General features: G+C 36.3%; 11 protein-coding genes and 3 long non-coding RNA genes across 20 annotated transcripts; 5 read left to right on the plus strand and 9 right to left on the minus strand.

Moving 5' to 3' along the window:
* The first annotated feature begins 1,312 nt into the window (after nt 1-1,312).
* Nucleotides 1,313-1,630, plus strand: LOC121776898. Its single transcript, XM_042174048.1, has one exon. It carries the CDS (start codon nt 1,313-1,315, stop codon nt 1,628-1,630), a length of 318 nt encoding a protein of 105 aa, XP_042029982.1.
* Nucleotides 1,631-7,584: 5,954 nt separating this feature from the next.
* Nucleotides 7,585-8,155, plus strand: LOC121776899. The gene is made up of 2 exons (XM_042174049.1): nt 7,585-7,891; nt 7,971-8,155. The coding sequence occupies exons 1-2, from the start codon at nt 7,585-7,587 to the stop codon at nt 8,153-8,155; spliced, it is 492 nt and encodes a 163-aa protein (XP_042029983.1).
* Nucleotides 8,156-9,078: 923 nt separating this feature from the next.
* On the minus strand, nt 9,079-25,082 carry LOC121777172 (callose synthase 2-like). 2 transcript variants are annotated; one of them, XM_042174333.1, is made up of 43 exons: nt 24,721-25,082; nt 23,806-24,036; nt 22,954-23,054; nt 22,022-22,140; nt 21,850-21,943; nt 21,531-21,641; nt 21,321-21,437; nt 20,977-21,066; nt 20,796-20,887; nt 20,497-20,623; nt 19,699-19,836; nt 19,531-19,607; nt 19,374-19,467; nt 18,398-18,520; nt 18,186-18,303; nt 17,559-17,896; nt 17,383-17,435; nt 17,243-17,303; nt 16,931-17,012; nt 16,795-16,844; nt 16,620-16,706; nt 15,916-16,047; nt 15,722-15,816; nt 15,555-15,639; nt 15,265-15,425; nt 15,052-15,175; nt 14,872-14,969; nt 14,659-14,788; nt 14,329-14,480; nt 13,699-13,808; nt 13,474-13,599; nt 13,286-13,354; nt 13,013-13,202; nt 12,778-12,931; nt 12,250-12,369; nt 12,054-12,169; nt 11,873-11,956; nt 11,551-11,663; nt 11,237-11,466; nt 10,352-11,149; nt 10,213-10,263; nt 9,800-9,985; nt 9,079-9,607 (listed from the first exon to the last, which is right to left on the minus strand). In XM_042174333.1, exons 2-43 carry the CDS (start codon nt 23,987-23,989, stop codon nt 9,359-9,361), a joined length of 5,829 nt encoding a protein of 1,942 aa, XP_042030267.1. In that variant the 5' UTR covers nt 23,990-24,036; nt 24,721-25,082; the 3' UTR covers nt 9,079-9,358. The 2 variants fall into 2 exon arrangements, with proteins under 2 accessions (XP_042030267.1, XP_042030268.1); XM_042174334.1 differs by lacking the exon at nt 24,721-25,082 and adding an exon at nt 24,591-24,614.
* Nucleotides 25,083-27,239: 2,157 nt separating this feature from the next.
* On the minus strand, nt 27,240-30,143 carry LOC121777284 (malate dehydrogenase 1, mitochondrial-like). Its single transcript, XM_042174479.1, has 7 exons — nt 29,847-30,143; nt 29,240-29,413; nt 28,946-29,114; nt 28,789-28,850; nt 28,585-28,706; nt 28,219-28,336; nt 27,240-27,924 (listed from the first exon to the last, which is right to left on the minus strand). The coding sequence occupies exons 1-7, from the start codon at nt 30,093-30,095 to the stop codon at nt 27,460-27,462; spliced, it is 1,359 nt and encodes a 452-aa protein (XP_042030413.1). The 5' UTR covers nt 30,096-30,143; the 3' UTR covers nt 27,240-27,459.
* A 5,499-nt stretch (nt 30,144-35,642) lies between these two features.
* Nucleotides 35,643-42,109, minus strand: LOC121777656 (citrate synthase, mitochondrial-like). 2 transcript variants are annotated; one of them, XM_042174975.1, is made up of 20 exons: nt 41,958-42,109; nt 41,677-41,748; nt 41,370-41,429; nt 40,894-40,935; nt 40,596-40,661; nt 40,427-40,492; nt 40,179-40,292; nt 39,887-39,950; nt 39,559-39,641; nt 38,881-38,930; nt 38,724-38,801; nt 38,435-38,563; nt 38,285-38,327; nt 38,037-38,123; nt 37,501-37,602; nt 36,960-37,067; nt 36,822-36,872; nt 36,277-36,350; nt 36,106-36,157; nt 35,643-36,009 (listed from the first exon to the last, which is right to left on the minus strand). In XM_042174975.1, the coding sequence occupies exons 2-20, from the start codon at nt 41,725-41,727 to the stop codon at nt 35,917-35,919; spliced, it is 1,413 nt and encodes a 470-aa protein (XP_042030909.1). In that variant the 5' UTR covers nt 41,728-41,748; nt 41,958-42,109; the 3' UTR covers nt 35,643-35,916. The 2 variants fall into 2 exon arrangements, with proteins under 2 accessions (XP_042030909.1, XP_042030910.1); XM_042174976.1 differs by having other exon boundaries at nt 41,835-42,048.
* Nucleotides 42,110-42,772: 663 nt separating this feature from the next.
* On the plus strand, nt 42,773-46,366 carry LOC121776367 (GTP 3',8-cyclase, mitochondrial-like). 4 transcript variants are annotated; one of them, XM_042173540.1, is made up of 7 exons: nt 42,773-43,138; nt 43,857-44,465; nt 44,643-44,815; nt 44,895-45,081; nt 45,426-45,494; nt 45,600-45,698; nt 46,128-46,366. In XM_042173540.1, the coding sequence occupies exons 1-6, from the start codon at nt 43,079-43,081 to the stop codon at nt 45,681-45,683; spliced, it is 1,182 nt and encodes a 393-aa protein (XP_042029474.1). In that variant the 5' UTR covers nt 42,773-43,078; the 3' UTR covers nt 45,684-45,698; nt 46,128-46,366. The 4 variants fall into 4 exon arrangements, with proteins under 4 accessions (XP_042029474.1, XP_042029473.1, XP_042029476.1 ...); XM_042173539.1 differs by having other exon boundaries at nt 42,774-43,138; nt 45,600-45,721; XM_042173542.1 differs by having other exon boundaries at nt 42,774-43,138; nt 43,865-44,465; nt 45,600-45,721.
* A 481-nt stretch (nt 46,367-46,847) lies between these two features.
* On the minus strand, nt 46,848-47,303 carry LOC121776900 (VQ motif-containing protein 17-like). The gene has a single exon (XM_042174050.1). It carries the CDS (start codon nt 47,301-47,303, stop codon nt 46,848-46,850), a length of 456 nt encoding a protein of 151 aa, XP_042029984.1.
* Nucleotides 47,304-51,319: 4,016 nt separating this feature from the next.
* Nucleotides 51,320-53,882, plus strand: LOC121776505. Of its 2 annotated transcripts, none has more exons than XR_006045309.1 (7): nt 51,320-51,678; nt 51,750-52,034; nt 52,106-52,402; nt 52,551-52,670; nt 52,811-53,087; nt 53,175-53,361; nt 53,600-53,882. It is a non-coding gene; the product is annotated as an uncharacterized LOC121776505 (long non-coding RNA). The 2 variants fall into 2 exon arrangements; XR_006045310.1 differs by having other exon boundaries at nt 53,710-53,882.
* Nucleotides 53,883-65,915: 12,033 nt separating this feature from the next.
* Nucleotides 65,916-69,649, minus strand: LOC121776378 (E3 ubiquitin-protein ligase RZF1-like). Its single transcript, XM_042173550.1, has 2 exons — nt 68,660-69,649; nt 65,916-66,412 (listed from the first exon to the last, which is right to left on the minus strand). Exon 1 carries the CDS (start codon nt 69,533-69,535, stop codon nt 68,714-68,716), a length of 822 nt encoding a protein of 273 aa, XP_042029484.1. The 5' UTR covers nt 69,536-69,649; the 3' UTR covers nt 65,916-66,412; nt 68,660-68,713.
* A 1,791-nt stretch (nt 69,650-71,440) lies between these two features.
* LOC121776350 lies at nt 71,441-72,305 on the minus strand. The gene has a single exon (XM_042173525.1). It carries the CDS (start codon nt 72,009-72,011, stop codon nt 71,586-71,588), a length of 426 nt encoding a protein of 141 aa, XP_042029459.1. The 5' UTR covers nt 72,012-72,305; the 3' UTR covers nt 71,441-71,585.
* Nucleotides 72,306-72,959: 654 nt separating this feature from the next.
* LOC121775818 (AAA-ATPase At4g25835-like) lies at nt 72,960-74,684 on the minus strand. Its single transcript, XM_042172885.1, has one exon. The coding sequence runs from the start codon at nt 74,527-74,529 to the stop codon at nt 73,045-73,047; it is 1,485 nt and encodes a 494-aa protein (XP_042028819.1). The 5' UTR covers nt 74,530-74,684; the 3' UTR covers nt 72,960-73,044.
* A 9,427-nt stretch (nt 74,685-84,111) lies between these two features.
* Nucleotides 84,112-84,857, minus strand: LOC121777153. Its single transcript, XR_006045389.1, has 2 exons — nt 84,803-84,857; nt 84,112-84,344 (listed from the first exon to the last, which is right to left on the minus strand). It is a non-coding gene; the product is annotated as an uncharacterized LOC121777153 (long non-coding RNA).
* A 1,631-nt stretch (nt 84,858-86,488) lies between these two features.
* On the plus strand, nt 86,489-87,149 carry LOC121776234. The gene is made up of 3 exons (XR_006045264.1): nt 86,489-86,621; nt 86,715-86,792; nt 86,870-87,149. It is a non-coding gene; the product is annotated as an uncharacterized LOC121776234 (long non-coding RNA).
* A 2,963-nt stretch (nt 87,150-90,112) lies between these two features.
* LOC121776343 lies at nt 90,113-90,625 on the minus strand. The gene has a single exon (XM_042173519.1). It carries the CDS (start codon nt 90,574-90,576, stop codon nt 90,226-90,228), a length of 351 nt encoding a protein of 116 aa, XP_042029453.1. The 5' UTR covers nt 90,577-90,625; the 3' UTR covers nt 90,113-90,225.
* Nucleotides 90,626-108,101: the final 17,476 nt, after the last annotated feature.

The following is a 108,101-nucleotide window of genomic DNA, read 5'->3' on the forward strand; positions in this document are numbered from 1 at the left end:
TTCATGTTAAGAATAAACATTTTCATGTCAACGACCTATGTAATTAATGTCAACAGCAACGTTTTACATATAATTAATGTCAACAACAATATTTTACGTATAAATTATGTCAATAACAACATTTTACATATAATTGACATCGTATATATGTAGTTGACATGGATTATATATGTAATTGACATGAATTGTACATATAGTTGACATTACATGTGTGTAGTTGATATAAATTTTATATGTAGTTGACTTTGTTTTCGTACTCAACAACAAACATTTTCATGTCAACAACTTATATAATTTATGCCAACAATAATATTTTAGGCAATATCACAAACACCTTATCTACACAACTCACAAATTCCAGCAACACAATCGAATTAAAAACTGTAGGCGTGAGCCGACGGCACGAGATCCACCATCGGAAGATGACCAGCGGCGATAGCGCCGCAGTGGAGCAAGCATGACGGAGGATCACGATCTCACGACATACAGTGACAGCAACGACGTGAGGAAGGCAGCGGCGGAGCAGCAATGCCAGTTCAGCGGCAATGATTGACGAATCGAACAGCGACGGGGCAGGGCTGAAGCCTTCGTGATTCGGGCAGAGGCTGCGGCGGATTTGCAGCGGCGATGAGAGAAGAAGATAGGCAGAGAGCTGAGCCTTCGACCTCACCGACGGTGATGACGGAGTTCAGATCGGAGGGCAAAGAGAGCGAGATTGGGCACATGTGAGAGTCCGATTTATTCGAGAAGAAGAGAGGGAGAGAAGGGAGTTGCTGCTCAAATATTGGGGAAAAGGATGAAGAAGATTAATTAAAACATGAAATTACCATTCCGCCATTTCATAATTAATTAATCTAAAAATATTTTTTATGTGACAAATTCTGGACCACTCATTTAATAAAAATAAATGGTTGATAAGGCATCTCAATTCTCAATTAAGCTAAAAAATCTCAATTTATCACACCCAGCAACTCCATCTATAATGCAAATTCAAGATCATATAGTGATATCCACTATTCCCGCATTACTAACCTAAATAATGCAAATAAGTAAACTAATGTTTGGATCTAATAATACAAATAGTTGTTGATTAGTCAACTCAAGAAATTAAATCCCAATTTCTGATAATAGAGATGTGGACTAATTCAAACTTCCCTCATTGACAAAAGAATCTCAAGTTGACAGCCAGTATTCCCATTTCTTTTACTCCAACTTGCTCAACATGTTTGCCAAATCAATTTCATACATATCTTACTCCAATCTCCATTGATCATCATCAACCCGCATTCCTCCGTAGAAAGAAACAACATTGATGGAGACGAAGCAATTCAGCCACCAACACCCCCTAGCTTTCCATCAAGTCCACCAAGGCTCCCAAACCCACTGCTCCGGCTGCAAATCCCCCGCCACAGGCAACGTCTACGCGTGCTGGCAATGCAGCTACTTCCTCGACGAGCACTGTTTCCACGCAACGCGCTCCCTCCGCCACCCCTCCCACCCCCTCCACCCCCTCTCCCTCGTCCCTCTTCCCACCTATCCATCCGCCTCCTTCTGCAACTCCTGCAGCCTCCCCGGCGACGGATTCTCCTACTGCTGCGCTGCCTGTGATTTTGACATCCACGTCCACTGAGCCCTAAACCCGGGTTTTTTCTTTTTTGATTCTAGACTACAATTAACAATCCTCAAGTGTACTGGACTTTTTTTTATTCCGCCTTTGGGAGAGACGCATGACCCTCATGCGTCTCCTTTTAATGAAACACGTGACGGATATGCGTCTTTCATAAAGACGCATGACGCTCTTGCGTCACTCAATTTTTTGAATTTTAACGACGCATGACGCTTATGCGTCTTTATAAAAAACGCATCTCCCTCGTGCGTCTTTTGTTTTTTTTAATTTCACGGACGACGCATGAGTGTCATGCGTCTTAGGGAGAGACACATGAGGCTCATGCGTCTCTAATTTGCTTAAAATCAGTAGCGAGGGAGACAGAAAAGGCAGACGCACGCGAGTGACAAAAATATCTTGACGAAACTTAAGGGTAAGGGAGCTAGAGTGAAAGGCATGGTATGGGCATTGGGTGTCACAACTCAAGTACGTAAATACATGCGAAGGCGACGTGCACTACGGGGGAAAAGTCTTGTTGCGATACACGAGCTCAACAAAGACAAAAAAGAAAACTGGTCTCTTTGTTACGATGATGAACTGAGATGGGGGGTGCCCTCAACAAACATGTCAAAGAGCTATAACAACGTGTTGAGAGGTATAAGAGAGTTGCCAATTAGAGCTTTGGTTGATTTGACATTTTGGAGAACAATGCAATGGTGGGCAGATAGAAAGACAGAAATACAACATACCGAAGGTCGGTTGACCCCGTGGGCGAGGGACAAACTTGCTGCATATCATGTGAAGGGGCAACTACATTGCTGTTCAGTACTTGACCGAGAACTAGGTCATTACCAAATTCTAAGTCATCCACGTTTCGAAAATGGACAAGCAAAGGGCAATAACAGACCAACGTCGAGTTTATAGATTCAAAGTGCAGTTGTGGGAAGTGGCAGATGTGGGAAGTGGCAGATGTGGAGAGTTCCTTGTTCACATGCGTGCGCCATTGCTAGAGATAGATGTAACTCTATGTTTGAACTCATTAATTAACACAACCACAAAGCTACATGGGAAGCACAGTACTCTAGTGGCCCATTTCACGCACAAAGACACGAAGATTATTGGGCTAAACCTGGATGGAAATTGCGTGTCACCCCTGAGCAATTGCTTCCTCGAAAATGCGGACGAGGCAGAACAAGGAGGATTTCTAATCAAATGGATGTCCGCGAGGAAGATGAACCGAGAGCTCCCCGCAAGTGCAGGAATTGCGGCGTAGAGGGGCATGACCGAAGAAATTGCACAGTCGGTCGTGTTATGTAGGAGTTGTTAACATTTGGAGTGCAGGTATTTTTTCATCTCAATTTTTGATTTTCATATATTTAATTTACCTTTATTTGTTGGTTCGTTCTATGAGAAATCATACTCTTTCTGTTGTAACAAGACTTGTGTAGGTGAAGACAGTGTTGGACAAAAAGCATGTGACAAATTCTGTGTCTTTTCCTTCATTATTGCTGCTCTCTGGCATGGGACAAGTTTTGTGTAGGAGAGTGATGGTATCAGATTTTTGCATGAATGCACATGTTTTGTTTGTCAATGGCCACGAGGTCTAATTGTTTGAATATTTTCTGTATTCTATTCTGAATAATGGAATTAAAGTATAACTTGTAGTGACTCTCAATTTAACTATTGAGTTTGTTGGTGCATTTTGAATGATTTGAAGACTTTGATCCATTGTGTATTAACTGATAGACTAAAGAAGACAGTAAAAATGTGGTTTCATGCTATTTTATAGTATAGTACATGTTGGGATAAGTCTAAATAAACTGTTAGAAAATATTATTAACCCTAGTAAGTATACTAACTTTATAATTCCTACATAACAAGTTAACCTCAATATGATAGCAATTCATTGGATTTTCACAAATTATCTACCAATAAATGGATCTTGCAACTGTAATAGATAAACTATCTCTCGCGTTCTGCCCGCTACCGCCTCTCTCGTCTGATTTATGCAACTTAGAGACGCATGAGGCTCATGCGTTTCTCCCTAAGACGCATGATGTTCATGCGTCGTCTAATAAAATAAAAAAAATAGCGACGCATGACGCTTATGCGTCTTTTCCTGTGACGCATGAAGCTTATGAGTCTTTAAAAAAAATTAAAAATTGAACGGCGCATGTCCTTCGTGCGTCTCTATGAAAGACGCATCTCCGTCATGCATTTCATTAAAAGGAGACGCAAGAGGGTCATGCGTCTCTCCCAAAGGCGGAATAAAAAAAAAGTCCATTACACTTGAGGAATGTTAATTGTAGTCTAGAATCAAAAAATAAAATGCCCCCCTAAACCCTAACCCTAATACCCACCCTAACCCTTACCCTAACCCTAATTCTCACTATCATCACCCCCAAAATCCTTCTATCTATCCTCTTCCCAATCCAATCCAACCTACAACTTATCCTACTATGGCATACCCTCTGCCTCCGCTGCCACAGAACTACGCTCCTCCCACCGCAGATCCACCTCATCCGACCTATAGCACTGTCGTCAATGCCACCACCGTCAATCCTCCGCCTACAGGGTATCCACAGCCAAATCCACCGCCGCCGGCCGCTGTCGCCAACTCGACGGCCAATCCGGCGAAGCCTCCGGTGGCGGCCATAATAAAGCACTTCGGCCATCCGCACGCGCTGAAGCAGATGGAGATCGAGGAGAAGATGGCGAAGGTGTGCTCGGCCTGCGAGTGCGAGCTGAGCGCCAGCGCGTACTGCTGCACGGAGGCCTGCTGCACCTTCAACCTCCACAAGGACTGCTTCGACTCGCCGCGGGAAGTGAGGCACAAGTCCCATCTGGATCACCCTGTTAAGGGTGTTCTCCCTTAACAAGATTTCGACGTCGACGAGAGATCGACGACGGAAGGATAAAGGTGGACGTCACGGGCTTTCCCCGGGATCAGCTCCGAAACTATGGTTGCGAGAAAATAAAGAAGACGATAAAAATAGGAAAATTATGATATTTCTTGATTGAATGAAATGAATAACAATGTCCACTATTTATAATAGTGGATACTAACTTAATGAGCAAGACAAAAGATATGAAAAAGATATGCACTCCCTAAATATCTAACTAAATAATGCAACTAAATAATAATGCAAGACATGAAAGATATATAATTAATAAACCAATTGTTAAGGGTGCACTCCCTTAACAAGATTCCGGCGACGACGAGAGGTCGACGACTGAGGGATAAAAATGGACGTCTCAGGCTTTCCCCTGGATCAGCTCCAAACTAGGGTTGTGAGAAAATAAAGAAGACGATAAAAATAGGAAAATTATGATATTTCTTGATTGAATGAAATGAATAACAATGTCCACTATTTATAATAGTGGATATTAACTTAATGAGCAAGACAAAAGATATGAAAAAGATATGCACTCCCTAACTATCTAACTAAATAATGCAACTAAATAATAATGCAAGATATAAAAGATATATAAATAATAAACGTATCAACTCCCCCGCGGTTAAAATCCACCTCGTCCTCAAGGTGGGAACCACGACACAACGAAGAGCGACGCGAACATAAGCTTTGGTGTGCTCTCCCCTCCTGGATCAAACGCACACCCAATAAATATGCATCTTCCTTGATCATATCCCTCCAAAATCACCAATGGAGGACCGTGTTGGATACGAGTCATGGCAGACTTCGAAGCAATATTGTGGTCATGATATTCCAGGGCTACAACGAGGAGCATGTCAACGCGTTCAAGAAAACTCAAATAATGTGTGTCAATGCGTGGAGGGATCAACCGTGCATCAACGTCGAGCGATATTGATTGATGTTTCATACTTGCAACATCACCGGCATGCAAATCCACATAGAGAACGACAATTTTTGCCAAACCTTTTGGAAGGACATATGCAACTTCATCTCCAACAAATGCACCTAGTTCAGCACATCCTTTCTGAACCAATTCTTCAGATTCTATTCCAAGCTCATCCGTAAACAACCTTCTCCTATCTTCTATTCCTACTTCAAGCTCATGCTTTGTTGTCTGTGATGCAGCCTTGTGCTCATCAACATGGACTTGAATCTCCGTTCTCTCTTCACATTCATGCATATTTGTTTCTAACTCCTTTATTGAGCTCGGAACTGCAGCTTGTTGAGGCAGATCAGAGGCCAATGGTGGCGCTGTCACTGGCAGTGGCGGCAGCTCAAAAGGCGGTGCTAGACTTGGCTATCGTGGCGGGCAATCTGATCGCGATAGTGGTGGCGGCTGCTGGTAGTATTGGTGGGGCTGGTTTGCAGCAATGGTTGCTGTTAGTGGTGGTTCCCAACAATAAGTCTGTTGAGCCTGGGGCTGATCGTATAGCTGAAATCCGAGCTGTTGTTGCTGGATAGGCCGCGGATCCTAGTAAGTGGAATGTCTGAGCGCGGTGTGGTGTGGCTGCTGAGGCGGTTGATAAGGCTGATCATATGGTGAGTATAGGCCGCGGATCCTAGTAAGTGGAATGTCTGAGCGCGGTGTGGTGTGGCTGCTGAGGCGGTTGATAAGACTGATCATATGGTGAGTATCCCTGCTGCGTGCACAACCTTGGCGGGTCCCAACAAGAGGGCGGTGGTGGCAGTACAAATTTGGCCCATAGGACGATGGTTGCTGATACGCAGTTTCCCGGAGCAGCCATGGAAGGTCCCAGAAAGTGGGCTGACGGGCTTGGTAAGGATGGCGTTGTGGGTGGAGTCGCCCATCCAGTGGATATGAATATGATGGCTGGTGATCTAACTCTCTGATCGGATGGTGCGGGGGTTGATATACGGGCTGCTCAAGTTCGTCCATCGCGTCCAATCTCATGTTTAATCTATTGCAGAAAGCCGTCATCTGGTCACATAGGGAAACGATATCCTCGGTGGTGTAACGAGCCATGAGTACGACAATGAAAGCACCAATTGCTAAGGGTGTTCTCCCTTAACAAGGTTTCGACATCGACGAGAGATCGACGACGGAAGGATAAAGGTGGACGTCACGGGCTTTCCTCGGGATCAGCTCCAAAACTAGGGTTGCGAGAAAATAAAGAAGACGATAAAAATAGGAAAATTATGATATTTCTTGATTGAATGAAATGAATAACAATGTCCACTATTTATAATAGTGGATACTAACTTAATGAGCAAGATAAAAGATATGAAAAAGATATGGACTCCCTAAATATCTAACTAAATAATGCAACTAAATAATAATGCAAGATAGGAAAGATATATAATTAATAAACGTATGACACCCCTCACCCTGCTGTCCGCCCCGCCCTACAGCGACGGTTCACCTGCAACGCGTGCCTCAAGGGTGGCAAGGGATTCGCCTACAACTGCGCCGCCTGCTCGTACGACCTCCACATCGACTGCGTGCGCTGGCCGGACGCCGTGGCGCGGCCGGACTACAAGCATGACCTCACGCTCTACTACTCGTCTCCGGCGGCGGCCAGCCAGGAGGGGGGGCGGGTGCGATGTGTGCAGGAATCCGGTGCATAAGATGGCGTGGCTGTACTTGTGCCGGGAGTGCGATTTCGGGACGCATCTGGAGTGTGTGGCGTCAGGGATCATCCAGCAGCAGGATGCGGCGAAGACGGAGGATGAATTGATGAGGGAGATGGAGCTCAAGTTTGCTGTTTTGCAGCTTTTGCTGGGAGCCCAAGCTCAAAGAGGAGCGCCATCAATTATCTAATTTCAATGGACTTGTTTTCTTCGTGTTATCATTTTGTAATTTGATCATCACAATACAATGGAAATTCATATCCAATACTAGGACTAAAAATTCAATTGAAAATCGAAGTCTTTTTAAAAAATGAATTTGTCTCATTTACCTAATTAAACAAAAAAACTATATACAATTGTAGCAGTTCCACAAACTAATCTTGAAAATCCTTATATTTTCAAATATCATATGTATCATTGTCGAATACTGCATATGATAATTTCAAATATCATATGTATCATCCTCTCCGGCTCCGCGGCCTTCTCCTCAACCAATCGTGCTCCGAACTGCCAAAGAAGCTGAACCACAAGTCCGACCCTAACCACTCCTTCTCCCTCCTCTCCGAGCCTCCGGAGCACAGCCTCTACTACAGCTGCGACGCCTGCGGCGATCTCATCCGAGCCTTCGGCTTCCAGTGCGACAAATGCGACCACAGAATGCACGTGAAATGCGCTCTCCTTCCCGAATCGGTCGAGTGCAAGGCGCACGAGCACGCTCTCCAGCTACACTACACCGCCACCAAGCCTAACGTCGACGGCTGTCACGGAGGGATACTGGACTTACTACTGCAAGGAGTGCGATTTCGTTACTGATTTGGATTGTGCCTTTTCTGCTGAAGCTGCGAAGGAGAAAGAAGAAGAGGAAGAGGAAGAGGAAGAGGAATTGCCTGTTGAATTGCAGCTAGCGAAGGCGAGAATCGAGATGGAGAACCAGAGGGTTAGGCTGGAGTTTCAGATGCAAATGGCGCGGCAGAATGCGCAGTTCATGAACAGCATAGCCAATTCATGGAGGAGTGCCTTCTGATTTCATCATGTTCATGTATCTTGGTTTGTGTGTTTTAGTTGTTGGTTCAATTTAGTTTTTGAATGTTTGCTTGTTTGTTTGTTTGTTTGCATCATTCTACTATATATGTATTGTATGTTCATCTCTCTTTATATGGTGATGATTTTCAGTGAATTCCCACTTTATAACTGTTGGAAAAAGAAATCATAAATGGCCGCCCTCATTTATTACAGTAGAGTTCCTAGATGGCCGCCCATATTTATTAGAGTGTAGAGTCCCTAGCATGATGTAGTTCCAATACACATTTAATTGTTGTATTCCAAGGGACTCAAATCTCCCTATAAATACTAGGGAGATGAGCATTTCATATCAATAAGAAAAACATACAAGAAATATTTTCTTTCTACTTCCTACTCTCAATATGCCTTACCAACTTATCTATACCTCTCTCGATTACCATCTTTAAGAATAACCAATGCAATGTAAGGTATAGTAGAGAATAGGGATAGAGGAAAATACCCAAAATCAAATATTCGATTAAAATCAAATCGATATTTAAAATTTTATTCTATTATTTTTTTAGGATCTTGGTTCATTCGGTTCAGTTTAAATTTTTGGCAATATTTGTTTTTTTAGGTTCGGATGTATAAAAACCAAAATACCAAATTCTGTTATTGATACTCCACATAAACTGTATTATAGGAGTACCTAAACAAACTTCATTTTTTTTCCAATTTTGGATATATTAGTGCAATTTCAAATTTTCGGGTTTGATTTTGATAGTTTGGATTTCAATTTCTTCAATTTTGTTTTGATATATTTGTAAATTTTAGTTTTTTTAGTTCCGTTTGGTTTTTGTAGTTTGAATTTCAGTTTGTTTTGATTTTTTGGATAATTCAGTTTAGTTCGGTTTTTTAGTTACATTTAGGCAAAAACCAAATCGATAACGGAATGTTCAACCCTAGTAGAGAAGCCAAAACACATACACGTCTAACCATTTCACCCAAAATAGATTCACCAATAACTAAGATTTGAGTCTTGAGGATGCCAAAACCCTAATCATTGGAGTTGGCTATACAAAACAGCAGCCAACAATTACTAGATAGCACAATCTAAACTGCTATATGCACACTAGAGCAGGTGATCCTTTTTCCACAGGTTGGAAGAGGCCAACTTCTCTTCTATTACAGACTTCCATTCCAGACAAACAATGTCCAGCTTCACTTACTCTTTATTGCTGGAGGAACGATCCTTCTTCGGTCCACCAAGAATACGCGATATCTGCAGACCTCTGCTGAAGGCTTGGTTGAACAGCATCCGAGTCTGGAACTCGGACACAAAAGGGAACCACGCCAAGAATGCAACCGGAGTGAATAATAGCAACCCAATTACCATTTCATAACCCCGTGCAAGCGTCCGCACTGAACCCCAGATTCCAAGCCTAACCACCAATGGTTTCGTAGCTTGAGCAATCTGTTTGGTTTATTTCAATTCATTCAAAATAAGTCAGAGAATAACAAAATGCATACTACAAAATACAAGAAACACACTCTCACACATAATGAGTTTTCTTTCCCCTTCTCTTGTGAAAAAAGCAGGAACGGTTTGCTTTTTCAAAACAAAAAAGGTTAAATGAACTAAAGAATAGAAGGAAACTTTCCTTACCAGAAGTAAACCCCATCCAGTTGGCATAAATGCAAGGATGCTAACTATAACGTCTTGGAAAGTCATGTGAGGAAGAGCGATTAGCGTGATTAGAACAGAAAGACATGAAAGAAAGATGAAGCCCTTGATCATCCGAAACACGAGCTGAAAATCAGCACTGAATTGCCGCCTGCCTAACGAAACAACCTGCGAAAGTTTCATCGCGATTAACAGCGACAAATGTCATGTATACTCATTGTTAAAGAAACTCCAAAAGATACGGAAATTGTGTTTAAAAAACGAAAAGAAATACGTGCGCATTAATTTGGAGGACACCCCAAATGGCAAAGCATGCACTAATCTAGATTGAATGCAACAAAAACCCACTCCTAACCGAGAATTTTTCAAGTTAAAACTACAGAGTATACTCATACCTTTACAATTAGGAGGACTGCGAAGATGACCAGCCAAGAAAGACCGTATATCTGCACAAAAGGGCAACGTTGACATCCGTTACAATAGTTACATTTTAAGTAGAAAACCTTGCAATTCACTTTGAGAAGCATGTCATACCAGAATGCTATCGTGTTTCTTGGTGAAGCTCAGATGATAAATAAGTGCATACTGATAAATGAAGAAACGTATCGACAGCAATATCTCGAATATTGTACCACGTGTTCCAGAGTGCAAGAGATGCTCTTGCTCTTTCTCCCACCATGATTCCCAACTCTTTTCAGGAGGCACTCCAATACCTCCCCGATTATTCATCCATTTAATCCAATCCGTCCAGTCATCGACTATTTTTTGCCATTCAAAACCAGAAGGATTAAAGAGAAATGGAGCAAAGAGCCATGTGCCCACCAAAATCCATACAGACACGGTAATCAACACGTACGCAACCACACCCCTGTATGTTCGTCCAAATATGTGATAAACAAGCAGTAAAATCATTAGTTCAATTCCCTTGACAAAGTGGCTCCGTGAATACAATCTGTAGTTTTCAGCAAACTTTGCATGGAACACGACAAATCCTCGACCTGTGGCCATATATCGTGCACCTCCATGAAGCAAAGTCCTACCATAGTAATGAGTCCTTGTTCCTAGAGAAAATGTGAAAAATACAGGAGCAAGTTGCAGTTGCATCAGAATAAAATCAGTCAATGCATGACGGAAACCCTGCTCGAGCCCTATCTCCATCATCATAGGCAAAGCCATTAACAGCCCAATTTGCACAAAGGACTGTGAAGCAAGAGCAACTTGAAGAGGTTTGTTGTCTCGTATTGCTGGATGGTTACTTAACTCCTGTTCAAGCCCACTTAAAACGAGATAAAGACGCCCATATAGAAACACATAGACCGTGAGCACAGTAAGCTGCCAAAACAAATAATGGTTCAGAACTTAGATGCAACAATACAAAGGCTGTATTATCGAAATATTTGCGTAAGGTGTGAAGAATACCAAAGTGCTAAAATAGAAGCCAACTGTCGTGAAATAGCATGACAGCATGCGAAAGAAGTCGAAGCGATGTCCTAGCCTGTAAATATCACGGCTCACAGTCTGCTCCCCATTTCCACAAGCTATCTTTGCTTCAAAAAGTGAGATTTGATTGAGGCCAACATCTCTTCCTTTACCCACTTGCATGTATTCATGATGAGTAACATTGCCTCCACGAAGTGTGGAATTGAAACCTGCACCAGTAAAGAGATGTATAAGAATGTTGAAACCAAAATTGTCTAGGACTAAATACAAAGGGCTATTTCAAGAATATGTTCCTGCAAATATATCCTCGCTTAAGTTGATGATCTTAGAAGCTTTGCTGACACCCCCTCTTGTCAGGTGAAACAATCTATCAAATACATCCGGGTGACCGTAATGGAAACGAACCCTGAAATATCAGATAACGTTAATTAAGAAACTGCACAAGCATGCAAGTCTTTAGGATGGTCAGAGAAATGGGAGGACATAGGCTCAGATATGGAAAAGTACTCCCAGTCACAGCTCTGAATTGCTTTTTTTGCCAAATAAATTAGTAAGCAACTAATATGTTCGAACAAGGAAAAGTTTTTATATGAAAAAATTATTTCAAGAACTTACTTCAGTGGATCGGCCAACAATCGCTGGCCAATAGTCACAAAACTATTCTCTTGATTTGACATGAACCAGGCAAGTGAAGATACACTACACAAATTGGGAAATGAAGGTCAAGAGCCGGATAAATATCAAATTTGGAATATAAATTAGAATAATGCTCCTTCAAGTCCTCAATGCACCATACCTGCCAGTAAATATGTGTTCTCTAAGTCCGAGAATTGTTGGTTTCCTGACACCATGCGTTTTGAGGAACTCTTGCAATAGGTTTCTCATTTTGAAAGCTTCTTCCATGTAGTTGTCCTGGAAATGAAATGTTTGATCACTGACATCATGCTAAGATTTTTGAAACTCCATTTGAACAACTGTAGCCTTTATAATACCTGGTTCATGTCAATGGTTTGCAAGCCTTCACCACGGGTGAATATTATAGCATGGTTTTGATTCTCTGGTTTGCCTTCACCCAATATGGCATTTCCAGGAAGTTTTATCCTGTAAATAACCTGGTGAGGAAGCCTCAGTATTTGTCAATATTATAGCATAGTTATACTATAAAAGTTGTAATGCGTGTTCAAGGGGGAGCTGGCGGTGACAAATAATGGGATTTTGAGGGATTTTGTGTGTAGATGGTGCTATGGAATTAGACATGCAGTCCAAAAAAGAAGGGGCCAACAAACACCGAAAGCCCCAAGCTTCAAACCAAACCAAGGGTAGATATATATGATTCTAGTCAAGCACAAACCAGAGTGTACAGAGTAGCATTCCGTTATTAATAATATGTTTGTAAGGTTGAAATATAAAGTAGAGTGTGGGGTCATGTCCTAAAAAGGAAAGTGGCAGATTTTTTGTAACATAGTAATTGTTGCGTACTATTCGTGGACGGAGGAAGTATCACATGCAGGGACTTTTACCTGGTCCAACTTCTGATCTGGCTCCGATGAGTCAACAGACTTTGGCATAGCTTTTACGAGAGATGAATAGTACACTTTCTCAACCTTTTTTCTGTGCTTATCTCCACCTGTTTCTTCAACCTCGTCGACATAAGCTACCCGGAGTGATGGATACCTGCTCATCACATTGTAGAAAAGCTCTTATATATTGAACACATAACCAATTCAACAAGGAAAGAAAATTTATGGATCATACTTTGTCATGAGTTTTAAAATATCTGTTGCGCGGCGATCACCAGATCTTTTCTGAGTTCCATACTGTTGGCAGGACACTACGTACGTGAACTTCAAGTCTGCCACAGCTTGGCATTGCGTTAGTAACGAATTTTCATTTTTTACTTGTTCCTCCGAATTCAGTTCGGCAGCCTTGTACCCTTTCATCAAATCTGTAGCAAGTATTAACGGATATAGTTAGTCTCTCTCTCTCTCTCTCTCAATTTTAAGGGAACTCTAGAAAATTCATGAGCACCTTCCTCCTTTGCCATATCTAAGAAAGCCTGAAGCTCCAAAGCTTGCCGATAGTACATCATACCCCGGACTATAAGAAGGACAAAATTTCATAAGCATATACATTAAAAAGAGGATAGACCTGAAGGAAGTAACTCAGCCCCTCCCTTATCTCGAAAAGGAAAGGAATCAAAAGATAGAAGGAACTACCAGTTTTGGTCAATGTTTGGCCTCTATACGATGCCCATAACCGAAGCTCTTCCTCCAGTTCTGGAGTTCCCTTGAGATCATCTTCACTGTGGCATCCAACTCGTTCCAGAAAATTTTCCCATTCATCTGCAGAAATCGAAGTATATATTAATACGAGGAAGTTCTTAAATTACACCAGAACATATGCATGGCACTTTCAAGCATCCAGTGAAAAAATGAACAAACCTGGGAAAATCTTTTGAAGATAAAAGAGTATTGACACACCATCTTCATTTGGCTTTTCCAGCAAATCAACAGAGAAGATAACCTCTTCATCGTAATAAGGAGTTAAGATGCTGCACAATAAAAGGTGAAACATAAAAGCATTACACAATTGTAAAAAAAATGAGTAAAAAAGGGAGTGCTCATCAGGAAGCTAAATTTAGAATATATCTGACTAATTTCCATTAGACATCCCTGAGAAATCATATTTACACAATAACTGCAGTTTCAAGAATGAGGACGACGCTTAGACGTTCTAAGCTTAAAATGTCATGAAATTTACTCAAGTGCCATATCCTTCAAGAGAAGTATCAAAAGTTCAAAACTGAATCTTGAATCTACAGCAATGGATGTTTTCCTCCAGAATGTTGATGTCAACCATGGGTCAAAAATAGGAAGAGAACAGAAATAACCAATTCTGGGGAAGTCATACAGATATCATCTAAGGATATGAATGTCTATGGTTGACATATACTGCAAATGATGTCAAATTGCAGGAAGAAGGGACAACCAATTACTTAAGGGGAATAAATTCAGTATACTTAAAAGTAAAGAATGTGGCTCATATGATAATTTATCGTCAGGAGAGCTTACGAAAAGGAGAGCATGTTCCGGACTTTGGGAGCAAGAGGCATGTCCATAAACAATGAGTTTGAGAAGAATGAAATGCGCCTCCTGGCTTCTATATTAGATGGAACATCCATAGCAGATTCCTTCACTGTGAGCAGGAGATGGAGCCGCCCAATCTGATGCATGAGTAGCTATTTCTGAGTACATAGTAATGAGATGATCTAACTGCTATATTTTATTTTTTATGGACACATTTCATCTTGCTACTATGATCTTTACCTCGTGTGCTTAGTAAATTTTAGCAGCAATGCTAAACCAAATATCAATAAGAAAAGGTCCCTTCTGTATACTTACCTTCTCTTTCCATGCCTCTGTTTCTTTTATTATTGGAAAATTAACACTCCCAAAGTACTGATGTTGTTGATCAAGTGGGGTCATCCCCTGATCCATCCCATAGGAATTACCATGGCTAGAATCTAGCATACTATAAGAGACAAATGATGAGGTGGGAAAATAATTAGGCAAATTTCATCCATTTAACAAGTTTTTGTCTGTTAGCAATCATACCTAGGAACAGAATCTTCCATTATGTCTCTTGTTACAACCTCGAGCATATTAAGCAAGACAATAACCAGTTGATCTCTGTCCTCTTTTATATTTTTACTCTGCAGGGTAAGGCAGTTCTTTCTCAGATTCTCAACATCATTTCATTGAAATTGTAGTTTCAATAAATCATACAAACTTTACCAAAATTTCTATCAGCTCCACAAATTGTTTATAGAGGTTTGGAAGTGCACTCATGTTAAGTTCCTTCAAGAGATTACCCTGACCTATGTGGTAATCAACTTTGGTAAATATCTCATCTATAACCCTGAAGACATCAAACAAGGGCAATTATTGGACACTTATCTTTATAGATAGAACATTTTTAATAGGTTAGATGGTAAAAACTAAACTTACACTTTCTCATGTTCTCCGAGTACCAACAAGTTGATGATGTTTTTACAAGAAGCATAGCATTCACGAATAGCACATCGCATGTATGGGTCGGTGTTCAATCTCTTATTAAGCTCCTTATCTCTCCCGTTGCTATCTTTTGCCATATCAAGAGCTATAGGAAGCTATACGGAAAATAGTGTATAATAACTTCTCTTTGCTACGAAATAATATAGGGTGGAAACCCAAAAGAAGAAAGAAAGTGAGTAAAAGCAAAGAGAAAAATGCAGTTAAAAGACTGCTAACCACCCAACCTTGCTAGCAAGTAAAAAAGGAGGCCACTGAATAAGGTCCAACTCACGGTCAGCACGATATGGAACGAGTAGTAGATTCATTTCCCTGTCAAGTAAGGAAATTAATTATAATCTATATTCTGAGCTGAGAGATATTTCATGTAAGGGAGTGATCAGTTACTGATTACTTGTTATTTATTAGATCCTCCTCCCTAAAACTTTCAATTATTTTGTTCCACATCTGAGAGAACTTTGCTGCCTCCTTATCCGTATTAGAATGGATCTGCAAAGGCCAGTAAAACCTAGTTGGAACTGTAGATCTCATCATCAAAGAAAAGCACGAAGGAAAGACTACAACTGTAAAACCTATCACAGTTCAAACCTCAGGGAATTTGCGGGAGAATGTGGCTCTTAGTCCCTTTGGCTTTTCATCTTTTTCTACCGGAATCAAGAAAGCATTAAAAGCACCAGGCAGTGACTCAAAGCGAGACCTAAGCATTCCCAATGTTCGAATCTGATACAGAAGCAGACAGAATTCATCAGCTCAAAGAGAAAAGAAAGCTAAAATGACTTTTTTTTTAATAACAGCAGCAATACACAGAGAGAGAGTTTTTCATATCTCAAAGAAAGTTAAAAAAACTTCACTACATAATTGCACGTAAGGAATATAAGAGAAGCTAGATTAGTATATCAGAAAGTGGCTGAAGAACTCATAATTTTGTTAGAGATCCCGCTACTCACTAGGACAGCCAAATTTGATAGAAATAAAAAATTTCTTTGACATGCAACAGCCAAGAAAATTTCAATTTCAATAGTCAAACCAAAATTTCATTTTTGATACGTACTTTCTATAAATATGGTTTACTGAGTTATTCCAGGATGAGTGTGGGACTGTACAACCAAGAACTTTTAAGCGGAGAAAGATACATGTATAATCAGCACACACAGTGGGTGATCACTGAGGTTTATAAGACTGATGTGGTTGAATAACTAAAGAACTCAATGATATGAAGAAAACAAGAAACATAAAACCACATAAGACGCTAAACTAATGCATAATCATGAAAAAAAATAATCTTAGCCCACCTCTCCAAGACGACGAAATGCCCCATATATACCTCCAAATATGGTGGAAAAGATAGCATACCAAATCTGAGTGTCCATAAAGTATACCTGAAATTAAAAATGAGTTAGAGATTGTCGATAAAGGAGCACAAGAACATGCATAAAACAAAAAATGCAGGGGTGCAGATGGACCTACAATAATAATGGGAGCCCATAGAGCAATCACGACCCCAATGTTCTTTTTTGCTGCAAAACAAAGGAGCTATTAACTTATCTTTGAATTACAGCACATTATTTTCTTTCAGAATTACATATGAAGCCAGTCTAGCTACCTTGAGGGAAGAACTCATGCCACTGATATTTGCCTATATGGATCTTCATGATTTCTTTAGTTGGACGTACGAGAGGCTTTATCTGCAAACAAGAAAACAATCAACTAGACAATTTTTGAAAAACCAGTTTCACAGTCCAGCGGTCTGCGATTCATCATGATAGGACCCTTCTAGATAATGTAAATCAAGATTTTAATGAGAATAAGTATGGACAAAGTTATGTTTGGGTTTAGCACAAACAAGTATATCATGTTTAGTTTGCTTGACATTTATGTTTACTAGAGCTTGAAACCAAACATAACAGAAAAACACCTCTACATAAAAGCTAAATGCCAACTTTGCTGCCAAAAGGAGAACCCAGTAGATAGTGTACCTAGGAGACAGAAAATCACAAATATATTAATGAATTATGTTGAAAATTAATTCAGTCTGACAATGGAAGCAACACATACTTGGCCACAGAAAATGTGCTCTCTTGCATTCCCCTTCCAACATAGAGCCGAGGCTACAAAAAATAAAGTGAAAACTAAATAAATGACATAGATTACACCAATGACGAAACTTTAATTTAACAGACAGAAACAACAATCCAGTTACAGGATTGTCTTATATCAGAACAAAATTATACCTGTGACCACCACATCATGAGCCTTACAACTCTGTAATCTGATCTTTCAAGATTCCTTCGGATCAAAGGAAATAAAAATAACAAAGCAGAGAGCATATTTGGAGATAAGTAGATAAAAACCGCAATCATGAACAAAGAAGGGGAACCCGAACCACCTCCACCAAACCATCCCTTAATGGTCTGTCCGAATCCAGAAGGATTTTTCCAACTGTATGCATATGTCACAGGTAATACAATCACCCATGTTGCTGCAGAAACAAACTTTAGTACGTATCTCAGCTTTACATGCAGTGACATACTCATCCTTGCTTTCCAGCTCATAATGATATCAAGAACCGCTGCATAACAGAATTGCAATCAGATTAGGTGGCTGTAAGTATCTAGCAGCATGGAGATCATCACATATAAAACAAGACTGTACAGTATATTCGTCCAATAATGCAATATGTTATCTTGATGACCATAAAAATAATTGATATATTAAGAGCTCTCAGGAGGGGATGTACATAATAGAAAGGAAAAATGATCAGATATTCCAAAAAAGTGTGTTGCCTTCTTTCACAATTAACAAAAGTTCAAAGCCAAGAGGGATAATTAACATCAGAATGTTACCATAGTTTATCTTACCTTGCACAAGTTTCAGAATTGCTGCTGTGATGAAAATGCTTAATACTTTCTTGAACACATCAGTTTCAAATACAGCACTTATATCACCAGATCCATTCCAGGCAATTATGATCATTGCCTTCAGTTGAAATACATTCAAAGGAAGAACAATGAGATTACAGGAAAGTAACTATAAGATGGTGGAATGTAAATACACAAGCATTCAAAATTACCTGTAGGCATAAAATAAAGAAGCTCCACATCCTATCGTGACTCCTAAATAAGTGCCAAAAAGAACGTATTTCAACAAAGTTGATTTTTCCTATCCATCGATCTGCTTGAACGGATTCTCTATCCTGAGTTTATTGCAGATTACAACACAAACACAGATAAATCATGAAGCGAACACAAACATACTAAGAATGTTTATGAATATTAGCATGCTGAAACATATCCTGTAGCGAGATCAACAATTAGCACAATTAGATGTATCCTGGTACTTGAGCATTATATTATTAGCATAATTGGATGTATCCTGGTACTTGAACTTTAATCAATTTGATTACATCCACTACGAAGTCCTGAAATAATTTATAGTGGGGAGGGGTGGATTGGAAAAAGGGAAATACCAAAATATCTCCAATACTGACCAAAAACATAACATGATATTCAACATCGTTTTATGAGGCGAGACTTTAACTATATCATTTTTATTAATTACTCCCTCCATTCCTTGTTAATTGAATCACTTTAATTCTCTCTCTTATTTTACTTTCTCTCCACTTTAACTATTTATTATCATTTTTCCAAAACGAGTGCAAAAAAAGAAGTGACTCAATTAACAAAGAACGGAGAGGGAGTATTATGGCTTAATCCTATTGCCAAGGTAGAACATAATGATTATGTGCTGCCATAGAAGATGTAGACTTTGGATTATGATCCAACACAATTTCTATATTAAACTTGCAGAGTTTGTAATGTTCATCTCAAGCAAGAGTGAGAACCATATATCAGATGCAAGAAATACATTTCATCTTAAGAGGATATAGGCTTACACAAACATGACATCAACAACAGACATGTCTCTGTGTGTTATCTACTAATTTATGGAAGTAATTACAGAGCCAATATTTCAACGATGTAGTGTCAAAGGAAACAAAAGATAAATTTGTGATTCAGTACATTATGTAACAAAGAAGTAGTGTCTACCTCGCTTCTGTCTGCATTGATATTGTCTATGGGAAGGCAGAAGAAATCAGCATCAGCACGCATTGGCCAACCTAGTCTGAAACAATTAACTGACCTACAATTCGATAACAAGATAAGTAAATGCTGTGAAACTGCCAAGAGAGTATAAAGTTTCTACCAGAAGTATTCGTTCAAATCATCATAATTTCTCCATTGAGAATGCTTAGATCTTCCTCCTCTAATACGCAAAGCTTCCTAAGAGGCATGATTGGATAATTAGATCACCAGTGTCAATTATTGGAGAAAGGACCATCGATAAATCAAGAACATATTCTAGGAGCAGCACCTTGGCAATCACGTTGTAAATGGGAGTTACAACTTTCTTCAGAAAGGCCTCTTCATCACCACCATAGGCAGGTTTAATATGCTCACCCGTCGTTGGACTAACACTTCCAGCAAGCAAGCCATACAGTTCAAATGCCATCTATAGAAAATGTGAGAGCAAATGAAATTACATAGCATTCGGTAAGCAAAGAAAACGTAAACTTGCTGATGGTGGGAAAATTGTAGAAAACACATCCAACTTAAGACTTGACATACTACAGTGGTGCACATTCCAAAAGATCACCAGTAACATTTTTCATCTCAATCAAGATTCTAGAGATAAAACAACATGTTAATTTAAAAAAACAGTTTAGGAACAATATTCAGCTGGCCATTGAACTCTATCGTGGATATGTATAACAGTTTAAATGTTTTAAACCTCTTTAGTGGGTGGCGCTAACTCAATATTTAATGGCTAGTGATTATATTTTAATAATTGACTCCAGTTTTCAAATCTCACATATTCATTTACTTGTTCAGGAAAATGAAACGTGGTTTATTAACAAGTTTTGGCATCAAACTTTTCGTTAAGGCCTCCCTCTCCCACCCTCCCTTTTGTAGTTACTGGTGGTTTTCAGTCATCTCCCTCCCTCCTCATTTCCTTCCAAGGTTATCCCTAGTTTATAGAAAAGGGACACTGCATCCATCTAATTATTACAAAAGCACTCACACTAGTAAAAAATAAAAAGGGCATAAACATACTAAAATAGGACCACTAAACATGTCTTTAAGTAAAAATAAGAATTGCATATATACATACATGATGATATATGTAGCATAGACATTCAGGCATGAATCGCAAGTTTGCAGCTTCTCCCCAAATAAGAAGATATAGACCCATATATAGTAACTTCCGTTGCTGAACTTCTTGCTGGATAGTTGGCAACCTATTGGGAAAAAATATTAGGAGAAATTGTGAAGTTTAAGATAATTCATGGGCGATTAATCAATATCCAAATCCTTCCCTTTTGCAAATATGCATGGAGATAGTGAAGGTGCTGGCCGAAGTAAGTTGACATTCAAAAAATCAATAAACTAACTGAAAAACATTATACTCACCATAGGCTACTCTTGCGACCGAGATACTTGCACCACTTCCTGTAGTTTTTGAAAAGCTTCCTCATAACTTCTGTAAGTGCCCTATCATCCAACTAAAGGGAAACAACATAGAAATATCTCCAGAACATTCAGAACTGCTGCCACATAAAAAGAGTGACAAAATAAGTAGAAAACCAAATACCTTGGGCTGGTGATCAGGTTTGGGTTGCCTGATATGTACATTAGCAAGCAATAGAATCAGATGCTCCCTCTGGTTCGCCACACTATGCTTCTGCACTCAAACAAGTACACCAACATCTTAAGAAAAGAATGACACATTTTCATGTGACCTGGGAATTAGATGTCATTTCTTTTGGTGCAGGCTTATGCATTAAGGTATATTATGCATAGGTCATATTTTACTAACTTGGATTTTGATAATGCGATCATGATGCATTTGTAATTTGCTTGGTATATCTTCATATTGCATTTGATAAAGTTTATTATATGCATCTACATCAAAAATACAGAAGCGCACACTAGCACCTGAAAACCAAACATAGCCTGAAGCCAATCTAAAATGTCTTCATCAGCTTTTCTGTTGTATCCCTTTGGCCATGGAAGACCTCTTGTATTACGAAGTGCAGCAACAGAAGCTTGAATCTGCCAAAAGGAAAGTGTCATGATAATTTGATAAGTGTGCATGTTCTAAAGTTACAAATAAACATATATAATAAAGAGGGGGATATAATTGACCTCTGGGTATCTCATGATTGCTTGATGTGAACTTTCTGGGTCAAGAGGAAGGATATTGTAAGGCACATATATTTGGGTCTTTTCTTTGACCACAGTGTGCTTTTCCAATATCTGAATAAATATGACCAGATAATCAGATCACTAATATAAATACTTGAATGTTCCTAATCAAATAAAAGAAGAAAGTATACATACAATTGACATGCGAATGATACATCTTTAGCATACTGAAACAATGACATAAGAAACAAACCCATACTTACTCGAACTTACTCGTAGTACTGCTAAAGAGTTACAGAAAAGAGTCAAAGAGCATTACCTCATCATCCAATTCTATAGCTTCTGTGAGATTTACTGCCTTCAAGACTTCAAACAGCACCGCAGCTGTTTGGTATGCTTTTGTAAGTCGAGCACTGTATGAAAGAGAAAATAATAAATAAACAGATATATTTGGATAAGAGAATAAAAATATTGATCGAAGTGTAATCTACCGGTCTGCTTTATCAGCGGTTTGCAAAGCCTCAATATACTTCCTGTAGTAAAGCTGATAAAAATTCTTCATCTCACGTGCATCACTTCCTTTTCTTGCTGTTAATGTTGTCTCATTTTCCTTCAACAAAATGTATATTATCAGAATTTTGTTTGAATGAATTATTCTGCATTGAAGGAATTTTCTTGCAGACATACTTGGATTAATCTAAGGTAAGTTTCAAGGTATATGGCAATATGTTTACAGAATTAAATTGAAAATATAACACCACAAGCAATCATGATATTTTGTCGCAAACATGATCTTCTGTTTCACAAGCAACTAAAGCTTTCTGTCATTGCAAGCCTAGTCATTCCAAACTCTTCATCTGGAACAATATACAAACTCTCAAAAGTGACTAGCATCTTCAAGATTATATCTACATCTAGCTAATATTAGAGCTCACATGCTTCGCCCATATAATAAAACACACACTTTTCAGCTGATGCTCAACAACAGGCTTTTATCTCCAGAAAGCTCACAATTTTATGAAACTTTCACCTATTCTGTGTACATTTCTAAACTGTAATCCATAAACTTCTATATCAGTGACTATAGATATGGTACAAGAGTAATATTATTGCTTGGTGACTCGTACACAAAAACAAGTCCTCATATAACAACCCAGGTACAAACATACACATATTCAAAAAAACAAGAATTATTAGAAAATCCAATATGGTAAAAGAAAAAATTCTAACAAGCTTTCCAAATCATGAAACGAGAAAAATAAATCGCTCCACGAGGATAAAAATTATCACAGCAAGCACTTAGCAACAAAGTACTGAATTATGTTCCACAAAGTCAAACAACTGGCAAGCATTCATATCCTGAGTATATATGTCTAGCTTTCGTTTTATTGGCCTTCTTCAGGAAAAATAGTTAGCCACTTACTCGTTCAAGGCGTTGAAGAAGAGCAGTTTTGAACTGACGAACTCCACGACCGCTTGATGTTGGATCTAGACGGTGAGCTTTCTCAAACGCATAGAAACGGCCTGAACCGGGATAGACATTAAAAATCATGAGTATAGAAAAGAGAGCATTTAAGTTCAGTGCAAAATCATGGTGAAAATATGATTCTCTTGTGAGAATAGGGAAATCCCATAATGATGTTATGCAAACTTAATCTTCTCAGAACATGGTGCAAAAGGAAAAGAAAGAAGTTAAAAATCCCAAATATATTCTTAATCAAAGCAGCCAATCCAAACTTCATCAGATGAGTCAATGTCATTTCAGTTATAGTATGCCGTGGTAGGATTGCAACAGAGAACTGAAAAGGAAGGTGGATTCATGAAATCTAGCCTAGTCTTGGTTGCATATTTGGAAAGGGGATGGCACTATGGTATTAGGAACTCTATAATTGCTATAGAAACTCCTTTTCCTAACAAATTACAGTTGAAATTAGGAGATGATTATAAGTTGCAACAAAACTAAATATACATATGAATGAAGACATAAAGATCATCAAAACTAAACACACATGAATAACATTCTTGTATCGTCACATTTCTAGCGAAGAAGTGTAAAAAGAACTAGACTGTTGTAGAAGCAGAGTTCAGAAAGAATTTAAATAAAGTTCTCAAAAAAAAACTTATCAGAAACTCAAAAGTGTATGGTTTCAAATCATATCACTCTCAGATGGCTCAAGAAATGTTAGCAGAAAACTCCAGCAGACACTTTACTGAAAGAGAAAAAAGCAATAATAACCAAAATTCCTATCCCCAAAAAAATTGCAATAAGACTTACACAGGTAAGCAACACGAGGATTGATAGGCTCAACCTCATTGGCAACACGAAGAATTGGCGCAATCTCAACCAGAGAAGAGGGCACCACCTCACTGTCCATTGACTCCCCCAAATTACCTGCAGTCTGAGTCCGCAGAATCCGCCTCTGCGGTGGCCCATCAGCCCCCCTTCTTTGATAAGCCATTTTACCCTTAAACCTTTACACCAGGACAAGAACTCAGTTCAATGGCCCTGTCCAAATTACAACGAAATCTGTTAAAGCGAAGGTTTAAGGGAACACCATACTTTATTCAGTTTATGTACTTAAATCCCCAGTCATGAGATAAAATGCTACAAACTCAGAACCCTTCATCTTTAACTATAGAGACAAATACAAATTATCAGCAGCTTTGCATAATTAAGATGGACCTCAAAGAATCCCCTGTTTGGCTCAACTTGAAACAGAGGATGTCTGAAAACAAACAATAGAGAGCCAAAAACCAAAAGCATCAAAATTGCTAGAATCAAGAAACTCCATCAGTTTCTTGGATGCCTAAACCCATGTTACCACTTCTCATCAATATGAAACAGAACTGGATTACAAACATCCATACGTTTCTTGCTGCCAAAAGAGGAAAACAAGGATACTAACTAAAAAATCATGCTTCCCCTCTTAGCTTAACAATCGGATCCCATAAATCATTCCGGCCAAGCAATTCTTACTTTTAGTAATCTCAATCACTTGATCATGCAAAAAAAATATCATCATGCAATTTCAATAAAGAAAAAGCATAAACTTTACTAACCAAGACCATATCTGTGATCTTCTTCCGAATGAAAACACACATAAACGAAGTTAAAAAGGCAATACACCTAAAATCAAACAGTAGCAAGCCCAGTGTATCTTCTGGAAAAGTAAAGCCAAGCTGAATTTACCATGAAAACAATAACGAGAGCGTGATTCTTGAAAGCAAGGTGAAGTTTATTGGGAACGATAATTCTTTTGAAGGGTCTACTGGAGTTTGCCTATAGGGCTACGACACAGAGCAAAGATGACATTTTTTTCAAGTTTGTTTTTGTGGTTACGAAATGATGGCAGGCGCAATTATTGTGTTGTTTGTGAAAGGATAATTAGCAGAGAAATTTGGGAAAAAAGCATTAATTCTAAAGTAATCATCTTCTTTTAAGAATAATTATACATGTGGAGTATTAATTTTATTGTTATCCAGAAAAATAAAGAAAGACTTGATTGATTTTGTGAGAAAACAAAGCATAGAAAGTTTGAGAACAAAACATAGTTATAGAGAGAGAAGAATTAGCTAGGATGAGTGAGGGCCACCTCACTGACTTTGAAGAAAGACAGGAACGCGGGTAAACAACAAAGCATTAATTTAATATTGTCTGAGACAGGCATTAAGTATTTGTAAAGATTCTTACTTCTTAAATAAAGATGCAGTGATCCAGAATATTGATATTTTTCTGCAAAATTTCTGATGTTTCAATTAGATTCTAATAAGGTAAATTCGGTTTCATGTAATAAAATAATCGGACTTGTATGATTAAAATTAAAATAAGAATATGGTGTCACGAATTTATTGTCAGCATTAAAATTCCATAGGCCATGGATGAAAAAAAAGTTACTGAAAAATAACACCATAATTTTAAACTTTAGTTCATAATTTTCTAGAGCATATATCGAATTTAAAGTTAGTACTATTATTTGGTTCAAGTCATGCCTTTGTATCAGTAATTTAGACTTTGAAAATGGAAGCACATGGCGGAGAATTTGACTATTGGTATTAAATATACATAATCGAGATGAATGCAACAATTAATTGGGTAGGTACTTATATTAAATATTTGGAGGGGCAATTCGTCCTTGAGCAGTAAGGAATATACTAAAATTAATTTAACACAGGAAATAAAAACCAACAATCTTGTCATAGCAGATTGTTACTAATTTACTGTAACCATTCATATTTACTAAATTTTAAATAAATGAGCCCCAGACAATGAAATTATTACTTATAGGATCAGGTCTGATTTTAAAGAGAGTGAGTGGAATACATTATGCAAATGATTGATTGTGATAAGATGAATAATAGCGTCTAGCAACTTTATTACTTTTGCAAAACAAAGTTGGGGCCTTCGTGAAATGTACCTTTGGGAAATACATTACCTAGTTGATGGTAACGTATTGATTTTTTTTATTAGTCAAGTATTTTCTTATCTCTCTAGTCGAACATCATTTAGACTCGATTTTATATAATCCATTAAATTGAACACCGTATTTAATTGAACATAAACCGAATAAAGAGTGATAAATTATTCCACATCACCATAAAAGTATATTAAGAAGTTTAGGCCAAGTATAATCCAAGTTTACAATTATTTAAGTAAATCTTGGGTCATCGCCTCGGTCTTCCTATAAAGCAATAAAGCAATTATCAAAAGACACTTTTGGATAAAATGAATATAATCTAAATCAAATTCATGTTATGTTATGTGTATTAGGTTTTGGATAGTGAATGTTCGTTTCTCAATTATCTTTTTGCCTAACTATGTTTAACAGCGACTTCATCTAATTACTCCGTATTTAAATTGTCCTCTCAAAGATTAACTTTGTAACTAAGCTAATTAAAAAATCTTAGTACTATAACTTTGCTAATTCATTAACCCCTTCAATAAGTTTCTATATATTTCTCAACTAATTTAACATAATCCAGATTGAAAGAAAGGGTCGAACGTAGCTAACCGTTTAAGTTGGATTAAATAATTACAACTTGAGTTTTTATAGTAAAAAAAAATATTTTTCCAAAATTTTGGTTGACTATAGTGTAACCTTAGTCGCTGAATCGTGCAATAGTGAGGTCAGTGAATTAATTAGGAAGTGAAAGACAAAGGAAAAGGTGCAGAGTCCACGCCTAAGTCCTACTTTAATTTGGCAGAAGAGGTCCCCACTAATTTGATAAGCTGTATAGTTAACATCAATGTGAATTAATAATATAGTTTCAACAGCTCTTTGCTCTGGCTATTGGCTAACGTGATGATGAAAAATCAGAATTTGATGTCAAGATTCAATACGTGATGAGAGAGTATTTAACTCAATTAGGTGAATCAGTGTGATTATGCCTATTAATTGATTGATTGTGTATTAAGAGACAAATCAAACGACTTCTTTAATTGTATAATAAGGTGCTTTGTCTGTAATGACGTTTTTAATTAAATTATACAGCTAGGCAGATTGTTACAAACAAAAAACAGTGAGTGATTTTGAGTGAGTGACAAAGGAAGCTCGTCTTATTGGTGCAGGATGCATGTTTCTATAGCAAATTTTGTAGGACTAGATCTGTCGAATAAATAAATAAAATTGAAAATCATAGTTCATTTTCAGGTGTGCATATTCTCTTTCCAGTTACAATGATCACATCCATCAAAAGAAAATGGAAAGGTAATAAAGAAAATGAGCATGCATCATTTCATTTCCTATTTGATAATTGTTTATGTAACATGTAGAGAAACTGAGCAGAATTCTAACAGTTGCTAGTTGACAACAACATCCTGCTTTTATCAAACCCGACTTAAAAACAGCAATGCCCAGCGGATTTATTAGCAATAACGCCAAAAACTCACCTGCAAATCAAATGCAGACCAAACAGGAATTTGTCCGACTGTTTAGGGGCGAAACATCTCATACAAATCATGAAGCCCGTGTACTAAATGGTAGACTGTGGCTATGGCAGTAACCTGGAGGGCGATTGGCCCGAGCTTTGACGAATAATACATGGCTTGGTAGACACTCTCATTGGCCAAACACATTGGTCCCACTTTCAGAGTAAGGAAAGCATAAGATAAAGGGACAGTGGTTAGGATGATAGCGCTTACTCTGTTAGTGATGGAGACTGTGGAGCTTGTCTGAGGCTTATAGATGGGAAGATGGGGAGATAATGGTCGGAAGGTAGGCTTTATAGGTTCATAGACACTGTTGATTTTGGGATTTTTGGAATTGGCGTGCCATTTGACTCCTTTCTCAATTGAGCTTTTCAACTCGGTCTTGAGAGCTTCCAATCCTTGTTTCTCATAATCAGACAGAGGACCGAATCCCAAGACTTCCTCAACACCATTCTTCCCTAGTTTCACCTGTTAATTTGAAGACATAGACTGCCGTTACACCATCACTCAAATGACATGAATGGAGCTAAAGCATTATGTCTATCAATAAACATTATGAATTTATTGCATATGGCTTCTATCAAGTTTATTTCCCTTTTCTTGTTGATCCAAAAATGATAGCCTACAAATATGATCAAAGCTGTGAAGATGATTCTATCTTATCATCAACAATCATTTACATCTCATGAACTGGATTACAAGCCAACAGTGCACATGCAGTGAGAAGAGTTGAAATCATATTTGTACAAAGTTATGTCTCACCTTGGAGGCGAAAAAAGGTAGCTCAGTCACGGTGGACTGCACGAATGAACATTCCACAACATTTGGGACCCCATTAAGACCTTTCAAGCAAGCATCGGCAAATAAGGCCCCTGCATATCTGCACAGTTAACACTTATGTCAGACACTTCATACAATCCCTTACCATCACAAGGTCGAGTTGCAAATTATAAATCCAAACTAAGAAAGCCCACACAAGGTAAGAATATCTCAGTAAAAGCTGTTAAGCTACTAAAGAAATACTGACATCATTCTTTAAACAGACATGCAGATATTGGGTTTGAAGAACTTTGCAACAGTCAAAAAGCTGAGAGTACAAGCAAATTATTCTCAGTCTTTATCACTTACGCCATTGAAAGTGTAGCTGATCCCTTCCCAGCTTTGGCTTCAACAACTTCAGTCCCACCATCTTGTGTTCTCTTAGTAAGGGCAGTAATTTCATCAGCTGACAGATTTGCTGAAGGTGTGGCCTATAAAACAGTGAGTTTTGGTCTTGAATAAACAACAATTGCAAGAATGAAATGGGAAAATAGATTTTTGAAAGTGCAGTACTTGTGAAAACAAGGGGAGAATAGTAATTCCAGCATGCCCACCAATAACAGGTACGTCGACATCTGTCAATAGGGTGTGTTTTAGGCATTGGACAAATATAAATACATATCAAATTACTATGAAGAAGCATTGTACAGGACAAGAAATATAATGATACCAGAAGCATTGACATTGGCCTTGCCAGCATAGAATGTTCTGGCTCTAACAACATCGAGAGTTGTTACACCAAAGAGTCTCCTCTCATCATATACTCCCTTGGACTTGAAGACTTCGGCAGCAATTGGTACAGTCGAATTCACGGGGTTGCTGATCATATTGACCAGAGCCTGAAGTTTGAAAGCGAACACACAAGTCATTTTACAATCAAACACCCAATAATAGCATAGAACTCGCAAAAGACCAAAATAATATTTTCACAAATGACTATGCAAAGAGAGATAGGACATGTTACATTGGGGCAATATTTGGCAATTGCCTCACAAAGAGATTTGACAATGCCGGCATTGATCTCGAAGAGGTCATCACGGGTCATGCCAGGCTTTCTTGGTACACCAGCTGGAATAATGACCAAATCTGAACCCTCCAAAGCTGCCCCTAGCTGATCCTCGCCCGCATATCCTTTCACCTTTACATATAAAAAGCAATGACAGAAGATATGATCAACAATTCTACTAATGCAGTAAAAAAAGGAAGAAGAAATGTCAGAAATGAAGAACGCAAGGTATCTATAATTCACACTAGTATGTAAGATATCCTCCTCATGATAATTGGAAAATGAATATTAAGATAAAAATTTAACACATGATTTTGAATTTTAATTTCTATTCGAAAAATCAACTATCTACTTATTAAGGAAAAATTAGAAGTAATAATCTACAGAAAAAGAGCATAACCTAATTCAGTAGCTAATACAATTGAGATTCAAATTTAGCTGCAAATTAACAGACCAAACAACACAGAATCGACTACATATCTAAAACCCCCAAAAGAGAATTGCTTCAAAACCTAAACAAAGCGAACGCGAACAATTATACGAAGAGAAATCGAAGGAGCAGAACCTCGGATCTGGTATTGACGTGGCTAACGTCAGCGGCTACACCAGGCGTTCCGGCGATATCATAGAGCGAGAGGTGCGAAACCATCGGATTCAGCTTCATTAGAAGAGATAGCGGCTGTCCGATCCCGCCGGCGGCGCCCAAAACCGCTACCTTCCGCTGCTGCCCAGGCGGCGAAGCGAAGGCACGGATCGACATGTACGACGCTGCCGCGCTCCTCCGCAGAGCCGATCTCAACAAGGCGGCCGTCATCGTTAATTTTGGAATTGACAGTGGGTTCTGATATATGGTAGGGTGTAAATATTTTGGTAGATATAAAACCTCTCATTCTATTATTTTAATTACTACTAATCTAATTTCACTTTACTGTTTAATAAAATAATTACATTAATTCATTCACGATTAAGTCTTTGAATCCACATTCTTTCATGTAGAACTGGTAATTGGAGGAACGAGTGTTTAGGAAAATGAGATTTTTTTATCCATATTGCCTCAAAATTCTGATTGATAAAATGATAACACAAAGTTTGGAACGTGAAGAATGGATCCATAAAAACGGTTTTTCATTTGGGTATTACCCACTGTTCTTTTTTACAATAAAGTGATACAGTTTTATATTTTAATACAGCCACTAATTTGTAACACTTTAATAAGCAACTTAAAGTTATCGTTTTTTTCCATTTTGGGACCCACAAAAATTAATCACCTTCAATTTTTTTATAATTTTCTCAAACAAGTCACATTTCTCTCCCAACAATATTCAAACTACTTATTCTTTCTATTTAGTGCACATAAATATGAATTACAAAAGTGAACCTTTTCGACATGGTCCATTAAAACAGTTCAAATATCTTCAATTTGTACTCCAATTAATGTTCTATTGAGAAAGATCTTCACAAATTATATATTGTCAAAGACACTTTACTACAATAACATAACAACAAATCCACCACTTGAATCGTCCATTTTTGGCTCTTTCATTTTCCTACAACTAGAATTCATTCGCATAATACAAAAAACTTAAAAGCATATAGTAGTAATAATATTTTGGTGGAAATACTACTCTAAAAATGTTTTTAAATTTGTATGTAGATTCCAATTATAAACAACCCCACTTAATTATTTGCAATTTTGTTTCATCTCTTCTTTGCCACGCACATTGATTATGTATAATTAATACCAAGGGAGTATATATGTATTTATTTCAAGTTTAATCATAAATAAGTCTCAAAAATTACAAATATTGTATTTCGTTTTATTTTTAAATAATAAACACGCCAACTGCTCAGTGTATTTGCACTTTGCAGTTCCAATAGGAGTATATATACTAGTATTTAAAATTAATTGATCATGAATAGGCCAGATTAAATTTTTTGCACGGTGGGTCATGCTCTATTGCTCTAACATACATATGATTATATGAAGAAAGTTCTGAACCTTTTGACCTTTTGAACCTTTTCGAATGACCTTCTCCTTTTCATCAATATACACTCGCAGCTTCGCAGAAATCAAATAAATCATCACATTTGAAATTTCCCACACCTTCAACAACACAAAAACTCTGACAATGAAATGTTACATTGTTGACAAAGGAGTTATCCTATATCCAATATATAGAAGGTTGAGTTATTTAAGAAATACTAGTAAATAGGGAATTATTATTAATTATCTTTAAAATAAAGTGTTATTAGCAATAAGCCTAATATTATGCAATTTTTTTCTAATGTTGGTATATACTTTTATACTCTCTCAATCCCCAAATAATAGTCTTTTTTTTCTTCCATTTTTATCATTCCCACAAATTGAATCCACTTTCATTTTTGATAAGTTTTTATACAAATTCATAATATTATACAACAACTCAGAAGTTTGTGGAAAAATTAATATTTAAAAAAGTTACATGAAATTAGGGCTAATTGTCAACCCTACCTCATTGCCCAAGACTTACCAAATATTTGAGAAGATATTATAGGAAAACATTGTAATCGATAGAGTAAATAACCTCCTAGAAATAGAGTTATTCTCTACCTAATTTACATTGTAACAACCCATATATTAAGGGGGAGATATCAACCTATCAAATAACAACAATCATTAAACTCAATTATCTCTTCTTTACTTCCAATACTAATAACCCTACAATAGAAAACAGCAAAATCAGTCTATTAACTCTCAAAAATGAACCTTTTGAACCTTTTCTAAAAGACCACTTTACTCTCCATTCTCAATACATCCCATCCCATCCCATCCCCACTTCCTTAAATGTTGAATTCCTTACACAATATGAGGGAACATCATTTTAAGTCTATGAACTTTGTCAAAGTATCATTTTAGGTCCGTGAACTTTGAAAATCTTATTTTAGGTCCGTGAACTTTGAGTTAGTTTCATTTTAGGTCCTTTTTACTATTTCCAAGTTTTTTGGACGAAAATACCCTCAATACCTTAAAATATATATATTTTTAATAAATTTATCATATACTCATATTTTTTTATAAATATCTTTACAATATATTTTTGTCAAATTTTCTAAATATAATTTGACCTTAAATATTATCACTTAATTTTGTGACATGCAAGTAAAATTGCTTCTTCAATTTTTTATATTAATTTTTTTAAAATCGAATAAATAACTTTTCTCTAATAATAAAAAATTGAATAAAGATCTTTTCTTGCATGTCACAAAATTAAATTATAATATTGAAGGTCAAATTATATTTAGAAAATTTGTCAAAAATATATTGTAAATATATTTATAAAAAGATCTTTATTCAATTTTTTTATTATTAAAGAAAAGTACTTTATTCAATTTTTAAAAAAATTAATATAAAAAATTGAAGAAGCAATTTTACTTGCATGTCACAAAATTAAGTGATAATATTTAAGGTCAAATTATATTTAGAAAATTTGATAAAAATATATTGTAAAGATATTTATAAAAAAATATGAGTATATGATAAATTTATTAAAAATATATATATTTTAAGGTATTGAGGGTATTTTCGTCCAAAAAAACTTGGAAATAGTAAAAAGGACCTAAAATGATACTAACTCAAAGTTCACGGACCTAAAATAAGATTTTCAAAGTTTACGGACTAAAATGATACTTTGGCAAAGTTCATGGACCTAAAATGATGTTCCCTCTTAAAAATAAAATAAACTGTATCATATTGTAACTTTCCAAATCAACAGTAGTATAAATAGAATAGAAAGATGATAATCTCAAAAAACTCACACAACTAATCTTCCCTTTCTCCATCTCTCTCTAACACACGCATAATGCCGCGAAACGCAGTAAACACCACACCAACAACGACGTCGTTCAGAATCCTTTCCGCCTTCTACGTCTCCATCTCCGGCCAATTCGCCGCCGCATTTCTCGCCGCACAATGCTACATCTCCGATCACCCCAGCCCGCACTCCAGCGAGCTCACCACCTCCGCAATCCTCACTCTCCAAGCCTTCCTCCAGCTCAAATACCAGTGGATTCACGATCCCAGCCAGTCCCCATTCGCCACGCATCCAATCGCAATGCGCGTCGCCGTCGCCACCTCCGCCCTGCACTACCTCGCATGCTCCGCTGCGCTCAGTTTCCCCCCTCTCCACCGCCTCGCGCACCATCTGATCGTCTCCTCCGGCTACGCTGCGGTCGCGGCTCTGTTGTCGATTTTCCTCCCAGATTCCGCCGCCCTATGCGTCTACGTTGTTTTCGGATTGCTCTCGGCCGCTGAATTGCTGCTTTGGATGCGCCGGAAACTGATCGAGGAGGAGGAGGATGAAGCAGAGGTTTGGATTCGGAGATGGCGGATTCGGATTCGCAGTTTCTTCAACAATTTGTATGGAGATTTTGGGGATTTTGTAGGGCAGAGGATAAGGAGATTGCCAGTTTGAAATGAAGAAATGAACGCAAACGATTTTTGGCATTGGAGTTAGCATGCTTCTGTATTCTTATTATGCATAGACATTAGTGTACTGTTACGGTGATATGTACTCTCTATAAATTTGTGAGACATTTTCATTAAAATATTAAAATGATGGGGACAAAATCCAATATTTGTTCGCAATTGAAACTACAAAATTAGAAATACAACTATCACACATATCGGTGTTAAGGGAGAACTAAAACACTAATCGTTCACCGTTGACCAAAATTAACTGACGGAAAAGTATATCTGAAACCAAAAAAATGACTTTTGGACCAATGCTCCAACTAATAGGAAAAAAATTCTAACCCCTCCAATGTTCCAACCAAGTATGTTGAAGAAGATTTATCAATTTTATTGTTATTATCTTTTACTCCAATTTGTTAGAGATTGATATACCTTTAATTGGTTTTCATCTTATGTAAACTACTATAAATATCACCTTGATATTAGATAGGGATGTTATCTTCATTTTTTAATTGGTTTTCATCTTATGTAAATTCCTATAAATATCACCTTGGTATTAGATAAGGATATAGTTTTAGGAGATGATCACTTTTGGACGGAGAAATATACGGCCTCGTAAGAGGATTAGTTCTTTGTTTTCCTGTTCTTATAAACTTTTCCTTGTATAGAGCGTGATACATACGGCACTCGTTGGTCACGGCGAGTTCGTTGTCCGGCCACCACTCCGAGCCGTTTGAGCTCTCAATGAAAGCACCAATTGATACATACCAAACATGAGAACTCATCCCAAAAGACTAGCATGTAAGGAGAGAGGACCCATTTAGTCTATATACCCCACATCAGTTGTTCTCACAACCGATGTGGGAATTGAGTCCGTAACAGAGTGTTAACCTAATTCTTCTAGTTCCTTTGTCGGCCAATACTTGGCGCAAGTTGACACAAGTTTTAAATTTTTTTTCTTCTGTGAATGTAAATTCTACTTTTATATACTCCCCCTGTCCCATAGAAATGTGAGTGGATGAGATGATACGAGAATTAAGACAAAATTGGTAAAGTAAGAGATAAGAGGAGAATAGTATAGTAAAGTAAGAGAGAGGAGAAAAATTGTAGTTAAAGTAGAGTTAGTGGATAGTAGGACCTACATTATTAAATTGATATAACTTTCCGAAAATGGAATGCACATATTTTTGTGGGACAAACGAAAATGAAAAATGCACATGTTTTTATGGGACGGAGGGAGTACTAATTTTGAGATAAAATGCAAGAGAGATGAGTTAGTAGAATATGAGGTCATTACCAAAAGTTGTACTCCCTCCGTCCCTCTGTAGTAGATGCGTTTCATTTTGAGCACTCGTCTTGAAAAAATTATAATAAATAGCTAAAATGTAAAAAGTAAAGTAAAAAAGAAAATAATATACAAGAGTCTTCTCTATATAATTTTTTCTCTTATTTTACATTTTTTCCATTTTAATTATTTATTATCATTTTTTTCAAAACGAGTGCTCAAAATGAAACGCCTCTACTACAGATGAACGGAGGGAGTAAAATGTAAACGTAAAAAGTATTAGAAAACAGATCGAAAAGAAAACTTGTTACAAGTAATGACGGGCAGAATGGTTATTATTGTTTGGTGGTTTTCTTTTGTGGTATATTCTCTAATGCGTTCTCTATAGTTAAGTTTCGAGCAGCCGCTTTGGTGGTTTTCTCTGCGTGAAAACCCACCCCTCTTCACTCCAAGGCATGACACCCGTCCCGCAAGTTGCCCTCCAACGCATTCCACCCCTGCCGTCAAATGATGACCACCCACCCTGTCGCGGATGCTCTTAGCATTGCTAGATCTGACGTACAAATTGGAATGAAATAGAGCATAGCTCTATAGTTTTCAAATCGGAGATGAAGAGAGGAAAAGAATAAAAATAAAAATAAAAATTTACCAAGACTGCCCCATTCAACATCGGCTGTAAATTCGTCAAATAGTAAACAGATGTTCACAACGCATGAATAATTGCCATAATAGTGCATTCAACACTTGGGATTTGGGAACATAATTGAAAAATAATGCAATCATGAGATTCAACTCAATGCCAACCTTCATTTTATCCCCAGAATTGCTTTTTCTCCAGCAATGATTGTTTACGTATTTATTACCATGCCATGCCTTCTATGTTAAGGATAAAATCAAAGCTCAAGCAGCTTTCTTACAATGCTTTTCGAGCCATTCCATCGTAACACTCTTTGGCCTCTCCAGTGGCAGTCCAAGAGCTCGGTCCCATATTAACTGAAGCGACAAGTAAAGGCAGGCACAAGGAAAGAAATTTCAGGAAATAATATTATTAGGAAACTAGAAACAGAGGAGCTAAGCACGGTTGACAACCTGAGCGCAAATGCCAATAGCTCTTGAAACGCCAAAAAGAACAGTGTAGTATCTATAAGCGTCAATGAGAAAATTGTCAATAACAGCACAGCATGCAAATTAGTATTCCCTGGGGAGAATGAATAATGAAATAAGCAGATTAAACTAGCACTAGAAAAAATTGAAATGTACCTTGCTTCTGTTAAACCATAATAATTGAGCAATACTCCACTGTGGGCATCTACATTAGGCCATGGGTTCTTCACCTGCAAAAGTCAGATGCCAGAAATAACCTACATCAGGACATAGATATGCAAAATGACAAAAGAACAACATATATTTGACATAACATACAAGTATACATTTTGAAAGAGACAACATGCAGAAAATATTTTAAAATTGCCATATGTAGCTATGTCTTATGCATGAGTCATGACGAATTAAGCCCCCTCCCCATCCCCAATATGCGTGTGTGCGAGTAGGGGGAAAAGTGAAAAAGAAAAGTAAGGGTTTTACTTAAGACAGTAACAGAGCTCACAGGCAAGAAGCCATTATTCACTCGTACCTACTTTCCAACAGTGATAACTTCATTATTTGTTAAATCCTATTATCCTATACAATAAATATTGAAATCTAACAATTTTTAAAGAAAGTAAAATAAGTTTTAACAACTAAACAGTGAAGAAATCTCATGTAAACTGCTAAGCAGCTTTTACTTGTGAGACAAAGTCCCATACCTTTCCAAGTTCCAATAGTATTGGGGGCACTACCTCATAAAGATTTGAAACCTGCAACAGATATATCAGATTACAGTTAATACCAGAGTGTGAATAGTGTGAATATTATACTCTATATATCAAGGCTAAAGCGGTTACTAGTTTAAACAGTGGATCCTCTGGCAAGTGCTTGAGAGCAAATTCTCTCTGGCATGTGTATCTTGGATCAGTCTTGCGCAAAACTCCATGTCCAAATCCAGGAACAACCTATAGTATAGTACACGTAAAAAATGAGAAGGTAAACACTGAAGAAGTCAAATCAAGATGGAAATTATAACAGAATAACCACGAGAACAAAAATGACTAAGATGCTTTTCGATGTCAGAATGTAACGATAAATAACAAGAGCAAGAGGGGTTTCTTAAACTGCAGAGTGGGTGCTATATTAATGGGCAGAAGAAGAAAGAACATAATTTCTGCATATTAACTGGAAAAAAGGCACAAGACTGCTAGAGTAAGGTCACTGCATTTGAACTCAAGCACCCACAGCAACTACAGCTAGTAATTTGTAAGAGTATCAATCTAGTGAACATGATACTTATATGTTGACCATGACCGATGACGCAAAATTAACACAAAATGGTTTCTTATAGTCATAGGGGAGGAGACAACAAATTACAATGATACAGATAGAAACTACCTTGCCGCTGTTCAATGTTTTCCAGACATACTTTTTCAAATCTTCTTTGCTAACATTTTCCCCACATTCTCCTACCACCGATTTAATCCATAGCAAGACTTCCTGTATAGACCACAAAGTGAAGAAGAAAGTAAGGAACATCAAATATGGTTACCTTGGAGATACTGTTGCTGGTTATTGGCCATGGTACTCTTTTGTGTTATGTTATCATTAATAAAATAATTTTTATGTGCAATTAAACCGTGAATGATGATAACATGAGCTCCTCTCTTTTAGAACAAGGAGCAGGCTTTAAGTTGTACAAGCAAAAGGAAGAACCCAAGAGTGGAAGTAGGGGTAACTAACCATCTTTGGGGCGAAACATAGGGTAATATTGTTTATAAGTCCATAGGTTTAAAGCCAAATAGTTTTAGATGAAAAAATCGTGTCCGTGTAAAGATCAATTCCTTAATCAAACATGAGTCTAAGTGATCAGAACAAATAGATTATGCATGTTGGCATTGAGACAAGGACATCGAATCAACACATTTTAGCACCTGATTAGCCAAGCCATGAAGTGGACCAGCTAGACCATTTAACGCAGCAGCAAATGAGAGATAAGGATCAGAAAGGGCACTAGCAACCTGTGCAAGTACAATGGGCAGCTATTAGAGCAATATAAGTACACTACTAGAGATTCTACATATGCCAGAATGTCAGGAGAGTTATGCTGTAAAAGCCCATAAAGGCATCTTAGTAGATGAAATGATAAAAAATAAAGAAAAGAAAGCATAATGTCACTTACCAGATGACCTGTATGGGCACTGACATTCCCACCTTCATGGTCACTGCATGAAGTAAAATGCAAATTACACAATAGAACAATATTTTATTTGATCTGATCATGTTATTTAGTATGTACACCGATACATTATAATGAGAAAAATCATAATACCTATGGATGGTCACATAAAGCCTCATTAGCTCTTGCATGGCAGGATCATCAAAACCCAGCATATGCGCGAAATTCCCTCCGTAATCTAAAGAGTCATGCATTGGTATAACTTTCCCATTCTTGTACATCCTTCACAAGTTCAAAAAAATTGTTACAAATATACTTAAACATAATATTGTTTTTTACAGAATGAATAATTGGTGTAAATCATTTTACAGAATGCAACACTGATGTAATTAGTTTGAAAGATTAAACAAAAGAACCCCAATAAATATTCAATCCAACCAACCTGCGGTAGACATATGAAGCTACAATCGGAAGTTGGGCAATCAAACTAAGGGAGTCTTCAAATGTTGGTTCCCAGTACCTGTCAAGGACTAACTGTGATGTTTTGAATAGGAAATAGTTTGATTCTATTAGAAAGTAAAGCCTCCTCATGAACTCACTTAGACTTATGGATCCCTTTCTCATATGCCTTCTGGAATTCACTTTGGACCTTGAGCAAAGAAAACAAAGTATTTTTCAGTTGATATCTCCATGCATAAGAAAACAATGGAGAACATAAATCTATTTCCCTATTTGGGTACATTTGGACAAATCATAACAAATTTTAGTATACAACTCAAAGCATAATGCAGACTAAGAAACTATTGCTGAAGACAATGCATACCCACTAAGGTTAGCATCTGTGCACAGAACATACATAGAAACAGACATTAGAAATTTTCCGATCCCTTTGATTTTACATGCATAAGATTTCTTCCCTTATATCCATTTCTACCATATTGATTTTTCCTGTGTATCCTTCTTATATTAAAATAAGTTCAAGGTCACCCTTTCAGATTCAAAAGTTTGAAGATAAACAAATTTCAGCTTGAAAACGCTACTTATGAAAATACTGCAGTATTCATCACCAGGCACCAGTTACGAAATTTTTAGTATGTATGTACCCCATTTCACAATATAAATATCACAACATCAGGATAAGTTTACATAAAACTTAGAGCATAAAAATACACGCATTGATTGCATGGGAGATAACTATTAACATGACCAGCTTAAAAACTAGGTTTCCTGATTCAATTCGATAAAAAAAATAGTAATTCATCGTTGCATATTTCCACCTGAAGAGCCATAACACCAGTCACAAATTGAGTCATTGGATGAGCATCAATAGGTAGGGCATCAATAGTTTTATAAACATGATCTGCAATAAAAAAAAAAAGAATGTATAAAAATGAGCTTGCTGACAAAGTTGTAACAAAGGCATGGTAACTTTCACATTGTATTAGATAACTGTTGAGGTTTCGATTGCAAAAGTATTATAAGTTACACACGTGAAAGAAGAAGTTGCAACAATTGGATACAGATGAACAAGTTGCGAACTGGTTTGTCATTTGCTAATAGGTAACTAGCTAATAAGTTGATAATAAATTTGAGAGTTGGGATGACCTGGGACAGTAGCACGATTTCTTAGTTCCTTAGATAATGAATTGACTTGCTCTTTTGTTGGCACCTAACCCAGGCAGGGAAAGAAAACAGGATTAGATTTTTCAAAATAAATCAAAGCACGAATGAAGTGAATACACGCGAGTGCATATGACAAAAGTAAACAAAAGAACAAATTTTGATATAGAATATAAAATATTCAGGTAAACTTGTTTATACTTGAAGACTGAATGCAACTATATTTGATGATGGGAAGAGGTACATGGTGGGGTATAAGAAAATGTTAGCAACCTACTTTTCCTGTTAAAAGGAGCCAAAGGAGACCTTCAGGTAACGGTTCTCCTCCAGACTTGGCCGCAGGTAACAAATTCTGACATTCAGGAATAGACAAGCCCCTGAAGCGAATTCCCTAAAACAAGTTAAGTGCACGATAAGGTAAATCTCAGTAGCAATTGATTGCATAAAACAGAATTTACAATTTTACAGTCTACATGCAAGGTGTACTGAGGAGTTGCAGATATTCAATTGATAAATGGGATGTACCTCTTCTGGATCAAGTAATGAAGTCTCCCACAGTAGTCCTGTCATTCCTCTCATACCACCAAGTACCTTTTGACAATGAACAAACAAATCCAGCATTAATTGAAAAATCAATTTTCCTGGAAGCATGAGCTGAATTTATGGAAAGCAGAAAAACAAGAACGACATGTACCATATCAACAGTAATGTTTCCCAGCTGAACTTTACCATGTTCTGATCTAAGCTTCTTTAGGCGTTCCTGGGACAAAAGTAAAATAAGTGAGTATCCAAAGAATGAAAATTGGATATGTCAGAGATGAGAGAACAAAAATCCTTTTTGTGTCAACGCTTCAATCAATTTATCTCGATTAATGAACAAAGTAAGAAAATCCACATATCTTCACCCCCCCCCCTCTCCAGCTCAGTATGACTAAACCCACAAAGCAAAGCATGAATACTACTACTAATCTCAGCCCATATGGCAAAATTACCTGTTGTTCTGGAATCAATTCCTTCAGCTGGGAACGTAGGTCCTACAGAAAAGCCAAAGGTACGTGACCACATACAAAAATCAGCTTAGGTTTAAGAAGAATGAACAAAGGCAACGCAAACAGAATAAATAAACTTATAAATGTTAACCGAAAATTGCAATTGGGAAAAGTAAGTGAAAATGCAATGGCCTGTAGATTTATAAAAACCCAACCGTTTTCCCATGCTATAAGTATAATTTACTTGTACTTATCTCTTTCCCTATCAATTATTTAGTTTCACATGATCTTCACAATGTGCAAACAAATATTCAAATTAAAAATCTACTGCAATGCTTCAAAGCTGTTACTTCTAATCTTCAATCTTCAGATGATGACTACAGCAATGTATCAACATAATATACCAAACCATATCCAATCCAAACACTCATTGATCAAATGAAATCTATAAAATAATAAGAAGCAAAGATGCTTACTACCTCAGAGGATGTCTGGACTTGGAACCAGCGGACAGAATTGCGGAGGCCTGGCTGTTGGACCTGGTTGATGCAAACACTTCAAGTTTTAAGAAAATTTAAAGGCACGCACAAACAAGAAAATCAGTCTACAAACATAACCGAATAGGAGATCAATCTTCTAGCACAGAATTCTGGTCATACTGATTTCCCTAAAACCTTTATTGCATGTGAACTTACATGAAATCAATTTCAGTTGCGGTTTCTAAACCAATGTAATTAGGTGGTGAAGGGGCAAGCAAACAAATCGAGAACTACTACAATTACTCACAGCGCGCGACCGCAGCTTCGTCAACAGAGAAGCGCCCTTATGAAACACCATTGCTCCGGAATAACCAAATTACTGCAAAAAGCGATCCATTCAAAGCATATCAAGCAATTCAACTAGGACTACTAATAGGAATGTAGCCTAAAATACGAAAACATTACATTTCCAGAGATTTTTCAACTTAGTGCAGCAGATCAACCAAACATCGAGTGCGAAAAAGTAGAGAAAGTGTCTAATTGGCAGAAAAAACAGCGAAATGAACGGAATCAGCTTAGAATAATAACCTTAGGTGAGAGAGAATTTGGGGGCTCAGAGAAAAAGAGTAGATGTTCGCGGAAAAGCTTGCGCTGCGGAGAGATGAATGAATCAACGGCTTGCTGTTGACGACTTTAGAATTTACAATTATAAATTTAGATTTTAGAATAAGAAAATTATCGACGAAATCAATTTTTATACGGATCTCGTATTAAAATAAATCAATTAACCAAATTTGACTAATCCACTGAAATTAATTGACGAAAAAGCAAATTTGTAAATAGCGCCTATTAAACTGAATTACTGCATTAGTAAAAGTAACCTAAAAACTGGATTTTAAAATCGATATTAACGAATAAACTAAAGGAAGCTTAAGATGTGGAAATGAGCACGACTCTGCTGTAAGAGCATCCACGACTCTGATGTGGAAATGAGTAAGAGAACACATTCTGTCGCGTTACTAGGACTTCCCAACCCACTACCACACATCACTAGGACATCGCACTGCATAATAGTGGACAAGCACTAAGACTAGTCGACGCTCTAGCCAATAAAATAAATTGAAAAATACGATTAATTCATTGCTAGTGTTTATCAAATATATAAAAAATGAAGCGCAATGAGTTGTAAATATTGAGTATAAATAAAAAAAAAGTAAAAAATAAAAAAATAAAAAAATGGGACGTCCTACCTCTTGTCCGTCGTCTGCCCACAATAGCGAACGAGCGCACGGACAAGGAGGCGGACGTCCGTCACCCGCTCGCCGCCCACAATGGTGAACTAGCACACGGACTAGCTGCTAGTCCACATGCTAGTCCTTTATTTTGGATGCTCTCACTAACGACAAAAGCAGAAGCAGTTTTGGCTTTTGACTGTGTGCACTCGTCACAGATCTTCTCGTTCGTGGCAGTTGTTCGATGGATTCGTCGCTCCATACAAAAATCTCATCTGTTGAATTAGGAATATGCCTGCCGCCGCCTTCATTTTCCCTTTTCAACTCGTTTACCTACTTATTGCACCTTTTCCTTCACTCCAGCTTATCTGTGTCCTCTCTGTTTGGTGACCCTACGTTTATATTCATCGATTCCGGTTTCTGATTCTTACTTTCCCCAATAAGAACGATTGTTCAAGCGTTAATTTTGCTCTCGGCATGCGCTGCTGCATATCCAAGATTGTTAAATGGCATTCCAGTTTGAGGAATTTTAGCTCTGTAAGCTCCTTGTGTTTGGTTTGATAAAATCGCCTTTTGTTTCTTCTATTGGTATTTATGTGAATTTTGGATCCCCTGCTAGAATTGAACTCGGAAAACTGATTTATTTTGGGATTTTGCTTTTTAACTCAATCAAATTGTGTATTTTGTAAAGTTTCCGTTTTTTGAAATATTGTTTGCCATGACTCAATCGATGTAGGCATTGTTCCATTGTTGTATTAAGATACTACCTCAATATTTGCTAATCCTTTTTACTTTATATCGAAGCTTGATTAAGCTGTGTTCTACTTTTCCTGGTGAAATATTGCTTTATCAGCATCGAAGGCTACACTATGAATCAAATCGGTGAAAAGAAGTAGTCCATTTGAACTAGCTGGTTTTGAATGATAAGGTGTTCACATGTTTTACTGTAGCTCTCTCTGGTATCAATTCATCTTTGTGTACATTGTCAAATGTCAATGTATTAAAGCACCAAGATCACCTTAAGCTTTCCACTGCGAGCTTAAAAGAGGAGTATGTATATATTCTGAATTTTCTGTGATTTGAATGCAAAGAGTTTTAATTGATTTTCTTTTTCTGTTTTTTACTAATGTGCTAATGCTATTAAGTTTACACACATCATGGCTAGCTGTTTCCGTTGTAGTTTCCTATTTTACCGCATTTCCAGTAACCAAGTGCTGGACTATTGTTTTCTACTAGTGATCAAATTTCATTTCAGGTGAACAGTACTGTCATATCTCACATTTCGCAAAATAGCAGTGATGGACCAACTTCAACAAGTCAAATTAATGATGAAACCGTTTCAAAGATGTATGGTACTTCATGTGAAAAGTTTCCAGCAGATGAACCTGTTTCCAACATGCTTGTTGATTCGTTCGGGAGGAAACATACTTATTTGAGAATCTCATTAACCGAACGATGTAATTTGCGATGCCAATACTGTATGCCTGCTGAAGGTGCAGAGCTAACTGCCAGCCCTCAACTTCTTTCGCAGAATGAGATTGTTCGCCTAGCAAATTTATTTGTCAGTTCAGGTGTCAATAAAATTCGTCTGACTGGTGGGGAGCCCACGGTTAGGAAGGACATTGATGATATTTGCCTACAGCTTTCAAAGTTGAAAGGGCTCAAAACACTTGCTATGACCACTAACGGAATCACACTAGCGAAGAAACTTCCAAGATTAAAGGAATGTGGGCTTAGTCTGCTAAACATAAGCTTAGACACGTTGGTTCCAGCAAAGTTTGAATTTATGACTCGGCGGAGAGGACATGACAGAGTGTTGAACTCCATCGATGCTGCTATAGAGTTGGGATATAGTCCTGTCAAAGTATGTTTTATTGTTATGGCTGTTTAATTTATCATCTATTTGAGAGATAAATATGGAATCATGAATTGGAACCCATGACTTTCTTTCCACTTCCATATTCTCTTATTTCTTATCTTTTCTCCTTCTGGAAGACGGGGCAGTAAATATGTGTTAATGTGCTTTATACCTTTCTGTCAGGTAAACTGTGTTGTAATGCGCGGTTTCAATTATGATGAAATATGTGATTTTGTTGAATTGACGCGTGAAAAGCCAATAAACGTAAGGTTTATTGAGTTCATGCCTTTCGATGGGAATGTCTGGAATTCTAAGAAACTAGTACCTTACTCTGAGATGATGGATATTTTGGTAAGGTAGAAATCTACATACCTCTATTTATATAGCTTTCAGATTTGTTGTTACATATATCAGCGGTTACAAATTTCTAAACAGGTCAGGCAAAGAACTCCAGAGAATTCAGGATCACCCCACCGAGACAGCCAAGAATTTCAGGATTGATGGGCATCAGGGTACAGTTTCTTTCATCACATCAATGACTGAGCATTTTTGTGCTGGTTGCAACAGACTGAGACTTTTAGCTGATGGGAACTTTAAAGTTTGCCTCTTTGGTCCGTCAGAGGTAAAACGTTGCCTCGCTCATCATCCATTGACAATCTATTAAATGGCACTAGTAGCTTCATCCTATGCTTATTGCCCATATAAGTGCATATGATTAAGGGTTCATTACTTTTGATGGGAATTTCTAGTCTTACTGCAATTATTAGTGATTTTTTTTGTCACAATGCCAGGCACAGCTAGATTATTGTTTCAGGGTAAGTATTATTATCTTCAGTTAACCCACTAACTCCACTCTTAAATACAGTCGAGTGAGCAGATAGATTTTGTCAATACTCTTAATTCCATGCTTCTCGATATGGTAAAAATAACATTTGTTTCTCATGCTCATGAGGTTGTTCCTTTCAGGTTAGCTTGAGGGACCCCATGCGCCATGGTGCTGATGATAGTGAACTTGAGGAGATTATAGGAGCAGCGGTAGCCCTTTTTGTCCAATTTCTATCTAGTTTTCACAATTACATCCAGTTTTGTGTTACTGTACACTTTTAATCTCATATTCCAAACATTTATTCCGCGTACCAGGTAAAAAGAAAGAAAGCAGCACATGCTGGGATGTTCGACCTTGCGAAGACTCCAAACAGACCAATGATACATATTGGCGGCTAGAAATCATCATGACATGTGCGTAATTCTGTATGTTACTTGTAAGTGCTCCTTTTCGAGGCCAACTTCATTTTCATGTGGATTAGCTGCTTGGTATTTCAATCTACTCATAATGTTCAGTTTCCATAGTTGTAAATTGCGTGGTTTAGGTTTAAACTCGTTGAACATTGCCAAGTATGCTTGTAAGACATCGCCACAATGATTCCACAGATCAAAGGAGTATAAAACTCATTAAATTTTTATGTCACCCTTTTGGTTCTGTTTGAATTTTATAATCGAAGGCAAGCTATCGACTGTGCTTCTTTCTCGTGAATTTATCTTGAATCAATACTATCTCAATTGTTTGATTCTGTTCATCTGTTGATTGGCATGCATGCGCAATGACACATCTATGTGTAATCCTTCTGGAAAATATTCCCTCATGATTTTATATTTCTTCTATTTCAGCCTTCAGTCTAACTTGCTCGCTGGAAACTGCGTGGAGAAATTACATCTCCCCTCGAAGTTCGACCACCCACTGAAGAACAAGATGCGTATACCGTATACAAGAGATCTCTGTAGAAAGACATGGTTAATTTTGATATAAATTAGTACATTATAGTTACTGCAAAAGTTTCTATAAAAATTATTTTCCTGTTTCATGTATTCTGGATAGTAATTTCCAATTTTCTCTACATTTCTTGTAAGTTCATATGATCTTGTATCAATTTTCTCCACATTTCATGTTATTCAATCTATACTGTATTAAGTAAATCAGCAAAGCTGAATGCATGTATCAAAAGAGGAATTTCCTCTTCAATCAATCAGTTCATTACACCTAAACTACAACACCCTAACTAATAGAAAGAATATCACCACAATGAATAGGCCAAACAGAGGATGAACAGAATCAGTTTCTGCTCAATCCTTATATCTACTATATGATGGAATCCCATTCCCCCAACACCTCCTCACCACGAGTCTCGTGGCGGATATCATCCTCTCGTTGCTCTATCTATGATTCAATAATCAGCAACTGAGAACAACGAAGATGTCGATTGACAAGTAAACTTCTCAGCGACACCAAACAGCAAAACTAGTTTGCTTCATCTCCTAACCAAGCACAAAAGCCAGACACCAATCTGCAACCAGAAAATCCAAAACAAATCCACGCCCTCCTTCCACCAACTAGCACAGAGGCATCTCCCCAAATACATTGATCTGAGAAGACCTGAAAGAAAACAGAGTGGGGGACTCATTCATGTCATGAAAGAATCCATCGATATCTTCCAGAAAACTCGAGAACAAGCTATGATCCTCTGCATCGTATATCTCTTCAACCTCGACCTTCATTCTCCGAGCCTCTTGTAGCACCGGTGCCTCCTCTATTTTGATGCAGCAAGGCAGCAACACAGACGATGCGTTGTTACCCTTCTTATTTCTGCTTTGTTTCCTTTCCACGGGCTTGCCAGTAAGCCTCTGGACAAGCTGCTGGAAATCCTCAGCAGTCGTCGTTATGATCTCTGGTTCGACTATGTGAATTATGCGTATCTTTGGCTTTAGTTTGGAAATCGAGCGAGAATAGTCATGGACTGCCGCCAACTTAGGCCGAGCTAAAGCTGCTTCCAATGAGTTAGCCTTCATGTTTTTGTTTTATTATGTTGAAGATTGAGTTCTTGAAAATGTATATAGTATATATAGTTACAACACTACAATTAGACTTTGATAAAAGAATTCCAACTTGTGAAAGAAATAAAGTGTTTGGCCATTGGAAGCATTGATCCGATGGTGTACTTACTCGTACACATACTATCAAGTAACCCCAAAATGCCAGTAGTATTATTTTTTCTTTACTTCTTTAATTAGTATATTCCATCAACTTGCATCCCACAAATGGATATTGCTGTCTTACTATGATTATATAAATTGCAATTTTTTCTTAGTCATGTTAATTTAATTAGTCAACGTTCGTTAATCACATAAGTTTATCAGCTGTCTTGTCATCAACTAGACACTATATTTTTATCATCTTAGGACCACACACGATAGGGTAACGAATTTCAGTTTTCCTAGTGCTGAGATATTGAGTTGTCCCACATAAAAAATGTAATAAAAATTGATCAACTTCAAATCCAATGAACCACTCATTCTATTATGAATCTGTTTTGGGATGAAACATCGATAAGGTTCGTATCAAGTACGCCTCAATGAATGAGAGCATAGCTCGTATAGTCGGAGAGCTATATTTCGGAGAATTACATGGAGTTGAATTTGGATAGGTTGACTTTGTGGAATAGATGGTGTCTTTCTTTATGTTTTCACTCAAAGAAAGAGAGGTTAGAGTTATATATATTTACAAGTTGATGGAGAATGTGTGTGATCCAAGTAAGCTTATTCTCTAATTGCTAAAGTTAATCCTAATCATTGACTTTTTGTTGATTATTTTGGATTGGGACAAAAATAATCAGAAGGTTGTGGTTTTAAGATGATGAGAAGGTCGTCGTTGACACGTTCTTCTGATTTCTCCAATAGGGGAACATGAATTATTTGGTTGTGTAGAGACATGAGATGGAACGTTCACATTTATACAGTACATCATAATTTATATCCTGAGGCTATGTAATAAAAAAAAGGAACATATTTTTTTTAGTACATCACAAATAAGTAAATTTGGTCCATAACATTATATAATATCTTTTAAAGTCCATCAACTATAAGTTAATATCAATTCAATTATTTTTTAGCTATTTCAAATATTTTCATGATCAAAGTACCCTTAAGGCCAATAAGAGCAGTTCAATCTATTTACCCTCTCATTTTCTTTAAAGTATGTAATTTGGGATAGTTGATGTACCAAAAAAGATGTTCCCTCTAATTTTAATTTCATAATAAAAATATCTTAATGATATTAATATTCTATTACTATTAATTATTTACGTTTAGTTTTACTTATTTGTAATATTTTAAATCGTTGTACTATATTTAATATTAATAGTGAAATAACTTAGATATAAATATATGTAAACGTTATACTTATACAATATTTGTATATAAAAGTAGTTCAATTTATTAGATGGAATATTAAATTTTCAATCTTAAAGCTATACATAGAATATGTTATTTTTAAGTGCAATACAAAATTGATGATTAAAAATAAATTAAAATTTATTAACATACATAGAATCTTAAATAATTCAAAGAGCTAAGTTTTATTTTATCTACTCTTATGTAGTAATTATAGTCTAAAAAATTAGTTGAAATTGCGAATAATCAATTTAATAAAAAAGATAATGACATTCTTAGTTGAATATATGATTAATTTAAATCTATGATTGTTTAATTAATAAAAAATCAATAGTTGCTATCAATTATTTAATATCACAATGTCGCGTCTTAATATTATCATTAGGTCATTTACAACATCATGAAAATTGTTCATAGTTCTCATATCTATTCCCTTGACTATTCGTGAATCATATTTTTTCTACTTTATTAAATTTTTATTTCAATGTAGTATATATTATATATTATGATTAACTTAAATTTTCAGTTTAATAAAATTACGAGATTCATTATAATAAAATATTTATCATAGTTTTATCTAAATAATTGAGAATGTAACCATATAAAAGTATTAACTAGCACTAGAAAGTAATATAATAATATTCAAATAAGGTATGGTATATATTAATAATAATAGTATAACATCTATTAAACTTAATCCCAAATAAATTAGAAGACAGAAAAAAGTGGATGAATAAATAGATTGAATAGCCTTTCATCGCCTTAAGGGTATTTTGATCATGAAAATATTGGAAATAGTCAAAAAGTAGTTGAACTGATATTAACTTATAGTTAATGAATCTCAAAAGATATTACTATGAAATGTTACGGTCCAAATTTGCTCATTTAGGATAGTTGGTGTATTAAAAAGGATGTTCCCTTAAAAAAAATACTCGTATTTGAATTATTGCTCGTTATAATAAAATATACTCAACGAATTATATGAAAACTTACAAAACTATTCCTATCAATTGAAAGTTGCGATTAATAATGAACGAAAATATCATGATGTTCGATTTTTGATGATTATGCGTCTCGTCGGCAGAATTTATTCCTAATGTTTTTTTTGGAGTCCAATTTTGTTTTTAGACAGATGAAGTCCTCTAGTTTGTTATCTTCGTAGAATTGTATCAGAAATCAATAATTAGTAGTAATTGACTATTGGATGCAAGTTGCAAATACTATTAGAGGTAATGAAAGGATCATGGCCCCTTAAAAATGTTAATTAGTGATAAACAAATTTTGATTGTGCATTCCACTTCTGTTATTTTTTGGCTTTAAAATGAAGACATTGTTGAGGTAATGTTGATGACGATTTTGTACATGTTGAAGTACAACTTAAATTTTAAAATTAGATGGGAAAGTCAACTTCTGTTATATAAATAATGTGACACAAAATCACAGGGTGGTATTATTGTCGTTTGCCAAAAATAAAATTTTGTAAAAAACGGGGTACTTCAATAATTTCACTACCTACATTAACGGGGGAGATACATACGTGTTACCCAATTAATTAGATCTTTTAATTTTTTTTATTTATATTAAGGCATAGTATGATTGTCTACAAATTTAATTAGAAATATTATCTATTCAATTGGGTTATTGCAAAAATAGCATGAACTTTGTTTTGCCACTTGGTTTATAGCCCAAGTCGAATTTGGGCGTTAGATATCTTATTAGGGTGATTAACTTTTAGCTTATTCTACATTATAAACCAAAACAACATTATTGCTAGCTACACAAATTAATATGATATGTCTTATCATAAATTAATAAATATTTTGAAAAAACAGTTGACAATATTATATTTCGAAACATTTAAAATAGTATATAAACGATGTCGTTTCATATTATAATGTAGTAAAAAAAAATCTGGTTGACAATCCTAGTCACGTCATCGGCCTTCATATAATGAAGTCGAGTTATAAATTTAACTACAAAGCAAATGATCATGCTTTTTATTTTTTAATGATGATTAACACTATAAAAACTATATAACAACGTTTAGTCTATTTAAAATATCTTAAATAATGAAATATTACAACTATATATTGATATACGATGGGATATATAGGATGGGAATATGGGTACCCATGGATTCCCGACTCGTAAAAACCGAGTACCCGAACCTGAAAATTGTCTAAAATACACACCAATATCTTACACGATATGTTTGACGGGTACTCCAACACATGTTGTGGGTATTTGAACCCGAGAAATTGGGTACACAAAAATCTGAACTTTTAGAAATTGGGTATTTGAACCCAGAAATTGGGTACTCCAACACATTATTCTCTCTCATACTTTACTTTCTCTACTTTAACTATTTATTATCATTTTTTCAAAACGAGTGCATAAAATGAAAGTGCCATATTTTTCGTGGACAGAGGGACTAATAATTAATTACAAAATTAAGAATGAAAAGTGCATTAAATTTTCTATAGCCAAAATTCTTATTATTGATTGACAATTCGTATGTTAATTATGTCTTCTTATGAACTTAAATACATCGACTGAATTATTAAGCGAGGCCAACGACTGACCGAGAGGCGACGAGATAGAGTATGTGCAGACAACAAAATAATAGATAAAGAGACTTGAGAAAGAAATGAGGGAATTTGGCATCAACGGCAGAAATCTTCATTTGAAATTTGCGACCTTTTACTTCATTTTTGTACTTCATATTTACAAAACTCTGTTTCATCAAACTTTATTCTCATCTCAACTCATTCTCATCTCAATTGGTCTTATTCTCTTCTCAATTCTGCTTGTAATGATGATGAACTCTATCAACACTGTCATGCAGGATGGAGTTCTTCGACTCTAGTTGCCCTTTCTTCTGCAGATTTTTCCTTTGGTGGCCATAGTTCAACGTTTGAGACAGGAGAGTCAAGTAGCGTGACTGTTTCTACTGCTGTGGTTGTTGAAGTAGGCCCTTCTTCAACGTTTGATGTAGGTGAGTCTAGTAGTGCAAATTCTTAGCAGAGGGTGTGAGTTCCACCCATGTGACTACAGTGGCTTCAACAGGTAGGAGGATCTAGCTGTGGAGTGGTTCCTTCTAACTTGGGTATTGCTAATGGAGGGCCATTCTTCAGCATACATGCTCTTGATTTGGTAAAGATTTGTAATATTTTTTTTGTTTTGTCATGTAATAGTCATAATTTATCATTGTATTTCCATCATGCTTCCTTTTTTTTAGAACCTTCTCTGCCAAGAATTTAAGGGTTTGCTAAATTTCTCACTTGAGGAGTTTCATGCACCCTTCAAGATTCACTAAACTTGAGCATTTGTTGGGGATTGTCTTCTAATTAGGTAAAGGTTCAAGTTATAATGGTTTACTTTGTTTGGCTGAATTATAAGTGATAATATCTTTTGGTTGGCAGCGTTGATAGGGCGGGAAGCCGTTAGGTTGAACACTGTTTGGAATGGGCAAGAGATGCAGAGAAAGCCCTATTTTTAATGAAAAATATTTTTAATGAAAAATATCCCAGATGTGTTGTAATAATTTTCTTATATGTTATTTCTTGAATATTTTATTGACAAATTACTTTGGGTTTGCCTCTTTTCAGTTCATCATGATCTTTGACCGTCCTTTACAAATATACAATTTGGCTAAGGTTATGTCACATTACATTCCTCTCTTGAGGTGTAACCAATTTGGATATCATGATGTATTGAAGGTAGGTTGTTTTTGTTATTTGTCCAATCTGATAAATATCATTAAATTCGTATGCTTGTCATGGTCATCTTTGTTTTCAGTTCTTGGGTAAGGTTACACCATATTTATTCAGTCTTCTTGCTCATTAATATCATATTCTTTGTTTTCAGCTTTTGGATAAGGCTTCACAAAGATGTGATGATCAACGCAATTTGAGGATCATTATGAGGGAGATTGTCTTACATGTTCAACCCTTGGCTTTTCATCATGTTGATAACTACGTTGTTCAGGTATGATGTAAGGTTACACCATATTTATTCAGTTTTCTAGCTCATTAATATCATATGCTTTGTTTTCGACCTTTGATTCTCTTTTGGTGTTTTATACTCCATCCGTCCGCAAAATGTTGTCCATGTTTGACTCGGCGCAGGTTTAAGAAAAGTGAGTTGAAAAGTTAGTAGAATGTAGGCCCCACATTTATATATTAGTTTTATAATAGAATGTGAGTGTAATGAGTTAGTGAAAAGTGAGTCTATTTACCAAAAGTGGAAAAAGAGCAAAGTGGACAACATTTCACGAACGGACCGAAATGGCAAAACTGGACAACATTTCACGGACGGAGGGAGTAACAGGTTGTCATTCGTCTTGGGGATATTAGAGTTTATGCAAGTGTAATTGGATAATTGATGGATCAAAACACACTCTTGGTATGGTTGTTATTGGTATGATTTGGTTATAAAATTGACTACACATGCTGGTTGTTGTGTCTTAGCTAGTTTTATTGTTCGTTTTAGGTTCATATATGTGGACAATTTGCACATCATATGTACCATTGCTTGATGGTTTCATGCCATGAATCCAATTTGCTTGACGTAATGCATCAACTCCATGTCTTCTTAGATGTGCATGAGGTGTACTTGAGGCAAAGTTAGTTGGGGCTAGAAGTTGTTCGTTATGTTCGTCGTCTTATCAATGTTGGATGTAAGTTTTATTTACCTTTGGTTTAATTGTCTAATAATATTTGTTATTGCATTTAGTAATATGTTTTCTTCTATTCTTGTACACAATAGGCTTAATTTTATGTGAAAGAAGCTTACCAGTATCCAGTATTTATCATATATTAACATCCTCCTTCAATCCTTTATTGAAATTGAGATTGAAAATTGAGATTGAATGGAAAGTGAGTTTCATATCTAATTCTTTACAAGTATTCTTGCAGTGATTAATGAAAAGTACATTTTCTATCTGAAGATGAAGAATGGTTTACCTTGGCGCTAGATTTCAAAATTGTTTGCCTAAAATTAATCAATCCAAAACTGTAAACCTCAGGCCGCTGGAACCGCCACTTTCGGCTGAGGATGGAAGGAGGTGATCGGCGCATAGTGTGAGAATTGAGAATTGGGAGAGAATTAATTTATAGGTTTGAAATGAACCGTTGATGTCTAATTCAAATTTACGCGCAATTTTTATACTGTCATCTATTGATATTATTTTATTCCATTTTATATTATATTTATCTCCATTATAAGGGGTACATATCATTAAATTATGCTAGCCGAGTAAGTATCATCAAACAAATTCAATTATTAGACAAATCAATTCTGAAAAATCAATTCGAATTATGCATATTTTATACTATATGGATTAAAAAGGATATATTTTAAATAAATCAAATCATTTAAATAACTATGAACAAATTAAATCAAATGTTAAGAGTATATCAGTAAATATTATGCACTTTGGGTGTAATATTATAGTAATAAAACATAATAATATTATGGAGATTAATAAATGTAATGATTCGTTTATGACCATAACAGTAATTTATGCACTTTGGGTCTGACAAAATATATAGTTATATCCCCCATTAATGGAATATTATTAAATGTTGGTGTTTTCTAGTGTCTAGACTCTCCCTTAAAATTTGAATTTAATTGAAATCTTTTATATTTATGAAAGTGTTGGAAGAGGCACAATAAATGGTGTTTTAAATGACATTATTTTTGCCGGCTTATCAACCAATTTGGGATAAGGAAAAATTATTTTGTACTACTATAAATTATTTTGCCGACTTATCAAACACTATAAATGGCGTATTTTGTACTACTAAAAAATTATTTTTTACGTATTTTAAATTTAATACTATTAGATATTATAAATAAAAAATAGTTACATTTAAAGTATTAAATTGTTTATAAGATTTTATATTTTTACTTAAATTCATATTTATTCATTGGGTTATTTAAATTTATTTTATTCCAATTATTTTTTGAAAATTCGAATATAAGGAGAATTTTTAAAAATAAAAAAATTATAAAGTTTAGATATATATATAATTAAAATTATGTTGAGATTAAAACTTTCAATGACATCGTGATTGTTAATGCACTATAGCTGCCTATTTTTTGCAGGTTGAACTATAAATCAACTTTTGTAATGTGATATGATTGACCACAAATTCAATTGCACCTTATGGGTTATCTTGCAAATAGCATGATCTTTGTTTTGTAACTTTTTATGGCCAAGTTAAATTTGTGCATTAGATATCATATTAGGATATGATTGCTTAAGGTTATTACCTTATTTTACATTATAAACCAAAATAATGCTACACAAATTATTATGAGATGTTTTATCATAAATAATAATACTTCAAAAAAAAAACTACCAACAATCTTAAATGGGTGGTTGGGGTTTGCAATAAGGGAGTATAGAGAGAAGTAAATATAGTAGTTTATTGTATGTGTGCAAAATTAGGAGGCGCAATAGTGTCGAAGACATGTATTTTTTGGCCAGATTGAAAAAATGGATAGATTTTTGGCAAAGAAGATGATTTTTTTTTTCTTATTTTTTTAGCTATTTTCCATAGACAGAAAATGTTTAGAATCTCCATACTTTATTGTTGGTCCTATTATTTTCACTCCTGCCTCACACAATAGTACAATTGTCTTATTATAATTCGGCGCATATCCTTTAAACGATTATAGACTTTTCTTCTTTAGCTATTTGATAAAAGTATGACTACTAATTAATCAAAATCTTATATTAATAATGCAATTAACGAATATGGATAAACTTTATAAACAATGGGACAATCTAAATGATTCCAACAAATCTATAACTTGTTGGTTATTAAAATATAGCCAATATCAACTAAATAATATATTTCAGTACTTCTAGAACAAGAAATTAAAATTTATTTAATTAATGCAGTATAGATTTTTGTTATAAATGTTTTCCCTTACACTAACACATTAATTTTCCTTATTTCCTATGCCCCACAACATTCTACACATATTTGCAAAACGTGATAACCATTCTTAATACAAACACAATCCAATTCATAACCTGCCTCTGGCTAAGGGAAATCAAAACATTAATAGTTGAATCTAGCAACTAAAGAAACTGCAAGTGATTTAAATTACCATGTCAATCTTACACATGTCCAAATTATTTCTTAGCAAGTAATCAAATTTTAAATGCACTACCAAGATTCAAAAACTCGAAAAATGAGAGTTACATGGAAAACCATAATCTTTAGTATACATTTTAAAGAAGCTTGTTCAATTATATAAAATAATAAAAATGAATTACCTTTAGTATGACACGGTAGTCAAACTTGTGGTGGCTAAGTAATAGGACATTTCGTATAAGCACCTTAGCAAGTAATTCAATATTAAAAAAACTCTTCCAAGTTCCAACATATTTATACAAAAATTCCAACCCAGCCTATCAAAAGTTACAACAAAAATCATTTATTCGAGTGACTCTCATTTAATCCATATTTTTCATTACTATTTTATTTTATACATTTAGTTTGATTCTAATATCTTAAAAATTTATTATTGGTACTATTATTTTACAAATAACATAAAAAATTAAGGCCCACTCACTACACTATAAATTTATTTAAGTTAAAGAAAAAATAAATAAATCAAACTATAATTTTTATAATAATAACACCAATAATAATTTCCAAGGTATTAGAATAAAAATAAATGTATAAAGAAACAATTAACAATACACATGATCACATGGATATTATTCACATAAACTGTGTAACATAACAATTTTTTCCACGTTCGTTATTGTATATTTTTTTTACTCTATCTCAGAAATAAAATCAGTAACAAACGCCATTTGATTATTATTTATTAGCGATATTTACTAATTATCTGTAATGTGCAGTAAAACTGGTTAAAATATTGCACTTGTAATGACGATAATCCAAACTCATATTCCAGTGACAACTTTAACATTGGTGGCATACAAATATGTCATGGAATTTGGATCTTAAATTTCCAAATTTTGATCAAAGCAAGACGGTCTCAAAGGATACAAATGACAAAATTATATGGGGTCAGAGGAGTCAAGCTGTCAACCGATTCCACCACTAGCGACCGCAACGCGGTCGGTGACCCATCTCTACATAGCTATGGTTGTTTTACTTTTAAATAAAACATTCTAACATCTATATTTTAAATTGGGCATTCCAACTATCAATGAGATTAATACTCTCTCTGTTCGCAAATAGGAGTCTCGATTAATTTTTACCATAAATGGTAATAGGATCCACATTCTACTAACTTATTCCATTTACATTTCATACGTGTGTTCTAATGTGATTAATTATATATGTTAAGCCTTAATTAATTTATTGATATAGAAGCCCAATATTGCCCATTTATATTCTAAAGAGCCCATTGAAAAGCACGAAGGCAGAGGCCACGATTCTTGCATGTATAAGTGTTCTAATGTGATTTTTTGTATTGGTTTGTGTATGTATGATGTCTGCTACTTACTTTTGGTGGATTATGTCTCAATTCATGCTTGGCGGCGAATGATGACAGTGATCTTAGGTAGACCCTTTTACTTAATTTATTGTTATCCCTTTTTTTTCGAGGTTAGCTTTTTTTTTTATCACTTCCTTACAATGTTATACTAGAGATAGGTGGGTAGGCATGATATATCTTACTGAAACCATCATATTATATACAAATACCGTATCTTATTTACAATATACCGTATCGAAGTTCGATATATCATATTTTTGCGGTATACCTGAATTTCAACATCAATGAAAATAGATAATTTGAGTTTTATTTATATTTTATAGTTTAAAAAATATATATATTTATATTTCACAATATATTTTATAATTTAAAAATATATAAAATATATTTTATATATAATTATATTTATATTTTATGGTATATACCTTAATTTACGGTATATACCAAATTGGTATGCAGCGGTATACCGCGGTATATGAGAATTTGCGATATACCAAAAATTCGTTATTTTCGATATTTTTTCGGTACGATAAGAGACCTATATTTTGAGATTATTTCTCCAGCCTTATGTTGTACTACTATTTTTGGTTCATGATTTGATGCGTGTTAATTACCAAGTGTTAATTAGTATCAAAATCTTAAACCCGATTAACTTACAAACCGAGTAGGGTTGCTCGAAATTTGCCCGGCTGACCCAATTAACATCTTATATATACATACTAAATAATTACTCCCTCCGTCTCACGCAAGATTGGGATAGCTATGAACGAACTAACGATTAATTATGGATCGTTAGTTGTCCCAACTAATATTGTAAATAAGACCCTTCTCTATATTATTCTCGTTTTTACTTTACTATACATCCACTTTAACTATTTATTAGTACGATATTTTTAAAACGAGTGCAAAAAATAAGTGACTCAATTTAGTTGGAAGTAATTAATTAAATAGATATAGTATTGTGTGATTGTATCATATTAAAATATTACTTAAATATGTAATGTGGTTATAGTAGACATCAAAAAATTGTAAAACAAGACTCTTAATTTTGTAAGTTTGGAACACAAACTGTGGAAGGGTTTTCTTTATAATTTAGACGCATGAAAGTCGTTCAAAATGGGACGCCAACTGGTTGACAATTCGGACAATTTCACGCCTCAATAATTGGCTATTGCTTTGCTGAGCGGACTTTACTTTCTTTAAAATTGGAAAACAATATTTTAATTATTTATACACTTTTAAATTAATAGTAATTTAACTCTCCCACAATAATCACATGACAATTGAGGCTGCACAACACAGATTGCTCATTACAAAGTAGCAATGCATAAATCAAAACAGGCCTTGGGATTCCAATATAGAGGCCTCAAAATAATTGGGCCCGACCCAATTATAATGACAAATATTAAATATCCATGATTAATTATATAGTACTAATATTAAAATAATGAATTATATATATATATATAACAGTTAAACACAATAATTACTCGATCCATCAAATTAATAGAAGCTAACCGTCATGCATATATGTTTCATTGCCCACCTACCATAAAACTAAATTACACCAAAACTGTGAAAACCTTCATTCAAATGAACCTCAATTTCAGTTTTCTTCTGCATGTTTGTGTAGATTACATAATTCATACGGGAAGATGAAAATGGTCATAATTTTAATTTTGACAATTATTGGTATTTCCGATGCTAGTTCTTTTGGCATTGAGAAAAGACGAGGATGTTACAGTGAGTATCATGAAGTTCATGTTATCAATGATCTCCCTCCAACTCCAAATAGCGATGCCCCGGACTCTTCTCATCCACTGATGTTGCACTGTGCATCCGCCGATGATGACTTGGGATATCATGTTCTTCCCACACAACGTGAATTTAATTGGAGTTTCTGCGTTAACATATTGAAAACTACTCTATTCTTCTGCGAATTATCGTGGCACTCCACAATTTCAAAATCATTTCATGTGTACGATAGGGATATCGGATCTACATGCAATGTGACTTGTAACTGGATTGCCAAACACGATGGCATCTATTTTTCCGGCAACCCTGATCCTACAATAGGTTTGGTAAAGAGATATTATTGGGATGAAGCCAAATGATCACATCTTATATCACACATTGACTTCGTCATTCAAATGGAAATTATATATCCTATGTCAATATGAATATATGACTTCAATATAATTTTCCCGACCTATTGGTTGCTTTTAAAATGTCCTACTAGCCGAGTAGTATAAAAAACAAACTCATATATATATATATATATATCGGAAGTGAACCAATCATTCTTTCGATTATGAAGTTCGTATTATCAATGATCTTCCTTCAACTATCGGTGCCCTAGACTCTTCTATTCCATTGCGGTTGCATTGTGCATCTGTTGACGATGATTTGGGATATCATACTCTTCTCACACAACGTCATTTTTATTGGAGATTCTGCATGAACATTTGGCGAAACACTTGTTTCATACGTGATTTATGGTGGGGCTTTACAATCGCAAAATCATTCGATGCGTTTAATTTTGACATCGGATTAACGTGCAACACAACTTGTAACTGGGTAGCCAAACGTGATGGCTTCTATTTTACGGGCAATCGCGATCCTACAGAAGACTTGACAAAGAGATATAATTGGGCTTCAATGTATGATACATCCTTTACTTTATATCTCACTTTCAAACATTGATTAGAAATAGCATATACAGATTTTAAGACGACAAATAAGATTCTCAGTTACCAAAATATGATAATAAGATTTATATCACATATTGTACTTTACAAGATCCTAATGTCAAAGGGCACAACCTCTTCAACAATTCCTACACGATTCCTACACGATCTAAGGAAAGGAAACTTGGCAGTGACATAATTTATATATGGGCATTTTTTTTATTTAAATCCATCTCAAAAAAATAACTACTTCTATTTTTGGTAATTTCTTTTTCTCTAATGAGGTAGGACCCATTATCCACTAACAATAATCCAATTACTTTTTCTTTCAATCTCTCTTTTAATCTACCAATTGTGTATCAAAACTCGTGTCGATCCAAATGTCCATATTTATTATTAAAGATAAAAGTAACCCCTTATATTATGGGACCACAACTCAAACGGCTCAACCTTAACATGAATTTACTAATAATAAGCTATCAACATAACACTATTAGTATAAGAGTATTTAGTTTTAATTAGTAGCTAACCCTCATGCATGTTTCATTGCCCACCTACCATAAAACTAAATAACAACAAAACTTAGGAAAACCTTCATTCAAATCAACCTTTATTTCCCTTCCTTCCACATTTTAATCGAGATTACATCATTCATACAACAAGATGAAAAGGATCTTAATTTTTATTTATACTATCATTATTATTAGTATTTGTGATGCTAGTTCTTCGCGCGTTGTAGGTCCAACCTGTTGGTGAAGTTTAGAGTTAGAAGTTCATATTATCAATGATCTTCCTTCAAACACCGGCGCCCAGACTCTTCTCTTCCATTGCGGTTGCCCTGTGCATCTGTTGACGATGATTTGGGATACCATACTCTTCCCACACAACGTGATTTTCATTGGAGTTTCTGCATGAACTTTTTTCAACCCACTAGTTTTTTATGTGAATTATGGCGGGGCCTCACAATCGCAAAATCATTTGAAGCGTTTAACATAGAAGTCGGAAGAATGTGTGATACGACTTGTAATAGGGGTTACCAAACACGATGGCATCTATTTTACCGGCAATCGTGATCCTACTGCAGGCTTGGTAAAGAGATATAATTGGGTTGAAATGGAATGGACTTTATATCTAACTCACACATATTGATGAGAAAGTAGTTGTTTCCGAGTAACATTGCCCAAACCATTTGGGCTGACAAAAGAGAATCTACGACTAAATATTAGTATTACTTTGGCTTTTCTTTTTTCTTTTTTATTATTACTATAAAAGCGTTGATCATTATAAATTAAATTTAAATATAACTTTTTAAGTCCTTAACTCTGCTAATCCATCAACGCAGTGTATTATAAATGTCAACATGATAACATTAAAATGTTCATGTGTTGACATTTTTAATACACTGCGTTGATAAGTTAGCAGAGTTAGCAACTTAAGAAAGTTAGCAATTGGTCACATCTCACCTATAATATTCGTAAGTTTGCATGTCAATAGGGGTCAGACGGGATTAACGACCCCCACCACTAGTCAGTGTTATAGTTTGGGACTTATCATGGTTATGTTCAAAATATATTTAAGGAAATGCAATTTCACGATTTAGATAGCTACTAAAAGAAAAAAAATAATGCTCTCTCAATCCAAATGGATGCAAACGATGCTCGTCAAGACGACGTTCTTCAACTGGCAAGCTCCACCCCTTAAATTTTGTTTTCTAGATCCACCACTCATTGTAATAAGAAAATTCATTAAAAAATAAAATAAAAAATGAGTTACGAAATCCAAACTCGTAAAAGATATTATGGCAACTAAATTTAAATTTTAACAAAAATGGAATGTTCAAATTACATGTAACCTTCAAACTAGAAACCCTTACATCAAACAAATCGGCTATAAACTATTGATCATCATCTCAATAAAAGATTGTCTTGCTAAATGCTAATCATTATTTTCTAACAAAAGCTAGTTTTATCATCAATGTGCGAGACATAAAATAGAAGACGTATCATTCGAATTCGGACCAATAATATCTCTTTATCAAGTCTTGTGCAGGATCTTGATTGCTGGTAAAATAGATGCCATCATGTTTGGCTATCCAGTTACAAGTCGTATTGCACTCTAATCCAATGTCAAAATTAAATGCTTCAAATGATTTTGCAATTGTAAGGCCACACCATAAATCACAAACGAAACGAGTCGTTCCCCAAACGTTCATGCAGAAACTCCAATGAAAATCACGTTGCGTGGGGAGATAATGATCTCCCAAATCATCGTCGGCAGATGCACAATGCACTTGCAATGGAAGAGAAGAGTCTGAGGCGACGGTGTTTGAAGGAAGATCATTGATAATATGAACTTCATAAAAGTCATTAGTAACAGAACATCTTCGTAACCTTCGTCTTTTCTCCATGCCAAAAAAGCTAGCATGAGAAATACTAAAAATCATATAAATGAAAAATATAACCATTTTCATTGTGTCGTCTGAATTATGTAATCTTGACTAAGTTGTGGAAGGAAATGAGTGTAAATGAAATTAAGGTTCATTTGAATAAAGGTTTTCCAAATTTTGGTGTAATTTAGTTTTATGGTAGGAGAGCAACAAAGCATGCATGAGATTTAACTCTATAATTGCTAATTAAACACTATTTTATTTATCCATCTTCAAATAATACTAATAATTTTCCCACAATAATAACTTGAGGCTGCACAAATTTCTCATTAGAATTTGTGTACCATTTTCATTTTGTTTTAGTTAATTTCTTCTTTAGCTTAATTTTGTACTTGTAATTAGTTAGGATTTATAACTAACAAATTAGCAACATAACTATTAAGAATATTTACTTTTAAAAAAAGTTAATAATTTACTTATCCATAGTTAGAGTATACTAGTTCTAATTATACTACCAAATAGTATTAATTAACCATGACTAATTACTCCATCCGTTCCATAGTAATGGAGACGTTTCTTTTCAGCACGAAGATTAAGATAATTGTGTTAGGTGGGTTAAGTAAATGGAGAATAAAGTGGAAAATGAAAAAAGGTAGAGAGATGAATAGAGAATAAAGTAAGAGAGTGTAAAGTAGGTGTAGAGAAATGTGTTGACTTTTACTAAAAAGGGAAATGACTCTATTACTTATATTTATTTTATTTTATATGTAAATGACTCTATTATTTTTATTTTTATATTTATATTTATTTATATTTCTGATGCTAGTATTTTTGGCTTTAAGAGAAGTTGCTATACTTACCGGGTTTTATGAAGTTCATGTTATCAATGATCTTCCTCCAAACAGAGGTATCCCAGACTCTTCTTTTCCATTTCGGCTGCATTGTGCATCGGCCGACGATGATTTGGGATACCATACTCTTTCCGCACAACGATTTTCAATGGAGTTTTTGTTCTAACATTTGGGTAAGGACTGTATTTTTTTGTGAATTTTGGTGGGACAATATACTTATAAAAAAAATTGAAGTGTTTAATTTTGAGATCGGATTAACGTGCAATATGACTTGTAACTGGATAGCCAAACATGATGGCATCTATTTTACCGGAAATCGCGAACCTACGGCAGGCTTGCTAAAGAGATATAATTGGGATCCCACTGAATGATCACATCTTCTACTTTAACTTTGTGGTATATATCTCACATATTCATCACAACTAACACATTTTTTTAGCATTAGTATTAATTTCACCATCTAATAATGTACTTTACACGCCTCATAATAGGAGTTCTATTTGGTTATAACACGGGTTTTAATAAATGTAAAAAAAAGTGAGTTGAATAAGGTAGTAGAATATGAGTCTCATTTATATACTGATTTTATAATAAATGTGAGTGGAATAATTTGTGGGATGTTGAGTTTATTTACTATTTATAGTAAAAATGAAATATGACTATTTTTTAGGGACGAACGGAAATGGAAAAACAGGAATTTCTTCATGGACGAAGGGAGTATGAAAAAAAATATGAAAAAAAACCAGGCTATTCGAAGCCCTATTTTTAGATCATTTAGTCGAAGTATAGAATTAGGCTATATGATTTGTTCATTGAATTATAGAATTGATCAAAATCCAAATGATCAAAACTAATAGGGCAATCCTACAAAGATCTAAACTAAATTATTAAATTATAATTTTATTTTTAAATGAAAACTTATACTTACTGTATAAAATGGTAGTACTATATTATTTAAATGATAAAAATGGTTGAGACAAATATAATTTGAATCGCATCACTGGAAAAATAAATTAATTCATAAAAAAATTGTTTCATATAATATGATGATAAAAATAACACTCCCTATTTTCTTTAGCGTTGAGACATTTTTTTGGGAGACAGATGAATATTTAATGAGTTAAGCATAGTAATACTATTAGGCGGTGTTTGGTTTCCTAGATAAGTTAGTACCAAGATATAATATAGGATTGAGTTGTGAGATTATTTTAGTCGGAGTGGGTTAGCCATGACTAATTATTTCATGATTATCCCTCTAGGGTTCAGTTGTGTGATTGAATCTTATGAACCAGATACACTACATAAATCACCAAATAAAATCTTGCAAACCGAACACCTCCGTAAAGTAAAAGAGATGATAAAATAGATAAGTTCTGAGATAATAAATAGGAGAGTAAATAAAATAAGATAGAATAAAGTAAGAGAGATTGTGTTGGATTTTACCAAAAAAAGAGACTCGACTATAATGAGATAGTCGAAAAAATAAATATGAAAGTAAAAAAAATGGCAAACTCTATCGATTATATACGGCCAACTTACGGCAAACTCTATCGATGATATACATTATACAGCCAACGTTCACAAGTTTCAGGTATATGTTATAAACGGCTGAAAGTTATTGTTCTTATAATAAAATTACTTTAAAAAAAATTAATTGTTATAAATAAAAGTGATTATTTTCACAGTAGGCGAGTGCCCCTTTGGAAAATGGCACAACACTTGCAAATTCGTTGATTGCATAAAATAACATAGTTAACAAAATTTCCCATAAACTTGACTAAATAATCCTGCATTACAAATCAAATTATGAATAACAATAAATTGTTCATTTAACATCAAGGCTAGTTCTGTTGCCTCTGTTGGAATCATAGTCGCTTCCCAAGATTTAACAATTTAGAGCAGAGCACACAATAAGCCAAGCTCTAAATATCTAAGCACAAAATAACTGGATCACTTTATTTATTAGAAAGAAAAGAATATGATTAGTGTTGTAAAACGAAATCATATCCCCTAAACACTAATACGTACTACTAAGGTGAAAGAAAGCTCCCTTCATACTCAATTATATCATCAGTCGTGTTCGAGCTCTCATACATCTTAAAACGTCCGATCAATTTCCGAGCACGATAATCATACAAAATCACTTCGCTCGACTTACAACCAGTATTATAATTCATCCCAACTGGAATATAATCACTCCGAATATGCAAATCTCTAAGGACCACACAGTTATCATTCCTCCTAATAGGAATATCCGCAGACAAAGAACGAACGTAGTTCCACATTATTCACATTATTCCAAATAAGTTCACTTCCCAACTCATAAATCTCAATGATGTAATGCCAGAATTTGCAGACACGTATGAATCTCAAGAGGGATCGTACAGGAAGATGCAAGAGCATCTCGAACAGCACGTTTGGGATTAGTCTATATGTAGCCTATTTCTGTTAATTATATTTTTGTTAAAGATTGAGAGTTAATTTGATTTCCTTTTAGAATAGATTTATATTTCCAAGTCCGGACCTTGTGCACATATACGGTGATTTCATTTCCATTTAGATTGGATTTATATTTCCTTTTATATATATCACCCGATTTTGTTAAATCTTGCCTAAATTTTTTTCGCAAGCAACCAATGTGGCTGCAAATTACATAATACAGTAGTATAATCTTCATAGTATTAGACTAATTTAAAAGTATATTGCAAACTTTGAGGATACTATTACTATTAGTGATTAATATAACGCCTGCAAATTTGTTAATTGCATAAAATAACATAGTAGTTACCAAATTTTCACATAAACTTGAACTGATGTGTAAAACTAAACAATCCTGCATTACAAATTAAATTATGAATAACCATAAATTGTTCATTTAACATCATGTAGTATCAAGGCTAGTCCTCTTGCCTCTGTTGGAATAATAGTCTCTCCACAAGATTTAACAATTTAGAGCACACAAAAAGCCAAGCTCTACCGATCATATTATCAATTTTCTTCACCATCTCCGACTACAATATTAGCTCGGGAAACAAACAATCTTGAAAGGAAGGTAGGTTTTACAAAGAGGGATTTATGAAATGCAACTAATCCTTTGGCTGTTAATTACCAAACAAGTGTGATTTACAGAGTATATTTATCACACTTTCAAGAAGCTGAGAGCAGGGAGGGAACGCAAGGGAAGATTCACAGTTTTCTTTTTTGGGTTATTGAATGGAAGAGACACGGCCGATTTATGGCTAATTTACACTTCACTACACTCGTTACAGGTGACAACATGGCCTCGGCCCTTGATCTCCTGGGAATATACATAACCTGAAAACGTTACCACCAACGAATAAATGTTAGGCAGACAATCCAGCAAGACTGATATGAAGCTAAAAAAGAAAGCTAATAAATCTCAGTAGCAGAAAGAGTACTTGATTCCTTGGTCATTAATCACATTATAATTAAAGCGACCTCTTTCATTGAACGTCTAGTGAATTTTGTCATGCATGTACCTCCGCAATATTCAGTCCTCAAACAATAGTAAACCAGAAATAAGTGTTTTTGCATACATCTCTATTTGGATTCTAGAATGATAAGCCAGGTTAACATATTTAAGGTATGTAGCATGGCCGATTCTAATAGATAAGTGAGATGAAATGCGAAGCCTATCAGATTAGCTTAAGTATAGAACTAATGCACCACAACCCTAATTCTGCTTTTTGGGTAAGTTAGACAATCTGTCCTAGACCACCAAGCCATTACAACAATGGAATTTAAAAAAAGTACTAGTACATTTTACCATAGAAATAGTACAGAGCCTCCAAGGTAGAGTTTTCAACTACACATTTTATATGACCAGATAAAGTTTAGCATCACAACTCGCTATTATGGCAAAAATGTTATCTTTTTATCCCAAAAGACTAACTATCCAAACAGTTCATAATTTACAGCTATAAACATTAAACAGAATGCAAGACAAGTGGTCAAGGCAGTCAACAAGTTTGCAACCAATTGTGTCCAGCCAACATGTGCACGAAACAACACAAGCTCGCTGAATCAGCAACCTCAAAGATAACTTTCTCTGTGATAGGAATTGTACTGATAATAAACTAAGCAAAATTGTGTCACAGTGATTGTGTTATCGACCAATCTCTTAGAGAAGTGTGGATCTTTTCAAACAAATAGTTCTCAGCAACCACACCCACCCTCAAAAAAATTAGTTGTCACATATGAGAAAGGAGGGAGATGGAAAATGCATATATTAGATAAATCTGGATGATTTCAAGCGAAAGTACCAGACTTTAAAGAACACAAATTAAATCAAGTGAGCCCTAAGCTAAGGAGTTCTTAATGGAGGGAGATTCAGAGGAAAAAATTCATAGCGCAAAAGATGGTTACGGCATGATTCTTTCACCCTTAAGAAGCATACACTAAGGCTGTAAGCTAGAGGCTACCGTTTAAACCATATGGGTAAGTCAAGTCCTAAACCTTCATAAAAATCATAGTACTATTTTAGATGCCACCATGCATGCTCTCCACCAAATGACAGAGAACCAATTGTTGCAGTAGAGCCAACAAATCGGGTATAAAGGTAAGTGTTGACAGTTTATGCATAAATGTGAGTACTTTTACAAGAAACATCATGATTTTACTAAATGAGTGTAAGCTTATATACAATCTTAATCAAACTGAGGTTAAAAACCAATTGCAGATAATTAACGAGCACCTACAACAGTACCATAGAGTTCATTTCCGCTGCATTTCCAATATATGATCATTCACTAATCATTAATTGCTCATCTATATTGATCGTTTACAATGTTTAAGGAAAAGACTTATTTTTGTGAGGTGAAAAGAATATTGAATTACAGACGTGAGGTGAAAGAATATTGAATTACAGACTAAGTGCAAGCAATCTATACTTCCATCTTTCCATTTACCACGCTAAATTATTTGTTCAACGCAGCTTTCAGAAAACTAGTTCTTGGGCAATTATGTAACAGCATATTCAATGTCTTGAATGTAGCCTAATCACTTATAAACTATGAAAATCCAAAGAAAAAAGTAGCTTTCTAGCAACACACCTTCTGACACCATTAAACTTACCAAAACCTTGTTCTATGCTTATTCAGTAGCACAAAAACATTTAGGTGAAGCGAACGGAAGTTCATCAAACACATTGTATTAACTATTAACACTAAAATAAGTAAAATTTTGAACTTTAAGAAACAGAAGTTCTTCAAAAGAACTAGTATTAATAACAAACAAAGCACAAAGCAACAAACTTTATTTTTTTTAAATGGCAACTTAGGTAACCAGCACATATAGTCCAAAAGCAAGAACAAGAAATAGCATTCCATACAATCAGTACATGCTTACAGCCTCTAGAATCATGCTGCACACTGATGTCAATCTTTAAAAAGTGAATTCCTTTGAGCTTTAATATTCAAGAACTGTTTTTTAAGCATCAAATTGGTCAAAACTAAAACATTTCACAATTCATCCGATTAGAGCTAGTAACCAAATTCATCCGATTCAACTCCAAAACAAAAGAAAGCAGTAACCAAATTGTACCTCTAATTTATGGCGTAACAATACAAAATCCAATTAGAACTCCCCACCAAAACCTCAGCTTCGAGCAAATGCATCAGCATCGTCAGTTCCTCCCCCACCTCCGCCTCCGCCTCCACCTCTCTCCTCCGCCTGCCACCTCGGCCAGCTCGACACGGTTTCCACACTGTTTTCCCTCTCCAAAACCCCATCCCCTCTCTCCACCTCCCCGATCTGCGTCGGAGAAAACAAGTTCCCCTCGCTCCCACTCCCAACATTACTCTCATCATTATTCCACCGATGCCTCCTCGCTATGTGCCTCAGCGTGTCCCTAAACCCGTACAAATCCGCCTCATCATCCACCAATTCCTCAATCCTGACCGATCCCACAAACCCCTCCGCCGCCCGCTCCTCCACCGCGGGCAGCTTGTAGCGGCAAACGGGGCACGAATTGTTGATCTGGAGCCAGGGAACGATGCAATCGGGATGGTAATTGTGGCTGCAAGGCATGACCTTGGCGACGGAGTCGACAAGGAAGGGGTCTTTGCAGACGGGGCAAAGGAGGGAGGCGTCGGTGACGGTGAATTCCTTGAGGGAGTCGATGGAGGATTTGGGGGCGGGGTCGGATCGGGGGTCGGCGGCGGCAGAAGTGAGGTGGTGGATGAGGCGGTGGAGGTAGGGGCTGTTGAGGAGGAAGTTGTCGTCGGGAGGGGGAGGGGGGGCGTCGTCGGTGTCGATGTCCATGTCCATCTGCTCGAGGGAGTCGCGGTGGCAGTGGGGGCAGAGGAGGGCGTTGGGGGTGGGGGAGGGGGGGAGGCCGATGCTCATGTCGCAGGAGTGGCACCAGTAGGCCGGGTGGTAGAAGAGGCGGGGGACGACGGTGGAGGGGGAGGCGGACATGATTGCGGTGGTAGGGATAGGGATAGGGATAGGGATTGGATTGGGGGTTGGGAGTTTGGTTTTGGGGAAGAGAGGAGAAATGGGGTTAGCTTAGGCCTTACGTTTCGTCACGCTCCGTAGGGGAGACGTCGATGTTAACTTTCAACATTAACACTTTTATTAATTATGTAATAATGAACTAATTAATTATCACTACATCGTGACTCGTTTATTTAAATACTCATTCTGGATTTTATGAAAATCTAAATATTTGAGTTGGGAAATGAATGGAAGGCGAACTTCATTTTCATACTCATATTTTATTGTTCCATTATTTATGTTTCAAAATCTATATAAGTTGTTGAAATGTACGCAGATCTACTTACTTAAAAACGAAATGTGACTCTTTTTATTGGATGGGCTGAAATGTCAAAACGTGACACTTATTATGAGACGAAAGTAATATAAGTTAGTAAAATATGAATATTGTGTTTATACATTATTTTCTTTATTTCAAGCTACTTAGAACATTTCTTTTCAATATAGTAAAACTTAAGAAATTGATGTTAATGGTTAAATAAAAAGAAAATTTGTTTATGTAACTACAACAAAAAAAATCGGGTAAGAATATTTTTTAGAGTGATAATAAACAATCAAATTTTGAACAACTAAATAAGGTTATATTAGTAATTTGATGTATTAATTATATACTAAAATAATAAATATAGTTGGTGGACAAGTTAAAAAGACTTGATTAGCCTTTAGCCTCATTTTCATTTTTTTTTAATATTTAAATTGTCTTTCTATTGCTTTTCATATTTGAATTAAAGTATACATTAATTACATTTTTATGATTCCAAAAAAAAATTTATACACAAATCATTAATATATGACCACAATATTATGCACGTTCTATGTACTATATATGCGTCCATATGTTTTAATTAAATGCATAAATAAACTTATTTTTTTCTCAAGTAAATCAGTTTTTGGTAGTACAAAATTTGGTCACATATATTTATTATATTTTTAATGCTATTAAGGACGTAAATTTATGTGTCTAATTATACTATTAACACTTCATAAAGTGTCCTCATTGTTAGTGTCCCAACTAAAATTTGGGGACACAAATAAAAAGCGTCCTAAAAAGCAAAAGTTTAAAATAATTTGTCTTCAACTTAGAGACACTTTCTTTTGCATCCTAAATTATGGTTATTTTTAAAATTTTCCAAACGCTAGTAATTGCATCTCAATTTTCGTGTTCCTAAAAGATGAGTTTTTTTTAGTGTGTCAATAAAACAGTTTTTGTTTAGAAATGAAATTGTATAAGTAGTTTGGAATTGAGTGGAGTAGTTTTTATATGAAATATAAGTGAAACAAAGTATTGGTATAATATATAAGAGATAATTATAAAATATAGTAAAAAATAAATGAGACATATAAATACGTACAGATCAGATCGAAATAAAAAAGAATGAGACTAAATTGATTAAATGTTGAAATGGAGATATGAAATGATTGAATGTACATATTAGTTTAAAGAGTGTTTAAGTTTCTTTGATATTTTTCAAGATAGTAATATGTCAATTTGAGATATAAAAACGTACTCTCATTTTAATAATAAACGAAACAAATGGTGCTATGAAATACTAAGTCGTATTTTGTAAGTTAATCAAATGGAATTGTAACCTATATTTGGGCTTTAGGGTGAAGTCTTTCGTTCTTTAGCTTTTCGATTATTTGACTCTTGTTTTCACCAATACACGAGTCAAGAACAAAAAACAAGAAAAGGTTGAATCAATAAAGTAACAACATCGAATTTTGAGATTTGGTATTACATTAAAATTCCAAGGAATCTCTCAGGCGTCGTTTACTTTTTTAATATTCTATTCGATTGGATATACAATAAAGTCTTACACCAATTCGTACATTTAGAAAACCAAACATTAAAATTCCAAGGAAAACTAACTACCATAACCATACAATAGAAACACACATTTGCCAGAAGAAAAACACAAAATCAAAAACAAAAACAAAAACAAAGCAACACAAGTGATATATGAAAACATAATCAATTAGGCTTAGCAATCTTGGAGGCCTCGAGATCGGCGGCCTTCTTGAGGAGATTCCTGTCGCCCTCCTCGAGCGCCATCTGAATAGGGTTGGAGCCGAGGCCGTCGGCGATGGCCAGCAGTATGTTCCTGATCTCGTCCCTGAACTCCTTCTGGTCCACCGTCCCGCTGTTGTCGCAGTCGAACCTCGCGAAGATGGAGTCGTACAGCTTCGTCACATCCTCAGGCGGCATCGCCACATCCACCCCGAAGTCCGTGTCCACCAGCCGCGTCGACTCGAACGCGTGCCGCAGCTCCGACCGCGACAGCACGCCGTCCTGGTTCAGGTCCAGCGCCGCGAACGCCTCGTCCACGCCCTTCACGAAATGCTCCTCGTCGTTCACGAACGACCGCACCGTCGTCCCGTCGATCATCACCACCCCCATCTCTCCTTTTGCTTTTTGGTTTGTATTTGAGTTTGATCTCTGATTAATTTCGTTTCTTTGTAGAGAATGGGTTGGGTGAAAAGGAGGCCATGTTGAATTTGGACCGTCGGATAGGTGGAGTTCTATGCATAGATTTCGGCCACGTGGCTCACTGGGTTATTCAAATTACTACCACTACTATTATTATATGGGGGCATCGAATAAATCGTGCTCTAATTAGTGGTGTGAGAATATTATTCTATTTTCGGTGCTTTTGTTGGCCGCTCCTTTGTCTATTTGATAGGATAATAGTCAAACCCATACTTACCTCATGCTTCATTAAATATATAATGTATGCTTTTAAAGTAATAAGAGTAGTATATAGTATTTATAATAGAATGTTAATTTGTTCTTTCATGACATTCAAACGCTAGATTCTCACGTGTCAATAATGAGGTGAAAGATTTAATCTATACCTTTATTATTTACCCTAGTTAAAAAAATAACATATGCATAAAGTAATAATCAAACTATAGTTTTCCAATTTTGACTATACATGAGTAGTATAAGATTCATAAGAGGCCCTCCTTTTTTCACTCCAACTAATTATATTTTTTATGCGTATTTTTAAATTTTCCTATATTACTCCTTAAAATTAATTTTTAATTTTAGAAATATCAATGATTTATTTTGCCTAAATGAGGTAATATAACTATTTTTTAAAATGTAATATCAATTTTACCAGACAAAAAATATTATAAAGTAAAGGAATTAAGTTACGAATTAATTTCAACAAAACATGCATTTTAAACTTTACTTAATTAAGTAAAACGAATCAAGTTCAATATTGCAGAATAAGTACTTTAGATGCAGAGTAAGACGCAAATAAATTAACAATAGGCTGGGGAAATGTTTTTGGTAATGAAAGCAGGCAACGCCCGACCAAGACTACGTACTACCGATCAGAGATTGGGGAATTTGATTTCATGTAAAATAGAATTCTCAAAATAACTGCCGATGCAAGAATTGCTACAACTCATGTTACTTCATTTAATTAACCCCCTCTTCTTCCAGAATCAGATTTATTGAATGATTTGAGTCTAACAAGGAAAATCCCCTTACTCTCCCAATTACAACTACCCCTATAAATATGATCCTTCCTTTTCTTCCCATCAAACTTCTCCGCCCATTCACATAGCCCCGGCTGTGTCCTTGACACGTCATCGCAGCCTTCCACAACATCCACATCAGCACCCAAAATCCTAGCCTGCATGGCCGCGAGAACAGCCTTGACCGCCACGTCAGCATCCCTCCTATTCCTCAGCATTATCTCCCCAACCTGAGCTGGCGTGAGGGACCCACCACCCTCCACGCACCTCTCCACATCATCAAACAGCGCGTGCGACTCCAGCCCCAGGTAGTTCCTCGCCAGCTCCCTCACGGCATGCATCCCGCACGTGCCGAGGCTCACGTGCACGTCCATGCGCCCGCGCCTGAGCAGCGCCGGATCCACCGCGCCGCGGTCGTTCGTCGTGAACACGATCACCCTCTCCTCCCCGCAGCACGACCACAGCCCGTCCGTGAAGTTCAGCAGCCCCGACAGCGTCACGCGCCGCGCGTCGTCTACATCCTCGCCGCTGCCTTTCCTCGCCGCCGCTCTATCTCCGGTTAGATCTATCGAGCAATCAATATTCTCGATAACGATAATCGAACGGTTCGTAGTTTGGATGAGTAGAGCCCTGAGCTCGGAATTGTCCTTCACCTTGCTGAGATCGAGATCGTACACGTCGTAGCGGAGAAAATTTGCCATGGCGGCGATGAGACTGGATTTCCCGGCGCCGGGAGGTCCGTACAGTAAATAACCCCGTTTCCATGCACGGCCGATTCTCTTATAAAACTCTCCGCCGTCAGCAAACGCCGTCAAGTCCTCCACCAGCTGCTTCTTCATCTCCGGCTCCAGCGCCAGCGTTTCAAAAGTGGAGGGGTGGCGGAACGCCACCGACGACCATCCCGAATCGAACGCGCCGCCTGCGTTGTTGGTGAAGAGGCGGCGGTCGAGCAGCACGCGCTCGAACTCCGCCGCACGCGCCGCCACATGGTCCAAATATGAGGCGATGATCGCAAGCCTGGAGTGCTTGGGGAGCCTGAGCGTGAAGGTGCGCCTTTCCTCGTCCGAATCTTCGACGGTGTCGACGTGGTGGGTCCAGGAGAGGCGGTGGCCGAGGAAGGAGTCGACGGCGGTGTGGTCGGGGGCGACGGAGTAGGAGATTCGGGTGGAGGATTTGGAGCGGGAGAGGGAGAGGCGGGTGGAGGCGGGGTTGATGGAGTTGAGGTAGAGGGTGGCTTGGCGGTAGAGCTCGTTGACGTCGACGCCACCGAGGCCGGTGAATTCGGGGATGTCGAAGGAGGAGTGAGGGCTGAGGAGGTCTTGGAGGGAGTCGGAGAGGCAATGCAGCCATGCAAGGAGTTGAGTTGGGAGAATGTTTTGGATCAGTGTCAGAAGCCCTAATAGAGACCATATTTGAGATAATATTTCCATGACAATGTTTGTTCAGTTAATGTAGCTACCATGTGTTAATGATATTAAAGATCTTGATAGAAGAAGACAAGAAGATGTCTATAAATGTAAGCACACACACATATTAATTAGGGTTTTGAAAAGTTGATGCTTTGATGGGTGAGGAAATAAGCTGTAAAGAGGAGTACTATATATATGTATATAAAGCTAAAGATGGATTGATAAGACCAATGTTCTTGCTTTTGCTTTCACTGTTGTTGATTTTGGAGCATCCATATATTTATCCATATATTTCTCTAGTAAATCAATAAATTTATGTGTGGATGTTGTCGACTGCGTATAGTCAGTATTGAATTAACAAAATAATTTTTTTTGAGTAAGATTATAATTTATAGGTGTTTGTATTTGGAAATGTTTCATTTATTATGGAACAATATTCGATATAGGAGTATAATACTATATTGACCTTCTAAGCTAGAATAAATACATTACTAATAGAAGTTAGTGGGTTTGAGTCAAGCAGTAGATAGAAAGGTATTGTCCGAAGACGAAGGTTTTGGGTTCTAGTCCATCGTGACACAGTCTTTAAATTTATACTTCTTCCGTCGCATAAAAATAAACTCAATTTCTTTTTTTATCCGTCCTATAGAAAAGTCTCATTCTCTTTTACTTGATCATTTATGGATCACACCACCAATATACTATTTCAACTACTTTTTCTCATACTTTTACTTGATCAATTACATATCAAAACTCATGTCATTCCAAATGACCTATTTTTATGGAATAGAGGAAGTATTCATTTGCCCTAAAAAAAGAATACGAATAGATGTTAAATCAATAGCATTGCTTTGCTTTATGCCTACCTTTATCTATAATTTGTTCTTCAAATGTTGAAACTTTTTATGTATGATTATTCTTTAGTAGTTGGAGTAATTTACTATTATGACTCATTAGATCAGGTTGAGCAAGGTTTGATTATGTTGCTGGATTTCTATACGCAGTCCTATTTATTTAGAGTTATATAGTGATGCGATGCAAGCTAGAGCTTATTAAAAAGTGACACATACTATTCATCTCCTTTCAAAATATCACTCCATTACTCATAACTTTATAAAAGTTGTTACTCCTATATTTTCTTATCCAAATCTATGAGACCCCAATTGCCCTTTCAATCTTTAAAAAATCACTTTTTATAAGTCTCTTTTATTACACGCCCCTCTTTTTAGGGCGTCAGCATGTTTGGTAAAGCATAATTTATGAGAATCAACAAACAATGACAAAAGGAAAATGCCAAATAAATTGACTTCACATGGAAAGCCCATAACTGATTATATGTAATCCAACTCACTTAATTTTTGGAGCTGCGGCTTTTCAATCCACTCCCTATAAATAGTGGAAATTGGATTTTTCTTTGTTTTGAGCTATAGATCTTAGTAATTTATTATAATTAAATTCATTTGGGATCGATGCTTTCTTTGTGGTATATGGAGTATTATATATGCACGTACACTTTTAAGAACTCTTTGTGGTAGATAAATGCATACCTTTTGTGGTATAGGAACTAAACAAACAAAGGCCAACAAAAATGAAACTTAATTCGTTTTGAGCATACCAGCAGTTTAGAGTGATAGTAGTATAATACTATTAATAAAAAAATTAAAATTATATTTAAATGATAGTATAATCAAGTAAGTTCAAATTTAATTAGTTCATCAAAATAAATACTAATAGACCAATTTAAATATTTTTATCAATCTTTATCCTCACTCAAAAGTAAACATTGCTCTGATGATTGCTATATTTATTTTATAGTACTATATTTTTTTAAATATCTTTTGTCATTTAGTTGATTTGTATAATCATCAAGTTTTGTTGCTTTGGGTAGAGATTGGTTCAAGGTGGGTCACAGTTAAATATGCGGCATGTCTCCACTGGGTTGCATAAATTTCAAAATTCAATAATAATGCGATAACGTTGCCAGAATACTAGCTTTTGCCACGATTATAAGTATAACAACTTTTCCATATAGTTGCATAAAATGTGGTTTTGAATATAAATTGCATTATTGCAATATAGTTTCACATAAAAGAAACACATTGTGTTAGGTATAAACTTTTATAGGAGTATTTGAAAGCACTAACTTTTAGCATAATAGGGGTATAATCATATAAATCCTAGAAATACTTATGTGAATATGATCTTTAGTGTGCTATAGTTAAATTCTCAGTTCAGTTCAAAAATCTTATTAATAAAACTCTAGTGTTTTTAATAATTATAATACTATATTTTAAATAAAAATAAATAAATTGATAGAGGCTTAACATGTTTATGCTTAAGGGTTATTCGGTTGGCAGGTAGAAGAGAGTCTCTCATACATTATTCTCTCTCTTACATAATTTTATCTCCACTGTAATTATTTATCATCATTTTCCTAAAACATGTGCGAAAATAACACGTCTTGCATAGGCTGGGACGGAAGTAATACTTTTTAATCAAAATGGCTACTACTGGCTATAGTCACTTTTTCTCCCTTCATTTTTCGCCTTCAATTTTGTTATTTTAATTATATTTTATATTTAGTAGTAGTAATTATTATTCATTATATGTAGTTTGATTTTATTTTCGCATTTGATTGTCAAATTATGACATTTTCCACTATTGTGCATTGTTTTGATAATGAATAATTATAAACATATAAAATCATTCAATATGCTACTTTGACAATCAAATGCAAGTCCTATTTTTATACTCCTATTTCTTAGTATTAATTTTATAATAAAATAAGTGTTAGTCGCGTGCGTCTCACAACATCAATACATCAACTAATCGCACGTGGAGCAGTTAGGGGTGAGGGTGTACGTGAAGGCTCGCATGCATGGGATCCTACCCTAGGATCATTCGGTTAGAAGTGAGTATATTTGTTGATCACTTCACACGAGCTGCGTGATAGCATGAATCATTGATACGAGAGATAAAGAGAGAAAACACAGTGTGAAAGTTTGAGCGACGGTTTTTTGCAATCCGAGAGAAGATTGATCGGAGATCTTTGTGATCAAGGAGTCTCAACTCTTGCATCACGTTATCTCGTTGCTTTCTTGGTAGGTGGATCTTAAGTCGAGTTTCTTGAGAGATCTATATGTAGAGAGCTCGTTCTTGTTGTAGATTCTTGTTGATTGATAGCTTGTAACTCTCGATTCCATATTAATACAAAACGCTTGAGTTCTCCTGTGGACGTAGGCTGATCTTAGCCTAACCACGTATATCCGTTGTCATCCTGTACTTGGTTTCATTTCTTGTTCGCGTTTTCGATTGGTAAGTAAGTTTCACAAATTGGCGCCGTCTGTGGGAGGTTGAGGGCGCGACGGTGATGATGGCAGGGAATCGGTTTGATTTTGAGAAATTCAGGGGAAAGAATGATTTGGGATTATGAAATGTGAAGACGAAAGCTATGCTAGTACAACAAGGTCTCTGGGAGGCCATGAAGCTTGAGCAGCCTGATAAATCGGCTGATCTTGAAGATAAGGAAGTAATCAAGAAAATCGACTTGATGGATAGAGCACATAGCGCTCTGATGCTCAGCCTTGGAGATCGAGTGTTGCGAGAAGTGTGCAAGGAGAAGACACCTTCAGCAGTGTGGAATAAACTTGAATCCATATACATGACAAAGTCCCTGGCTAACCGGTTATTCTTGAAGCAAAGGTTGTATTCAATCAAGTTTCTTGAAGGGAAATGGATCATGGAGCAGATGGATGGATTTGTAAAAGCAGTAGATGATCTTGAGTGTGTGGATGGAGAAATAAAGGATGAGGATAAAGCTATAATGCTATTAAATGCTCTGCCGAAAAGCTTTGATCAACTCAAGGATGCCCTCTTGTATGGGAGAAATAGCTCACTCACATATGAAGAGGTATTAACAGCCTTGAAGGCAAAGGAATTTCAAAGATTCTCTGTCAATAAGCCTCTTGACCAAGCTGCGGAAGTTCTCACCATCAAATCTGCAGATAGGAAGGCAAGCAAGAAAAAGTGGCAGAAGAAGGCGAAATTTGATAAAAGGGAGGACAAAGAAACCAGATCCTGCCATTATTGCAAAAAGGCAGGCCACATAAAGAAAAATTGCTATGCATTCAAAAGAAAGAAGGAAGAAGAAGCTGCAGGTACTGGCAATGCGGATATAGCTCAAGATGTTGAGACTGCACAAGTTTTGAATATAGCTGAGGTGGACATCTATGAGTCTTGGATAATGGACAGTAGATGCAGCTTCCACATGTGTCCAAAGCTTGAGTGGTTTGATAATCTCAAGAAGGCCTCTGGTTCAGTGTTTCTGGGGAATGATCATAAGTGCACAATCAAAGGAGTTGGAAATGTCAAACTCAGAATGAAAGATGGATCACTAAAAATCCTCACTGAAGTCAGATTCGTACCAGAAATCAAGCGCAATTTGATATCTCTGGGAGCTCTGGAAAGGAAGGGTTGCTCTTTCCTGTCTGTTGATGGAGTCATGAAGGTGTTGAAAGGGTCACATGTCGTTGTGGAAGCAAAACGTGTACACAGCCTATACTACTTGGAAGCAATTGTGGTAATAAATGAAGTGAATATTGCTGAGAAACAAGATCCAGATTCTTGGCATCTTAGGCTGGGTCATGTATCAAAAGATGGAGTGAATCGACTGATAAAGGATGGGGTCATTGAGGCAGACTCCATGATGAATTCTAGAGATTGTGAAGTCTGCATACTTGGCAAAAGCAAGAAGCTAGTATATCCTACTGGAAAACACACATCCTGATCAGTTTTGGATTATGCTCACAGTAACATATGGGGACCTGCACAAGTTGCATCTATAGGAGGTTGCAGGTATTTCTTGTCTATTGTTGATAACTACTCTAGGAAGATATGGTTGTATGTTATGAGAGAAGTCAGATGCTTTCAATAGATTCAGAGATTGGTGCAAGGAGGTTGAGGTGGAAAAAGGACTGACTCTTAAATGCCTCAGAACAGATAATGGTTTGGAATTCCTTTCTCATGAGTTTGATGAATTTTGCAAACTGAAGGGGATCAAAAGGCACAGGACGGTTCCCAACAACCCCCAACAAAATGGGGTGGTTGAAAGAGCAAATAGAACAATTCTGGAGAGAGTGAGATGCATGCTCATTTCTTCTGGAATGCCACCAAGGTTCTTGGGAGAAGCAGCTGCTACAGCTGTGGTTCTTATGAACAAGTGTCCTGCAGCTTCAATCAACCATTAAACACCAGATTTCAGATGGTATCTCAAGCTTGGTGATTACAATATGCTGAGACCTTTTGGCTGCAGAGCCTATTCACACATCAAACAAGGCAAGCTACAACCAATGGCATTGAAGTGTGTCTTGCTGGGCTATCAGAAGGGTGTCAAGGGATATAGGCTCTGGTCTATGGAACTCGGTAATCAACAGGTTGTGATTAGTAGAGATGTGGTATTCAGAGATCAGGAGATGCCATATAAGGATCTTGAAAGGGTAGAGATTTCAGAAAAAGTGAGTATACCAATGGAGGTGGAGCTGCTGCAACAATCTGATCAATATCAGATTATAGAAGAGGAGGGTTCCTCAGATTCTAAGCAGGCAGTCCATGAATCCAATGATGACCTAGACAATGTTGATCAAGGTGATCAGACTGAGGAAGATCTGAGTAACTATCAACTGGCAAGGGACAGAAAAAGAAGAGAAGGAATCAGGAAACCAAACAGATATAGCAACTCAAGCTTGGTGTACTATGCTTTCTGTGTAGCAGAAGAGGTGGAGGCAGTGGAGCCTAGCAACTATAAAGAGGCAATCAAGAGCAGGGAAGAGACAAATGGATCAAAGCTATGCAAGATGAGATTGACTCCTTATTGAAGAATAAAACATGGATTTTGGTCACAAGAAAAATGATGCAAAAAATGATTGGTTGCAAGTGGATCTTTAAGAAAAAAGATTGAAGCATCAGAGAGAAATAGAATTAGGTATAAGGCCAGGTTAGTGGCCAAAGGACACAATCAGAGAGAAGGGATTGATTATAATGAAATATTTTCCCCAATAGTAAAGCACAGTTCCATCAGAATCCTCATGGCATCAGTTGCTCAGAATGATTGGGAATTGCATCAGTTGGATGTCAAAACGGCCTTCTTGAATGGAGAGTTGGAAGAGAACATTTTCATGGAGCAGTCTGAGGGTTTTATAAAGCCAGGAGATGAAGAAAAGGTGTGCTTGCTGAAGAGAAGTATATATGGTCTGAAACAGTCAAGCATGCAATGGAATATCCAATTTGATGAGCATATGAAGAAAATCGATTTTGAAAGCTCCAAATATGACAGCTGTGTGTACATAAAGAAGAAAGAAGGGAAGTCAGTGGCCTTCCTACTCCTGTATGTGGATGACATACTAGTGACAGGTTCAGATATTAATGAGATTCTGAAAGTAAAACATGATCTCAAATGCAGGTTTGAGATGAAAGATTTGGGGAAGGCCAAGAGGATTTTAGATATTGACATCATCAGAGATCGAAAAAGGAGGGTGTTATGGTTAAGTCAACAGCATTACATAGATAAGCTACTCAAAAGATTTCAGATGAAAGAGTCCAGAGTTGTTTCTACACCAATTGGACAACAATTTATACTATCTGCTGCACAATGCCCTAAAAGTAAAGAAGAAGAAGAAGAAGAAGAAGAAGAAGAAGAAGAAGAAGAAGAAGAGCAGATGAGTAGAACCCCCTATGCTAATATCATTGGAAGTGTCATGTACCTAATGATCTGCACGAGGCCAGACCTAGCTCATGCAGTGAGTGTTACTAGTAGATACATGAGCAATCCAGGAAAGATGCATTGGTAGGCATTGAAATGGATGTTGAGGTATCTTGGAGGAACTGCTGATTATGGGATCATGTATAAGGGAAATGCTGACTACATCAAGGATAGTTTGGAGGGATTTTGTGATTCAGACTTTGCTTCAAATCGTGACAACAGGAAGTCGCAGACTGGATACATATTTATTTTGTTTGGGGTAGCTGTGACTTGTAAATCAAACTTGCAATCAGTGGTGGCATTGCCCACAACTGAAGCTGAGTATATTGCCCTAACAGATGCGGTCAAATAGAGTTTTTAGCTCAAGGGAATTGTTGATGACTTGGGGTTGAAACAGAGGAAGGTTGTGGTGAATTGTGACAGTAGCCGCGCGATTTGTTTATCCAAACACCAGACTTTTCATGATTGGAGCAAGCACATCGATGTGCGGCTGCATTTCATTCGAGATAAAGTAAGAAAGGGGATGATAGAGGTGAAGAAAATTGCAACTGAGCACAACCCAGCCGATGCCTTGACTAAAGTGGTGCCAGCGTCCAAGTTTGTATATTGCTTGGAGTTGGTGAGCGTTTTCAGAAGATGAAAGTAAGAGAGTTTGGAGAATGAGGACAGCATGCTATTGATGTTGGATACGAGGTAGATATTTGTTAGCCGCGTGCGTCTCACAACATCAATACATCAACTAATTGCGTGTGGAGCAATTAGGGGTGAGGGTGTACGTGAAGGCTCGCATGCATGGGATCCTACCCTAGGATCATTCGGTCAGAAGTGAGTATATATGTTGATCACTTCACACGAGTTGCGTGATAGCATGAATCATTGATACGAGAGATAAAGAGAGAAAACACAGTGTGAAAGTTTGAGCGACGGTTTTTTTCAATCCGAGAGAAGATTGATCGGAGATCTTTGTGATCAAGGAGTCTCAGCTCTTGCATCGCGTTATCTCGTTGCTTTCTTGGTAGGTAGATCATAAGTCGAGTTTCTTGAGAGATCTATATGTAGAGAGCTCGTTCTTGTTGTAGATTCTTGTTGATTGATAGCTTGTAACTATCGATTCCATATTAATACAAAACGCTTGAGTTCTCCCGTGGACGTAGGCTGATCTTAGCCGAACCACGTATATCCGTTGTCATCTTGTACTTGGTTTCATTTCTTGTTCGCGTTTTCGATTGGTGAGTAAGTTTCACAATAAGAATGAATTAAGTTAAAGGAATGTGAGATTTTTTTTGATAAAAATAGTAAAAGTGAAATAAAATATTTATTAATGGATGAACAGAAAAAAAAAAGAAGGTAACATGTAATGGCAGAATCCAAGTTGAGGTTTATATATGCTGAAATCCCAGGCCCTTGAACCGACCCTTGCAAAACAGAATTAGGAGTATGATGGTAAGATATAAGCCCAAATCTTTAACCAATTAGGCCCAACATACTAGTATTAAGTGTAACATTAATTTTAACTAAATCAACAGCATATTATAAATATTTTATAATCCTACTACTAACTTACCATTCGTTTGCAGTTCTGAATAACGAGCATCATTCTGATTTGATGATCTCCCATGCACACGCACGATGAGCTCACAGGCCGGTGGCGTTGTAATAGGAGGGTCCGCGCACCATCTGACTTTAGCCAAACTCGTTATTTAATTGCAACTAAGCCTTTTGGCAGTTGAAATTAAATGTGGTTAATGAACAACTAAACATCGATTGAAGTTGTCAATATATTTTGGAGTACTATTATTATTGGGTTGTACTATTATTTTTCTCGTTTATAAGCCGGTAGGGGTGAGCAAAAAAACCGAAAACCGAATATCCGAACTGAACCAAACCGAAATTTTGAAATTCGGTTCGGTTTTAAAAATAAAAAAAATTCAGTTTTCGGTTCGGTTCGATTCGGTTCGGGCGAAGAAAAAAAACCGAAAAACCGAAAAACCGAATTATATATATATATATATTCTATTAATTTAATATATTATATATAATATATATATATATTCTTTTAATATATTCTACTATATAATATATATACTATACGTATTATTAATTTTATATTATATATAAATATTTTATTAGTATATATAAAATAAAATAAAATACACATATATAAATATATATTTATATTATATTTATTTTTTTCAGGTTTTTCGGTTTTTTTCGGGTTTTTCGGTTTTTTAAGTTCGGTTTTTCGGTTTCGGTTTTTCGGTTTTTCAGGTTCGGTTCGGTTTTGGCAAAAAACCGAACCGAAACCCGAATGCACACCCCTATAAGCCGGTAGTTGTTAAATGTGTATCCTATTTTAACCTAATAATATGTACTCCACTAACTATTTATTGCTGCGATACTCGGAACTTACTTATCTATCCATAAATTCTGACGTTCGGAAAGAGTTTTACTTATATGCTAGTGAACTGTCATAGACTCATAGGACTCATAACAAACATATTAAAATTCCTAAAGTGAAAAATGCATTTTAAAATTCCAAACGTATACAAATAAACTAAATCTAATTGTGAATTTAATTAAAAATTTAGTTAACCATTTGCATTGATAAATTCTAATTGAATTTAATTCGGAACCGAATAAGTTTTTGTCTTGTTTTATGATCTAATAGATTCGTTTGTCGGACAAACATAGTGAAATAATATTAGTATAGCATTTCACATTATATTATGAACTTAGTAAAATGACGGCGATGTGATAAACGACACATATGTCACGACCACGTCTCCCTAGTACTAGTGAGCGTAGCTATTTCGCGACTAAAAAAAATACTCTCATCAATCATGAAGTAAACATAAGAGCAATAAATCAACTCGAGGTAATAGTTTCGACGGCGAATGGGTACATAGTCCAAAGAAAATCAGAGTATCAAGACTAAATTCATAAATTCCTAGAGCATAGTTCTATTGCAGCAGAAGAGTCCAAGACAAAATAGTATGTATGAAGACATACTACTTTGGGCTACCTAACTACTTATTAATAGTCATTTCCCAACACCTTCGCCTACTCGTTCACATTCAACCTGCACGTTAGAAAAGAACATGCATGGCTGAATAGTTGATAAACTCAGTGGACATAGTGCCAAAATATAAGTACCATTTAAATTTGTCAGCCACAGTTGAGTGAACACGAGGTTTTATTTAAAATGCCCGAGTCACTAAATTTCCTTTGATTTCATAAAATTTGATTGCTCAATCACATGAACATAGATATCATATCTGAACGTAAGTGAACCGGGAATGTGGCCACATTCCACGACGGTCACTGGACCGGCCAACTCAAAAGCTAGCTCACGGTCCCCATATGTGTACACTAGTCCGAGTAGGGTTTGCGGCCCTACTGGGACCCGAATTCAATTAAACATGATTGGCAAAGCCAAGCAGATAGGTATTTATAAAAGCAAAAACATGGCATGACAAAAACATTTATAGAATTTTTCACATAAACATGCTAAAGTCACGTTTAAAAAAGAATGCTCACCTCAAAAGCTAATTCCCTGTTGTAAATTCCTTAACTTGGTCTTAGACGACGTGCGAAGACGTCCCTTTAGAAATGAAATAATATTTAATTAGACTTTAAGAAGTCAAGAAAACTTAAACGTGAATGCATCCTAAGTGCGTGCTCATTTTATTCTTTTTCATATTTTTCTAGAAAAAGTACTAGGATCCTTGACCATTAATATAAATCAGGAGATTTATTTTACATGGAGGTTTAAGAGCATCAGCAGTGGCGGACGTCACCGCGGAATTCCCACCGGCGTGCGGGAATTCCGTGGCGGACGTCCGCCATTGTGCGTGGCATGCACGAATACGGAATTCCGTCGAGGAATTCGCAGTTCCGCGGCGTTCTGCGGAATTCCGCGGGGAATTCCGTACGGACGTCTGCCATTGTGTTGACTCTCATGGACATCCGCGCGGAATTCTCGTTTATTGTGGGAAGTCCTTCAGAAATTCCGCGGGGAATTCCGCCACTGTGCAGTGAAAAGTCTGTATGACGTGGCAATGCAGTGGAAAGTCCGTATGATATGACAAGAGGTGTTTTTAGGAACTCCATGTATCTTTTTCGAGATTAAAAAAAGGCCAAAAAAATACCCCTTCCCCCGTCATGACTTCTCCTTCCCCAGTTCATTCTCCCATTTCAAAATTTCCTTAAATCCATAGTTGAAGCAATAGCAGCGCCTCCCCTTTCTTCTTCTTTCTCTTCCTCATTCCACGCCTCATCTTGGTGGAATTCGAAGTTCCGCCGGCACGTACTCCCTAAATCGACGAAACAACGGCGATCTCTCTTCTCTTCCTTTCGTCGCCGCTGCCCCTTCGCGAGGCATCCTCAACACTCACCGGCGACTCAGCGTTGACGCCGTCGCGACATGGATCCATCATTGCCGTCGCGACGCCCAAATGCCGGTGCTCTGCCGTCGGCATCGCGGTGTCTTCCTCGACGTCTCGCCGGACAGACCCTCATCCTCAAGCTAAGTTATTTTGGCTTGGTGTACTTAGTTTTGATTGGTTATGAAATTTGGGCAGTAGCTATGTGGTGTTGAAGGTCTTGACTATTGTGTGCTAAAACTTTAATTTTCCTTGGGCAGTAGCCATGGTAAATTTGCTACTGATTTTTGGCTGAAAACAGTTTATGTTCTCCCTTGATTTGAAATGTATGGTGTGTAAAACTTAAGGCTCTAAATCTTGCACCTAGCATGATGTTCGAACTAGAAGCAGCGTGGTTAAATCTTGTTTTCTCTGTGCTCTGCAGTGTTGCAGATTATAGTTAAACTTGGTGCTTAGGATTCTTTCTTCTGGGATTCCTATTATGCTGTGCCCTTTTTTTCTTCAAGTGTTCATGCTTCTATGTCCCTATGATGTGGAGGAAAGGGTGTTACCTCTTGAAGTGGCTACTCTCTTTTAAATCTTTGTTCCTAACTCTCCCAAGTTCACTTCCCACTCTGGAACTCCTGGTTGTGAAGTAAGGGAAAGGGGTGAGCTTATGTTTTAGTATGAAAAACTTTTGGGGAGGAAGAAAAGAGATGATACCTATGGAAAGTAGGGCTGCCTGCAGGAACTATGAAGAAAGCTCTCAAACTTGCTACTGCTCGTTCTTGATTTTCACTAGAAGTTGCTGAATTTTTGATGTGTGTGGAAGGGAGAAATTTATGCATATGATGGGGTTTTTATAGGCAAAACTTGATGTACTTTGGGAGGATTAAATGGGCTGATATTGTAGTTGTCTTCATGCTGCAGCATATCCCTTATTTGGTCCACATTGTAGCACTTCTTAAGACTTTTGGTGTTATTTGAAGTACTAGGTACTTGATCATTAACTCCATCTTGTTCCCATATGATTTTCTAGTACTTGGCTATTAACTTCCATTGTTTGCTTGTGGCTGGTGAGAAAACAGGTGCTGCCATAGTGGGGAGGATTTGCAGGATTGACTTTCCCCTTTTGGGTAAGTCTTTGGTCTTCCAACTAAAGAGAGGTTGTCTCCTTTCTCATGGTAAGTTTCTTTTAATTTCTTTAGTTCTTTAGTAACTAAAGTTTGTCTCTACTTTGCAGGTTGGGAGAGGACTTGGGCTGCCAAGCTGCTGTCCGAGACGGGCTCGCTGCCTCAGCCACAACGGGCTGATCGGATAGGGCCGACTTTTGGGCTTGGACATAGAGGCCCGAGGTACAACTATTATGAGATTTTGTTTTTCTTAAACTCTTTGGCCCATCCAAGAGTATTTGTAATAGTAATATCCCATATTCTTTTCTTCCATTCATGTAAGATGATAATGCAAGTTAAAGTATTATTCGAGAAGTATGCGAACATTTTCATTTGGGGAGAACAACTTCATATCCTTGTACAACGTTCATTTTATTTCATAACATACATTTGATTGTTTTAGTTCGTTCGACTATTACTTTAACTTTAGTTTTGCAAACTAACATTAAGTATCAACAAAGGGGCAACGAGTTCCATTTAACTCAACGAAACAAGAGAACGATAAATCTCTAGTTCAACATACTATCCTTTTTACCATAATTTTGATAAGTTTCATTGATGCTGCGATTGAAAAATTGGAGGTTGGTGTTATATTTTTTGCATTAGAAAATTGCATTGTCTTTCTAGTTGCTCGAATATTTACAACGAGAGCAGCATCAACATTTACCCCTATTATTAAAAATTAATATTCCCTCCGTCCGCTTTTAAGAATCTCGGTCACTTTTGTGCACTCATTTTATAAAAATGATAATAAATAATTAAAGTGGAGTAATGGTAAAGTAAGAGAGACAATGATGTTGAAAAGGGTCTTCTTAATATTATCCTCTCTCTTACTTTATAATTTCTCCACTATAACTATTTATTATCGTTTTTATAAAATGAGTGTGCAAAAGTGACCGGGACTCCTAATGGCGGACGGAGGGAGTACTGTATTCATATACTATTAACCTAAAATATTCTTGAACAAATTAAACAACATCGATAGTTAGTATAGACTAGTGAAATGTTAGCAAAGTAAGTTTGATAGTTAATGAATTAGATAGAAATTGTAAGAATAAAGGAAACTTAGATTAAAATACAATAAATGAAACTTAGATTAAAATAGTACTTGACCATTAACTATAATCTTCTCATTAATTAATAAGTAATTAAAAGCAACTACACACACTAAAAAAAACTTCAGACAACAAAAAACACCACATCACACGAGAGAGACTAGTCCATGGCAAAGTAAACTTGATAGTTACTGAAAGTTAAAAACCATAAGAATAAACTAAAAGGTAGAATTAATAACAGATTATAAGACCATCCACAATAGGCGCCCAGCGACCGCCCAGCCGAGCGCCGGCGCTGGGCGGTCTATTGCAGCCGCCCAGCGGCTGAGTGGAGAGAGAAACCGCGCAGCGCTGGGCGGTTATGTGGCGCTGGGCGGTCGGCTGGGCGGTCCGTTCGGCGCTATTGCAGCGCCCGGATCGCCAGCGCACCGCCTAGCGCGAAAAAATAATTTTTTTTTTTCGAAACACTATATATACGCGCTTTGTTCGTCATTTTCATTCGCACGACTTGTTTTAACGAGTACTCTCTATCTTAATTTCTGTTCAAGATCAACAACGCGAAATGAGTAACGCTGGTGGTAGTAGTGGTGGTAGCGGAGGGGATGCTGAGGAGTACGAACGTCGAATGGCCGAAGCGTTGGACGCCTATACGACCAACGCGATAAACCAATGGATGGAAAGGGCCTTGCAGCCGGCGATACCTCGACCTCCCCCAGTGGTCCACCGCCGCAGTGTGATTGATCGGGATCACGTAGCTGCACATCAGCGCCTATACGAAGACTACTTCGCACAGGAGCCTCGGTTCAACGCCAACCTTTTCAGGCGTCGTTTTAGGATGACCAGGAACCTGTTTATGCGTATTGTCAACGCTTTGGAGTCTCGATATCTGTATTTCCGCTTCAGACACGATACGTCTGGCAGACCCGGCCACACACCTATTCAAAAGTGCACTGCGGCAATCCGGCAGTTGGCCTACGGAGGCGCGGCAGACATGTGGGACGAGTATCTCCACATCGGTGAGACGACTGCCTTGCAATGTCTGAAGAATTTCTGTCTGGGAGTGATAGAAGTATTCGGTGATCAGTATCTGCGAGAGCCTACCCCCGAAGACTGCCAAGATCTGTTGCGGATGCACGGGAGTCAGCATGGGTTCCCGGGTATGTTAGGCAGCATAGATTGTATGCATTGGGACTGGAAGAACTGTCCCGCAGCCTGGAAGGGGTTCTACACGTCCGGCTACAAGGGAAAGAATCCCACGATGATCCTGGAGGCCGTAGCTGATTACCGGCTTTAGATTTGGCACGCGTATTTTGGGATAGCTGGTTCGAACAACGACCTCAACGTCCTCAACTCGTCGCCACTTTTCAACGAGCAGTGTCATGGCGTCGGTCCGGCCATCAGTTTTGTCGCCAACGGCAACCAACATGATATGGGCTACTACTTGGCGTCTTTGTGAAGACGATCCGATGCCCAGGAGATGCGAAGAAGGCCTACTTTGCGGCACGGCAGGAGTCGGCGCGCAAGGACGTGGAGCGCGCATTTGGTGTGCTCCAGTCTCGATGGGCGGCAATTAAGGGTCCAACGCGTTTGTGGGATGTCCAATGCATTGCTGATATCATGTACGCATGTATTATCATGCACAACATGATTGTCGAAGATGAAGGTGGCGAACTGACCAATTGGGTCAACGACGATAATGAAGCCGGTCCAAGCCACGGCGTGACCGCCCCCAACGTACGGAGTGGGGTACCTCACGATGAAGCCGGCCTCTTACAAGCACACGCCGACATGCGCCAAACGGCGTCTCATATTAGACTCCAAAAGGATTTAATTGAAGAGTTATGGGCACGGAGGATTGACCGCCATTAGTTTTTTTTAATTATGTAATTTTTTTTAATTAATGTACTTTTTATATTTTATTAATATTAGTGAATTTTCTCGTTTTTGTGTCGTAAATTTAATTCCGTATATTGTGTGATTTTTAATTATTTCATTTTGTATATATTTGTTAATAATGATGTGGATAGTATGTGGCTGGGCTATGGCTGAGCTATTGATGGGCTATTTGCTTGTTTTGATGATGTGACAGGAGGATTTTTAGTGCTGATGATGTGGCAGTGGCTGGGCTATGACTGGACTATTGCTGGGCTATTCCTATGGTGGATGGCCTAATTAATAGTACATCATTAACTCTAACCCTCTCATTAATAACTAAAAAGTTAACTAGACACCAAAAAAAAGTAGAAAAACAAAAAAAAATACCCCAACAAAGAAGAAAACTTGAAGAAGATGTACAATATACACATCAAAACACGGCGATCATATTTAATTAATCAAGTACTTAAAAAACGACGTCGTCTTCACTACTCCGATCAACTAAGCAGCGGAAACCAGCGCTCGCGAAAATCGGACTGGTAGGAGATCATGAAGAAGAGGAGGACGAGCAGGAGGCCGACGCCCCAGGGCGTGCCGCCGGCGCGGTGGAAGGAGTCCTGCTCCGGCAGCGGGAGGAAGAAGAAGGAGGCGTCGAAGGCGGAGAGCAAATGCACGGCGAGGAGGAGGAGGAGCGGCGACAGCATGAGGAGGAGCTTGATCTGATCGAAGAGGCCATCGAAGATAGACTCGTAGTTGATGTACCAGGTGATTCCGACGAAGGTGAAGAGGATGATCAGGAAGAAGCAGAGGTGGACCGGCGGCGGGGAGTGGCTGTAGCCGTTTGACATGACTGGAATTAGTGTTTTTAATTTGGCGTGTTGGAAATTTGGAATGGAGTTGGATTGTTTTGGGTGGTCGAGATTTTGGTCTCTTTTATAGAGAGAGAGGTGGGGTGGGGTGGGGTGGGGTGGGGTGGGGTGGGGTGGGGTGGGTTGGGGGGAGTTAGGTTTTGTTAATTACTCTGCGTTTTGGTCTCATGTAATTGATTTTGACATATTGTGGTGTAATTTTGTAAATAATCTCTTTCTAATAAGTGAAATTAGTTAATTATATATGGAATGCGATTTATTAAAGTTATTAGAATTGACAAGGAAATATCAAGTTAAATATATGGAGCTATTGGATGCGTCATAAATAATAAATATATAAATATTAACAAATAAATTTATTAGAATGGATTCCACCATGGAGGTGGTTACCATACATGAAAATAGAAAGGAAGTATACTACTAGTTCATAGACATATTTGATGCATTTGTTTAATAACATTTCAATTATAATTAATAAATTCTAATTAAATGTAATAAAATTTAATGACGAATTGTCAAATTCAGATTCTTAGTGTCAATAGGTTTGCGTCTTTTCTTTCCTAGCCACTATATATGCATCATACTTTATAATATAATATTGTGAAGTCTACAGTGAAAGTCTAAGTCTTAATAGGAGTAGTATTTTCGAACCAAGAAGTGGGGGAATTATTACGATTTACGACCACGTAGACTTCATAAGTCCACTCCATTTATTTGTTAGTATTAAGAAAGAGTTGTAAACTTATCACTTCGTTATTCTACGCAAATAATAAAATTTTTAAAACAAACTTTTCAATCTCATATTCTCCTATATGTCCAAAAACAAAAGATACTGTATTTTTCACATATCACCGATCTTAATATCTTATCATTATTCATTCATACTTTTATTTGATGTGTACATATATAGTTGTGGACTCAAAAAAAATATTTTAAAAGATCATATTGTTATTTGATGGAGTGACAGTATTAGTTTGGATGAGGGAGAAATTATAGTTACTCATATTTTTATGCTCGTATTAAGTTTGTTTAGGATAATTGATTTTATTTTTCTTGAAAAATAACGTTACGTCACCACGGTTCGGGAACCGACGGTTCACGGTTCGGAAAAAATGGAACCGGAACTGGCCCGGCCAAGGATCGGCGGTTCCGGTTCCGGAACCGTGAACCGCCGGTTCACGTGAACTGCGGAACCGCCTAGGTTTGCCCGGTTCATCCAGTTCGGCGGTTTTTTTTTTTTTTTGCATTTTAAATTTGTAATTCAAGTAAAATATGTAGATATATTTGCATAAATAAAATTAGAATAAAGCGATGTTCAAATGCAATTTTATTGATACAAATTACAACTTTAAAATTACAAATTACAACTTTAAAATTACAAATTACAACTTAAAATTTACAAATTACAACTTTAAAATTACAAATTACAACTTTAAAATTACAAATTACAACTTAAAATTACAAATTACAACTTCAAAATTGCAAATTACAACTTATTACTTAACATTACAAATTACAACTTTAAAATTACAAATTACAACAATTACAAATCGAAAAATTTAAATACTAGTTACAACAATTACAAATCGAAAATTTTAAATACAAGTTACAACAATTACAAGTTACAACAATTACAAATCGAAAAATTTAAATACAAGTTACAACAATTACAAATCGAAAAATTTAAATACAAGTTACAACAATTACAAGTTACAACAATTACAAATTTACAACTTACAAGTGTTGACAAAAAAGACTTAGAAGATCATTAAAAGATATTCATCATTTGATAAGTATCTTATTGGTGAAAAAGTGGGTATCTTTGGAGCAGATGGTACTGTAACACAAATTTATATATGGAATCTGGATGAACGAGGATCAGATTATAGTTTAAAATGGGAAGTTGGGTTCACTGGCGGGAGTTCGTTTCATCGTCGGACTCGGATGAATATACCACCCTGATGGCCTGATGAAACGAACTCCCGCCAGTGAACCCAGCTTCCCATTTTAAACTATAATCTGATCTCCATTCATCCAGATTCCATATATAAATTTGTGTTCCAGTACCATCTGCCCCAAAGATACCCACTTTTTTCACCAATAAGATACTTATCAAATGGAGAATAGAGAAATTGAGATTGAGAGAGAAATTCTTATTAACACAGTTACACAAGAATGGGGTGAGTAGAAATGAAGAGGATTGAGGGTATTTATAGGGGAAAATTGTGATTTAAAAAAAAAATTTGAAAAACACGGCGGAAACCGCCGGTTTTCGGCGGAAACCGGCGGTTTAGGCGTCCGTTTGAATTTTCAAAATTTGGAAAAAACGGCGGGAACCGCCGGTTCGCCGCCGGAACCGCCGATTTTCGGCGGAACCGGCGGTTTTGCCGGTGGAAACCGGCAGTTTCCGCCCATGTTTTCGGTCAAATCCGGCGGCCTCGGGCCCGGTTTCTGAAAAGGCTAGGAGTAGGCCTGAAATTGTGTCGGGAACCGCCGAACCGGCGGTTCGGAACCGGCGGTTCCGGCGAGACCGGCGGTTCGGAACCGCCGGTTACGGTTCTTCAATTTTTGTGAACCTGAACCGGCCCGGCGGTTCGGGCGGTTCCGGTCCCGGTTCGAACCGCCGCCGACGGTCCCGGTTCCGGTTCGGAACCGCCGGTGACGGTTCCGGGCCGGTTCGTCCGGGCCGGTTCGGTTTGGAGACCTCTAAATTAGAGCGAAGATCAAAATTTCCGAATCCGATGAATCAAGGAATTTTGAAATGTGAAGACCCTAAAAAATAGTTAGGGAGAGTCTAGGGACGTAGTGAATTATTTCAACCACATATTTTCAAAATTTTGAATACATATTTTTCATTTGCGTATCGATTCATCTCTTAACTAATTAATTATTCAAAAAATAAGGAAAAAGAAAATTACCACTTTTTAGTACTTTACCTCTTTCTCTATAATTAGAAATCTACCATTTATATTCTTTGTTATTGTACCGAGTGAAATATTACCACACTAATAACTCACGACAATTTTTTTTTCCTCATCGGAGTCTTGATAGGTAAATTTACAATATAAAAAGTAACACATAGCTCTACCAATCGGCATATTTGTAAATTTTTTTATTGCGAATTACACATATATTTATGCATATTTCCTCTGTTTTTTCGGAAAAGATAAACTTTTCCTTTAAAATACAACCAATAAAAAAGGGACATCGAAAGACGGGGTGCATGTGGCTTAAGCGCTGTTGGTACGTATAATAAATAATTAATTAAATTAATTTTCTTCCACACGAAGATTTGGGGTTAGTCCTTTTTGCTTTGGATGCATTATATTTAATGGATTCTCTTTTCTTTGATGGATAAAATGACAACATCTCTTAAAGTGATACTGTGACACTACGTATCTAGTAATATTATAAACGCTACACATCAATAGTATAAACGTTAAACAGTAATCTATAGATTGCTGTCTAGCGTATTGAATATTGCTAGCCAAGAAAAATTGATGTATAGTGTATTGGATATTGTTGGCCGAGAAAATTTACCCTTAAGCATTTTTTATGATTGTCATATGACAGCTGATTATTCGTCCATATGTACAAATGATTGGCTAAAAATGATGATACGTGATTACTTTAAGAGGTGTTGTCATTTTAGCGTTATCCTTATTGTCAGTCCTACAAATAAAGTATGGAAAATACGTAATGGGCGGTGAAAATGTATGTGCTTTATATTTATATATTGGGCCTATGACTGCTCTATATCTTACACGTGTCACCGACCAAGACCAGATCTCGTTATCCCTGCCACACTTTTGCTTGCATGGAACCTACATTTCATAATCCAATTTTTAGCTTAAAACAGACCTACACAGTGCCTTTCCATCACATTTTCCTTTTTATGATTCGTCTAATCACACTAAATATATTTTAATGAATATAAAATAAAGTTGAGGAAGCTATGGCCACATTCTTATACTTACAAAATTTGATGCATGCTTATAAGTAAAATGGTTAGGTTAATTTTATATCCAACTTACATATAGAATGCATGATTTTTACTGTTATACAAGGGTTGAATATTTTCTCTACCACTTAAACTTATTTTGATGTAATATTATACTCCCTCCGTCCCGGGCTACTCGCTCCTTTCCTTTTCGACACGGAGATTAAGGAATGAGTGTATAGGAAAGTCAAAAATGACGGCTGTAGGTGAAAATTTTTACTAAAAATGGAAAGAGTGCAAGTAACTTGGGACGTCCAAAAAGGAAATAAGTGCGAGTAGCTTGGGACGGAGGGAGTAATAAACTGATCTCACTTCACTTAAATTTACTCTGAAGTCATACTTTCCCCCTTTGTTCAATTTTAGAGTTTGTAAGTCTTGTCTCCGTATGTTTCTAATTATTTATTCCTTGAATTCCATGTTAAATGTCTTATATTTTCATTTTGGGATATTTATCATTAAATGTTTCAGTACATTTTCACTAATTTTGATATGACTTATCATTTCAATCACATGATTTTATAAGAGTATATATAACTAACACTTTCGCTTAGATTTTTACATTAATTTTTTTAACATTTCTTAAAACATTTGAATTTGAGAAACACATGGCCGAATAAAAGTTGGGCATTTAATTAATACTTAGAAAACAGAGAGAGAGTATTATGTTTAAGTTGGGTTGACATGTTCCATATTATATAGCACTATGGGTTAATTAATTGTAGTGAAATTGAGCTTATCCAAACAGGGTAGGTTAATTAAAACCTAACCTAGATGACTATTGGCCCTGCAGTTGATTTGCTGAATTGCAGCTACTTCTAACGTTCGTTTCCTACATATACAATACGTACCAAAAGTCAAAATATGGTTGAATATGAAAATTTATAAAGAGTAATGGCCAAATTTGGTCCTGAACATATGACCATTTTATGATTTTGGTCCTAAACTTTATCTTTTGCATTTTTTGGTACTGATTATATGGCCATTTTACGATTTTGGTCCTAAACTTTATCTTTTGGATTTTTTGGTCCTGAACATATGGTCATTTTACGATTTTGGTCCTAAACTTTACCTGAACATATGACCATTTTACGATTTTGATCCAAAACTTTATCTTTTGGATTTTTTGGTCCTGAACATATGTCCATTTTACGATTTTAGTCCTAAACTTTACCTGAACATATGACCATTTTACGATTTTGGTCCTAAACTTTATCTTTTGATTTTTTGGTCCTGAACATATGGTCATTTTACGATTTTGGTCCTGGACTAACTGTTCCGTTAAAAACTAACGGTCAACGGGTTTAAATGTGTGTGTGCGAGATGAACCCTAACTAACTGTTACGATTTTGGGTTTGCTAATTCACATTATTTGGGTTTACGAAATGAACAAGGTAGGATGATACTGTAATTAAAGAGGATTTCATTTGGGCAACACCATTTCTTGGTAGAGTTTAGCCCGATTATATACTAAAAATAATTAGGGAATTAATTATGGAGTAAAAAATCAGAATTAAAAGTCTAATTTGGTCAAAATCGGGATTAAACCCGTTGACCGTTAGTTTTTAACGGAACAGTTAGTCCAGGACCAAAATATGTTCAGGACCAAAAAATCCAAAAGATAAAGTTTAGGACCAAAATCGTAAAATTGCCATATGTTCAGGACCACAAAATCCAAAAGATAAAGTTTAGGACCAAAATCGTAAAATGACCATATGTTCAGGACCAAAAAATCCAAAAGATAAAGTTTAGGACCAAAATCGTAAAATGACCATATGTTCAGGACCAAAAAATGCAAAAGATAAAGTTTAAGACCAAAATCGTAAAATGACCATATGTTCAGGACCAATTTTGGCCTTTACTCTATATATATGAGATACATACTTTATTAATTTAATTAAATGAACGTTGAAAGCAGGTAAAAGAAATTAGCATGCTGACTCTTAAAGAAATAATTCAAAATTTCTATTTTCCCACTATCATATGTTGATGATTGATGAAGCAAATATCATTAGAACTATATTACTAGTACGTTAGGTAATAGAAAGATAAAATCAAAGAGATTACGTAAATTTTAGGAGAGATCTGATGATTACTAAAACGACTAATCTTTGATTATGATATCGATATATACCAATCAAATGATATATAAATAAAAAAATAAAAAATAAATTTGTTGGGGGCCCAGCCCACGGCAGCCTCCAACTCCACCACCTGTCGCAGACTCAGATAGACAAATACTGAAATTGTAGACAATTATTTTTTCTTTTGAGAGGGAGTGTAGCTTAGTCACGATTCTTGGAGATTATTCTGGATTAAAATAGAGTAGTATGCTTTATCATAGTAATAATTAATTAGTGTGAGTTCTTGACACCTAGCTCGATATTCCATCAGATAATAACTCTTCACTATTTATAGTCAAAGCCCATGTCTACATACTCTGATTTTTTTTCAGTCACTTGTTCTTTCAGCTAAGTACATATGTAAGATTATGCAGAAATCTAGTATATACTCCTATAATTATTAATTTCATGTATTGTAAATAGGGGATGACATTGATGGGATGGCCCGCAATTTTTCTAGTGAAAACTAGTGCACAGATACAGCCATATTTGTCCCATTTTCTTTTGTTTTTTGTGTTTGTATGGGGATATTTAAATCTAAACCAATAAGTTTATATCATTATTTTAGAAAAATCGTTAATTAAAGAATGGAATCTATTGATTTCTGGTTAATGGTTAATTTCATAACGTGTGAAACTTAAATATAAAATCAAAACTTTTCAAATTTATCCATGGGAAATTCTTAAATATAAAATCAAAACTTTTCAAATTTATCCATGGGAAATTTTTCATGCGTTGTAGTATAAGATATAGTTAACGTCGTCATTAAAGCATCTCCATCCATGCTCGTGCCAAAGAGCATGGATGTGGGCTCGGCCCCACATTTATTAATTTTTTACTCTCTGCTCTTCCCCAAGAGCACAACACCCACATCCATGCTCTTTCGCAAGGGTCCTACCATTCTATTATTTAATTTGAAATTATATCAATTACTAAAAACATTTCTACAATATAAAAATACATTAAAAAAACTCGAACTACTATTACAAATTTAAAAAAATTACATACTTAAATCCTAAAAAATAAAAATTATATACTTAAAATCCTAAAAAATAAAAATTAAATAATTAAAATATCTTTGTGGAAGACTATTCTATCCCCAATATTTTTCGGAAACCTCGCATCATTGCAAAATGTGCATCAAGTTGCTCGGGAGACATGTGCGACGTATTGGCCATATTGAGTTGAGCCAAAAGGGTCCACAACGAGTTGGTGGGCGGTTGAGGTGGCACAAAGGGAGGAGGAGCGGCAGCGGCGCGACGACGGTTGGCCGTCGCCTGTTTCATTCCTTGCAGCCGGCGTTGGGAACTACTCGGGCTGGCGTCGAGGCTACCCAAGTTAGCTGCGGCAAGCTGGCTAGCATTCTCATCTGAGTCGGCGTCGGATAACGACCTCGACCGTTTGTTGGAGGAGCTGGAGGAGGATGATAAGCCTCCCTTATACTTCGGATGCGTCCGCGCCTCCTGCCAAACGTTAAGGTACTTGAATGCTTTGTAATAACAAGATTGATAGGTCGCCATGGAGGCACTGATGATGTCGAGCTCGCTCTTGCCACTCCCTGCCGACTCCTATTCCTGGAGGTAAATCCCCTATAACTTTTGGATTTCTTCGTTGGCTCTGAAGATGGCATTGCGCACCATACTCTCATTGCGCTCGATGGTTCCCTCCGGTCGGAGTACATTGTACCGGCGAGAGATGCGGAACCAAAACCTATCCCCGGTTTGGTTCTTGCCAACCTCCGGATCTTCGGAGATTTCCAAATAGGCTTTGAATAACATATCCATCTCCCTCGGAGTGTACGGGGTGCGGGCGTGAGGATCGCCGCTATGACCCATGACACGAGTCCTACAAGGAGGAGGAATAGGAGGAGTTTGGGAGCCACCGCTCCCTCTCAGAGTTTGGGAGCCGCCGCTCCCTCCCGATCCTTGTTAGGGTGCCCACCCGTATCGCCCATCGGGGGCATCTTGCTCGTCCACTGTGTAAGGACGGTAGCCACCCGGAATTTGAGAACCGTGGGTTAGAGGAGGGGGCGAGAATTCCGTTTCCGGACTAAGGAACCATTCGGAGGAGTGATCGCCGGAGCCGGATATTTTTTTTTGCAAGAGTGAAGTGAAAGATTGAGAATTGATGAGAGAATTTAGATGAGAATTGTATAGTGTGGTGTAAATTTTTTTGTGTGGAAATGAGGTATTTATAGATGAAAAATGTGAATTTTGGGGGAAAATAAATTAAAAGTGGTGAGAAAGCGGTTATAATTTATTAGGAAGTGAGAATTTTTTTTATTTATTTAAAAACAATTTTTAAATTAAAATTTGAATTTAAAAAAAAATTAAAAAATGCCAACGGGTAAGCCGTTGGCCAATGGTGTACTGCCACGTCGCCCTGCTCAGCGGCGCTATCACGCCGTCGGCACGGACGCCGTCCGTCCCAGCAATCACTGTTGGGGATGCTCTTACTATCAAATCAAACTAAAAAAAAAGTGAAAAAGGAGTCTTCCGGATTAAGGTTGCCCAAATGTTCCATAAAACTTTGAATTGTGAATGGTAAGTCTATTTGGATCCACATCACCTCGAGTCGGCAATTGTCTGATTTTACAAAGTTTAATTTTTCATTTTTGGTGGTATCTTAGGCATAACACCTGATGCAAATTTTTTCCATAATTGTTAATTCGAATTTCTATATGATGTTTGAGATAGAATACAAGTTATGTATATACAATCAAGAGTAAATGTCAAAATAGGTCCTGAACATATGCCAATTTTATCATTTTGGTCTTAAACATTATCTTTTGAATTTTTTGGTCCTGGACATTTCAAATCGGATCACAATTGGTCATCCGTAAACAATTCCGTTAATATTTAACTGTCAACGATTTTAATCACAATTTTGACAACCTTAAACAATTTTTAATTATTTAATCATCAAAAATATTTTTTTAAATAAAAACATAAATAATTTAATTATTTAAAAATTATTTAAGTTGTAATAAATAATTTATGATTTTTTTATGATAAACACAATTTTGACCAACGTAAACAAATTTTAAGTATTTAATCATCAAAATTATTATTTTTAAATAAAATCATAAATAATTTAATTATTTAAAAATTGTTTAGGTTGTAATAAATAATTTATGATTTTTTGATGATAAACACAATTTTGACCAACGTAAACAAATTTTAAGTATTTAATCATCAAAATTATTATTTTTAAATAAAATCATAAATAATTTAATTATTTAAAAATTGTTTAGGTTGTAATAAATAATTTATGATTTTTTTATGATAAACACAATTTTGACCAACTTAAACAAATTTTAAGTATTTAATCATCAAAATTATTATTTTTAAATAAAATAATAAATAATTTAATTATTTAAAAATTGTTTAAGTTGTAATAAATAATTTATGATTTTTGATGATAAACACAATTTTGACCAACTTAAACAAATTTTAAGTATCTAATCATCAAAATTATTATTTTTAAATAAAATCATAAATAATTTAATTATTTAAAAATTGTTTAAGTTGAAATAAATAATTTAATTATTTAAAAATTATTTAATTATTTATAATAAATAATTTATGATTTTATTTAAAAAATAATTTTGATGATTAAATAATTAAAAATTGTTTAAGTTGGTCAAAATTGTGATTAAAATCGTTGACCGTTAAATATTAACGGAATTGTTGACGGAGGACCAATTGTGATCCGATTTGAAATGTCCAGGACCAAAAAATTCAAAAGATAAAGTTTAAGACCAAAATGATAAAATAGGCATATGTTCAGGACCAATTTTGGCCTTTACTCTACAATCAATCAACCACCTCAGTTTTGAAAATATATATTACATATTTTCCATAATTGTTAATTCGAATTTCTATATGATATTTGAGATAGAATACAAGTTATGTATATACAATCAATCTACTACAAGATGCCAACCCAAAAATGACAATTTTTAGTGTTGTTTTATTTCAGTAGCGACGAAGGGTCGGGGTCCCCATCAATTTAGGTATATATTACATATGCAAACTGTTGGATAAAATTGGGAAAATTCCCAAGTCGTTTACAGGCAGCACTCTAACTATTACAATCGAAGAGCAACCCAAATACAAATGAAATGGAAATTACAACAAAAATAGAAAATAACCGTACTAACTATAAGTCGAGTCGAGTAAAGCCCTCTTTCCGCAAGACAAATTACGCCCCGGCTAGTGCTTACGGATTGGCGTAGTGTCCCCAAAGATAAAACGATTTCGTCCTAGTGAGTAGAAGCACCTCAAACTCACTAGGCACCGGCGAACTTTCGGAGTTCCGAGAAAATGAGTAGACGATGCTCCTAAAGTGGCTATATGTGAATGAGAGAATTAGTTTAGAGAGTGAAAGGAGAGCTTGTGATGTTGATATGTTTATGAATAATTCTCCTTTCAACCTCCTCACATATTTATAGACTTAGGGGATAAAGTAGTGATCATGTTGAATTTTTCTTCCAACAAGAGAAGATCATCTTGATTTTGGCTTCTTTGCAAGTTGTTCCAACTTGATCTATAAGAAGCTTCTAACTTGATCTTCTAGAGATCATTTTGGATTTCTCTACCATCATGTGTGATAGGAAGCTTCCACCAAGTGGGATATCTCTACAAGTAGAGATAATTTTTTTCTTCCAACAAGCTTCCTCCAAGTTGCTATCCAAGTTGATCTTTTAGTGATCAATTTGGATTCTACTTTTCACAAGTAGCTATCAACTTGATCACCTCCAACAATCCCCCACATTGGTTAGAGCTTCACAAGCTCTAACCAACATCTAAGTCACACCTCCATCGGAGAAATGCATATGCATGTATGCAGACACTAACCTCAATTCTCAAGAAATAATATTGCATTTGAAATGGTAGCTTGGGGCTTTGAACCTTCCGTAGTCAATACGATCGGGCATACCGGCAGCCTGGTGGACGTGATGCCTTGAACCATTCTTCCTTAGTATATACCGAGATAATAATATTGACACAATATTATTTACAAACTCGTCAGTTCTCACGTTTGTGTCCTTTTCTAGCCATGGAACACCACATTGGATTCATAAGTGATTTACTCATTCTGAAGCGGCCCTCACTTTTCACTTACATAGTTGATTCTTTCTCAAGTATCCTGCTATACTCTACCTCCTAGAGGTTTCCAAGAATCATTAAAAGTCAAAGACTTAACCTCTTACTACACTTGTATCCAAGCCCCTTAGCTCAAGTGGTTGAGAAGGGGGCAAGGATACCGCGCCATCCTAGAGGTCACGTGTTCGACCCCTGGGAGGTGCATCTTGGGGATTTATTTCCCCAGGGGGGTGATGAGTTCACTGGCCTGAACCCAGGAGCAAGGGGAGATAGGTTAACTGGTCAGACCCATAATTGGGAAGATAGGTTAACTGGTCTGGACCCGTGACTGGAGGGAAGGTAGGTGGACCCGTTGGTCCCCTCCAAGACAACGAAGCGCAGCTCGGTGGTAAGACGCTTCACCTCTGACCGTTAGGCCGGGGGTCCGAGTCACTTCGGGGGGTAGATGGGGAATCATCGTTGATCCTCCTTAAAAAAAACCTCTTACTACACTTGTGTTTGGTTTTTGATGTATCTTCTTTGTACTTCCTTTGGGATTGGCCATTACTTGGTCATCACTCATGTATCTAGCATGTTGTTTCTTTCGTTCTTTAGATGGATAGTGCCCGGTTTGTGGGGATATCCTAGGGGTTTTGTTAGTATTTTGATTTGCTTCACTTTTTTGGATCAAGTCACTTTTGGGCTTGGTCTATGTATGATACGATGTTGGTTTTGATATAAACATGTTGGGGGTCCGCCTAACCCCCCGCCGTGATGGTGTTTGAGGAAAAAAAAACCTCTTACCACGTGCAGGTTACAACACTCAATCCTTTCTAAGGAATGGGCGAAGACTAAGATCTTCTGAGTGTTACGACTAGATTCATATAGCTTTGTTTTCCCATTGAACTAAGCCCATGGGATCTCCAATCGTATGGTTGGGTTACCACTATAATCATCTTTTAGATGTGGTTTTCAACCCCATTCCTTCTAGCAGCTTAAGCATTTGATCACGACATAACCTTTTGGTTAATGGATCCGCTAAGTTATCTTTTGACTTTACATAATCAACTGAGATAACACCACTCGTGATCAATTGCCTCACGGTATTGTGCCTTCGACGTATATGTCGAGACTTTCCGTTATACAAACTATTATGTGCTCTCCCCAGGGACGGAGATACTAGTGGCCAAGCCACCGCTCGAGCGGGGGCTTGGCCGGTCCCGGAACACTTGGTCACCCTTCACGCCATCGACACAAAATATTTACAGTTTTGTTGCGCCGCCCAGAAAATAAATGATGATAGTAGCTGGGCTTCAATTAATATTCTAGTTGGCCTTAACCTTTAGTATTTATTTAGCTAGTATTTTCTATTGAATTTTAATACTATAAGAAAATAACTTCAAGATTAAATAATTAAACCCCACATGCCAAGCAGCCGATGAGAAAAAAAAAATTCAACAATTTTTCTCTCTTTCTTTTCATTTATTTTTTTACTTCCCATTTTATTTTCAATGTTTAAGCAAGGTGGACACTTGTCACCATACTATCAAAATTTTAATTCTTAAAAGAGTATAAAGTTTGCACAAACTTAAATTTTAATCTCCTCACCTTAATATTTCATAGAAAAAATTCAAGTACAACACTATTAGGGATGTCAATGTAACCCGAACCCGCGGGCCGGCCTGAATAACCCGATAAAAATACAGGGTTAGGGTTGTAATTTCACAGCCCGAATTTAAAATCGGGCCATTCGGGCTGACCCATTCGGGTTGTCGGGTTAGGCGGGCTGACCCGTTCGGGTTACGGGTCGGCCCGTCGGGTTGAAGGCTTCAGCACAACGAGCAGTTTTTGTAACGGTCATAACTTTCTCTACAAAGCTCCGATTGAGGCGTGCAATATATCCACGCGAAGCTCTTTCGAAGACTAAGAGAATGATATGTATTAGAGGTTTATCAGACTTCAAAATCGCGAGAAACATTGACTCAAACAAGGCTGCTGCACATCCACATATTTTGTGTACATTTTCTAATCCATTTTCTATCATTTCTCAACAAAGATGTAAACATACCAAAATATAGAAATATAATCAAAATCATCCAAGACAACCCTCTAAAACCATGCAAAATCCAAATATGTCAACCGACTATATAAGATCACGAAAAAAATCACGATGTGGTTCATGGATTCATAAATACTCGTATATAAAAGTTTTTTTTTAGTATATTTCCAATATAATAGTGCAAAGTGTTTTGACGCCGCTTCGTCATTGAATTATGCGTACTTTGATGATTCTTAAAACAAAGATAACTTATTATTTGACTTATTTACAGCTGGAATAAATTAAATTTGACCAATCATTATTGAAGAAAACTTAGAGTTACTCCAATTAGCTAGCATCTTGATAATTCACTCTTTAACAATTCAAAATACTTTTGTTACATCTACGATGCACCTCTAACGTTATGAAAATTTTATTTAATTTTCTACGAATTGATTTATGTTTGAATTTTGAAATAAAGTGTTGATTTATGTTTTAAATACATAAACATAAACATACTATTGATAGATATTTTGTAAATAATTATGTAATGAATAAGTTATTTAAATTTAAATAACTTAATCTTTTTTAAAATATTAAAGAAAATTAAAAATACGTATTTCATTGTTGAATGATTAATTAAAAATATGTATATAATTAAAGAAAATTTAAAATAAGTATTATTTTTTTGAAAATATTAAAAGAATTAAAAATACTCATTGGCCCGAATAACCCGGTGAGTTAGCCCGAAACCCGAAGAGTTAGGGTTAGGGTCGAACTTTTATAACCCGAAAAAATCATAACCCGAATAGCCCGTACCCGAATGGTCCGACAACCCGAACGGGTTGGCCCGAACCCGAACGGGTTGGCCCGATTGACATCCCTAAACACTATAATTAGTTTGCAAATTGCATACATTCTCCATCGATCTAATCATCAATTATACAGATTTTATAATTTAAGTTATTTTTTATTAAATTAAAGAAATAAAATTAAATTAAAAGATAAATAACTAAATTCCAACAAATAAATTAGTTTTGATTCTTAATACACAATTGATAAAGTAAGAGAAATTAATTAGAATTGTGTTTAGTGAATATGTCTTACCTCATAAGAGATAAAAAATAAATAAATTAAAAGTGCGTAATTATAAGGGACATACTAAAATAGAATTTAGTTTTTGTTGTTAAAGTACGGATGAATATTTCTCTATACCCATGATCATTTACATTTCGATTTCAAATAAAATATTGGTTCTTCTAAATTTGATTGCATACTTTTCCTTTTTAGTTCGGTTTGATTTTTAAAATTTGAATAAAATAATGAATTGAATTATAAATTTATAAATTATATTATTAATAATATTAATATTATTTTAAATATATTAATAATATTATTTATTATTTACTCTCTTCGCCACGAAAAATAGGGATATTCCATTTTTATCTCTCGTTTTGGAAAAATGATAATAAATTTATATTATTAATATTATTTTAAATATATTAATAATATTATTTATTATATACTCCCTCCGTCCACGAAAAATAGGGATATTCCATTTTTATCCTTCGTTTTGGAAAAATGATAATAAATAATTAAAGTGGAGAGAAAGAAAAGTAAGAGAGAGAATAATATAGACAAGAGACTTCTCTATATTATTCTTTTTCTTACTTTTCTTTCTATCCACTGTAACTATTTATTATCATTTTTCCAAAACGAGGGATAAAAATGGAATAGCCCTATTTTTCGTGGACGGAGGGAGTATGAAATTTCAGCACCGGCTAATATGTTTTTCTAGTTCCGTCCCTGGCTCTCCCTATAGCCGCTTGGCTATCACCAGGGGCGGAGCCAAGATTTCAATTCGACGGAAGCAAAAATATATCTAAGAAGAAATTTTAAAAGTATGAGGTGGAGCATTTATAAAGGAAATTAAAAAATTTTAAAAATTACTCCATGAAATAACACTACATGAAATATATTGAGGAGGGGCAAATGCCCCTTATACCCACCTTGTAGATCCGCCCCTGGCTATCACGGTGTATCACTAATGTGGGCACTGGCTTCTTCCAACATGGGATGTCTTCTAGGAAGTTTCTAAGACACTCGGCTTCTTCCCCTACTTTATCTAGAGCGATAAATTCAGATTTCATGATGGATCGAGCTATACAGGTTTGTTTCGTTGACTTCCACGAAACAGCACCACCCACACAGTGAACACATACTCACTTGTTGAAAATGAGTCTTTGAATCAGAAATCCAATTTGCGTCACAATACCCTTCAAGTACTTGGGAATATCTGGTGTAATGCAGCCCAAAGTTGAGAGTATACTTTAAGTATCTCAAAACTCTACGAAGAGCTTTCCAATATTCGTTACTTGGATTGCTCGTAAATCGGCTCAACTTGTTCACTGGACATGCAAGATCATGTCGGGTGCAGTTTGTGATAAACATCATACTCCCTATGATCCTTGCATATTCTTCTTGGGCAATAGGCTCACATGTGTGCACGCTCAAATGCACATTTGGGTCCAATGGAACCTTAGCTGGCTCACAATCAAATGAGCGGAACTTCTTGAGCACTTTCTCAGCATAGTGAGATTGTGTCAAAGTAATTGCCTCGTGATCTCTTACAATCTCGATTCCAAGAATCACATCAGCTAGACTCATATCTTTCATGTCGAAATTTCTTTTCAACAGATTTTTCATCTCGTTGATAATGCGATTATTACTGCCCATAATCAACATATCGTTTACATAAGACACACAATAACAAACCCACATAAAGACTCACAATAACAAACCCATTATCTGTGTTTTTAATGTAAACACACTTATCACACTCATTGATAGTAAATCCATTTGACAACATCACTTTGTCAAACTTCAAGTGCCATTGCAATGGCGCTTGCTTTAATCCATATAGAGACATCACTAGTTTGCATACCTTCCATTCTTGGCCAGGTACAACAAACCCTTCAGGTTGCTCCATATATATCTCTTCTTGCAATTCACCGTTCAGAAATGCAATTTTCACATCCATTTGATGAATCTCAAGATTGTGCAATGAAGCAATCGCAAGAAGCATCCGAATAGAAGTGATTCTCGTAACCAGTGAATAGGTATCAAAGAAGTCATATCCTTCTTTCTGCTTAAATCCTTTTACGACTAAGCGAGCTTTGTACTTATCAATGGTACCATCAGCTTTATATTTCCTTCTCAGGATCCGCTTGCACCCTAAAGGCTTACATCCTTCTGACAAGTCCACTAACACCCATGTGTTATTTCTCATGATCGATTCAATTTCACTATTGATCGCTTCTAGCCAGTATGGTGCATCTGGGCCAGACAGAGCTTCTGTTAGTGACTTTGGCTCATCATCCAACATAAAAGTAATAAAGTCGGGACCAAAGGTCTTTACAACTCTAGCTCTTTTGCTACGTCTTGGTTCTTCATTCTCAGGACTTGGCTTCGTCCTCTCCAGAGAATGAGAACTAGTAGCTTCATCTACCATTCTTTCACTAGAACGGTCCTCTTATTTCTTGTAAGGATAAACATTCTCGAAGAATATAGCATTCCTTGATTCCATGGTTGTTCCTTCAGCTATGTCAGGCACAGCTGACTTATGGACCAATAAACGATAGGCGTAGCTATTGAGTGCATAACCAATAAAGATACAATCGACAGTTTTGGGGCCAATTGCAACTTGTTTTGGAAAAGGCACTTCCACCTTCGCTAAACATCCCCAGACTTTGAGGTATGAATACGATGGTTTCTTTCCTTTCCACAACTCGTAAGGAGTCACATCCCTACATTTAAGTGGAATTTTATTCAAGATATAATTCGCTGTTAACACAACATCCCCCCCACATGTTCTGGGGTAACCCTGAATTAATCAAAAGAGCATTCATCATCTCTTTCAATGTTCGATTTTTGCGTTCAGCAACGCCATTCGACTGGGGAGAATAAGGAGCCGTAGTTTGGTGAATTATACCACTCGCATGACATAATTCTGCAAACGGGGCTACATATTTGCCACCTCTATCACTTCGAACACACTTAATTTGACAACTAAGTTGATTTTCGGCTTCATTTTTAAGTCTTTAAACGCTTCAATTGCCTCATCTTTACCTCTTAACAGATAAAGGTAACAATACCTTGTGCAATCATCAATAAATGTGATAAAATATTTTTTACCACCTCTAGTTTGCACAACTTTCAAATCGCATATATCTGTATGGATCAACTCTAGAGGTTTCATG

The sequence above is a fragment of the Salvia splendens genome, chromosome 18, assembly GCF_004379255.2.
Source record: "Salvia splendens isolate huo1 chromosome 18, SspV2, whole genome shotgun sequence".
NCBI lineage: Eukaryota > Viridiplantae > Streptophyta > Magnoliopsida > Lamiales > Lamiaceae > Salvia > Salvia splendens.

Bases quoted from the DNA above. Each gene is read 5' to 3' on its own strand.
- LOC121776900 (XM_042174050.1), bottom strand. From the start codon at position 47,303: ATGAAGGCTAACTCATTGGAAGCAGCTTTAGCTCGGCCTAAGTTGGCG.
- LOC121777284 (XM_042174479.1), bottom strand. From the start codon at position 30,095: ATGACGGCCGCCTTGTTGAGATCGGCTCTGCGGAGGAGCGCGGCAGCG. The intron at 29,414-29,846 runs GTTCTGCTCCTT...TTATATGTAAAG, and splicing joins ACGTCAATACCAGATCCGAG to GTGAAAGGATATGCGGGCGA. The intron at 27,925-28,218 runs GTGAGACATAAC...TCAAATTAACAG, and splicing joins TACCTTTTTTCGCCTCCAAG to GTGAAACTAGGGAAGAATGG.
- LOC121776350 (XM_042173525.1), bottom strand. From the start codon at position 72,011: ATGGGGGTGGTGATGATCGACGGGACGACGGTGCGGTCGTTCGTGAAC.
- LOC121776898 (XM_042174048.1), top strand. From the start codon at position 1,313: ATGGAGACGAAGCAATTCAGCCACCAACACCCCCTAGCTTTCCATCAA.
- LOC121777172 (XM_042174333.1), bottom strand. From the start codon at position 23,989: ATGGCTTATCAAAGAAGGGGGGCTGATGGGCCACCGCAGAGGCGGATT. The intron at 17,897-18,185 runs GTAAGATAAACT...TCTGTTATGCAG, and splicing joins AATTCTGAAACTTGTGCAAG to CGGTTCTTGATATCATTATG. The intron at 13,355-13,473 runs GTAGTTCCTTCT...TCCTTCTTATAG, and splicing joins CCAAACATTGACCAAAACTG to TCCGGGGTATGATGTACTAT.
- LOC121775818 (XM_042172885.1), bottom strand. From the start codon at position 74,529: ATGGAAATATTATCTCAAATATGGTCTCTATTAGGGCTTCTGACACTG.
- LOC121777656 (XM_042174975.1), bottom strand. From the start codon at position 41,727: ATGGTGTTTCATAAGGGCGCTTCTCTGTTGACGAAGCTGCGGTCGCGC. The intron at 38,328-38,434 runs GTATTATGATTT...TACTTCATGCAG, and splicing joins CTTTATGTGACCATCCATAG to TGACCATGAAGGTGGGAATG. The intron at 37,603-38,036 runs GTGCTAAAATGT...TGGTCTATACAG, and splicing joins TTCATGGCTTGGCTAATCAG to GAAGTCTTGCTATGGATTAA.
- LOC121776378 (XM_042173550.1), bottom strand. From the start codon at position 69,535: ATGTCCGCCTCCCCCTCCACCGTCGTCCCCCGCCTCTTCTACCACCCG.
- LOC121776343 (XM_042173519.1), bottom strand. From the start codon at position 90,576: ATGTCAAACGGCTACAGCCACTCCCCGCCGCCGGTCCACCTCTGCTTC.
- LOC121776367 (XM_042173540.1), top strand. From the start codon at position 43,079: ATGCGCTGCTGCATATCCAAGATTGTTAAATGGCATTCCAGTTTGAGG. The intron at 43,139-43,856 runs GTAAGCTCCTTG...ATTTCATTTCAG, and splicing joins GTTTGAGGAATTTTAGCTCT to GTGAACAGTACTGTCATATC. The intron at 44,466-44,642 runs GTATGTTTTATT...CCTTTCTGTCAG, and splicing joins TGGGATATAGTCCTGTCAAA to GTAAACTGTGTTGTAATGCG.
- LOC121776899 (XM_042174049.1), top strand. From the start codon at position 7,585: ATGTATCATCCTCTCCGGCTCCGCGGCCTTCTCCTCAACCAATCGTGC. The intron at 7,892-7,970 runs GTCACGGAGGGA...TTTCTGCTGAAG, and splicing joins CAAGCCTAACGTCGACGGCT to CTGCGAAGGAGAAAGAAGAA.